Source organism: Oncorhynchus nerka, linkage group LG9a (genome assembly GCF_034236695.1).
Source record: "Oncorhynchus nerka isolate Pitt River linkage group LG9a, Oner_Uvic_2.0, whole genome shotgun sequence".
Classification (NCBI taxonomy): domain Eukaryota; kingdom Metazoa; phylum Chordata; class Actinopteri; order Salmoniformes; family Salmonidae; genus Oncorhynchus; species Oncorhynchus nerka.
In genome coordinates, this window is record NC_088404.1 from 19,382,207 (window position 1) to 19,526,385 (window position 144,179).

The following is a 144,179-nucleotide window of genomic DNA, read 5'->3' on the forward strand; positions in this document are numbered from 1 at the left end:
TCAGTATTAAGTGGCCAGCCCAAGCCATCACTCCTCATTCATTTGGCAAATAGGAATATCTAATCAACTTGTTAGCAGGTCTTCTTCATTTTGTATTTGTGTTTTAAATGTGCAGCTCACACTCCACACATCCCCTCAGTTGAGGAAATAACAGCCAATAACAGCTCTTACCAAACAATCGCCAAACATTCCCTACTTACATACCACTTCTCCCAGTTTACTCAATACTTGAATGTGCTCCTTTTCTAAGAGGATGAGAGGCCAGTTGTGTGGTTTGGTAGTCACGCTCAAGGCTGACACCCACACCCACTCATGCACGGAATTAGACTACACTTCACTAGTCAAAAATGTCCTTAAAGCTGAAGTGACAGTGCAAGGTGTGACCCGAAACAAGTGGCTGCACAGAGGCTGAGTTGTTAAGGGGCACAGCTCTGGCATGGCCTGCCTCACACAACACCATGCAGTCTGCTCTGATCACATCAGCACTACAGCCTTCTACCACAGAGCTCACAGAGACCCCAGAGCTCACAGAGATCCCAGAGCTCACAGAGATCCCAGAGCTTACAGAGATCACAGAGCTCACAGAGATCACAGAGCTCACAGAGATCCCAGAGCTCACAGAGATCACAGAGCCCACAGAGATCCCAGAGCTCACAGAGATCCCAGAGCTCACAGAGATCCCAGAGCTCACAGAGCCCACAGAGATCACAGAGCACAGAGCACACAGAGATCCCAGTCCCGGCAGGAACACAGAGGAAAGGAAAGGGAGTAAAAGATAGAGAAAGCAATGAGGTGGAGAACAGAACAACCCTCTGCGCTGTTGCACTAGACATGTCCTTACCTTGAGGGACAGAGTGAGAGAGAGCGACAGACTGACAGAGAGATACAGAGACAGAGAGAGTGAAAGAGAGAGAGAGACAAACAGACTGACTGACAGAGAGAACAAGAGAGAGAGAGGGAGTGAATGAAGTTGAACCATGTGTCCAATGAGGGAATGAAAACGATGTACAACCATTATTGCGATCATGACCCTGTCCATCAAAACGTAACACCTGTTCGGTAATAAAAACATGTCGCTTCACTCAGCAAACATCTACCTCAGGGCACAAGAAAGGTCATGCTACACCGAAGACCAGACTTCAACATCCCCTCCATCTGCCATTAGAACACAGACCTAATCCAGTGTACCAGAGGCTGGATTCTCCTAGCCTGGACCCAGATCTGTTCGTGCTGTCTCGCCAACTCCTATGGTCATTACATCACGCATGGCAGGACAAATAGGTCAGAGATCAGGTCAGGATTCTCCTAGGTTAGGTTTTGTGGACGGTAACCCAACAGCAGAAGCTGTCCTCCCCTGACTGCAGTTGGTTGGGTTGCCTGGGTGCTAAGCTCCCTGACAGGCAGTTATCTCAATGCCAGGTCAGAGGCAACATGGCAGATTACAGGCAATACATGAGCCAATCTAGCAGATTACAGCTGTAATCCACTGTCTCCTGACACTCAGGGTCTGAGATGCTAATGTGGGTGTCTGTCTGGCTCCTTCCTTTCCTCTCATATGAGCACCATAGGTCAGGAACGTATGGTGTGCAGCGTTAAAACCATAAAGGAATTTAGCCACTGCAGTTTATATTTTACCAATGAGTGGAAGATAATTCATTGAGTGTAAGTATTTCAAATATGATACATGTATTTCCATCGATCTCCTGAGGGGAACCAGTAGCCTAGTACAAGGCTGTAACATTAGTGAAATCCACTCTGCTTTAGGCAGTGAGCACGAGGGGTTAACTTAACTCTCCACCTGCTCAGAGTTAGCAAGCATGGTTTTCATGTGTTGGACGCCATTCCATTCGCTCCGTTCCAGCCATTATTATGAGCCGTCCTCCCCTCAGCAGCCTCCACTGGTGGAAATAGTTCAGCCTTAGGCTGCGCCTTCAATAGAACTGTAGAGCATTTCAGCCATTAGCATTGATTTTATGGTGTTACATTATGGAAATTCTGCATACACAGAATCAGGCGTACGATTACAATTCTACACCATAATTAATGTTAATGAGCAAACTAGGTGCAAGCCTTTCTTAATGCATTATCCACATGTTCAGAATAGCATACAATGTATGGCAACAAGGAAGGACCTACATTGTAGTCATCAACAGAGTCATGAAATGTATACAATAGAATAATTATTGAACAAGTAACAAAAAAACAAATGGGGGGAGGGCTAAATTTAAACACACACACACACACACACACACACACACACACACACACACACACACAGCTGGGTAGTGGATCACAACCCTCCGTGCTAATCTCTTGCAGTGAAGAAAGGAAATGAGACATTTGCATTACAATAGGGGGGAGAGAGAGAATCGAGGGAGAGAGATAGAGAGAGAGACACACATATTTCCCTCAGATTACACAGACCCACAAAGAATTTCAGGGCAACTCAGTCACCGGAGTACTGAAGGGTAAACAGGCAACACATAGGACCTCCTACACTGTAGCAAGTGTGAACAATGTGAATCACCTGAAGAGGTTCCTCTCACTAGTCTCCACCCAGCTAAACCACTGCCGTTCCACTGGGACTTCCAGACCTCCACAGTGGAGCAGTAGTAGCCAGCCAGAATGAATTACAGCAACCTGATGTGAAGACAGGGTTTGCTATTCTTATTGCAATATTCATAAGGAGATGATGTCAACTAGACATCCCTGCTGCTCTGGGGTGAGGCTTCCCTCTCTTGAAAGCAGTAATCCAGGTCACCTCAAAATTACAGGGGGAAGAAATGTGTAGTTACTAGCTAGCTGCTACTGCTGTGCTGAGCAACACATGGTGGTCTGGAGTAACTACAATAATGCTGTTACAGAGTCCCAAGGCACAGGTAACAGGAATGCGTGGATGAAGGATGTACAGGGCTAATGATAATTTAAGTATCACGTTGGGGTCACCAAAATAGGGTAGTTGGAACAAAGGTCTCTGCCTTACAGACGTTCCTCAATTCGTTCCACAGTATCTGGGGCTCTTCCACGTTCACTGGGAAATGAATACTCTGTTTTACATGTTAATTACTTCCTCCAATTGCAGCTTGACTGCTGGTCATCAATAACCCAACCTAGGTGACATCTCCCATTATCACACAGTAGGAGGACAGGCAGGGGGAAGAGCTGCATAAATGTGACTGTCAGCTTATCTTTATTTCTTCACCCTGTTGTTGCAAGACAAGGTTTAAAAAGGCTTCTAAAGTTTGTAGTTTCCACTTTTACATTTCTGATTTGATTTGCCCTAGCTAAAAATGTCCATTCATTATAGGGGCGGCAGGGTAGCCTAGTGGTTAGAGCGTTGGACTAGTAACCGGAAGGTTGCAAGTTCAAACCCTCGAGCTGACAAGGTACAAATCTGTCGTTCTGCCCCTGAACAGGCAGTTAACCCGCTGTTCCTAGGCCGTCATTGAAAATAAGAATTTGTTCTTAACTGACTTGCCTGGTTAAATAAAGATAAAAAAATAATCCACAGGATAATTCACATTTCCTTTTGCTGCAGGAGTATTTTGCTGTGAGAAACTGGTGAAATTAAGATCCTACATCTTTAGGCGCAGAGGTCTAAGGCACTGCATCTCAGACCTTGGTTCGATTCCAGGCTGTATCACAACTGGCCGTGATTCCATAGGGTAGGTCACAATTGGCCCAGCGTCGTAGGGTTTGGCCAGGGGAGGCCGTCATTGTAAAATAACAATATGTTCTTAACTGACTTGTCTAGTTAAATAAAGGTTAAAGAAATAAAATAATGAAATAACAATGTTCCAGCAGTCTGGAAGTCGGTCATAACTCTGTGGAGCAGCTAGTGGTTGATCAAATAGAAAGAGAGGTTTAGACACCAGGGTTGATCTGCCTAGGTGAGGGCCCTCGGAGTGTGGTGTCAGGAAAATAACCTCACACTCAACGTCAACAAAACTAAGGAGATGATTGTGGACTTCAGGAAACAGCAGAGGGAGCACCCCCCTATCCACATCAATGGAACAGTAGTGGAGAGGGTAGCAAGTTTTAAGTTCCTCGGCATACACATCACAGACAAACTGAATTGGTCCACTCACACAGACGGCATCGTGAAGAAGGTGCAGCAGCGCCTCTTCAACCTCAGGAGGCTGAAGAAATTCGGCTTGTCACCAAAAGCACTCACAAACTTCTACAGATGCACAATCGAGAGCATCCTGGCGGGCTGTATCACCGCCTGGTACGGCAACTGCTCCGCCCTCAACCGTAAGGCTCTCCAGAGGGTAGTGAGGTCTGCACAACGCATCACCGGGGGCAAACTACCTGCCCTCCAGGACACCTACACCACCCGATGTTACAGGAAGGCCATAAAGATCATCAAGGACATCAACCACCCGAGCCACTGCCTGTTCACCCCGCTATCATCCAGAAGGTGAGGTCAGTACAGGTGCATCAAAGCTGGGACCGAGAGACTGAAAAACAGCTTCTATCTCAAGGCCATCAGACTGTTAAACAGCCACCACTAACATTGAGTGGCTGCTGCCAACACACTGACACCGACTCAACTCCAGCCACTTTAATAATGGGAATTGATGGGAAATGATGTAAATATATCACTAGCCACTTTAAACAATGCTACCTTATATAATGTTACTTACCCTACATTATTCATCTCATATGCATACGTATATACTGTACTCTATATCATCGACTGCATCCTTATGTAATACATGTATCACTAGCCACTTTAACTATGCCACTTTGTTTACATACTCATCTCATATGTATATACTGTACTCGATACCATCTACTGTATCTTGCCTATGCTGCTCTGTACCATCACTCATTCATATATCCTTATGTACATATTCTTTATCCCCTTACATTGTGTATAAGACAGTAGTTTTGGAATTGTTAGTTAGATTACTTGTTGGTGATTACTGCATTGTCGGAACTAGAAGCACAAGCATTTCGCTACACTCGCATTAACATCTGCTAACCATGTGTATGTGACAAATACAATTTGATTTGATGATTTGATTTGATATTGTACAGTATATCAAACATGTTCCAGCAGTCTGGAAGTCGGTCATAACTCTGTGGAGCAGCTAGTGGTTGATCAAATAGAAAGTGAGGTTTAGACACCAGGGTTGATCTATCTATTGTACAGTATATCAAACAAGGGAAGGGCATATTCAGCTACACAGCCTCAGGAATGTGCTATTCAATATTTCATATAGTTATGCTTCCATAAAAAATGGATGCAGGATTTTTTCCACAGAACATTGAACTATAGTTTAGTAAGGGAGAGTGAGGGAAGCATTCCTACAGGCAGTGAGGCAAGTGTACAGGTCTGTACAGATGGAGGGTCAAGGAGTCTGTCTGGGACCCAAAATCAGTCAGACTCCATCAGCCAGCTTCTGCTTTGCTACAGTCTGATCCAAAACATCTGGCAACGAGAGCTTAGTTTCACAGTTTAATCCATTACTTAGTTGGTCCATCAGAGAAATGATCTGATCCAGGTATAGTTTATAGTACAGAGTGTATAAAAACTGGTTCAGATGGTGCCCCGCTACGTTTAAATCATCCAGACTGGCTTGTCTGCTTCAAACACTGGGTCAAACAGTCCACACAACGTTCCCCAAATCTCTCCAAATATCAGTGTGTTTGAACATCTATCCTACAATAACAGGTACCACTCATTCAGTAAGGGCTTTCAATGAGACACTATCAATGGGTTTGAGACTAATGAGGCTGCGATAAACTGTCTTGTACTTATACATAGTGGTACGATTGACCATATTTGATAAACATTTATCATTGACACCTACTGTAAGCCAGTGACAGTCTAGCTCACATAAGAAAATCAATTAGGCATGAGATGAGAATGGTACTTTTCACAAGTTAATTAATTTATATGATGCTGTTTACCCCTTGGAGTGAGAGGTCAGCCATTAATATTTATGTTCCACAGACTGCTTGTGGATTAGCTTTGGCTTTGGGCCAAACGGCTCTTTAATGACTGAATTAAACAACCATCTGGGGAGCAGCCATCTCCACAACAAGGGTTGCAGCATGGCTTTTTCAGTTTCTTGTCACTTTCACACAAATGATGTGACAGATTTCCATATGAGGTATTCTGTGTCATATGGTTTGTTGGAGGTGCTAAGTGAATGCCAATATACCATACTGAAATTCAGTTCAAGCTACACAGTATTTTACATATTTTTTACATTGATTACAATTTGCAAATATCTAAGCTGTAACATCATCATTCCTTGATCATTGATGGTAAATTCTAATTCTTGAGACAGAAACCCTCCTCACAATTGTAATTACCTACACAAATTCTCCTTGGTTTAGAGCTCAAGTTTCAGACCAATGAGGACATAGTATAACATTCACTAACTAGAATAGAAAATACATTCTTAATTAAATCAATAGTGATCCTTAAATGGTAGCCTAAATTCTGTGCCACCACTGGTTCTCAGATGAAAATAGGTTTTACAGTCATTATAACTGGAAAGTGGCTGCAATACATCCTGAGCCAGAAGAGAAGCACTTAGATACTGTATTTTTCCTCCCAAGTGAATTCATCTTGCAGTCTGACACCACACTTCCTTAACCATGTCAATATAAGCGCCTTACAGAGGACTAAATATTTCTCTATGATGTGACTAAGGTGGTTGAACAGGTTATGATAAAGGCATTCAGTAAAAATGAATAGATACTTCATAACCCTTGGTCATGCAACCTAATGTATTAGAATGACCACTAAGATAGCTAGTGGAAGCACCAAATGACACACCGTCCACAGTGTTACTGCAGGAGGCGTTTAAGATGATGATGATGTAGTGTGGTTTTGTTGTGTACAGCAGGGTCCTTCCAATAATCAGGGGCCCAGTGAGAGGCAGGCTCAGGGAGTTCTCCGTTTGCAGGTTTACCTGGGTAGGCAGCCAGTCACCTCTCCCTCGTCTCAACCCTGTCTCACCCCGATCTCTCTGTTCACTTAATCAAAACAACCAACTGCTGAACAATCCCAGGATGCAATGCACCTCCATTTTCTCCAAATGACAGTCCCTGTATACATCACTAAGTATGCAAAATATTCACCAGTACATTAATATCATGAACATACAAAACACTAATCAAACCTCATTAACTGGTTCATCTACAGTGAAGATAACAAATTCAGCTAAAATACTGAGATGCTTTTTTAGTAAACAGAATTATTATTGAGGTTTATCTGAAAGAACACGCCTACAGAATTTGAGCAGAAATCATATCTATAATGGTGTAATAATAGTCTGTGTTGGCAGTGACAGCCTGTCCAAGAGGAGGCCAGTGGGGGATGCTTCTGAAGGACTAAGACACATAGCCAAAGAGAAAGAATCCATCACACTGTCTCACTGATCTGCCCATAGCAGTGTTATTCCGCACAGCCCACCACAACCCATACCCTCACCTTTGTCACACAACCTTGTTCATATTCAACTTTGGCCAATAGAACTCCATCAGGTCAATGTAAGGTGAGCATAAGGCCACTGGAGCCACATACAGATCCTTCGGAAAGAATTACAGCCTTATTCAAAAATGTATTTCTGTTTTTTATTTTTTTTTAATAAATTGCCAAAAATGTCTTAAAACCTGTTTTCACTTTGCCATTATGGGACATTGTGTGTAAAAAAATATCTAATCCATTTTAGAATCAGGCTGTATCGTAACAAAATGTGGAAACAGTCAAGGGGTCTGAATACTTTCCGAAGGCACTGTATTAAAGGTAGACGCATCGGTTTGTTGTTTTTGACTAAAAGTAGCCGATCTAAATTAGATTATAAATACGGCATCATAATCAGTGGTGGAAAAAGTACTCCATTGTCATACTTCAGTAAGAGTAAAGAAACCTTAATAGAAAATTACTCAATTAAAAGTGAAAGTCACCCAGTAAAATACTACTTGAGTAAAACTAAAAGTATTTTGCTAAAATGTACTTATGTATCAAAAGTCAAAGTATAAAGTATAAACTTCTTCATATTATGCAAGCCAGACGGCACAATTTTCTTGTTTTTATTTTATTTACGGATGGGGCACATTCCAACACTCAGACATAATTTACAAATGAAGCATTTGTGTTTAGTGAGTCCGCCAGATCTGAGGCAGTAGGGATGACCAGGGATGTTGTCTTGATAAGTGTGTCAATTGGACCATTTTCCTGTCAAAATGTAACGAGTACTTTAGGGTGTCAGGGGAAATGTATGGAGTAGAAAGTACATTATTTACATTAGGAATGTATTGAAGTAAAAGTAAAAGTTGGCAAAAATATAAAGAACAGATACCCCCCCCCCCCAAATATATTTTTTTCACCTTAATTTAACCAGGTAGGCCAGATGAGAACAAGTTCTCATTTACAACTGCGACCTGGCAAAGATAAAGCAAAGCAGTGCGACAAAAACAACAACACAGAGTTACATATGGAATAAACAAACGTACTGTCAATAACACAATGTAAAAATCTATGCACAGTGTGTGCAAATGTAGTACGATTAGGGAGATAAGGAAATACATTGGCTACAAGTCCATGCTAGGTAAAGCTCCGCCTTATCTCAGTTCACTGGTCACGATGGCAACACCCATCCGTAGCACGCGCTCCAGCAGGTGTATCTCACTGATCATCCCTAAAGCCAACACCTCATTTGGCCGCCTTTCGTTCCAGTTCTCTGCTGCCTGCGACTGGAACGAATTGCAAAAATCGCTGAAGTTGGAGACTTTTATCTCCCTCACCAACTTCAAACATCTGCTATCTGAGCAGCTAACCGATCGCTGCAGCTGTACATAGTCTATCGGCAAATAGCCCACCCATTTTTACCTACCTCATCCCCATACTGTTTTTATTTATTTACTTTTCTGCTCTTTTGCACACCAATATCTCTACCTGTACATGACCATCTGATCATTTATCACTCCAGTGTTAATCTGCAAAATTGTAATTATTCGCCTACCTCATGCCTTTTGCACACAATGTATATAGACTCCCCCTTTTTTTCCTACTGTGTTATTGACTTGTTAATTGTTTACTCCATGTGTAACTCTGTGTTGTCTGCTCACACTGCTATGCTTTATCTTGGCCAGGTCGCAGTTGCAAATGAGAACTTGTTCTCAACTAGCCTACCTGGTTAAATAAAGGTGAAATAAAAAAAATAAAAAATAGAGGTGAAATAATTAGAATTTAGTATTAACACTGGAGTGATAGATGTGCAGATGATGACTTGCAAGTAGAGATACTGGGGTGCAAAAGAGTAACAACAACAAAAATAACAATATGGGGATGAGGTAGTTGGGTGTGCTATTTCCAGATCGGCTGTGTTCCGTTACAGTGATCAGTGAGCTGCTCTGACAGCTGATGCTTAAAGTTAGAGAGGGAGATATAAGTCTCCAGCTTCAGTGATTTTTGCAGTTCGTTCCAGTCATTGGCAGCAGAGAACTGGAAGGAAAGGCGGCCAAAGTAGGCGTTGGCTTTGGGGATGACCAGTGAAATATACCTGCTGGAGCGCGTGCTACGGGTGGGTGCTGCTATGGCGGCCAGTGAGCTAAGATAAGGCGGGGCTTCACCTAGCAAAGACTTATAGATGACCTGGAGCCAGTGGGTTTGGTGACGAATATGAAGCAAGGGTCAGCTAACGAGAGCATACAGGTCGCAATGGTGGGTAGTATATGGGGCTTTGGTGACAAAACATATGGCACTGTGATAGACTACATCCAAATTGCTAAGTAGAGTGTTGGAGCCTAATTTCGCTAAAGTCAAGGATCGGTAGGATAGTCAGTTTTACAGGGTATGTTTGGCAGCATGAGTGAAGGAGGCTTTGTTGCAAAATAGGAAACTGATTCTAGATTCAACTTTGGATTGGAGATGATTAATGTGAGTCTGGAAGGAGAGTTTACAGTCTAACCAGATACCTAGGTATTTGTAGTTGTCCACATATTCTAAGTCAGAACCGTCCAGAGTAGTGATGCTAGTCGGGTTGGCAGAGATCGGTTGAAGAGCATGCATTTAGCTTTATTAGCATTTAAAAGCAGTTGGAGGCCACGGAAGGGGTGTTGTATGGCATTGGCCTGTGGAAAATGGACCAACGCTTCTAGAGGACCTAGCGGATCCCGCTATCAATCAATGGATACATGTCACTTTGAGAAGCCCAATCCAGACAGCTTCAACCCCCTGGCCTTGGAGGTTGCAGCGGCATCATCCTTTACCCTGTTTCCAACCCATGGGGATCCTACCGACCTTCTGAGCTCCTCTCTCATGGGATCGTGAGGGTGTTTGAGACTCCGGCCCCTTCATCAGCCACGATGGTCCATTGGGCCCCATCTCCCATTGGTCCTCAGGGGTCTCCTAAACCACCTCCTCTGTAATTTTACCAGCTGTCATCAATGACAGCTCTATGGTGAGAAACATCTCGGTTCCCAGGGAAAGAACCCTGTGATATCCTGGAGCATGAGTACAGGACATTACAAGGCTGCTTCCTACCGTTCTACGACAGGTGCCATTGGCTTACGTTGTCGTAGTCCATGTGGGGTCAAACGACATTAGGAGGGCTGGCTCGGAACGGCTGAAACTGGATTTGATTCTAGCTCTGAAAGACTACAAAAACCATTATTTCAAGCCCTGTACCATTGAAAGATTCAGCAGGCTACTGGCATTACACATCTGGCTAAAAGTTTACTGTAGTTCTGTTGACATAACTTTTATAGATAACTTTAACACATTTTGGAAACAGAAGATGATCTATTCTACAGGAATGTTGGAGTCTATACAAATCATGTTGGTGCCCGGACCCTGTGCACGCATTTCAAGGCCACGTTGAGAGAAAAACTTTTCAGTGACCAAAGTTCTGCTCAGATAATCTCTAATGTTGTGTCGCTGAGTTGTCGTAGTGCTGCTGCAAATGTATATTGTCCCAGGGTCGTTGGCAGTCATAATGTAAATAACCTAATTTATGTTCGTCTAACTCCCCTGAATGCCTCTGTCAATCCAACAGCTATTGTCAGCAGTAATCATGCAAATATGATCATGAGTTGTACTGTTAGCACTGAGATGGTTTGCTCTAGTAGGAAGTCCACTGGCACCCTGCAGCTCAAACATAAATATCCCTGTCATGTCTCTCTCTGATAAGACTCCCAGTAAAGCAGTAAAAGCAATCAAGCATCCAAGAAAAGTGCAAAAAATAATAAATAATAATATATCATATAATAATTTTAAATAATAGCCCACATTAACATATGTAGCCAAGGTTTATGAAATCGATAACTTGCTAGTAACAGATAACATTCATATACGGGCTATCTCTGAAACTCACTTAGATAATACCTTTCATGATAAAGTGGTAGCAATAGATGGTTACAATATCTACAGAAGAAACAGACATGACAATGGGGGTGGTGTTGCTGTTTATATTCAGAGTCATATTCCTGTAAAACTTAGAGAGGATACATATCAAATCATGTTGAAGTAATATGGTTACAGGTTCACTTGCCTCACCTAAAGCCCATTCTGGTGGGAAGCTGCTATACACCACCAAGTGCTAACAGTCAATGTTTGGATAATGTGTTAATTCTTGATAATGTATGTGATATCAACAGAAAGGTATATTTTCTGGGTGACCTAAATATTGACTGGCTTTCATCAAGCTGTCCACTCAATAAAAAAATTCAAACTGTAACCAGTGCCTCATTTAACAGGATATTTACAAACATCACATGAATTAAATCATCCGTGCATTGACCACATCTTTGCTAATTATGCAGAAATCTGCTCTAAAGCAGTACCCACATCTATCGGATGTAGTGATTATAATATAGTAGCCATATCTATGAAACCCAAAGTTCCAAAGGCTGGGCCTAATATAGTGTACAAGAAATCATACAAGATGTATTGTAGTGATTCCTATGTTGAAGATGTAAAGAATATTTGCTGGTCTGTGGTGTGAAATGAGGAGCAACCAGACGCTGCACTTGATGCATGAATGAAATAGATTGTTCCAGTTACTAATAACCATGAACCCATTAAGAACGTGACTGTAAAACCGGTTCAATCCCTGTGGTTTGATGAGAAATTGAAAAATTGTATGGTTGAGAGGGATTTTATTTATTTTATTTAACTAGGCAATTCAGTTAAGAACAAATTCTTGTTTACAATGACAGCCTACCGGGAACAGTGGGTTAACTGCCTTGTTCAGGGGCAGAACTACAGATTTTTAACTTGTCAGCTTGGGATTCAATCCAGCAACCTTTCGGTTACTGGCCCAACGCTCGAACCACTAGGCTACCTGCCACCCCAGAACAAATTATTATTTACAATGACGGCCTACCCCGACCAAACCCGGATGACACTGAGCCAATTGTACGCTGCCCTATGGGACTCCCAATCACGGCCGGATGTGATGCAGCCTGGATGAGGCCAAGTAAATGGCAAATAGTCTGGCTACACAGCTGATTGGCAAACATACTGCAAATTGAGAAATCATGTGACTAATCTAAACAAAAATAAACTGTACTGTGAAACAAATACAAATGATACAAAGGATAATAGTAAAACGCTTTGGAGCACTTTAAATGAAATGTTGGGCTAAAAGCTTCATCATTACTTGAATCATTCACTCATCACAAAACCCACTGATATAACTACTTCAATTCCTTTTTAATTAACAAGATTAGCATGACATGGCAACAACAAATGCTGAATCTTTCACATCCATGCATAACTGACCAAATATGAAAGATTGGCATTGTATTTTTTGTTCTGTAAAGTAAGTGTGTAAGAGGTGAAAAAATGATTACTGTCTATCAACAATGACAAGTCACCTGGGTCTGACAACTTGGATGGAAAATTACTGAGGATGAAAGCGGATTATATTGCCACTCCTATTTGCCATACCTTCATTCTAAGGCTGTCCCGACCCAAAACAATCTTGGTCGACCAAAGCCGTCTTGTGCACTTCATCTTATTTGATTTGATTTGATTTGATCTAAATATTCTGTACTTTCGACTAATCGATTGATCGACATTTGAAAAGGTGTATTTTTACATATATGGCCACACCCTATGTGTTTTAATGAAATCAACTTCATGCATTGAGCTTGTCTGATGCGTTAAGCCTCTGTTTGATGAAATAAGACACAAATTACTCAAGAGGGAGCCAGAGATCAAGATAACCAGAAGAAAAAAACTTAATCTGACCCAACCATCCTCCTCCCGCTATTGCTGGCTTTTGCAGATTCTGCTGTTACTCTCCTGAAATTGCTGGTAATAGGACCACACGTGGAGTCGCAAACCTTTCTCACATTGAATACCACTTTATCTGACTATTTCTACCAATCTGCGCGGCAGTTATGGTTTTCATATGCCCATTTTCGTGGAACAGTTTCATTTAATGTATAATAATGTTTTCGAATCTCAAAATCACATTGGCTACGCTGTCACACCCTTATCTGTTTCACCTGTCCTTGTGATTGTCTCCACCACCTCCAGGTGTCGCTTATTTTCTCCGGTGAATATATCCCTGTGTTTCCTGTATCTCTGTGCCAGTTCGTCTCGTCTTGCCAAGTCAACCATTGTTTTTTTCCCATGCTCCTGCTTTTTTCTATTCTCTGTTTTGCTAGTCCTGTCGGTTTTGACCCTTAATTGCCCTGACTCTGAACCCGCTTGCCCTGACTCTGAACCCGCTTGCCCTGACTCTGAACCCGCTTGCCCTGACTCTGAACCCGCTTGCCCTGACCTTGAACCTGCCTACCACTCTGTACCTCCTGGACTCTGACCTTGTTATGATCTTTTGCCTGTCCATGACCATTCTCCTGCCTGCCCCTTGGATACTAATAAATATCAGAGACTCGAACCATCTGCCTCCCGTGTCTGCATCTGGGTCTCACCCTGTACCCGTACATATGCATGGCCTGTCTGCAACAAACTTGAAACATTGTATCAACTATTAACTTGGGTCCAGCCCAAAGCTCACGCTAGCAAACTTGCAGTATTGTATAAAATATTCAGGGCCCTCAGAGTTTCCTGTGCCAGTTAGCTTGGGACAGACACAGCTGTAGACTATTTGCGAAAGGGATAAGAAGTAATTAGATAGGCCTATTTTATGATGTTTTCACTGGATCAGAGCATTACATTGTTGTCTTTCTCGCTGAGTGGTTATTGAAAGGGAGAGTGCTGGAAATATTTTTCAAATACATTGAGGAACTATTGTCATTCTCAATGGATGTAAAAACAGACTTTGTTAGCTTGCTGTTTGAGGTGAAGAAAACATTACTTTGAGAAGCTACACAGCTCATTAGTGGTGGTGCGTTAAGCCAATCAGAAATACTATCAGATCCCCAAATAGGCACATTTATAGGCTTATATTTATAGGCTTTTATAGGCATTTATAGGCTTATATATTGCCTATAGGCCTACTTCTATGTGTAATCAGGCCAGGTAGCCTATAGGCCTACTTCTATGCATAATCAGGCCAGGTAGCCTATAGGCCTACTTCTATGTGTAATCAGGCCAGGTAGCCTATAGGCCTACTTCTATGTGTAATCAGGCCAGGTAGCCTATAGGCCTACTTCTATGTGTAATCAGGCCAGGTAGCCTATAGGCCTACTTCTATGTGTAATCAGGCCAGGTAGCCTATAGGCCTACTTCTATGTGTAATCAGGCCAGGTAGCCTATAGGCCTACTTCTATGTGTAATCAGGCCAGGTAGCCTATAGGCCTACTTCTATGCATAATCAGGTCAAGTAGCCTATAGGCCTACTTCTATGTGTAATCAGGCCAGGTAGCCTATAGGCCTACTTCTATGTGTGCACAGGCCAGGTAGCCTATAGGCCTACTTCTATGTGTGCACAGGCCAGGTAGCCTATAGGCCTACTTCTATGTGTAATCAGGCCAGGTAGCCTATAGGCCTACTTCTATGTGTGCACAGGCCAGGTAGCCTATAGGCCTACTTCTATGTGTGCACAGGCCAGGTAGCCTATAGGCCTACTTCTATGTGTGCACAGGCCAGGTAGCCTATAGGCCTACTTCTATGGCCTAGCCTATTCTATGTGTGCACAGGCCAGGTAGCCTATAGGCCTACTTCTATGTGTAATCAGGCCAGGTAGCCTATAGGCCTACTTCTATGTGTAATCAGGCAGGCCCTATAGGCCTAGCCTATAGGCCAGGTAGCTTCTATGTGTGCACAGGCCAGGTAGCCTATAGGCCTACTTCTATGTGTGCACAGGCCAGGTAGCCTATAGGCCTACTTCTATGTGTAATCAGGCCAGGTAGCCTATAGGCCTACTTCTATGTGTAATCAGGCCAGGTAGCCTATAGGCCTACTTCTATGTGTAATCAGGCCAGGTAGCCTATAGGCCTACTTCTATGTGTGCACAGGCCAGGTAGCCTATAGGCCTACTTCTATGTGTGCACAGGCCAGGTAGCCTATAGGCCTACTTCTATGGCCAGGTGTGGCCTACAGGCCAGGTAGCCTATAGGCCTACTTCTATGTGTGCACAGGCCAGGTAGCCTATAGGCCTACTTCTATGTGTGCACAGGCCAGGTAGTCTATAGGCCTACTTCTATGTGTGCACAGGCCAGGTAGCCTATAGGCCTACTTCTATGTGTGCACAGGCCAGGTAGCCTATAGGCCTACTTCTATGTGTAATCAGGCCAGGTAGCCTATAGGCCTACTTCTATGCATAATCAGGTGTGTGTCCTTACTCAACATTGACAGGAGCCTTCCAAACAAAATAAAATGACTAAATTGACAAATAAACCAAAACATATTTCTCACAGGTGTAGCATACAGTAGGTTGTGCACTCTGCAAAACACATGTCCACTCTGACAATGAGAACGGTAAAATAATGCAATAATAATATATTGAATTATAGAAATGATAATTATAGGAATTAACAACAAATGTACTACTGGTGATACATGTCATGGGGAATTGATAGACTAACAATCAAATAGAATCAATTTGCACAATAAATGTATGAAACAATGAATGTGCAAAAATTGCTTGACAAAAAAAATCTTGGTCAACCAACAGCCTATTGACCAAACAATGGACCAGTCGACTAATTGGGGTGAGCCTTAATTCCTTCTAAACCTACAGGAAAGTGTGTGCCCTCAGGCCTGGCGGGAAGCAAAAGTAATTTTGCTACCCAAGAAAAGCAACTGGCTCAAACAGCCGACCAATCAGCCTGTTACTAACCCTTAGTAAACTTTAGGAAAAAATTGTGTTTGACCAGATACAATACTATTTCACAGTAAACAAATTAACAACAGACTTTCAGCACGCTTACAGGGAAGGGTACTCAACATATACAGAACACAAATGACTGATTATTGGCCAAAATAAATTGATAAGAATATTGTGGGAGCTGTTTTGTTAGACTTCAGTCATAATCATAATCTGCTGATTTTTTCAATCTTTACTAATGACCTGCCACTGGCACTGAGTAAAACCTGCCTGTCTTTGATCACTCAATAGGATACACATCAGCTATCACAGCAAGTGAAATCACTGCAACACTTAACAAAGAGCTGCAGTCAGTTTTAGAAATGGTGGCAAGAAATAAACATACAAAAATGAAGAGCATTGTATTTGGGACAAATCATTCACTAAACCCTAAACCTCAACTGAATCTTGGAATGAATGATGTCGAAATTGAGCAAGTTGAGGAGACTAAACTGCTTGGTGTAACCCTGGATTGTAAACAGTCATGGTCAAAACACATTGGTGCAATGGTAACTAAGATGGGGAGAAGTCTGTCTGTAATAAAGCGCTGCTATGCTTTCCTGACAAGTCCTACAGGCCCGAGTTTTGTCGCACCTGGACTACTGCCCATTCACATGATCAAGTCCCACAAAGAGTAACATATCACAGTTGGCACAGAACAGATCCCTTAAATGTATACAGAGAGCTAAAATCAATAACAGGCATGTCAATCTCTCCTGGCTCAAAGTAGAGGAGTGATTGACTGCATCACTACTTGTCTTTGTGAGAGGTATTGACATGTTGAAAGCACCAAGCTGTCCTTTTAAACAACTAGCACACAGCTCGGACACCATGCATACCCCACAAGACATGCCACCAGAGGTCTCTTCACAGTCCCCAATCCAGAACAGACTATGGGTGGAGCACAGTACTACATAGAGCCATGACTACATGGAACTCTATTCCACATAAAGTAATTCATGCAAGCAGTAGAATCAGAAAAAAAGATAAAACTACACCTTATGGAACAGTGTGGACTGTGAAGTGGGTTGAGTCACTGACGTGATCTTCCTGTCCAGGTTGACACCCCCCCCTTAGATTCGTGCCATGGGGGAGATCTTCGTGGGCTATACTCGGCCTTGGATAGGAAATTGGTGGTTGAAGATATCCCTCTAGTGGTGTGGGGGCTGTGCTTTGGCAAAGTGGGTGGGGTTATATCCTGCCTGTTTGGCCCTGTCCGGGGGTATCATCGATCGGGGCCACAGTGTCTCCTGACCCCTCCTGTCTCAGACTCCAGTATTTATGCTGAAATAGTTTATGTGTCCGGGGGCTAGGGTCAGTCTTTTATATTTGGAGTATTTCTCTTGTCTTATCTGGTGTCCTGTCTGAATTTAAGTATTGAGGACCTGAGCCCTAGGACCATGCCTCAGGACTACCTGGCCTGATGACTTCTTGCTGTCCCCAGTTCTCCTGGTCGTGCTGCTGCTCCAGTTTCAACTGTTCTGCCTGCGGCTATGGAACCCTGACCTGTTCACCGGACGTGCTACCTGTCCCAGACATACTGTTTTCAACACTCTAGAGACAGCAGGAGCGGTAGAGATACTCTTAATGATCGGGTATGAAAAGCCAACTGACATTTACTCCTGGGGTGCTGACCTGTTGCACCCTCGACAACCACTCTGATTATTATTATTTAATCCTGCTGGTCATCTATGAACATTTGAACATCTTGGCCATGTTCTGTTATAATCTCCACCCGGCACAGCCAGATGGGGACCCCGCCCCCTCATAGTCTGGTTCCTCTCTAGGTTTCTTCCTAGGTTTAGGCCTTTCTAGTGAGTTTTTCCTAGCCACTGTGCTTCTACACCTGCATTGCTTGCTGTTTGAGGTTTTAGGCTAGGTTTCTGTACAGCACTTTGTGACATCAGCTGATGTAAGAAGTGCTTTATAAATACATTTGATTGATTCATTGATTGAAGAGACACACACACACAGGCACACACACCCATATAGGTCCCTTATCATTGTTTTTACTTTTTGGACATAGGAGGCCCGCAAAACACTTCGGCGGACCGTATAATACATTTCGATGCAGAAAAAACCCTGGCAAGACCTCAGTTTCACACACACATTACCTGCGCATGTGCAGGGGACCAAAACAGTGGAGAAGTTGAGCCTCACGCTTCAACGCTCTTAGTTGTTGAGGAAATGTATTCACTATGCCGTTTACTTTCTACATCAGATTTCTGAGTCTACCTTTATGGTTGAAACATCATACACACGCACACACACACTTTCGCATTCTGCCCTTTAGCATTCACCACTACATGTCGCTTTTTTGTTCTTCAGAATCCAAAGTAAGCCATAGCAGAACTAGGACATGTACTGTAGTAGTGGGGTGTAAGGATTACTCCTGCCTCCCCCAGGTTTCACAGCTCTTCACCACCACTTGTTCTTCAGCCCACGTCCACAGAGAGATGGAGTGAATGAGAGAGGAGAGCAGGAGAGGGACAGATGGTGCTGGGGCCTAGAGGAGGACCGAATTGAAACAAGTGGCCTCCATTTTCCCACCTATCCTCCTCTCCAACCCACAGACAGTACCAGTGGGTCCCTCCCTTCAGTGGCTTGTTAATGGGGTGGCCCTGCTAAGGCATTACTGGGGGTTCCTATTATGAGAAGAGCATGACTTAAGCTCTGTCCAAAATGTTTGAGTGTGTGTGTGTTTGTGTGTGTGTGTTACCCCTGCAGCATGGTAGGTAAAGATGAAATTGACAGCATCAAGGAGAACACGTCTAATCACATTTACAACCACAGAATCTGAGTGATCCACAGTTCATAGGCAATCATCAGGATGGCTTACAGTCTTCATACACACAATTTCATAGTCATACCATTGATCAACTTACAGGCTTTCGTATCTGTATTCTATTTTTTATTTTTTATCTTTGGGCAGAATATCTCCCGAGTGGTGCAGCGGTCTAAGGCTCTGCATTTCAGTACTAGAGGTGTCGCTACAGACACCCTGGTTTGAATCCAGGCTGTATCACAACCGGTTGTGATTGGGTGGCGCACAATTGGCCTAGCGTCGTCAGTGTTCGGCTGGGGTAGGCCGTTATTGTAAATAATCATTTGTTCTTAACTGACTTGCCTGGTTAAATAAAATGTTTATGCAGCAGACAGAGGATGTATGCACACTCTCTCATTTCTGCAGGAGAGCAATTTTCTCCCTTAAATAGTAGATCAAATTGTTATCCATTAAAGAGTGGAGAATGATATTCCCACTCAAAATGCAACGGCATAACTCTCCCCAAATATTATTTTTTTGTCACGTGCCGAATACAACAGGTTCACCTTACAGTGAAATGCTTACTTACGATCCCCTAACCAAACAATGCAGTTTCAAAAAATACATGGATAAGAATAAGAGATAAAAGTAACAAGTAATTAAAGAGCAGCAGTAAAATAACAATAGTGAAACTATATAGGGGTGGGGGTACCAATACAGAGTCAATATGCGGGGGTAGAATGTACATGTCGGTAGAGTTATTAAAGTGCATAGATGACAACAGAGTGTAGCAGTGGTGTAAAGAAGGGGAGAGGGGAGAGGTGGGAGGGGGCAATGCAAATGGTCTGGGTAGCAATTTGACTAGATGTTCAGGAGACTTATGGCTTGGGGGTAGAATGTGTTTAGAAGTCTATTGGACCTAGACTTGGCACTCCGGTACCTATTGCCGTGCAGTAGCAGAGAGAACAGTCTATGACTAGGGTGGCTGGAGTCTTTGAATTTCTAGGGCCTTCCTCTGACACCGGCTGGTATAGAGGTCCTGGATGGCAGGAAGCTTGGCCCCAGTGATGTACTGGTTCGATGGGAGACTGAAACTGTGGTGACAGGGTAACCCAAAACCACTAGATAAGAGGCTAACCACTGAAAAATATGACTAGGGACTGAAATATGATGCACAGATAGATTACGGATTAATATGAATGAAAAGGTTAAATTAATTGGAGTAACCTTCTTGAATAGTACTCCTCATCCTCAATCACATCATCTAACAGCACTCTTAACCTCCTACTTTAGGCTGAACTTTTTCAAACGATCATGAAGTCAAAGTCAAAGCTAAACCCTGGCTGTGTGTAGAATCTAACATCTTATGACATGATCCCTTGATGGCCCTCCATAACTATGGACAATACACCATTTTTTCCTGGCCCTACAAACTCATTAGGGTCAATGTCAGTGGCTACGGCTAATGCGCTTGACAGGAACCTAGTTCCGACAGAAGTCCTCTCCTCCCACTCCATTCAGCCATAGTGAGGAGTAGGCAGAGGAGGGAGAGCTCTCTCCAACACTACGTAGGATCAGCACGAGACTTCACATCAACTCCATCACACCATCTTAAAAACTTTTACTGCAGTGGGCTAAATCAGGGTCACATAGAGTGCTTCCTTGTAGTCTTAAACAAATCTACTTTGAAACAAAAGTATACAGCTCACACTCATGGTTATGGGCTTTAAAAAAGAAGACACGTGTACCATGTCAGTTATTGAGTAGAAATGTATTTCATTTTGAATTTGCACCCAAATACTACACTTTATATACATCACAGAAGACTGAAATATAACAAAATCTTTGATATAGAAATAATGGATTTTCAGCGTAAAAAAACAAAACATTTATTAATTATGAGATTATTAACTATTTTAGTAGCATTCCACCCATAAGGCCACTAGGTCATTTGACTGCATGAGAGGACTACCCTTCCTTTCCAGAGCTTGCCGAATGAAACAAAATAATCATGAATAGACATGTACCAAAGTTAGAACACACAAAGACAAACAAATGCTAAATGGGAGACAACTTTCAAACACATTGCTATGAAATGTTTGCTTTGTTGGAAAAGTGCCTGTGCGTTTACACAGGCAGTGTCACGGCCGTCGTAAGAAGTGGACCAAGGTGCAGGGTGGTGAGCGTACATTTTCCTTTTTATTTTGGAATGACACCAACAAAACAAGAAACAAAATGAACAACCATGGCGCTTACAGGGCTTTAGTGCCACAAACAACATTAACTACCCACACTGAAGGAGGGAAAAAGGGCTACCTAAGTATGATTCCCAATCAGAGACAACGATAGACAGCTGTCCCTGATTGAGAACCATACCCAGCCAAAACATAGAAATAAAGAAACATAGATCACAAAACATAGAATGCCCACCCCACTGTCACACAGGGCGTGACAGGCAGACACATTCTGATCTTTTGCCCAGTTATTGGTAAAAGAGCCGATCTGATTTGTCAAAAGGACAATTAGTGGAAAAATATCTCAGACTAGGATGCCTGTGGAAACACAGTTGGAGCATAGGTGGGCTGTGAAAACAATTGCCTAATTTGACTAACTTTGGAACAAAATTACAAATAATCTAGTTAGAACAATAATCAAGCTTCAGTAGGGGCAGCAGATAGCCTGGTGGGTAGGAGCGTTGGGCCAGTAAGCTGTCGTTCTGCCCCTAAGCAAGGCAGTTAACCCACTGTTCCCTTGATGCAGATGATGTGGATGTGGATTAAGGCAGCCCCCCGTACCTCTCTGATTCAGAGGGGTTGGGTTAAATGCGGAAGACACATTTCAGTTGAAGACATTCGGTTGTACAACTGACTAGGTATCCCCCTATCCAGTAGTACTCACTGTAGCTTTGTAGGTAGCCAATGTCATACCAGATGGATTACTAATATGGAAATCAACATGGTGCATTGTAGGAATTATTGGTCTAAAAGATGTTAGAGCAGGTTAGGAGGCCATTAATGAATGATACTACCATCACAATCAGAGATGATTAAAATCACTGCTCCCGAACCTATCAATAATTCAATAAGGGGATAAACCAAAGCATCAAGTCTCAGAAAACGACTCTTTTGACTATTGAAGGACAATGATGAGTTCACAAGCAGCCTTCTTTTACCTGTCCCTCTCAAGAACCCAGGAACACTGAATCATAGAAATCACAGGTCTGAACAAATAGAACATTTAATCGTCCTAAGATGAAATACACATCTGATGACAAACGAGGGTGGGCTAAATGAGGGCCAACAATGAGGCAAGAGTACAAGGCAATCAGGCTGCCATAAGGCGTGAGAGAGGGGGCTGACATGATAAGACCCAACACTGAGCTTTACATTGTTCAAAAGGAGACTTTCACTTGGGGAGTCATTGAAAGCGATCGCACGTACTTATCAAGGCAAATTACCTAATCTCTACGACAGCCCCACAGTTCAGTGTAGAAGCTTCACCAAAGCCAAAGCATGACCAATATATGCCGCCCCAGCTGCCAGCCATGGGGGGTGGGGGGACAACCTAGCTACCGTAAAGAACCCTCTTATAACATCCTGGTATGAAGCCTGAACAGATGGGGGATGGGATCCCCAATAACTCTCTCTTAATAGATACATAAACTACCTAACTCTGCATGCATATTGAATCTAGCCAAGAATAAACATACTTTTGTTACTGTCATTTTCACCACCGGCATCATGCATCATTTATATTCGTACATACCATTTTTAAAGTTGTCCAACAGATTACAATAAAACGTACTTTTACCACTATGCAGTACATTTTGTTCTGTTCAGTTTCAAAGTTCAAAGCATTCCGAAACTGCCCTGACTTGTAGACAGAATTCAACTGTAGCCACTGATTTGATCAACCACACCAGCAGGATAACAATCATATAACAGTCATGTAAAAACATTTTGGGGTGAATCAAAAAGATGTTTCCCTCGAGCTCCTGTTTGTGACATTATTACCACTGTGAAGCAGTGGTCATAATTGTAAAGAGGTCATCAGCGGACAAACAGAGAGACAGAAGGCGATGGGCTCCATTTACCTTTTTCTGCTCCTCCAGTGCATGTCTCACAGGTTTCCTCCTCTGGTGCTGGTGCTGATGCTTGCTCCCCTCAGCTCCCAGTTCCATAGCAGGCTGAATGCCAGATACCCTCTCTCTTCCCTGCTCAGTCCCAACTCCACAATATCCACAACCCAATAATCCCTGAGGGGAAGGGAAATCCCAGATATTTCACATGTGATATCCTACTTCCTTCCCAGGTTGTCAATACAGATAAACCACTTCTCCAAAAGAATGATCACATCCGATACCTCCCAAAGGATTCTGGGGCTCTGGCGGAAAAAGGTCAACAATAGTTCTGCTTCTTCAGTCTCAACCCAGAGGGAATGGGCCACGGGACTGACTGGAGAGACTGGGTCCCAGGGGCCGCTGGTCTCTGAATCACGGTGGTTAGTTAGGGATGCAGCCTGCAGCAACGATGCACTGCCTTCATTGGAAGTGATAGGATTTAACACAGTGATAATGAAATCTGATAAGCATGGTTCAGTCCAAGGGGGTCCAAGTGTCCCATCATGCTTGATCTGAGCGAAGAGCTTGAGTTACCCACCATGTACCCAGTTACCCACTATATCAAGTTTGGATATACAAACTCAAGGGTTTTTCTTAATTTTCACTATTTTCAACATTGTAGAATAATAGCGAAGACATCAAACTATGAAATAACACATATAGAACCATGTAGTAACCAAAAAAGTGACCTGGAAAGCTTTTCCAACAGTCTTGAAGGAGTTCCCAAATATGCTGAGCACTTGTTGGCTGCTTTTCCTTCACTCTGCGGTCCAACTCATCCCAAACCATCTCAATTGTGTTGAGGTTGGGTGATTGTGGAGGCCAGGTCATCTGATGCAGCAATCCATCACTCTCCTTCTTGGTAAAATAGCCCTTACACAGCCTGGAGGTGTGTTGGGTCATTGTCCTGTTGTAAAACAAATGATAGTCCCACTGAGAGCAAACCAGATGGGATGGCGTATTGCTGCATAATGCTGTGGTAGCCACGCTGGTTATGTGTGCCTTGAATTTGAAATAAATCACCAACAGTGTCACCAGCAAAGCACCCCCAAACCATCACACCTCCTCCTCCATGCTTCAACGGTGGGAATTACACATGCGGAGATCATCCGTTCACCTACTCTGCGTGTAATGGAGTGCGTAACTCGCTGCAGGGAAGTCAGGCAAACGGGGCGAACAAAAACACGGCACTCAGTAAACGAAACACACCCGGGTTACAATAACCCGGCGCAAACCAGCCTGGAGTACACATAAATTTACATATAACAATTCCACACACAGACATGGGGGGAAACAGAGGGTTATATGCAAGACAAGTAATGAGGGAATGCAAACCAGGTGTGCGGGAAAACAAGACAAAACAAATGGAAATGAAAGTTGGATCGGCGATGGCTAGAAGACCGGTGACGTCGACCGCCGAACGCCGCCCAAACAAGGAGAGGGACCGACCTCGGCGGCAGTCGTGACACTGCGTCTCTCAAAGAAACGGCGGTTGGAACCAGAAATCAAAAATGTTGATTGATTAGACCAAAGCTCAGATTTGCTCATGTTTCTTGGTCAAAGCAAGTCTCTTCTTTTCATTGATGTCCTTTATTAGTGGTTTCTTTGCAGCAATTCGAAGGACTGATTCTTGCAGTCTCTGAACAGTTGATGTTGAGATGTGTCTGTACTTGAACTCTGTGAAGCAATTATTTGGGCAATTTCTCAGGCTGGTAACTCGAATGAACTTGTCCTCTGCAGCAGAGGTAACTCTGGGTCTTCCTTTCCCGTGGCAGTCGTCATGAGAGCCAGTTTCATCATAACGCTTGATATTTTTGGCGACTACACTTGAAGAAACTTTAAAAGTTATTGACATTTTCCTGATTGACTGACTTTCATGTCGTTTAGTAATGATGGACTGTCGTTTCTCCTTGCTTATTTGAGCTGTTCTTGCCATAACATGGACTGGGTCTTTTACCAAATAGGGCTATCTTCTGTATACCACCCATACCTTGTCACAACACAACTGATTGGCTCAAACACATTAAAAAGGAAAGAAATTCCACAAATGATCTTTTAACAAGGCACACCTGTTAATTGAAATGCATTCCAGGTGACTACCTCATGAAGCTGGTTGAGAGAATGCCAAGAGTGTGCAAAGCTTCATCAAGGCAAAGTGTGGCTACTTTGAAGAATCTCAAATATAAAATATATTTTGATTTGTTTAACACTTTTTTGGTTACTACATGTTTCCATATGTGTTATTTAATAGTTTAGACATACATTTCTAGTAAAATAGTCAAATGAAGAAAAGCCCTTTAATGAGTATATATATATATATGCAAGGCTGCATTAAATTGATACATCATTGTCATCATCATTCTCATTATGATCGTTTGGGAACACCGATGAGTTTTACACTGTAAAACTATCACTCAACTAAAGAAACCCAAATAGGCTACATACTACAGTAGTTATAAACGTATTTCAAGTTTAACCATTAGACTTAGCCTACAATATGAATATAGAATGTGACTGACTGAAACCGCAATGTAAAAAATACAAAATAAAACATTCTACGAATGCATCAAAATTAGCTTAGTCCATCTAACATGATATCATATAACTGTATGGGGGAAAAAATGGTCAAATATAAAATACTCACCCAAACAAAATGTTTTTTTTGTGTGCAGAATATCCATGCACAGAGGCTACAAATTGGTTACTCCGTGTGCACACCGTACACCAGCACAGACCACACTTTCAATTCCCATCCCCACAGATAGCGCTTCTTTTCAATAGTTTTTTTTTGGACACTGCTTTCTTGTCCCAGTGTTAAAGCTCATTCCCATTGAAACTTTTAGGAATGAATTTTCTGCCATCTAGTGTGAAAAAATGGAACATCTCTTATTAGTCATTCCACCCATGATCGCAAGAGCATCGAACTTCACGAGGCTACAATTACATGAAAAGGCTCCACTTTTCAGAATTACACATCATTGAACTTTTCATATATTATAATTAGAGGTAGGTTATAATATCATGCAATAAACAGGTGACAGTCAGTCCATTTAGTGATATACAGTAGTTACATTGTATTCACCTGGTTATTGCATGATGTTGCCACTATGCCAAAAGCTGTATAGAAAAAGCATTACATGTTGTGTTGTCCCTATTCTATCCACTATATCAAAAGCAGATGCCATGTTTACTGTCAGAGAGAAACCACATCAGTCCTAGACCAGGAGGTGGATACACCAAAGTGACCATCTTGGGTGTGGGTAATGTCAGTATGGCATGTTCCCTCAGTATCTTACAGTGAGTTCCACTGTGCATATTCCACTGTGCAGAGCGAGCACCAAAGACTTTAGATTTTTATTCTGAGCTTGTATACAGTGCCAAGCCATTCCAACAAACAAACAACAATTCCTATGAATACTGATGATAAACAGTCTAGTATAGTTTATCACTTACCCCGTCTCTTGCTGTGAAGGGTGTGGCTGATGAAGTCACCGTGGTGGATGCTATAGAGGACTGCATGGAGAGGAGCTGGACATGCAGCAAGCCAGCCTCTTCCTGAAGACCTCAGCCGCCAGAGGTCAGCTATAGCCTGTCTCAGTCCCCGTGTGTGTGTGTGTGTGTGTGTGTGTGTGTGTGTGTGTGTGTGCGTGTGTGCGTGCGAGTGTGTGTGCGTGCGTGTGTGTGTGTGCGTGTGCGTGTGTGCTGACTCCTTTAAAATAATACAGTGATACAGCAGAACGATGAATGCTTTTTGTATTTCAAATTCTTGTGGGAAAATGTGTCCAGAGTGACAAACTATGAAATCCCTAGATGTAAAAATGTGGAGTTTGGGATATTTTCCCACTTCGTTGTAACATATTGTAATATATCACGCTCTGTTCCTCTTATTCTACTCAGACACAGCCAACTCCAAGCTGTGCGTCATCACTGCAGGCGTGCGTCAGAGGAAGGGGGAGAGTCGTCTGGATCTGGTCCAGAGGAACATTTAGGTGTTGAAGCAGATCATCCCTCCACTGGCCCAGCACAGTCCTGACGCCATCCCCCTGGTCATATAAACCCCTAGTAACTCACTACACCATGTCCACTTCTTATATTCATATAGGGAGAAGTGAGTAGGATATTATCAGACTGATGAGAAGAGTCAATTCAAACTTAGTTACATTACTTATTTTCGCTAAGTAAATGTTTCTTCCTAGCGTGGATAAACCCTGTCCAATAGTAATTGAGCATATATATATTTGTTTCTAACCCTGGCTGGTGGCTAACCCGATGGTACTGAACTCGGTGGCACTCTGGTGGATGTGCTGACCTATGTGGCATGGAGGCTGAGTGGGTTCCCTCAGAACAGGGTCAGCAGAACCAATCTGGACTCAGCACGGTTCCTCTACTTGACGGGGGAGAGACTGCAGATCCACTCTAGCAGTGTCCAGGGACACATCATAGGAGAGCACGGGGACTCCAGTGGTGAGACACTCCCCTGTATTAGGTCAAAAACAGCATCACAATCAATCCATACAAAAAATATACATCACCCGAGAGCTAGAGGCTGGGCAGGATTCAGAGGGCTGGGCAGATGTTTGGCCACTCCATTACCCGCAGTATTAGACTTAAAACTAATCATCCAGCGATCATACACTGTTTACCAGGGGGCAGAGCTACCGACGTTAAGGATAATCTGAAGATGATGCTGGCTAAAGCTAAAACTGGTGAGTGTAGAGAGTATAGAGATATTGTTATCCACGTCGGCACCAACAATGTTAGGATGAAACAGTCACCAAGCGCAACATAGCTTCAGCGTGTAAATCAGCTAGAAAGATGTGTCGGCATCGAGTAATTGTCTCTGGCCCCCTCCCAGTTAGGGGGAGTGATGAGCTCTACAGCAGTCACACACCTCAATCGCTGGTTGAAAACTGTTTTCTGACCCTCCCAAAATATAGAATTTGTAGATAATTGGCTCTCTTTCTGGGACTCGCCCACAAACAGGACCAAGCCTGGCCTGTTGAGGAGTGACGGACTCCATCCTAGCTGGAGGGGGGCTCTCATCTTATCTACCAACATAGACAGGGCTCTAACTCCCTGTCTATGTCAGCCTGCCAGCTTAGTGGAGTCTGCCACTAGCACAGTCAGCGTAGTCAGCTCAGCTATCCCCATTGAGACCGTGTCTGTGCCACGACCTAGGTTGGGCAAAACTAAACATGAAGGTGTTCGCCTTAGCAATCTCACTGGAATAAAGACCTCATCCATTCCTGCCATTATTGAAAGAGATTGTGATACCTCACATCTCAAAATAGGGCTACTTAATGTTAGATCCCTCACTTTCAAGGCAGTTATACTCAATTAACTAATCACTGACCATAATCTTGATGTGATTGGCTTGACTGAAACATGGCTTAAACCTGATGAATGTACTGTGTTAAATGAGGCCTCACCCGCTGGTTATACTAGTGACCATATCCCCTGCGCATCCCGCAAAGGTGTTGCTAACATTTTCGTCTTTTGAGCTTCCAGTCATGAAATCTATGCAGCCTACTCAATCACTTTATATAACTACTGTTTACAGGCCTCCTGGGCCATATACAGCGTTCCTCACCGAGTTCCCAGAATTCCTATCGGACCTTGTAGTCACGGCAGATAATATTCAAATTTTTGTGACTTTAATATTCACATGGAAAAGTCCACAGACCCACTCCTAAAGGCGTTCGGCGCCATCATCGACACAGTGGGTTTTGTCCAACACAATCATACCCTGGACCTAGTTTTGTCCCGTGGAATAAATGTTGTGGATCTTAATGTTTTTCCTCATAATCGTGGACTATCAGACCACCATTACGTTTGCAATCGCAACAAATAATCTGCTCAGACCCCAACCAAGGATAATCAAAAGTCGTGCTATAAATTCTCAGACAACCCAAAGATTCCTAGATGCCCTTCCAGACTCCCTCCGCCTACCGAAGGACGTCAGAGTACAAAAATCAGTTAACCGCCTAACTGAGGAACTCAATTTAACCTTGCGCAATACCCTAGATGCAGTCGTAGCCCTAAAAACAAAAAACATTTGTCAACAGAAACTAGCTCCCTGGTATACAGAAAATACCTGAGCTCTGAAGCAAGCTTCCAGAAAATTGGAACGGAATTGGCGCTACACCAAACTGGAAGTCTTCCGACTAGCTTGGAAAGACAGTACCGTGCAGTATCGAAGAGCCCTCACTGCTGCTCGATCATCCTATTTTTCCAACTTATTTGAGGAAAATAAGAACAATCCTAAATTTATTTTTGATACTGTCGCAAAGCTAACTAAAAAGAAGCATTCCCCAAGAGAGGATGGCTTTCACTTCAGCAGTGATAAATTCATGAACTTCTTTGAGGAAAAGATCATGATCATTAGAAAGTAAATTATGGACTCCTCTTTAAATATGTGTATTCCTCCAAAGCTCAGTTGTCGTGAGTCTGTAGGACAACTGAGCTTTTTTTCTGAGTCTGCCAGGACCTAGGATCAAGGGAGACACTCAAGTTTTTTAGTACCATATCTCTTGGCATATTGATGAAAATAATCATGGCCTCTAAACCTTCAAGCTGCATACTGGACCCTATTCCAACTAAACTACCGAAAGAGCTGCTTCCTGTGCTTGTCCTTGTCCTATGTTGATCATAACAAATGGCTCTCTATCTAGCGGATGTGTACCAAACTCACTAAAAGTGGCAGTAATAAAGCCTATCTTGAAAAAGCCAAACCTTGACCCAGAAAATAAAAACTATTGGCCTATATAGAATCTCCCATTCCTCTCAAAAAAAATTAAAAGCTGTTGCGCAGCAACTCACTGCCTTCCTGAAGACAAACAATGTATGCGAAATGCTTCAGTCTGGTTTTAGACCACATCACAGCACTGAGACTGCACTTGTGAAGGTGGTAAATGACCTTTTAATGGCGTCAGACCGAGGCTCTGCATCTGTCCTCGTGCGCCTAGACCTTAGTGCTGCTTTTGATACCATCGATCACCACATTCTTTTGGAGAGATTGGAAACCCAAATTGGTCTACACGGTCAAGTTCTGGCCTGGTTTAGATCGTAACTGTCGGAAAGATATCAGTTTGTCTCTGTGGATGGTTTGTCCTCTGACAAATCAACTGTAAATTTCGGTGTTCCTCAAGGCTCCGTTTTAGGACCACTATTGTTTTCACTATATATTTTACCACTTTCATTGCTATGCGGATGACACACAGCTGTACATTTCAATGAAACATGGTGGAGCCCCAAAATTGCCCTCCCTGGAAGCCTGTGTTTCAGACACAAGGAAGTGGATGGCTGCAAATTTTCTATTTTTAAACTCGGACAAAACAGAGATGCTTGTTCTAGGTCCCAAGAAACAAAGAGATCTTTTGTTGAATCTGACAATTAATGTTGATGGTTGTACGGTCGTCTCAAATAAAACAGTGAAGGACCTCGGCGTTACTCTGGACCCTGATCTCTCACTAACATATCAAGACTGTTTCAAGGACAGATTTTTTCCCATCTACGTAACGTTGCAAAAATCAGAAACTTTCTGTCCAAAAATGATGCAGAAATATTAATCCATGCTTTTGTCACTTCTAGGTTAGACTACTGCAATGCTCTACTTTTCGGTTACCCGGATAAAGCACTAAATAAACTTCAGTTAGTGCTAAACATGGCTGCCAGAATCTTGACTAGAACTAAAAAATGTAATCATATTACTCCAGTGCTAGCCTCTCTACACTGGCTTCCGGTTAAGGCAAGGGTTTATTTCAAGGTTTTACTGCTAACCTACAAATCATTACATGGTCTTGCTCCTACCTATCTTTACGATTTGGTCCTGCCATACATACCTACACGTACGCTACGGTCACCAGACGCAGGCCTCCTTACTGTCCCTAGAATTTCTAAGCAAACAGCTGGAGGCCTGGCTTTCTCCTATAGAGCCACATGTTAATGGAATGGTCTGTCTACCCATGTGAGAGACGCAAACTCGGTCTCAACCTTTAAGTCTTTATTGAAGACTCATCTCTTCAGTAGGTCCTATGATTGAGTGTAGGCTGGCCCAGGAGTGTGAAGGTGAACAGAAAGGCACTGGAGCAACGAATCGCCCTTGCTGTCTCTGCCTTGCCGGTTCCCCTCTCTCCACTGGGATTCTCTGCCTGTAACCCTATTACAGGGGCTGAGTCACTGGCTTACTGGTGCTCTTCCATGCCGTCCCTAGGAGGGGTGCATCACTTGAGTGGGTTGAGTCACTGACGTGATCTTCCTGTCAGGGATGGCGCCCCCCCTTGGGTTGTGCCGTGGTGGAGATCTTTGAGGGCTATACTCCGGCCTTGTCTCAGGATGGTAAGTTGGTGGTTGAAGATATAGTGGTGTGGGTGCTGTGCTTGGCAAAGTGGGTGGGGTTATATCCTGCCTGTTTGGCCCTGTCTGTCCGGGGGTATCGTCAGACGGGGCCACAGTGTCTCCCGACCCCTCCCGTCACAGCCTCCAGTATTTATGCTGCAGTAGTTTATGTGTCGGGGGGCTAGGGTCAGTCTGTTATATCTGGAGTATTTATCCTGTCTTATCCGGTGTCGTGTGTGAATTTAAGTATGCTCTTTCTAATTCTTTCTTTCTCGGAGGACCTGAGCCCTAGGACCATGCCTCGGGACTACCTGGCCTGATGACTCCTTGTGGCCCCAGTCCACCTAGCCGTGCTGCTGCTCCAGTTTCAACTGTTCTGCCTGCGGCTATGGAACCCTGACCTGTTCACCAGACGTGCTACCTGTCCCAGACCTGCTGTTTTCAACTCTCTAGAGACAGCAGGAGCGGTAGAGATACTCTTAATGATTGGCTATGAAAAGCCAACTGACATTTACTCCTGAGGTGCTGACCTGTTGCTCCCTCGACAACCACTGTTATTATTATTATTTGACTCTGCTGGTCATCTATGAACATTTGAAAATCTTGGCCATGTTCTGTTATAATCTCCACCCGGCACAGCCAGAAGAGGACTGGCCACCCCACATAGCCTGGTTTCTTCCTAGGTTTAGGCCTTTCTAGGGAGTTTTTCCTAGCCACCGTGCTTCTACACCTGCATTGCTTGCTGTTTGGGTGTTTAGGCTGGGTTTCTGTACAGCACTTTGAGATATCAGCTGATGTACGAAGGGCTATATAAATAAATTTGATTTGATTAATAGGTGCTCTTGATACGGGTGACTGTGGCCCTATGCTGTCCTGGCAGCCTATTGATTGGAGAGATTTGTCAGGCTGGCCTTGGTCCTGACGGACACCCCTCATAGCCTGGTTCCTCTCTAGTTTTTTTCCTAGGTTCTGGCCTTTCTAGGGAGAGGATCAGCATTGTCCCTGTCAAAAGTAAATGTGTATCACCAATTAATCTCTAGAAACATGGGCATAGATTACAGTTAGAGCAAGTCAGTATTATCTTGAGTCTGTATACACACTCAAGTGTAAAATGTCTCTTCAGTGCTTACGAGGTTTTTCAGCTGAAGGGGCACACCCCCTGGGTCATTGGTCTGAGTGTGTCCAGCCTAGCACAGGTCAAACTGAAGAACCTCAGCACCATTCACCCTGTGTTCACCCTCGTCAAGGTGGGTAGATCTGCAAAGAGCATACAGAAAAATATTACAGCGTTAATCTTTTTTTATTTTTTACATTGTGTGTATTGTGATGATGTATTTTCTGTACAGTATGTGTGTTCGTGTGAGTGTGTTTCCCAGGGCATGTGTGGGATAGAGGAGGAGGTGTTCTCACCCAGCCCCTGAGGGAGACAGAGGTTCAGGGGAGGCCGGAGAAGGCGTGGCTCCTAGGACAAACCAACAGCGAGCTGAGCCTCTGAGCCACGGAGCTCCAGGACAAAGAATGAATCAAGCTCATACATTAGTTTACAATGAGGGTAACTGATGTTGTCATGTGTACAGTACCAATGTCTAAACACTCAACATGACCCATCAAGCTCATACATGTGATTTGTATATATTTGTGTTGTATCATCAATAGTGATGTCTGTATCGCAAATCAAATATACAGACTGCGTGTGATGAATAAAGAGAGTTATTGGAAACTGTTTTGCCCCATCTTCAATACATAAAGGAGGGTCATCAAATCATTGTTGTCCTTCTTACACATGAAGTAGCATGTTAGATGTATGTCCAGAAGGGGGCAGGATCCCACTTCCTGAGCAGGATTGGGTAGGTGGCAGCAAAGTGGCTTGAAGACAGACAGGGTGAGTAGGGAAGGTTCAGTAACCCTCTCCCCCTGGTCTCTTCTACTCTTCCTGACTCAGTATTAAATCAGCAAGCTCAGAATTTCTGATGGCTGTCTCTCTCCTCATCTGTTTGTGGAGCAATGTTTTCCATGCATCCTTAAAATCCCCTATTGTTTTCATTAGTTCATTGTTGATACAGTCCCAAAATGTTTTGCATGTCAGGAGACAAGTTTTCAAGAAGCAAAATGTCACCAGCCACATCGTCATGATGACGTAAAATGATTCATAGTTGGTGAAACTGCCACGTGTTTGTGATATTACAAAAACAAAGAAGTTACTTCAAACAACAAACAGTTTTGTCCCCAGCGGACATCATTGCACGTGCCATAAATAGCAGTATATGTACTGAGACTTTTACAAACCACGATGGTAGATGCTCCTCTCCTCCACTTCATCAACATAACAAAAACAATCACGAAGGTGCTTGGGCAAACAGTGGCGCCTATTCCCCCTTTACAGATTTCAACTTTAATCAGGGTGACATGGGGACAAGTAGTGAATGGATGAATACCAGACGTGTTGTGTAGTCTAGGGGTTCTTAAAGTGGGGTCCTGCAGAGGTACTGCGGGGGGGGTCCACCGCCAGATATAAAATAATTTAAAATAATCATCTTTATTTTTTTAATGAATATTACTAACAGATTAAATGACTTTGGGCAAGGGATCTGTGGAGTAAGTTTACAGTGTGCAATACAATACATTATTATTAATCTACAATTTATGTTCTTAACCCTGGGCAACATGGGCCTGGGATGCTCAAAGGGATATTGGTATTAAAGAACACCAATTATACATTTTTCAACTAAATACTATTCCCCCCCAAATGTTACTTTATTTTTACATAAATACACTGTAATTTACTCTTTAAAACGGCAAGGTTTTCTCTCTGCCTAATGTCATAATGTTTAGAATTACAGGATATTAGCTTTAAAGCCACAACAACAACAAAATATGAAAAAATTATTCAGGGACCCTCTCATAATCAGAACACAACTGGAGTTCGATAAAAATTGGCTACAGGGATTTTGACATCTGCAGCACATGGCTGGATGAACCAAGTCTCAGGTCCGGGAAAGAACATTTAGAAGGCCTGTCTCTTGGGAATTGGATAGAAAATGTTGCTGTTTTCAAGCAAATTGGGGCAGGACAAAATATGTAGAATTGCAGGAAATTAGCTTGAAAACGGCAACATTTTCTCATAGTAAAACATCATAACAATAAAAATCCCTGTAGGCTATTTTTATCACGCTAGAGTTGTGTTCTGATTATGAGGGGAGTCCCTGATGAATTTGTTAACACAAAAAAGGGTCCCGGCCCAAAAACGTTTGAGAACCCCTTGTGTAGTCAAAGTACTCTATATTACTCCTATAGTAACTGTGATATAATCTCTTTCACAATGCCAAGAACACTTAGGTCTAGGCTTACTAGAGATGGGTCGCCTGGAGTCACCACTAATGAAAATAAATGGACTTGAGATGTCCAGCTGGTTTCAACAACAATAAAACATATCCACAGTGATGAGTGGTAAGTTACAGTATATCTGTAATAGTGAGAGAGGAAACACCAGAAAGACTAACTTCTGAAAGTAGCCGTTGGCCGGTGTGTTAGCGACCAACTACTGGGTGTCTACGAACGGGGGAGAATCGATATGACATCCATCAGGGCCAGGACCAAGGCCAGCCTGACAAATCTCTCCTATCAATAGGCTGCCAGGACAGCACAGGGCCACAGTCACCCGTATCAAGAGCACCTATTAATCCATGGTGTTGTCAGTCAGGGGATAATTAATGAGTTAATCAGTCTGGCCCAGGGAAGACCGTGGGGGTGACATATACCTTCACCTCTATCCAAGGGATTATATTATTATGATGTACTGTACTTTCCTTAGTGTGCTTGACCACTTCTACAGTATACAACGTGAGGACAATGTACAGGACATGTGTCAAACTCATTCCACGGAGAGCAGAGTGTCTGCAGCTTTTTTGCTCCTCCCTTGTACTTGATCGCTGAATTATGATCACTAATTAGTAAGAAACTCCCAACACCTCGTTGTCTAGGGCTCAACTGAAAACCAGCCTGCAGACACTAGACCCTCTGTGGAATGAGTTTGACACCCCTGGTGTACAGTATTAGGGACTATTTGCCATAATGATAATCAGACATTTTCCAGACACGTGGTAAAGAGCAATAGGTTTTAGAAATAATTTGGCAAATAAGAATTATTGATGATATGAAGAATTCACTAAGGTAAAATACAAAACAATTTATATCTATTCAACAGGTAAAAATCTTGCAATTTTATTTGCATATAAAGGCAACTAAATTCATCAAGTTAAAAAAGGTTCATAAACCAGGAAACTAAACAGGCATTTACAATGACAGAAGACTACCGTTGGCAACTTGTTTTGTGCTAGCAAGATAGCATTTTCACACAGTGCAAAAATCAGAGAAAAAAACAAAACAATTGTACTTGGCATCCCAAATATTTTACAGCTGTTGAATATCGATACAAATCTTAAAGTGAGATGAAAATGCCTGATTTGCGCATGTTGAAAACTCACACAAGCACCGGCTCACATGTACTCCATGGAAGATGGGGTCATTTGAGAATATGCAGCATCTGTTTCCAAATAACATCAAGTGAAAGTGTTCTTTACAGCTGATTATTCATAAGATGGGAATGAACGGTTTGATGTCAAACGGTACCACAAGACTGGCCAGTCAATCAATGACCTTGACTAGAGAAAAACACGGCCAAGTTCAGTAGCCAAATGTGATCGAACGTTGCAGATAGGTCCACATAGCATATTTCTCTCTGAACGTTCCAAAACGTTGCGCCACAGATCAAGGGAGATGATGCACCAGTACACATAAAGCTCGTACACAAGTGTGAGAGCACAAGAGATTCATCTATACTGGGTATAGAATAATTGGACCAATTTCATACAAATGTCAACATACAATTTCATTTCAAAGGCTTAATTTTTAACAATACACAGGCCTTTAACAGAGACCAAATAACTTAAGTTACAATGCCAAATGCATGTTCAATCATCATCATGAGGTCAAGTATTGCTTATGTAAAGAGTCCTGTTACGGTCAGGCAGTGTACTTGCCTGTGAGGCAAGGCGCTTATCCATCTTCATAGAGGAAACAAAGAGAACCACAATACAGAAAACCAGCCACTTCAGCAAATGCAAACAAATGGAAAATATGGAATATTTTACAAAGATCATTTCATTACCAGAATCCGATTTTCATGCATTTTTACAAGCAGTTTACAAAAGACAAATATCTTGAAGATTAGCATTTCGTACAACTGAATTTAAAAAAATGCTGGTTTATTTTACGATGCTCTATGCGTTGGGCAGGTCAAATACGATGGGGGGGTTTGTGGGCTGGAAACTGGCTGTACAGGTGGAGGAGTTGATGAAAGTTGTGCATCCATCCGTCATAATGCCGTACCCTGCAGACAGAGGACAAAGACATTAGACACCAGAGTCAAAACAGAGACAATAACAGGCACAGGATATCCCCAACTGATTCAGGATTAACTGCCATTCTTTAGAACAGTATCCATGTTAAGAAGCGTTTTGCCTGAAATCTGACGACTTCCTAACATGTATGTTCAGTCCTTTATAGAACCAGGACCATGGAGGTCAGAGCACAGAACACTCACCCTCATGGATGCCCCCAAAGGCGTGGAGCTTGGGTCGGACCCTCTGCTGTACTGTGTTCAGCAGCTCCACACAGCCCACTCTCTGCAGCTCCTTGGGAACCCAGTCCCGGAAACCTATCCCAAACCACAACAATAGACTGATTAACACACTTGATTAACCTTTGCAAAAGACAAATGAACATAACGGAAATAAATTGAACATTAGCGTCTTCATTCATAACATAGTGAGACAGGTCAGACAAACTAAGGGTGACAGTTTCCATATCTTAACGTTTTTGTATAAATGCACAGATAAACGCAAAGTTTTAGACACAATCTGTGAAGTTTGCCATTATCCTCAAGCACTTTATCAGGAAGTGAAACTCTCTGCGAGAGTAAATGGATGGAATATTTGAATAACTAATCTCAATGATTTAATGTAATGAAGGCGAGCTGGAGAACCCGAATTACACTACAAAACAATGATGCGGTATTACCGTTATCTGTGCTGTGAATGTTTGAATGGATCATATAGGCGATCTCAGTAAATGAATTAGAAGTTGTTGATGGTCACAAAGAAAACCTGTTCAGTTGGACCTGATGTTACACTCCCATTCTTCAGCTACACCTACACACCATTTTAAACAGACGAAAAATACCAAACTCGTCATTGCACAGTCTTTGTAGCTTGTTGCTCATTTTAACATAAGAAAAATGTCACCCTATATCTGCTTCCATTTCTTCCAGTAGTTCAATTAATGAGTGACAGTAACTATACTGGCAAATTCATAAGTGCAAGCTGTTTTAGCAGTCTTTGGGAAAGGCTGTAGAATGGGGTGTTCTGGGGTTCTATGAAGTAAACTCACCGAGGGGAGGTCCGTGGGTCATGAGAACATCTATGCCCTCTGGAACCTGATTCCACTTATCCAATAGAGACTGGCCGCGGGGAAGGTTAAAACCCCAGCCATTAAACCACGGTGTCCTGTAGGAACACACAGTAGAAACAGTTATATAAAGAAATATACATCACACACACCTGCACACAAGAGAGAGATCTAGGGGGAGGGCAGAGCGATAGGGGAAGCGAGGGAGAGTGCGCGAGCAGGAGGCAGAGTGCCCAGGGGGAGACAAGGAGCGCGAGGGGGAGAGAGGGGGAGCGCGAGCGGGAGTCAGAGCGCCCGGGGAGTGGGGGGGCAGGAGACAGCCAGCCATTGAGGGAGATAGAGGGTTATCATACGACTAGGACATTCATTCTGGCCCGTGCCACAGCATAACAGAGGTCATCCAAACACTGGAAATGGATTAAGCTGTCAGCACCAATGAGAAGAAGCATGTTAATAAGAGTTTCATGTCTCCCCTGGGACCCTGGCCTCCTGACACACAGCAGTATGGGCAGCACTGTCCTGTCTGACTACTGCCTTTATTTACCGACAGCCGGGACACATGGAGGTAAAGAGATTGCCCCGGCCATAATGGGCAGACAGAAAGGCACACGTCAGGCCAAGGTCACGGCTAATTCTGGCCAGAGCCAACTGGAAGAGGTTGGGGAGATGGGGGGAGGAGGGAGGGGTTGAAGTGGAAGCTATTTGGTCTGGACTAAATGAACGCTGATAGTTGCGGTTATATGACTGATATGGCCCGCAGTGCATTCATCAACCTGTCTGAACAGTCTAGGCTACACCGTGATGCATGGGGGAGATCTCTCTGGAGGGTTCAACACAGGGCTGCTGCTGCCTAGGGGGACATTATTAACCACATACAAACACTGCCGATTGATACTTCCCTTCAGATCAACTATGTATTTCACTCCAAGAGCCGTTCCATTGCAGGTGAGGCTCTGGGCCAAGTTTGAGACTCACACGCTGTCTGATTTAGCATCTTGCACATTTCTTATTGTATAGCTTTAATCGAGATGAAAACAGAACTCGTACCATGCCACTATTGCCACGTTCATTTCAAATGTACATAAAGATTTTGATGGTCTTGTGTTACATACAGTATCAGCATTTCTGATACAGCCCCCACTGTGCAGTAGCAAGGGTCTGACACAGCCATGCACGGAGTAGCTCACAAACAGCCCATTCATATTGACTGCACCTTTAAACACTATATATACACAAAAGCATGTGGATACCCTTTCAAATATGTGGATTCGGCTATTACAGCCACACCCGTTGCTGACAGGTGTATAAAATCGAGCACACAGCCATGCAATCTCCATAGACAAACATTGGCAGTAGAATGGCTTTACAGAAGAGCTCAGTGACTTTCAAAGTGGCACCGCCATAGGATGCCACCTTTCACCAAGCCAGCTCATCAAATGTCTGCCCTGTTGGAGCTGCCCCGAACAACTATAAATGCTGTTATTGTGAAGTGGAAACGTCTAGGAGCAACAACGGCTGAGCCGCGAAGTGGTAGGCCACACAAACTCATAGAATGAGATTCCCAAGTGCTGAAGTGCGCAGAAATAAACCGTCTGTCCTTGGTTGCAACACTCACTATGGAGTTCCAAACTGCCCCTGGAAGCACCGTCATCACAATAACTGTTCATCGTGAGCTTCATGAAATGGGTTTCCATGGCCGAGCAGCCGCACAGAATCCTAAGAACACCATGTGCAATGCCCAGTATCGGCTGGAGTACAGCGTAAAGCTCACCGCCATTGGACTCTGGAGCAGTGGAAACACGTTCTCTGGAGTGATGAATCATGACGAATAATGAATAATGGTCTGTGGCTGTTTTTCATGGTTTGGGCAAGACCCCTTAGTTCCAGTGAAGGGAAATCTTAACACTACAGTGAGCCAGGCCTAATCGTCCAACATCAGTGCCCGACCTCACTAATGGTCTTGTGGCTGAATGGAAGCAAGTCCCCGCAACAATGTTCCAACATCTAGTGGAAAGCCTTCCCGGAAGAGTGGAGGGTGTTATAGCAGCAAAGGGGGGAAACCAATTCCATATCAATGCCCATGATTTTGGAATGAGATGTTCGACTCGCAGGTGGTGTCCACATGCTTTTGGTGATGTAGTGTATTTTCCTCCAGGCTGGGATACACTGCCTTCTCCAACCCTGTGATTCAAAGCAGATCTGTTCTGTGTTAGACCTGATCCCACTGCTGACACCAGCGGGTAGATAAATCCTACGTTTCCCCGGCGTCTCTCTTGTCGCACTCCAACCCAGCAGAGCAGACATAGACGAGATATGAACAATGAGCTGTGCTTCTCAATATGGAAGCCAGTAATAGCCAGGATGTGGTGGGGGGAGGAAAGGGGGAGGGGCATGCTCCCCAGGACCCGAGGGCGGTATTATCTTCCCATGCTGCGAGGGAGGGGGAGTAGGAGAAGACGGAGCAGGAGAGGGGGGAGTAGGAGAAGACGGAGCAGGAGAGGGGGAGTAGGAGAAGACGGAGCAGGAGAGGGGGAGTAGGACAAGACGGAGCAGGAGAGGGGGAGTAGGACAAGACGGAGCAGGAGGGGGGAGTAGGAGAAGACTGAGCAGGAGAGGGGGAGTAGGAGAAGACGGAGCAGGAGAGGGGGAGTAGGAGAAGACGGAGCAGGAGAGGGGGGGGAGTAGGACAAGACGGAGCAGGTGAGGGGGGGAGTACTTCCGGGTTGGAGCGAGCGGTCGCATTCGCACTTCGGTCCGCAGGTAGTATTACATTTCATTACATTTCACTATAGCACAACAGTTTGATTTGTCTAATCTTAGCAATTTCTTCTTAGCTAGCTACATAGCCGTCTTTGTATCAAAGATAATTGCGTAATTATCGTATTTCGTCGTCCTAACGTAGTCTACACTGCTATCTGCCCAGCAGCTAGCCAGCTAGCTAACGTCCACCGTCTACCGAATAGCAGCACTGTAAAAACTATTACACTCAACTGAACGACTTGATTAGTGTAGTGTTAGCTAGATACATAGTTGTCTTTGCTGTCTTCGTATCCAAGATAATTGTGTAGTTTAGAGTGTGTAGTCTTAGAGTGATTATCTTAATTTACCGAGGTTAGCTAGCCAGCTATTTGTCGTCCTTAACGTAGGAGACACTGCTAGCTAGCCAACAGCTAGCCAACGTCTACCGAATAGAACTTCCTCACTCAACAACCCGGTCGCATTCCGCTTCGCTCCACAGGTAGTATCACATTTTCATTTCATTTCATTACAGTACAAAGGTTTGATTTGTTTGATCGTAGCTAGCTACATAGCCGTCTTTGTATCAAAGACAATTGTGTAGTCTAGAGCGATTTTCTAGGTTAGCTAGCCAGCTATTGTCGTTCTTTTAACGCAACGTAACGTAATCAACACTGCTAGCTAGCCAGCTAGCCCCCGAATAGCAGCACTGTAGAAACTATCACACTCAACGGAACGACTTGATTAGTGTAGTGTCAACAACGCAGCCACTGCCAGCTAGCCTACAAAGTCAACAACGCAGCCACTGCCAGCTAGCCTACTTCAGCAGTACTGTATCATTTTAATCATTTTAGTCAATAAGATTCTTTCTGAACATTCGAGACGTGTAGTCCACTTGTCATTCCAATCTCCTTTGCATTAGCGTAGCCTCTTCTGTAGCCTGTCAACTATGTGTCTGTCTATCCCTGTTCTCTCCTCTCTGCACAGACCATACAAACGCTCCACACCGCGTGGCCGCGGCCACCCTAATCTGGTGGTCCCAGCGCGCACGACCCACGTGGAGTTCCAGGTCTCCGGTAGCCTCTGGAACTGCCGATCTGCGGCCAACAAGGCAGAGTTCATCTCAGCCTATGCCTCCCTCCAGTCCCTCGACTTCTTGGCACTGACGGAAACATGGATCACCACAGATAACACTGCTACTCCTACTGCTCTCTCTTCGTCCGCCCACGTGTTCTCGCACACCCTGAGAGCTTCTGGTCAGCGGGGTGGTGGCACCGGGATCCTCATCTCTCCCAAGTGGTCATTCTCTCTTTCTCCCCTTAACCATCTGTCTATCGCCTCCTTTGAATTCCATGCTGTCACAGTTACCAGCCCTTTCAAGCTTAACATCCTTATCATTTATCGCCCTCCAGGTTCCCTCAGAGAGTTCATCAATGAGCTTGATGCCTTGATAAGCTCCTTTCCTGAGGACGGCTCACCTCTCACAGTTCTGGGCGACTTTAACCTCCCCACGTCTACCTTCGACTCATTCCTCTCTGCCTCCTTCCTCTCTGCCTCCTTCTTTCCACTCCTCTCCTCTTTTGACCTCACCCTCTCACCTTCCCCCCCTACTCACAAGGCAGGCAATACGCTCGACCTCATCTTTACTAGATGCTGTTCCTCCACTAACCTCATTGCAACTCCCCTCCAAGTCTCCGACCACTACCTTGTATCCTTTTCCCTCTCGCTCTCATCCAACACTTCCCACACTGCCCCTACTCGGATGGTATCGCGCCGTCCCAACCTTCGCTCTCTCTCCCCCGCTACTCTCTCCTCTTCCATCCTATCATCTCTTCCCTCTGCTCAAACCTTCTCCAACCTATCTCCTGATTCTGCCTCCTCATCCCTCCTCTCCTCCCTTTCTGCATCCTTTGACTCTCTATGTCCCCTATCCTCCAGGCCGGCTCGGTCCTCCCCTCCCGCTCCGTGGCTCGACGACTCATTGCGAGCTCACAGAACAGGGCTCCGGGCAGCCGAGCGGAAATGGAGGAAAACTCGCCTCCCTGCGGACCTGGCATCCTTTCACTCCCTCCTCTCTACATTTTCCTCTTCTGTCTCTGCTGCTAAAGCCACTTTCTACCACTCTAAATTCCAAGCATCTGCCTCTAACCCTAGGAAGCTCTTTGCCACCTTCTCCTCCCTCCTGAATCCTCCTCCCCCTCCTCCCCTCTCTGCAGATGACTTCGTCAACCATTTTGAAAAGAAGGTCGACGACATCCGATCCTCGTTTGCTAAGTCAAACGACACCGCTGGTTCTGCTCACACTGCCCTACCCTGTGCTCTGACCTCTTTCTCCCCTCTCTCTCCAGATGAAATCTCGCGTCTTGTGACGGCCGGCCGCCCAACAACCTGCCCGCTTGACCCTATCCCCTCCTCTCTTCTCGAGACCATTTCCGGAGACCTCCTCCCTTACCTCACCTCGCTCATCAACTCATCCCTGACCGCTGGCTACGTCCCTTCCGTCTTACATTTACATTTAAGTCATTTAGCAGACGCTCTTATCCAGAGCGACTTACAAATTGGTGCGTTCACCTTAAGACATCCAGTGGAACAGCCACTTTACAATAGTGCATCTAAATCTTTTAAGGGGGGGTGAGAAGGATTACTTTATCCTATCCTAGGTATTCCTGAAAGAGGTGGGGTTTCAGGTGTCTCCGGAAGGTGGTGATTGACTCCGCTGTCCTGGCGTCGTGAGGGAGTTTGTTCCACCATTGGGGGGCCAGAGCAGCGAACAGTTTTGACTGGGCTGCGCGGGAACTGTACTTCCTCAGTGGTAGGGAGGCGAGCAGGCCAGAGGTGGATGAACGCAGTGCCCTTGTTTGGGTGTAGGGCCTGATCAGAGCCTGGAGGTACTGAGGTGCCGTTCCCCTCACAGCTCCGTGAGGCAAGCACCATGGTCTTGTAGCGGATGCGAGCTTCAACTGGAAGCCAGTGGAGAGAGCGGAGGAGCGGGGTGACGTGAGAGAACTTGGGAAGGTTGAACACCAGACGGGCTGCGGCGTTCTGGATGAGTTGTAGGGGTTTAATGGCACAGGCAGGGAGCCCAGCCAACAGCGAGTTGCAGTAATCCAGACGGGAGATGACAAGTGCCTGGATTAGGACCTGCGCCGCTTCCTGTGTGAGGCAGGGTCGTACTCTGCGGATGTTGTAGAGCATGAACCTACAAGAACGGGCCACCGCCTTGATGTTAGTTGAGAACGACAGGGTGTTGTCCAGGATCACGCCAAGGTTCTTAGCGCTCTGGGAGGAGGACACAATGGAGTTGTCAACCGTGATGGCGAGATCATGGAACGGGCAGTCCTTCCCCGGGAGGAAGAGCAGCTCCGTCTTGCCGAGGTTCAGCTTGAGGTGGTGATCCGTCATCCACACTGATATGTCTGCCAGACATGCAGAGATGCGATCGCCACCTGGTCATCAGAAGGGGGAAAGGAGAAGATTAATTGTGTGTCGTCTGCATAGCAATGATAGGAGAGACCATGTGAGGTTATGACAGAGCCAAGTGACTTGGTGTATAGCGAGAATAGGAGAGGGGCCTAGAACAGAGCCCTGGGGGACGCCAGTGGTGAGAGCGCGTGGTGAGGAGACAGATTCTCGCCACGCCACCTGGTAGGAGCGACCTGTCAGGTAGGACGCAATCCAAGCGTGGGCCGCGCCGGAGATGCCCAACTCGGAGAGGGTGGAGAGGAGGATCTGATGGTTCACAGTATCGAAGGCAGCCGATAGGTCTAGAAGGATGAGAGCAGAGGAGAGAGAGTTAGCTTTAGCGGTGCGGAGCGCCTCCGTGATACAGAGAAGAGCAGTCTCAGTTGAATGACTAGTCTTGAAACCTGACTGATTTGGATCAAGAAGGTCATTCTGAGAGAGATAGCGGGAGAGCTGGCCAAGGACGGCACGTTCAAGAGTTTTGGAGAGAAAAGAAAGAAGGGATACTGGTCTGTAGTTGTTGACATCGGAGGGATCGAGTGTAGGTTTTTTCAGAAGGGGTGCAACTCTCGCTCTCTTGAAGACGGAAGGGACGTAGCCAGCGGTCAGGGATGAGTTGATGAGCGAGGTGAGGTAAGGGAGAAGGTCTCCGGAAATGGTCTGGAGAAGAGAGGAGGGAATAGGGTCAAGCGGGCAGGTTGTTGTCTTCAAGAGAGCGAGAGTTGCACCCCTTCTGAAAAAACCTACACTCGATCCCTCCGATGTCAACAACTACAGACCAGTATCCTTTCTTTCTTTTCTCTCCAAAACTCTTGAACGTGCCGTCCTTGGCCAGCTCTCCCGCTATCTCTCTCAGAATGACCTTCTTGATCCAAATCAGTCAGGTTTCAAGACTAGTCATTCAACTGAGACTGCTCTTCTCTGTATCACGGAGGCGCTCCGCTCCGCACTGCTAAAGCTAACTCTCTCTCCTCTGCTCTCATCCTTCTAGACCTATCGGCTGCCTTCGATACTGTGAACCATCAGATCCTCCTCTCCACCCTCTGCGAGTTGGGCATCTCCGGCGCGGCCCACGCTTGGATTGCGTCCTACCTGACAGGTCGCTCCTACCAGGTGGCGTGGCGAGAATCTGTCTCCTCACCACGCGCTCTCACCACTGGCGGCCCCCAGGGCTCTGTTCTAGGCCCTCTCCTATTCTCGCTATACACCAAGTCACTTGGCTCTGTCATAACCTCACATGGTCTCTCCTATCATTGCTATGCAGACGACACACAATTAATCTTCTCCTTTCCCCTTCTGATGACCAGGTGGCGAATCGCATCTCTGCATGTCTGGCAGACATATCAGTGTGGATGACGGATCACCACCTCAAGCTGAACCTCGGCAAGACGGAGCTGCTCTTCCTCCCGGGAAGGACTGCCCGTTCCATGATCTCGCCATCACGGTTGACAACTCCATTGTGTCCTCCTCCCAGAGCGCTAAGAACCTTGGCGTGATCCTGGACAACACCCTGTCGTTCTCAACTAACATCAAGGCGGTGGCCCGTTCCTGTAGGTTCATGCTCTACAACATCCGCAGAGTACGACCCTGCCTCACACAGGAAGCGGCGCAGGTCCTAATCCAGGCACTTGTCATCTCCCGTCTGGATTACTGCAACTCGCTGTTGGCTGGGCTCCCTGCCTGTGCCATTAAACCCCTACAACTCATCCAGAATGCCGCAGCCCGTCTGGTGTTTAACCTTCCCAAGTTCTCTCACGTCACCCCGCTCCTCCGCTCCCTCCACTGGCTTCCAGTTGAAGCTCGCATCCGCTACAAGACCATGGTGCTTGCCTACGGAGCTGTGAGGGGAACGGCACCTCAGTACCTCCAGGCTCTGATCAGGCCCTACACCCAAACAAGGGCACTGCGTTCATCCACCTCTGGCCTGCTCGCCTCCCTACCACTGAGGAAGTACAGTTCCCGCTCAGCCCAGTCAAAACTGTTCGCTGCTCTGGCCCCCCAATGGTGGAACAAACTCCCTCACGACGCCAGGACAGCGGAGTCAATCACCACCTTCCGGAGACACCTGAAACCCCACCCCTTTAAGGAATACCTAGAATAGGATAAAGTAAACCTTCTCACCCCCTTAAAAGATTTAGATGCACTATTGTAAAGTGGCTGTCCACTGGATGTCATAAGGTGAACGCTCCAATTTGTAAGTCGCTCTGGATAAGAGCGTCTGCTAAATGACTTAAATGTAATGTAAATGTGAGAAGACGGAGCAGGAGAGGGGGAGTAGGAGAAGACGGAGCAGGAGAGGGGGAGTAGGAGCAGAAGGAGCAGGAGAGGGGGGGAGTAGGAGAAGACTGAGCAGGAGAGGGGGGGAGTAGGAGAAGACTGAGCAGGAGAGGGGGAGTAGGAGAAGACGGAGCAGGAGAGGGGGAGTAGGAGAAGACGGAGCAGGAGAGGGGGAGTAGGAGAAGACTGAGCAGGAGAGGGGGAGTAGGAGAAGACTGAGCAGGAGAGGGGGAGTAGGAGAAGACGGAGAAGGAGGGGGGGGTAGGAGAAGACGGAGCAGGAGAGGGGGATTAGGAGCAGAAGGAGCCGGAGGGGGAGTAGGAGAAGACGGAGCAGGAGAGGGGGGCAGTAGGAGCAGAAGGAGCAGGAGAGGGGGAGTAGGAGAAGACTGAGCAGGAGAGGGGGAGTAGGAGAAGACGGAGCAGGAGAGGGGGGGGAGTAGGAGAAGACGGAGCAGGAGAGGGGGAGTAAGGACAAGACCGAGCAGGAGAGGGGGAGTAGGAGAAGACAGAGCAGGAGAGGGGGAGTAGGAGAAGACGGAGCAGGAGAGGGGGAGTAGGAGAAGACGGAGCAGGAGAGGGGGAGTAGGAGAAGACGGAGCAGGAGAGGGGGAGTAGGAAGACAGAGCAGGAGAGGGGGAGTAGGAGAAGACAGAGCAGAGGGGGAGTAGGAGAAGACGGAGCAGGAGAGGGGGAGTAGGAGAAGACGGAGCAGGAGAGGGGGAGTAGGAGAAGACTGAGCAGGAGAGGGGGAGTAGGAGAAGACTGAGCAGGAGAGGGGGGAGTAGGAGCAGAAGGAGCAGGAGAGGGTGGGAGTAGGAGAAGACGGAGCAGGAGAGGGGGGAGTAGGAGAAGACGGAGCAGGAGAGGGGGAGTAGGAGAAGACTGAGCAGGAGAGGGGGAGTAGGAGAAGACTGAGCAGGAGAGGGGGAGTAGGAGAAGACTGAGCAGGAGAGGGGGAGTAGGAGAAGACTGAGCAGGAGGGGGAGTAGGAGAAGACGGAGCAGGGGGAGTAGGAGCAGAAGGAGAAGGAGAGGGGGAGAAGGAGAAGACGGAGCAGGAGAGGGGGAGTAGGAGCAGAAGGAGCAGGAGAGGGGGAGTAGGAGAAGACGGAGCAGGAGAGGGGGAGTAGGAGAAGACGGAGCAGGAGAGGGGGAGTAGAGGGGAGAGGCGGGAGTAGGAGCAGAAGGAGCAGGAGAGGGGGGAGTAGGAGAAGACGGAGCAGGAGAGGGGGAGTAGGAGAAGGGGAGCAGGAGAGGCGGGAGTAGGAGCAGAAGGAGCAGGAGAGGGGGAGTAGGAGAAGACGGAGCAGGAGAGGGGGAGTAGGAGAAGACGGAGCAGGAGAGGGGGAGTAGGAGAAGACGGAGCAGGAGAGGGGGGAGTAGGAGAAGATGGAGCAGGAGAAGACGGAGCAGGAGAGGGGGAGTAGGAGAAGACGGAGCAGGAGAGGGGGAGTAGGAGAAGACTGAGCAGGAGAGGGGGAGTAGGAGAAGACTGAGCAGGAGAGGGGGAGTAGGAGCAGAAGGAGCAGGAGAGGGGGAGTAGGAGAAGACGGAGCAGGAGAGGGGGAGTAGGAGAAGACGGAGCAGGAGAGGGGGAGTAGGAGAAGACGGAGCAGGAGAGGGGGAGTAGGAGAAGACGGAGCAGGAGAGGGGGGAGTAGGAGAAGACTGAGCAGGAGAGGGGGGAGTAGGAGAAGACTGGAGCAGGAGAGGGGGAGTAGGAGAAGACTGGAGCAGGAGCAGGGGGGGGGAGTAGGAGAAGACGGAGCAGGAGGGGGGGAGTAGGAGCAGAAGGAGCAGGAGGGGGGGAGTAGGAGAAGACGGAGCAGGAGAGGGGGGAGTAGGAGCAGAAGGAGCAGGAGAGGGGGAGTAGGAGAAGACTGAGCAGGAGAGGGGGAGTAGGAGAAGACGGAGCAGGAGAGGGGGGGAGTAGGAGAAGACGGAGCAGGAGAGGGGGAGTAAGGACAAGACGGAGCAGGAGAGGGGGAGTAGGAGAAGACGGAGCAGGAGAGGGGGAGTAGGAGCAGAAGGAGAAGGGGGAGAAGGAGCAGAAGGAGAAGGAGAGGGGGAGAAGGAGAAGACGGAGCAGGAGAGGGGGGAGTAGGAGCAGAAGGAGCAGGAGAGGGGGGAGTAGGAGAAGACGGAGCAGGAGAGGGGGAGTAGGAGAAGACGGAGCAGGAGAGGGGGAGTAGGAGAAGACTGAGCAGGAGAGGGGGGAGTAGGAGAAGACGGAGCAGGAGAGGGGGAGTAGGAGAAGACGGAGCAGGAGAGGGGGAGTAAGGACAAGACGGAGCAGGAGAGGGGGGGAGTAGGAGAAGACGGAGCAGGAGAGGGGGAGTAGGAGAAGAAGGAGAAGGGGGAGAAGGAGCAGAAGGAGAAGGAGAGGGGGGGAGAAGGAGAAGACGGAGCAGGAGAGGGGGAGTAGGAGCAGAAGGAGCAGGAGAGGGGGAGTAGGAGAAGACTGAGCAGGAGAGGGGGAGTAGGAGAAGACGGAGCAGGAGAGGGGGGAGTAGGAGAAGACGGAGAAGGAGAGGAGGGAGTAGGAGAAGACGGAGCAGGAGAGGGGGAGAAGACGGAGCAGGAGAGGGGGAGTAGGAGCAGAAGGAGCAGGAGGGGGGAGTAGGAGAAGAGAAGAGGAGAAGACTGAGCAGGAGAGGGGGAGTAGGACAAGACGGAGCAGGAGAGGGGGAGTAGGAGAAGACGGAGCAGGAGAGGGGGAGTAGGAGAAGACGGAGCAGGAGAGGGGGGGTAGGAGAAGACGGAGCAGGAGAGGGGGAGTAGGAGAAGACGGAGCAGGAGAGGGGGGAGTAGGAGAAGACTGAGCAGGAGAGGGTGGGAGTAGGAGAAGACGGAGCAGGAGAGGGGGAGTAGGAGAAGACGGAGCAGGGACGGAGGGGAGGGGGTAGGAGAAGACTGAGCAGGAGAGGGGGGAGTAGGAGAAGACTGAGCAGGAGAGGGGGAGTAGGAGAAGACTGAGCAGGAGAGGGGGGAGTAGGAGAAGACGGAGCAGGAGAGGGGGAGTAGGAGAAGACGGAGCAGGAGAGGGGGGGAGTAGGAGAAGACGGAGCAGGAGAGGGGGGAGTAGGAGAAGACGGAGCAGGAGAGGGGGATTAGGAGAAGACTGAGCAGGAGGGGGGAGTAGGAGAAGACGGAGCAGGCAGAGAGGGGGAGTAGGAGCAGAAGGAGCAGGAGAGGGGGAGTAGGAGAAGACTGAGCAGGAGAGGGGGGGAGTAGGAGAAGACGGAGCAGGAGAGGGGGAGTAGGAGAAGACGGAGCAGGAGAGGGGGAGTAGGACAAGACGGAGCAGGAGAGGGGGGGGAGTAGGAGAAGACGGAGAGGGGAGAGGGGGGAGTAGGAGAAGAGGAGCAGGAGCAGGAGAGGGGGAGTAGGAGCAGAAGGAGAAGGGGGCAGGAAGGGGGAGTAGGAGCAGAAGGAGAAGGAGGGGGGAGAAGGAGAAGACGGAGCAGGAGAGGGGGAGAAGACGGAGCAGGAGAGGAGTAGGACAAGACGGGGGGAGTAGGAGGAAGACGGAGCAGGAGAGGGGGGAGTAGGAGAAGACGGAGCAGGAGAGGGGGGAGAGTAGGAGAAGACGGAGAAGGAGAAGCGGGAGAGGGTGGGAGGGAGCAGAAGGAGCAGGAGAGGGGGAGTAGGAGAAGACGGAGCAGGAGAGGGGGAGTAGGAGCAGAAGGAGCAGGAGAGGGGGAGTAGGAGCAGAAGGAGCAGGGAGAGGGGGGGAGTAGGAGCAGAAGGAGCAGGATGGGGGAGAAGAGGGAGCAGGATGGGGGGAGTAGGAGAAGACGGAGCAGGAGGGGAGAAGAGGGAGCAGGATGGGGGGAGTAGGAGAAGACGGAGCAGGAGGGGGAGAAGAGGGAGCAGGATGGGGGGGAGTAGGAGAAGAAGGAGCAGGAGGGGGAGAAGAGGGAGCAGGAGGGGGAGAAGAGGGAGCAGGATGGGGGGAGTAGGAGCAGAAGGGGTGAGAAGAGCGAGCAGGATGGGGGAGTAGGAAAAGTGGGAGCAGGAGGGGGAGAAGAGGGAGCATAAATAAGTGGGATTAGGAGGGGGAGGGAGTAGAGGGAGCAGGAGAAGAGGGAGCAGGGGAAGAGGGAGTGGGAGGGGGAGGAGAAGATGGAGTAGGGGGGGGAGCAGGGAAAGTGGGAGCAGGGTGGAGGATAAGAGGAAGCAGGAGGGAGAATATTGTGGGTAGGAGATTGTGGTTAGCTTGACCACGTAGACACAAGATGTGTCTTCTCCCACCCTGGCTGTCATCACTAGGCTAACTGATTGACTACCTCTGGTCACTGCTGTGATCTCCTGCAGGGGAATGATCCATCAGGATGTGGAAGTCTGGACTCCACTGTCTGCCCTGACTGGGGCAGATAAAAAAATCTAACCCAGGGTTCTACACTAACTTTTATGACAACAATTACAGGGTAGCCTACTCTTCTGTGCTGACACTGACAAACAGATCCATAAAAACGACGTTGTCTGATCCATATACAGAGCCATCAGAAAGTATTCAGACCCCTTAACTTTATCCACATTTTGGTAGGTTACAGCCTTATTCTAAAATTGATGAAATCATTTTTTCCCTCATCTCCTCGTCTTCTCTTAACAGATATAGCCATTTGCTTTCAAAACTATGATGAACTATTGTGATATGCCCGGAAGGACCTCTACTTTTCACTGACAGTCACAACTCAACAATCCTGTGGTATTTGCCGCATGCGCCGCCCAAATTGTGGGCCCTTCTGACTGTAGGCATTGTGATTTAAAACATTGTTATTTTTTAAACCTAATGATCCTCTGTGACCAAATCATGCTCTCTGGTGTAGTAGCCTATTATGAATTATTTTATTTACTTCTGTATAGACAGGAGTAGGTTAATTAGGGTATACCATTTTGGCAATTTAATTCAATTTAGGCTACTTTAGGGAAAGCTTAGTTTATGGAGTGCTACCTATGTTTGTAGAGCAATTGTGGTGGTGTTTTCAAAACAAATGGCAAGAGCCCGACCGATAAATCGGTTGACCGATATTAAAAATGAGCCTTCACAGCAATATTTGTATAGGTCTTTATTCCAACGATAAAGTGCTGATATTATATACACAGAATGAACAAATATGTGAATTTTTCAATGGTTGCCTGAAGAGGGAGCTCTAAGAGCTGCTCATTGAACATCATTCACCATTCAGTAAGTCACGACGTGAGAGTAAGAGTGGTCATGGTGGTTTAACGTGAGTAGCTTTCCACAGCCAGCGACAGCATATTTGAATAAGTAAATAATCAAAAGTACACATCACCAAGCAAGCAACCCTGTCGTCATCACATGCTCACTTGGTTAACGTTACCTGGCTAGCAATGAAGTAAGGCTCTATCTGGCCAGCAAGGTAGTTAGCAAGCAAGCAAGCAAGCAATCTGTGCTAGCAACTTACACTACCGTTCAAACATTTGAGGTCACTTAGATATGTCCTTGTTTTTGAAAGAAAAGCACATTTTTTGTCCATTGAAATAACATCAAATTGATCAGAAATACAGTGTAGACATTGTTAATGTTGTAAATGACTATTGTAGCTGGAAACGGCAGATTTTTAATGGAATATCTACATAGGCATACAGAGGCCCATTATCAGCAACCATCACTCCTGTGTTCCAATGGCACGTTGTGTTAGCTAACCCAAGTTTATCTTTTTAAAAGGCTAATTGATCATTAGAAAACCCTTTTGCAATTATGTTATGCTGAAATCTGCTGTACTGATTAAACAAGCAATACAACTAGCTTTCTTTAGACTAGTTGAGTAACTGAAGCATCAGCATTTGTGGGTTCGATTACAGGCTCAAAATGTCCAGAAACAAAGAACCTTCTTCTGAAACACGTACAGTGAAACACTATTCTTGTTCTGAGAAATGAAGGCTATTCCATGCGAGAAATTGCCAAGAAACTGAATATCTCATCTGTGTGCTACTTCCTTCAAACTGGCTCTCACCAGAATAGAAAGAGTGGGAGGCCCCGGTGCACAACTGAGCAAGAGGACAAGTACACTAGTGTCTAGTTTGAGAAACAGACGTCTCACAAGTCCTCAACTGGCAGCTTCATTAAATAGTACCCGCAAAACACCAGTCTCAACATCAACAGTGAAGAGGCGACACCGGGATGCTGGCCTTCTAGGCAGAGTTCCTCTGTCCAGTGTGTGTTATTTTGCCCATCTTAACCTTTTCTTTTTATTGGCCAGTCTGAGATATGGCTTTTTCTTTGCAACTCTGCCTAGAAGACCAGCATCCCGGAGTCGCCTCTTCACTGTATATGTTGAGACTGATGTTTTGCGGGTACTATTTAATGAAGCTGCCAGTTGAGGACTTGAGGTGTCTGTTTCTCAAAATTTGCTACATAAGTCAGAATCAAGGAGGTCGGTCACATATCGTCAGATATATTGGTGATCAGTGGAGTTTGCATCCCTAAAATCAGTATCGGACCTAAAAATCCTATATTAGTTGGGCTCTACAAATGGCCACTGGATTGATGCAAATAATTATGGTTTTCCCAGGTAGGCACAGGCTACTTGCATTTCCATATACCCGAATAGGATTAGGCTATCAGTAACATCGCTAACGGCTACGCAAATTGCACGGGCACTGCACACGCACAGGGGTATTCCTCTGCCGTTTTTCCTCTTCAGAAAGTTGGTTCATTTTTGGTCAATTAAACATTACTGTTTGAATAAACAATGATAAACAAAAAATGTGTCGCACTGCCAAGTCAAACAGTCTTGGTCACAGTATCGAACCCTGAAATATTTCTGGGTCCTAATCTGCGTGCCTGGACCTCTTATTTAAGAGGCCTGTGGCAGCTTGATTGTGATTGATAGCAGAGTAAATAAAGCCCAGTGCCTGCTTTAGCACGCAGCGTGTTGGGTTATACACAGGGGTGCAATCTTTCACCATTGCTAGGCTAACGTTTCTGCTGGCTGACTCCCACCCTGACCCCCGTAGCAGGCAGGCAGCAGACATTAAAGCCCTGAAATAACAGCCACTGTCTGGACCTGCTGCTATATGATCATCACCTCTCTCTCTGTCACTACACAAACACACACACCTGTACGTGTGCACACAACACACACAAGCTAAGCTCTGACAAGGTCCTCTTATTCAATATGACAACCCTGTCCAATGTACACAACAAGCCAGCAAGTCATCTGTTTGATTTGAGCTGTATCAGCACTTGAGCTTGGTGACCTGTCAGCTGAACCTGATACAGAATGCAGACATGGCCCAGACAGTGCCCAGACCTTTTTAACTCTAAAACAGTGCACCGACCGCACCCCTAGCTTCAGGTTATTTATGAAAGCGGCCAGGTCAGCTCCTCTAATGCACTGCCCTGCGTGTACCTCAACTTTCTCCAATCTAAAAGGGCTACTGGAATCTTCAAATATGAATCACCTCAGTCAGGACTATGTGGGGGTTGTACTAGCACTAGACTACAAGAGAAGGGCATATGGCTATGTCTGGCTGTAATGTTGAACAACTCAGCTGCAGCAGAGAGGGAAAAGAAGGGCCTGGGAAATGACCGTCTGTCTAGTCTATCTGTAATGCCATGGGCTGCTACACTACCTAGGAAACATGTGTACTCAGTCACAAATGTTGCAAATGCTGCATTCTGCTGTGCTCTGGCCTGGACAGATGTCCTAGCTTCTGGCAGACACGAGTCACCTTACACGTCACCGTGCCATCTACTCAGCCAGGCTTGTTGTGACACTGCACTGGTCCAATCACCCATTCAAAACTACTGAGAAGCTGCTATTCAAAAGCACCCTCCTCAGTGTCATGATCAGTTTTCCTTCCTTCACTCCAGCCTGGCAGTGATCATCAGTAGGCTATACACCAGGGTTCCTTCCTTCATTCCAGCCTGGCAGTGATCATCAGTAGGCTATACACCAGGGTTCCTTCCTTCATTCCAGCCTGGCAGTGATCATCAGTAGGCTATACACCATGGTTCCTTCCTTCATTCCAGCCTGGCAGTGATCATCAGTAGGCTATACACCAGGGTTCCTTCCTTCATTCCAGCCTGGCAGTGATCATCAGTAGGCTATACACCAGGGTTCCTTCCTTCATTCCAGCCTGGCAGTGATCATTAGGCTATACACCAGGGTTCCTTCCTTCATTCCAGCCTGCAGTGATCATCAGTAGGCTATACACCAGGGTTCCTTCCTTCATTCCAGCCTGGCAGTGATCATCAGTAGGCTATACACCAGGGTTCCTTCCTTCATTCCAGCCTGGCAGTGATCATCAGTAGGCTATACACCAGGGTTCCTTCCTTCATTCCAGCCTGGCAGTGATCATCAGTAGGCTATACACCAGGGTTCCTTCCTTCATTCCAGCCTGGCAGTGATCATCAGTAGGCTATACACCAGGGTTCCTTCCTTCATTCCAGCCTGGCAGTGATCATCAGTAGGCTATACACCAGGGTTCCTTCCTTCATTCCAGCCTGGCAGTGATCATCAGTAGGCTATACACCAGGGTTCCTTCCTTCATTCCAGCCTGGCAGTGATCATCAGTAGGCTATACACCAGGGTTCCTTCCTTCATTCCAGCCTGGCAGTGATCATCAGTAGGCTATACACCAGGGTTCCTTCCTTCATTCCAGCCTGGCAGTGATCATCAGTAGGCTATTCCTTCCTTCATTCCACCAGGATCATCAGTTCCTTCCTTCATTCCAGCCTGGCAGTGATCATCAGTAGGCTATACACCAGGGTTCCTTCCTTCATTCCAGCCTGGCAGTGATCATCAGTAGGCTATACACCAGGTTCCTTCCTTCATTCCAGCCTGGCAGTGATCATCAGTAGGCTATACACCAGGGTTCCTTCCTTCATTCCAGCCTGGCAGTGATCATCAGTAGGCTATACACCAGGGTTCCTTCCTTCATTCCAGCCTGGCAGTGATCATCAGTAGGCTATACACCAGGGTTCCTTCCTTCATTCCAGCCTGGCAGTGATCATCAGTAGGCTATACACCAGGGTTCCTTCCTTCATTCCAGCCTGGCAGTGATCATCAGTAGGCTATACACCAGGGTTCCTTCCTTCATTCCAGCCTGGCAGTGATCATCAGTAGGCTATACACCAGGGTTCCTTCCTTCATTCCAGCCTGGCATTCCAGCCTGGCATTCCAGTGATCATCAGTAGGCTATACACCAGGGTTCCTTCCTTCATTCCAGCCTGGCAGTGATCATCAGTAGGCTATACACCAGGGTTCCTTCCTTCATTCCAGCCTGGGCAGTGATCATCAGTAGGCTATACACCAGGGTTCCTTCCTTCATTCCAGCCTGGCAGTTCATCAGTTATACACCAGGGTTCCTTCCTTCATTCCAGCCTGGCAGTGATCATCAGTAGGCTATACACCAGGGTTCCTTCCTTCATTCCAGCCTGGCAGTGATCATCAGTAGGCTATACACCAGGGTTCCTTCCTTCATTCCAGCCTGGCAGTGATCATCAGTAGGCTATACACCAGGGTTCCTTCCTTCATTCCAGCCTGGCAGTGATCATCAGTAGGCTATACACCAGGGTTCCTTCCTTCATTCCAGCCTGGCAGTGATCATCAGTAGGCTATACACCAGGGTTCCTTCCTTCATTCCAGCCTGGCAGTGATCATCAGTAGGCTATACACCAGGGTTCCTTCCTTCATTCCAGCCTGGCAGTGATCATCAGTAGGCTATACACCAGGGTTCCTTCCTTCATTCCAGCCTGGCAGTGATCATCAGTAGGCTATACACCAGGGTTCCTTCCTTCATTCCAGCCTGGCAGTGATCATCAGTAGGCTATACACCAGGGTTCCTTCCTTCATTCCAGCCTGGCAGTGATCATCAGTAGGCTATACACCAGGGTTCCTTCCTTCATTCCAGCCTGGCAGTGATCATCAGTAGGCTATACACCAGGGTTCCTTCCTTCATTCCAGCCTGGCAGTGATCATCAGTAGGCTATACACCAGGGTTCCTTCCTTCATTCCAGCCTGGCAGTGATCATCAGTAGGCTATACACCAGGGTTCCTTCCTTCATTCCAGCCTGGCAGTGATCATCAGTAGGCTATACACCAGGGTTCCTTCCTTCATTCCAGCCTGGCAGTGATCATCAGTAGGCTATACACCAGGGTTCCTTCCTTCATTCCAGCCTGGCAGTGATCATCAGTAGGCTATACACCAGGGTTCCTTCCTTCATTCCAGCCTGGCAGTGATCATCAGTAGGCTATACACCAGGGTTCCTTCCTTCATTCCAGTAGGCTAGCCTGCCTGGCAGTGATCATCAGTAGGCTATACACCAGGGTTCCTTCCTTCATTCCAGCCTGGCAGTGATCATCAGTAGGCTATACACCAGGGTTCCTTCCTTCATTCCAGCCTGGCAGTGATCATCAGTAGGCTATACACCAGGGTTCCTTCCTTCATTCCAGCCTGGCAGTGATCATCAGTAGGCTATACACCAGGGTTCCTTCCTTCATTCCAGCCTGGCAGTGATCATCAGTAGGCTTCCTTCCTTCATTCCAGCACCAGGATCATCAGTTCCTTCCTTCCTTCATTCCAGCCTGGCAGTGATCATCAGTAGGCTATACACCAGGGTTCCTTCCTTCATTCCAGCCTGGCAGTGATCATCAGTAGGCTATACACCAGGGTTCCTTCCTTCATTCCAGCCTGGCAGTGATCATCAGTAGGCTATACACCAGGGTTCCTTCCTTCATTCCAGCCTGGCAGTGATCATCAGTAGGCTATACACCAGGGTTCCTTCCTTCATTCCAGCCTGGCAGTGATCATCAGTGGCTATACACCAGTAGGTTCCTTCCTTCATTCCAGCCTGGCAGTGATCATCAGTAGGCTATACACCAGGGTTCCTTCCTTCATTCCAGCCTGGCAGTGATCATCAGTAGGCTATACACCAGGGTTCCTTCCTTCATTCCAGCCTGGCAGTGATCATCAGTAGGCTATACACCAGGGTTCCTTCCTTCATTCCAGCCTGGCAGTGATCATCAGTAGGCTATACACCAGGGTTCATTCCAGCCTGGCAGTGATCATCAGTAGGCTATACACCAGGGTTCCTTCCTTCATTCCAGCCTGGCAGTGATCATCAGTAGGCTATACACCAGGGTTCCTTCCTTCATTCCAGCCTGGCAGTGATCATCAGTAGGCTATACACCAGGGTTCCTTCCTTCATTCCAGCCTGGCAGTGATCATCAGTAGGCTATACACCAGGGTTCCTTCCTTCATTCCAGCCTGGCAGTGATCATCAGTAGGCTATACACCAGGGTTCCTTCCTTCATTCCAGCCTGGCAGTGATCATCAGTAGGCTATACACCAGGGTTCCTTCCTTCATTCCAGCCTGGCAGTGATCATCAGTAGGCTATACACCAGGGTTCCTTCCTTCATTCCAGCCTGGCAGTGATCATCAGTAGGCTATACACCAGGGTTCCTTCCTTCATTCCAGCCTGGCAGTGATCATCAGTAGGCTATACACCAGGGTTCCTTCCTTCATTCCAGCCTGGCAGTGATCATCAGTAGGCTATACACCAGGGTTCCTTCCTTCATTCCAGCCTGGCAGTGATCATCAGTAGGCTATACACAGGGTTCCTTCCTTCATTCCAGCCTGGCAGTGATCATCAGTAGGCTATACACCAGGTTCCTTCCTTCATTCCAGCCTGGCAGTGATCATCAGTAGGCTATACACCAGGGTTCCTTCCTTCATTCCAGCCTGGCAGTGATCATCAGTAGGCTATACACCAGGTTCCTTCCTTCATTCCAGCCTGGCAGTGATCATCAGTATACACCAGGCCTTCCTTCATTCCAGCCTGGCAGTGATCATCAGTAGGCTATACACCAGGGTTCCTTCCTTCATTCCAGCCTGGCAGTGATCATCAGTAGGCTATACACCAGGGTTCCTTCCTTCATTCCAGCCTGGCAGTGATCATCAGTAGGCTATACACCAGGGTTCCTTCCTTCCTTCATTCCAGCCTGGCAGTGATCATCAGTAGGCTATACACCAGGGTTCCTTCCTTCATTCCAGCCTGGCAGTGATCATCAGTAGGCTATACACCAGGGTTCCTTCCTTCATTCCAGCCTGGCAGTGATCATCAGTAGGCTATACACCAGGGTTCCTTCCTTCATTCCAGCCTGGCAGTGATCATCAGTAGGCTATACACCAGGGTTCCTTCCTTCATTCCAGCCTGGCAGTGATCATCAGTAGGCTATACACCAGGGTTCCTTCCTTCATTCCAGCCTGGCAGTGATCATCAGTAGGCTATACACCAGGGTTCCTTCCTTCATTCCAGCCTGGCAGTGATCATCAGTAGGCTATACACCAGGGTTCCCCAACTGGGGGCAGTGGCAGCGGGGCAGTGGTTTCATTTGGCCCCAGAGTTTTTTCTATTTCATTGTTGGAGACCTGTAAATTAGCTCCAAGTGATTTTAATTGAAAAGAAATATGTTCCCAAGTATTCCCACAAATGTAGGCAAGATTTGCAATGATTTTGCTTTAGTCAAACATCATATATATTTGGCTTCTTGCCGTCAATTTGCAGTCTACAAATTGTTTGTAATTATGTTCTGTCCTCTTGACCATGCACTCAACAAAAGAACTTGGCCCGCGTCTGAATCTAGTTGATGATCTCTGCTATACACAGTCATCTCATCCAGGGTCTTTTCTCCAGAGATAGCTCTGGATGAGTCTGGTTAGTCAAATTAGTCACTTAATATTGGTAAAGGGCATCACTCTGGTTGGTTATTTCACAGGTCATTACATTGTGGTGCTAGACGGAGGCTCATTAAAGCACTTGTGATGTCCTGTAATAAGCTGTATGGATGATGATGATGTTGGGGTAACAAGCTCTGGCTGGCTCCTGGGTGTTGGATGTGGTTGGGTAATAGCAAGGCCTCTTACCCCAACTGACACATACATGGACTGAGGAGGGCAGGCTCACGGAAACTGGTGTAAGCAGTGGGCTTTTTACCTGACAAAAGTGATATAGACAAAAATCCAAAAAGGAACGGAGTAATGTTAAGAAATGCTATAGATGGAAGGACTGTAGTGTGGAAACCTACCAAAAAACAATTAAGCAACAACAAATTCAATCCATTTTAGACAACTTCCTGGACAAAACGTTCCACTGTGATAGTGAAGGTGTAAACGTGGCAGTAGAAAATCTTAACAGTATATTTGACCTCTCAGCTTCCCTATCAAATCTAAAAATGTCAAATAAAAACCGATAAATAATCACTTCTCCAATATTTTTGGCTCATAAAGAACAAACGGCAAAAACATATACACGATCAAATACACATTTTAGAATCAACTATTAAAGACTATCAGAACCCACTGGATTCTACAATTACCTTGAATGAACTACAGGACAAAATAAAAACCCTCCAACCCAAAAAGGCCTGTGGTGTTGATGGTATCCTCAATGAAATTATAAAATATACACAAAATATAACATCATCCTTAGCTCTGGCATCTTCCCCAATATTTGGAACCAAGGACTGACTGATCACCCCAATCCACAAAAGTGGAGACCAATTTGACCCCAATAACTACCGTGGAATATGTGTCAACAGTAACCTTGGGAAAATCCTCTGCATTATCATTAACAGCAGACTTGTACATTTCCTCAGTGAAAACAATGTACTGAGCAAATGTCAAATTGGCTTTTTACCAAATTATTGTACGACAGACCACGTATTCACCCTACACACCCTAATTTACAAACAAACAAACCAAAACAAAGGCAAAGTCTTCTCATGATTTGTTGATTTCAAAAAAGCCTTCGACTCAATTTGGCATGAGGGTCTGCTATACAAATTGATGGAAAGTGGTGTTGGGGGTAAAACATATGACATTATAAAATCCATGTACACAGGCAACAAGTGTGCGGTTAAAATAGGCAAAAAACACATTCCTTCCCACAGGGCCGTGGGGTAAGACAGAGATGCGCCCTCTTCAACATATATATTGGTGAGGGCACTAGAACAGTCTGCAGCACCCGGCCTCACCCTACTAGAATCTGAAGTCAAATGTCTACTGTTTGCTGATGTTTCTGTCATCTGGTGTTTCTGTCACCAACCAAGGAGGGCCTACAGCAGCACCTAGATCTTCTGCACAGATTCTGCCAGACCTGGGCCCTGACAGTAAATCTCAGTAAGACCAAAATAATGGTGTTCCAAAAAAGGTCCAGTCGCCAGGACCACAAATACAAATTCCATCTAGACACCGTTGCCCTAGAGCACACAAAAAACTATACAGGCTATGACAGGCTATGTGCACACTGCCCACAAAATGAGGTGGGAACTGAGCTGCACTTTCTAACCTCCTGCCAAATGTATGACGATATTAGAGACACATATTTCCCTCAGATTACACAGATCCACAAAGAATTCGAAAACAAATCCGATTTTGATAAACTCCCATATCTACTGGGTGAAATACCACAGTAGCAAGATTTGTGACCTGTTGCCACAAGAAAAGGGCAACCAGTGAAGAACAAACACCAGTGTAAATACAATCCATATTTATGTTTATTTATTTTCCCTTTTGTACTTTAACCATTTGCACATCGTTACAACACTGTATATATACATAATGACACTTGTAATGTCTTAATTCTTTTGGAACTTCTGTGAGTGTCATGTTAACTGTTCATTTTTAATGTTTAGTTCACTTTTGTATATTATTTACTTCACTTGCTTTGCCAATGTTAACATATGCTTCCCATACCAATAAAGCCCCTTGAATTGATACAGACAGAACCACTGGTGTAGTGGTTGTTATAGCTAGTTACTACTTTGTCATAAGCAATTTCATAGGCTTGGCCATTACATTTGACAATTTAATCATCTCGATTGTTAATTATTATTTTTTAATATGAAAGAGGTTTTGCAGATTTTTTTGGGGGGGGGCATTGAAACCAGATAAAACCCTGACCATTATTCAACCTGCCAAAGATAGGTCAAAAGGCCTAGCCTTCTGAATCCACTGTGGCCTTGTGGTAGGCTGGAGCTCATACAAAATGGTAATCCTCTGAATAGAGGGCAGGCATCTCCTCCTCTGAGGGTGTTCATCCCACTCCTAATCTCAACCTCTCCCCTCCTCTACCTCTCCCTGGGCTATGCTTATTGTCTGTCTGACCCGCTCTTCTGTCTGCCCCCCCCCCCCCCCCTTGCCTGCCCCCCTCAGGCAGCCTGGCCGCTCTCCCTGTGCCCCAGTTTGGCCTGCCTGACTGCCTAATGCTGGGTGAGCGTGAAAGCCTCCAGCGCTGCACTGCAGTCAGTCAGAGCTGGGGCCAGAGCAGGGCAGTGCAGAGAGATCTGAGAAGTGTAGCGCTGTCGACATCAGCAGCTAATTAACACTGACGTGCAGGTTGCATCTCCGGGCCAAAGGTCACTTTACAATCAGGGATGTCAGCACTCAGCAGGTAAGGCCTCGCAGGGGCCTGTAGGGCAAGGTAGAGTAGAGCAGGGTAGAGCATGGTAGAGTAGAGCAGGGTAGAGCACAGTAGAGTAGAGGGTAGAGCAGAGCAGAGTAGAGCAGAGTAGAGTAGAAAACCGCCGCTAACCAAAAAACAAAGGTAATACACACAGACTAGACAGAAAGGAACATGCACATATATTGTGCTGACTGTTGCAAGACACTGGTTGCCACAGTATCGGTGAATCCCAAACCATCCACTCTCGCTCGGAGGGCCCTCCGAGTGAGTGATTTGTGATTCAGCCTATGACTTGAGATCAGTCCCAAGTTGTTGTGACTAGAAAGAGGGTTTTCACACATGAAGCAATAGTAGGAATTTCCACCAAGTAATGCTGAAACTGGAGCCCTTACCTTGGGAGTTACAACCTCATTTCAGAGTCAGATATGGCCTTATTTATTTCCATAAACAGATGGTTTATTTGAGGCTAAGCGCTCACACTGTTGGCAATTAGTCAGGCAGCTTTCCATTCCCGTCTATCTGCTACACAAACAGACAGGAAATCAAAGCTACACATGACAGTGAGACCAGTCTCCCAGTCAATAAAGTACATTACCAGCCCAGCATGGGTGTCCATGTGAGAGATTGGGGGAAATGCAGGCTCAGAGCTATGCTGTCCTCACTGACCCACACACACACAGTGAAAGGGCTTTAATGGCAAACACACACTGAAGTGACACACACAACTCTGCTACGGTTTCCATGGCAACATATATCCACACTTTCTTTGTGGCTCTGCCTGACGGGCTCTCATCCAATGTAAACCCAAAAGGTCACATGACCAGTGTGTGTCTGCGCCATAAGAGGATTAGAGGAAGTCTTTGATTTTCTAAAGCCAGACTCAGACTGCCACCCTGCTCTGAGCTAACCATGCTGTCTATAGTATAACACCCCCCCCTGCTCTGAGCTAACCATGCTGTCTATAGTATAACACCCCCCCTGCTCTGAGCTAACCATGCTGTCTATAGTATAGCACCTCCCCCTGCTCTGAGCTAACCATGCTGTCTATAGTATAGCACCTCCCCCTGCTCTGAGCTAACCATGCTGTCTATAGTATAACACCCCCCCTGCTCTGAGATAACCATGCTGTCTATAGTATAACACCCCCCCTGCTCTGAGCTAACCATGCTGTCTGTAGTATAACACCCCCTGCTCTGAGCTAACCATGCTGTCTATAGTATAGCACCCCCTGCTCTGAGCTAACCATGCTGTCTGTAGTATAACACCTCCCCATGCTCTGAGCTAACCATGCTGTCTATAGTATAGCACCCCCTGCTCTGAGCTAACCATGCTGTCTGTAGTATAACACCCCCTGCTCTGAGCTAACCATGCTGTCTATAGTATAACACCTCCCCCTGCTCTGAGCTAACCATGCTGTCTATAGTATAGCACCTCCCCTGCTCTTAACTAGCCATGCTGTCTATAGTATAACACCCCCCCTGCTCTGAGCTATTCATGCTGTCTATAGTATAACACCTCCCCCTGCTCTGAGCTAACCATGCTGTCTATAGTATAAACACCCCCTCCCTGCTCTGAGCTTACCATGCCGTACATCCAGATCCTTGCCATCCAGGACCTCTATACCAGGTGTTGTCAGAGGAAGGCCCAAAAATTGTAAAAGACTCCAGCCACCCAAGTCAAAGACTGTTCTCTCTCCTACCACACAGCATGCGGTACCGATGCACCAAGTCTGGAACCAACAGGACCCAGAACAGCTTCCACCCCGAAGCCATAAAACTGCTAAATAGTTAACCAAATAGCTACCCGGACTATCTGCATTGACCCCTTTTTCAATAACTATTTTGAATCATCACATATGCTGCTGCTACTGTTAATTATCTACTGAATCTTGTTGCCTAGTTACTTTACCACTATCTATATACAAATATTTACCTAAATTACCTCGTACCCCTGCATATCAACTCGGAACTGGTACCCTATGTATATAGCCAACTTATCATTACTCCTTGTGTATTTATTCCTTATGTTTTTTTTTGTGTTTTTTTTATGTCTCCCTGCATCGTTGGGAAGGGCCTGTAAGTAAGCATTTCACTGTTAGTCTACACCCTGGGTCTCGACCCCGCCCTGTGCAACTGGGTACTGGACTTCCTGACGGGCCGCCCCCAGGTGGTGAGGGAAGGCAACAATATCTCCACCCCGCTGATCCTCAACACTGGGGCCCCACAAGGGTGCATTCTGAGCCCTCTCCTGTACTCCCTGTTCACCCACGACTGCGTGGCCACGCACGCCTCCAACTCAATCATCAAGTTTGGGGACGACACAACAGTGGTAGGCTTGATTACCAACAACGACGAGACGGCCTACAGGGAGGAGGTGAGGGCCCTCGGAGTGTGGTGTCAGGAAAATAAACTCACACTCAACGTCAACAAAACTAAGGAGATGATTGTGGACTTCAGGAAACAGCAGAGGGAACACCCCCCTATCCACATCGATGGAACAGTAGTGGAGAGGGTAGTAAGTTTTAATTTCCACGGCGTACACATCACAGACAAACTGAATTGGTCCACCCACACAGACAGTCGGGCTGTATCACCGGCTGGTACGGCAACTGCTCCGCCCACAACCGTAAGGCTCTCCAGAGGGTAGTGAGGTCTGCACAACGCATCACCAGGGGCAAACTACCTGCCCTCCAGGACACCTACACCACCCGATGTCACAGGAAGGCCATAAAGATCATCAAGGACAACAACCACCCGAGCCACTGCCTGTTCACCCCGCTATCATCCAGAAGGCGGGGTCAGTACAGGTGCATCAAAGCTGGGACCGAGAGACTGAAAAACAGCTTCTATCTCAAGGCCATCAGACTGTTAAACAGCCACCACTAACATTGAGTGGCTGCTGCCAACACACTGACTCAACTCCAGCCACTTTAATAATGGGAATTGATGGGAAATGTAAAATATATCACTAGCCACTTTAAACAATGCTACCTAATATAATGTTTACATACCCTACATTATTCATCTCATATGTATACGTATATACTGTACTCTATATCATCTACTGCATCTTTATGTAATACATGTATCACTAGCCACTTTAACTATGCCACTTTGTTTACATACTCATCTCATATGTATATACTGTACTCAATACCATCTACTGTATCTTGCCTATGCCGCTCTGTACCATCACTCATTCATATATCTTTATGTACATATTCTTTATCCCCTTACACTTGTGTCTATAAGGTAGTAGTTTTGGAATTGTTAGCTAGATTACTTGTTGGTTATTACTGCATTGTCGGAACTAGAAGCACAAGCATTTCGCTACACTCGCATTAACATCTGCTAACCATGTGTATGTGACAAATACATTTTGATTTGATTTGATGTGACAACATTTGATTTGAGATGGCTACTGTGGTACTGTATTAGAGGTCGACCGATTATGATTTTTCAACGCCGATACCGATACAGACAATTACAACAATACTGAATTAACACGTATTTTAACTTAATATAATACATCAATAAATTCAATTTAACCTCAAATAAATAATGAAACATGTTCAATTTGGTTTAAATAATGCAAAAACAAAGTGTTGGAGAAGAAAGTAAAAGTGCAATATGTGCCATGTAAGAAAGCTAACGTTTAAGTTCCTTGCTCAGAACATGAGAACATATGAAAGCTGGTGGTTCCTTTTAACATCTTCAATATTCCCAGGTAAGAAGATTTAGGTTGTAGTTATTTTGGGAATTATAGGACTATTTCCCTCTATACCATTTGTATTTATTAACCTTTGACTATTGGAAGTTCTTATAGGAACTTTAGTATTGCCAGTGTAATGGTATAGCTTCCATTGAACCAGGAACAAAATGACAACAGCCACCCTCGGAGCAGCGTTACCCATGCAGAACAAGAGAAAAAACCACTGCAAGTCTCAGAGCAAGTGACGTTTGAAACGCTATTAGCGCGCTAACTAGCCAGCCATTTCACTTCGGTTACACCAGCCTCATCTCGGGAGTTGATAGGCTTGAAGTCATAAACAGCGCAATGCTTGATGCACAACGAAGAGCTGCTGGCAAAACGCACGAAAGTGCTGTTTGAATTAATGTTTACGTGCCTGCTTCTGCCTACCACCGCTCAGTCAGATACTTAGATACTTGTATGCTCAGTCAGATTATATGCAACGCAGGACACGCTAGATAATATCTAGTAATATCATCAACCATGTGTAGTTAACTAGTGAGTATGATTGATTGATTGTTTTTTATAAGATACGTTTAATGCTAGCTAGCAACTTACCTCGGCTTACTGCATTCGCGTAACAGGCAGTCTCCTTGTGGAGTGCAACAAGAGGTAGGTCGTTATTGCGTTGGACTAGTTAACTGTAAGTTTGCAAGATTGGATCCCCCGAGCTGACATGGTGAAAATCTGTCTTCTGCCCCTGAAGGAGGCAGTTAACCCACCGTTCCTAGGCCGTCATTGAAAATAAGAATGTGTTCTTAACTGACTTGCCTAGTTAAATAAAGATAAAATAAAGGTGTAAAAAAAAAAATATATATATATATATATATATATATATACCGATTTCCGATTGTTATGAAAACTTGAAATCGGCCCTAATTAATCGTCCATTCCGATTAATCGGTCGACCTCTATACTGTATATCTTCCATGATAGGATGAGATATTAGCTATTCAATTCTACTAGGAGATAAGGAACATTTCATGTAAATGTGAGGCTTAAGTCTGCAGACAGACATGCTATCTGGATAAAGTCTGTTGCATTGCTATCAGAAGTATCTAGAAGTCAAGGTCTTGAATTTCTGGCTTTGACAATCACACCCGCCCCCACCCCCCTACAACATTCATCCAGACTGTGTCAGTCAGTCTTGACTCAGACCTAGAGCAGGCCTGCAGTGTCTGTCAAGCCTAGCTGATCTCTTTGCAGGTGGTGGAAATGACCTCTGATCACTAGGCTCTGAGGTGACAAGGGTTACTGTGGCCTGCTGGGAGTGCATTCCCTAATGGGGGTAAGGGGGTCAGGCCCAGGGTTTGATCCGTACGCTCCAACAAAAGAACCAGGATGTGTCGGAACAAAAGCCACTTCCTGCTGGAGAGGCTCGGAGATCTGGAAAATAGCCCCTGTAATGACGACCCCAGAGCTCTACCACAGACCTCCCATCATGCATCTGGGTGGCTGGTTTGCTCCCCTTCAAAGATAATCATTTGATTCAGCACTACTCTGTGACTGAAACGCTATGTTTCTGCCCTCATTGTTGCCCTTTCCTCTCTGCCTGCAATGTCAGAAACATTTATTTATCACCAGGATATCCAGCATCTTTGAAGTGGCAAATATATGATTAAATCATGCTTGAAGAGCTCCCACCTCAAGACGGGAGGGTTAACCCCTGAGGATGAGAGTTGGGCTCAGGACGCTTATATAATATAATAGTGACTTAGCCAGGTTAAGGTATGAAGACCTAAAAGACCAATTCTCTCACTGTCACCATCTTTACGCTATACCTGGTCAGACTGTCATTGTCAGGGTAGTCATACCTATTCAGCTGGGACTTGAGGAGACGAAAGCCCCCTAAACCCCTCTCTCTTTCTCCCAGAAAACACGTCCAGCGACTGATGAAGAACAACACGGGCAGAGGGGGGCGTGTGGTTCACAGAACATTATTAGATCTGGGATTGGGGGAGAGAGAGCCAGTAAAAGGAGGTTGGTGTGTATGTGTCAGCCAGCAGGGAGTTGTGGAGGCCAGACTGGGGTCAGTCAGACTGACACACAATCGCCTGATTCCACTGCTCTGGCCTCGACCCTCTCCAGCCACCCAGGGCCTCGATACAGCTAGCCAGCCTGCCTGTCCCTGTCCACCCTACTAGGGAGAATACAAAAGAAATACCAGGAATGGAGATAAATCTTGGTTAGCTCTATACATTACGTCACGTTTTGTAACTATAGCCTCAATATCCCCTTTTGAAAAAGTGTCTCACAGGAATAAATATAGAAAATATGTAGCAGACACAGCATTCTAAAACTTATCAAAGCATCATGCCTACATCAAAACTCTTCACTGACAAACTCTTAGAAACCCCTCCGTGTGGCTTCCTAATCCAAACAGAGATCAATCATTCAGCAGTGACACCGTAGTACGGAGGGAAACTAGAAAAGCAGTGGGTGAAGGGTTAATTGGGCCTCAGACTCAGCGGTGTGGCTGGCTGAGGATATGGGTGTGTGATGACATAACAGTCTGGAGCCGAGTACACTGTAAGTACATGTCTGTCTCCACGGCAGCCTGTAGCGTGTCAGGACAGGAGGAGAGGACACGGCTGGCACTGACCCACACACAACTAACCACAGACGTCTCTCTCTCACGCACTCTGTGTCTAATAAAAGACATGGAGTCCCTGTCAGGACTCAGGACAACACAAGGCAATCCCCTCAATGGGGTATGGAAATGGAAGAAATCAAAAAGGAACGTAGAACTTAGAAGCAGTATATATCATGGGCTAGGTCTGCAGTGTTTCATATCCACCATGGACACACACTACTAAGAAAAACTCAACTAGACTCATTCAGGGACTTAATAAGCAAGCAACGAGAGTGGCCACACAAAGTGTCATGACCTCCACTGTATGTGAAGAATATTTGAGCAACACGGCAAACTCAGGTACAGTGATCAGTGTCAATGAGGTCATATTATGCAGTAGTCTGTCACTCAGTGACTAGCCTCTATAGTCACTGTATCGTAACACTATTGACTACAAGTAAATAAGTCATGATACTTATCTAAAGACAAGAGAGCAACTTACCATGGTGCCCCGTATATGCGGAATCCCTTGACTGTGACCTCAGAGTCCTGCAGGTAAGTACAGTTAGAGAGAAGGGCCTGAACATCGTCAAAGTCCTCTGGTCTCAGCTTAGAGACGGAGGGAAAGCGATAGTAATCCTGCTTGACCAGCTCAGCCATGAAGTCCTTGTCAAACGTCAGTTCATGGTTCCCTGCAATCACCACCTTGAATTCATAAGGTAGACTCCCTGCAGGAGAGACAGCAGGGAAGACATGTTGAATATGGATGGGATAGATAGCTTTCTGTTACTGTTCAACATAAGGCAAGTGACATGTACAGAATATAAACACTACATAGCTTTGGCCAGTAGCATGGTTTCTGGGAATACCCCAGTTGGTGAATCAATATTCATTCACTAGAATAGAAAGTTGTCTTTGAGAGGTTAAGGGAATGGTCCATGGAAGTAAAACGCCACAAATTAAAAGGTTCAGGCTTCTTGACCTCCTCAGACCAGGGTGAACTTTTCTCCCCTCTTACAAAAGAGCAATAACTGCAGATAAAGACCATAGTTACCCAGCCAACGCACATCTCAGTCAACAAAGGGGAATTTCAACATTTTTCATTTGACCTTTTTACTTTCTTGGAGAGGTCCTTTGTCCCAGTTACCTCTTATATTACCGCAGCAGCTCTGTATAGGGCTCAAATTCAAAGCTCAACTCAATTTTCTCTCGGCTGTATGCTAAAATGTATTTGAAGCTGAGGAGGATGGCAATGTTTTAATGTGTGGCCGGCCTTCAAAGAAAGTTACTTCTTCCTTTCTGCCGGTTCTTCATTTCAAATGTTTCATTTACAGTAGTAAATATTAAATAACGTCAAAGCAGATATTTTTTATGAGGAGAATAGTTTTTGCTTAAATAAGGAAGTCCAAATGATACCAAATACCGTTGGTATAGTAACTTACAGCTAATAACCTTTTTAGTCAAGATAGAGGTTACTGTACAGTATGCTGAGCACGGCCGGCACGCTCATAAGGCAGGATTAGGCCACCGGCTATGACGGAAGATTGACGAGGGAGACATTTTCTGAGCTAAACTGACCAAGACCTCCAACAACAACACATAAAACCTCACATAATTCTGCCCAAAACCAATATATCTCAACCAGTGGCAAAATGGGCTTTTAAGGTGAGCACTGATGCCGCCCTGTGATAAACAGTGCCCACTTTGTCAAAGGCAGGGTGCTGTTGTAGAGACGCATCGTTGCGGTGCTCCTCCACGTTACGTAAAAAAAAATGATCAAACATGTAACAAATACAGGATATAGTAGAAAGAGTATGGGGCCTTTTCTGTAGTCTACAGGATGGAGATAAAATCTATGACAATATAATGAGACGGACACTTTTTACATCATGCAGGTTTCTCTGATCAAATAGCCTAACCTCAATAAAAAACATGCTGTCACGTTAACAAACATATCCTTAAAACAGGCCAGGTCAAAGTAAAATGGATAATATGGAATAGACGATCAAGTGTTGTCCAGGAGTTTCACCCCATTGTCATGATCAGTTGCATTTTACCTTTACGCTCTAACCACTAGGCTACCTGCCCCCGCATCAAGCTTGTATCCGTACATTTTTGGACAAGCTGATCATAGCGGATAAAAAAAAAATACTTCTGCATTTCCCGCTGTGGAAACACATTGCGGCAGGATAACCTAGTGGTTAGAGCGTTGGACTAGTAACCGAAAGGTTGCAAGTTCATATCCCTGAGCTGACAAGGTACAAATCTGTCGTTCTGCCCCTGAACAGGCAGTTAACCCACTGTTCCTAGGCCGTCATTGAAAATAAGAATTTGTTCTTAACTGACTTGCCTAGTTAAATAAAGAAAAAATAAAATCGCAAATAGGCTCACGATAACTCCTGATAAAGTTGGGCAGCTGATATTCAGAGCTTAAGTAGCCAAATTGATTAGTCACATGAATCAGGACTAAAGCCAATGCAAAAGCTGGCTATAATGGTGGGCCTACCATTGCAGCTGACAAAATTAAATTTCAGGCAAAACTGTAGGCTACACCTCATTAAGCAACGCCGATGCCTTTTGGACTACTTTTTTTGGTCCTGTTCGGACATCTTAAAAAAATGTTTTACAAATGGTAGGCTGACCACGTAGATGGGCATTCATAAAATGTCATTTCAGGCAAAACTGTAGGCTACACCTCAGTAAGCACGGGCCGATGCCTTTTGGACGTCTCTTTTTGGTTCAGATTTGGTGCAGTCTAGACCGGTCTTAATTTGAACGTCCAGGGACATTCATTGATTTTTGGTCCATAAAATACATATTTTCACCTTTCATTCAGAACCCAAATTTAACCTAATTTCAACATCTGGAAAATACATATTTTACAACATCAACATCATTTTTGGTCTGGCCTAGGGCGGCAGAACGGCAAGGAACGTCCCTGATGCTGAGGGTTGAGAGCAAAAAAAGAGCAAGTGTGTGTGACTCTCTTTACCTAGCCAGTCATTGAATTTCTTGACCTCAGATGGTAGGCCCAGTTCAGTGAAGTCCCCAGTATGAAGCAGGACATCCCCGTATGGCATCTGGATCCCATCCGTCCTGGAGTGTGTGTCCGACACGCAGACGAAACGTGTATGACCGGAGGGTTTAGGGGTGTCATAGGGAATGGGCTCCACCCTGTCATCGAAGAGGGACAGCAGAATCAGTGTACGAGTTTGTGTCAAATTATTAAAGCAGCCCTCCATTTGAAAATGTAACCTAGGTTGTCAATGTGACACATGCAGCAACCTCCAATATAAAATAATATTACAAATAAAACAGCCTTCTCTAAAGATGTCTAAGGAATCCCAAACTGGAATTGGCCATCCAACCTTTAAGCTAGTGCAGGTCCCCCATAAAGTCTCACAGTTGCCTCGTCATTGGGAGCCAGACTGTGTGACCCAGGCTGTGATTGTGAACTCATGTGAAATTTTGGGCTGTCGGGGCTGGCCAACTGCGATGCATGGAATCATGCTGGCAAATTATAGATTAAGCTGCTAGTTTGAATGAGTCGACCAAGGTGTTTTAATGCAAATCATCACAAAGTCCAGGAGGTTTTTCATTACTCCCTACTCTTGCCATGTGTCCATCAGATATGAATGAATTACCGTACCTATATCTCTATCACTGTTGACTTTGGCTTCTTCTGTTAATTACACTCTACACTGTCCTGTTCTAAAATGCTCCATCCGATTTGATTACTATAGCTTCAATAAACAATTTAACTGATACAAGGTCCATCTCGCTGTTGTACTGAGACATCTGTCCATGGTCTAAGACAAATAGACAAAGAGAGCGCAGATGTGATTTAAAAACTGCAATTTAAAAAAAGGTTAATCGTGGACTAAATGAAAAACACTGGTTAACAGAAGTCCTGACTTCAATAAAGACGACATCTGTCTTACACCTTTGTTTTGTCTCTGCTAGAAAAGCTAGTTTTGTGTGTCAGTCAGCCAGTCAGCCAGCCAGTCAGCCAGCCAGCCAACCAGCCAGCCAGCCAGCCAGCCAACCAGCACCTGCCTCCAGCTCTGACCAACCCGGGCCCACCCATCCCATCCACAGCAACACTCATTACATCCTAATGATTAGAAGTCAATAGGGAAGTTACTTAGAATTGAGCTGTGACCCAGAGGTCAAAGGAGCATTGTTAAATAGCTTATAAACCCACCTCACCTCTGACCTCAGTTACATTAATAACATGAAAGGTGGCTTCCGCCTCACACACTGTAGGTTATTTGACAGGGCACTGAGGATAACCAAACATGTTTAAGTCATACTCCATCTATTCAAGACAAGCTCATGTGTGCTGAGAATAGAGCACACAGAAGGTATGGTGGTGGATGTTATGAGGCCAGATGTCCATATATTTAGTCTTTTGTTTGAACACATTCATCAATCAATCAATCAATCCTCTGTGCACTGTAATGGCCCATCAGATGAAAAAGAGATAGATATAGTGCAGGTCTGCGGCTAGATAGATACTCACATGTGGACATGGGGTGGTTGGAAGCGGCTCTGGTTAATGTTGTAGTGGGTGAAGGCCTGTGTGGGGTTGGAGCTGTACTCGTCCACAGTGATGGTCACCTTGCCCTGAGAGGGGGGGTTTCTGTGAGCCATGGCTCTGCTGCTTGGGACATGGGCAGTTAGTTTACCAGGATCCAGAACCATTTTAGGGAGTGGGCATCATTCAGAACAGCCCCGTTCACTAACTCAGACCCACCGGCCCTCTGGACAACTGGCCACAATCTGTACCACCGCAAACAAAAAGAGAGGAGCACACCTCAAAATACAGTAATTGTGCAGCAGACATGATTAAAAATAATGTGTTGCTGTAAATGACAGCTTTAAGTAAACCACTTGTGTTGTACAAAAGCAACATCAAGAAGACACCCAGAATTATAAGAATTATTCAACCACTAATATCAGAAGAGGTGATACACTTTCATATTTCTCGCTAATGTCTTCTGAAGTGCTGATAGATTTTACCTACAGTAGAAAGGATACAAAACAAGCTTGGACATTAAACCTAACAATACTGTAACGTCAGTAGGAAATATATAATATCAAACTACTTACTGTTCGCATTGTGTTCCAATCAAAAGGCTTGAAATAACCCAGGCCTACATTTTTTTTTACAAATGTAAAAGTGTGAATTGATACAATGTAACCAAACGAATTGTAGTTGCTGTATTGGCCAGATGACAAAACAGTGAACTTAAACTACACCACTTTCGTTCAAGACATTGGAAACTGAAAATTAAAACATAAAAACTACCCAGACGAATTTAACATTAGCAGGTTAGCAGCGGTGCAGAGTGCAGACAGACATGTACTATCAGTCAACTGTAACAAGCTGATTATCTACAAGCTGAACTGTAAAGAGGATATTTTACCTAAAAACATATGTTCCCTCTAATTTTGGTTTCACGCTGCAACATTTGGAAAAGGGGATTTTTAAATATATGCACCATTTCTACCAATCAGCCTAAAGACACAGAAGAGACTAAATTGAACCTCTCACCCGATATTACAAGATCGTGTTCTTCCTCATTTATTGTAGGCCTATTCTGCATTACAGAACAAAATACAAACATAAACCAAGCTCTCTCATCTACAATATTACGAATAGCAACATTTAGAGCCTCGACGGAAACCTCTGTTTCCGAATGGCTCGTAATGACAAATCACCCCTAACCCACCGCTTTGTGCCTCGTTATTTTTTCCCAGCGATGTTCTTGCCAAACGGGTGGCGAGTTCCGTTCATCCGGTAGATATGTTCTCAGGGTTAGCTCTCTGTCTATGTTGTCAAAAACGCCGTCCCATAGATAACGCAGACAACTTGGAGGTCTTGAGAGGTGGAGGTCGTGGCTAGCAGGGCAGAACCTTCGACCCTGGGAGACCCTCGGCTGGCTCTTGAGGAAATGCGACAGAAAGGCAACGGGCGAGATAGGAGCCTCGATGTGAGAAGAGAAGGGGGGAGCCCGAGAGAGCGGAGCAGCGCGAGTCTGCGAGAGGACTGCCACCGGGGTCAGAGAGCACACAGTAGGCTACAGAAGCTCAGAGCCAAGGAGGCGACTGCACTGGGACAACTGTTAGTAGAATTGTAAATATGATTAAAAGCAAGCTATTTTTGAACCATTTATATTTTTGGATAGCCTACAAATGGGCTCATTTAGCCATAGACGACTTTGTTGCCTAAGAAGTTTGAGGGTATTCTTCCACGTCTGTTTAAAGAAATAGTCGGTGTTGTATTGTACTATATTTTAATTGTTAAAACGTATTATACAAAATACGACAATAATTAACATTATACAGAATAAAATACACATTTGAACTGTTAAATGTAAGGTCGTACATATCAGGGTAAATTAAAACAATGATGTGCACTTGGAAATGATAAGAAAACAGGCTATACATTTGTGAATAAACTGTTATGACCCGTTGTACTGCATGTTGCCTTCTTAATGCATGCAGTATCCTCAATCTCAAGAGCAACAAAGGAGAAAAGAAAAAGTAACACTATTCTTCAACTAGTTTATATGTATACATGAACAACAGTGCATAACATACAGTATGTTGGTGTGCTGTATGCAGAGTCTTGCGATCCTATGCAGTAACAGTTGAGGTGGTCTAATCTCCCAGAGGAAGTGATTAGGTCTAAGTGCTGTTATGTGGCCCTGTTCCTTAATGTAAGGCCCCTTCAGCAAACAAAAGATGCATTCTTTTGCTTTTCTACTGACACGGGTGCATAACCTGACTCCATTCAATTACCTCATACTTAGGATATTTTCATTTAGTTGTAACGTATTATAGAGGAAAAAATTACCTTTCCTTAGTGTTGATTCACACTTCAGCACTTACTAGATAACAATATCTGGTGCTTTTCGATGTAGGTGTGTGTATGTGACGGTTTGTGTGTGACAGTGTGTGTTTGTGGGAGTCATGCAGTATGTACAAGGATGGGTATTTCTCTAAGCCTTCATATCCTCTCCTTATTTTCTCCCTCTTTAACTGTTGTCTTAGTGTGTGAGGATAGGCTGAAGGGCTTCAGTTCTATGGCAACCAGACTGGTGAGTATTTCATGACGTCTGTCCATGTCAAGTGATGGTATGCCACCGTCAATGCTCTTTTGAGTAATTTGTGGTTTCGCCGAGGGGTTGCATGGTTCAGTTGAATCTGTTGATGGCAAAAAATGCTCCTGAAAATGGACAGTACAGTAATTTGGGCGACTGGTAGCCTAGTGGTATTTATTAGCCTAGTGGTATTTATTTTATTTTACCAGGCAAGTCAGTTAAGCCTGTTCCTAGGCTGCCATTGAAAATAAGAATTTGTTCTTATTAAATCTAGAAAATAAGGAACAAAACCTGCGATAAAACAGTTTAGCAGAAAAGCCAATCTTAGCCTTGAGACCATGCTGTTTACCATTCTACTCCATATTATATTTATTCAAAGCTATCTACATCAGTGACAGTACAGTCTCCTGTATAGGAAAAGATGACCCTCAGTTGACCTCAAAAATAATAATTAAGTGGACTTATCCATAATGCTAGGTAGAGAAATCAATAGGGTTGCTGGCTGCTCACACAATGCAGTGTGGCTCTTTTAAGCAGCAGTGGTCTATGGGTTAAGGAAAGCCCTGGTGGATCCCAGTGAATGCAGCAGCTTGGGTTGAGCCCACCCTCTGGAGCCATATTGACTGATTCAGCAACTGAGGTAATCAGTGGAAGGAGATACAAATATCTCCCCACCCACCCCTACCACACATACAAGCACACACCAACCAACTCCCCATTTCTCTGCCAGCCCCATATGCTCTCCTCCATTGTCTACCCCACCTCAGTTGTGAAAATCCCAAGGTTCAAATAGATGGCAGTACATGTACTCTGGTTTCTTGGCTAAAAACAGCCTGTGGATATTGGTTTACTATTGACAAATGGTCAGGCATTCTACTTTCTTTGCGGAAATTACTTCTACTTTGGGAATTATGTCACATCTTAGGAGTGAGGCAGCAGTGCTTTTTCCTTGGCCTTTGTGACCTCATCATCACCTTTTGACCCCTAAGTAGAAAACATTTTTGTCAATTTTGACTTGTTCAATAATTAAAGAGGACAGTCCAATACAGTGGCATCATATACTGTACAACCCCACCTTCAGAGGAGGATGCAGGGTAAGACTAGCTAGCATCACTTTGAAAAGTCAAAACAATACACCAAATTAAATAATTGAGTCAAATGTCATGGGTCTCTAGAGACTTTGCCTGAGTAGAGTTTGTCATTTCAAACCCAGACTATATATTTTCTTACCTGATCAAGGAACCTCACCAATATAAACAGTATATACATTATATATGCTGTTACCAATTTAGCGCAGGTGGAATTAGTAATCACCCTGTGGCACACTCTGTCATTTTATATTTGTTCAAAGACATAGCCTTTCTAAGGGGGTGTCACTTGATATTTAGTGGCACCAGCCTTGTTTCCCATGTCAGCTTTGTTTCTATCCAGTCTGGGTAAATAGGGCTTTTGGTTCAAAATAGACATCAAGGGATGCTGACACATTCCCCACACCAAGTCATAGTCCATAAAACAGTATTCCTTGTCCTATTACTTTTCACTGCAATGCTACACATTTACTCTTGCTAGGAACTCTCACAATTGTTGCATGTTTGTACTAGTGGTAATTGTTACGAACAGGGACGTCATGAACCCCAAAAATCGGAGGGGTCACAAAATACATTAGGATTGCTGGGCGGGTGTTCTGGAGGGGGTATATGCTCCCCCCCATCGAAAAGTTGAAGAATTTTTCAAACACCTGAAACAGCTTTTTCCTTCAATCAAGAGACATACTCATTATGCTTAATTAAAGGTTAACTTTTTAAAAATGCGTATCTAAGCATACCTCTTGAGCTATCTGTATCCGGAGGCCAGGTAAGGAGGCCAGGTAATATATCTCTGTGAAGATAAAAGGAGGCCAGGTAATATATCTCTGTGAAAATAAAAGGAGGCCAGGTAATATATCTCTGTGAAAATTAAAGGAGGCCAGGTAATATATCTTCGTGAAAATAAAAGGAGGCCAGGTAATATATATTTGTGAAGATAAAAGGAGGCCAGGTATTATATATCTGTGAAAATAAAAGGAGGCCAGGTAATATATCTCTGTGAAGATAAAAGGAGGCCAGGTATTATATATCTGTGAAGATAAAAGGATGCCAGGTAATATATCTTCGTGAAAATAAAAGGAGGCCAGGTAATATATATTTGTGAAGATAAAAGGAGGCCAGGTAATATATCTTCTTGAAGATGTCATGTAGGATTCAACGTCCAACGCCTGTCTTCATTTTCCCCATGTCTCTCTCAATCCTGGTTCAATTATTTCTCCTTCCATTTACCATTAGTGTTGTCAGGGGATGTTTATCAAAGGTAGAAGGTTAGAAGGGCTACGCATGGTCTCAATTTACCCATGGAAGGAAAGGAGAAAAAGGTCTGTCATGAGAGATTTGGTAATGATTTGTCTTTATGATGTATATGGCTGTCAGTTTAGGTAGGTTAAGGCGGAAGGTTCTGTCATAGACAGTGGAATTGGCAGTTTGTTGTACAGTGTGAGCCTACATGTACCAATTGTGGTGAAGATCACAAAGGATGGTCGATGGTTGAACAAGTTTTGTGGATGCAGTATGTGTCACTGTGAGTGAATGCACATTATTTCCAGATAGCCCACTCACTGGCCTAGTGTAAATACACATGCTCCTCTCTGGGAAGAGCATTAATTAAATATTTACTTTGGGAATAATAAACAATTAACTTGGTCCCAGCATGATTTACGTTGTACATACCTGTATCAAAGAACAGATGCTGACTGGACGTTAATCATTTTAATCTGATGTAATTATATTCTAATTAGAGTGTGCTACACATCCAAAGCAAGCTAAAATAAGTCAAATGTATTTTTTAAGGAAATGATTAAATCCATGGAATATGTATACGACTAAATGGCCAGATGATGGGAACTGAGAAAGGGATGTTTTTAATGGATTAAGCTGAAATGATTTACATACAGTACTGGTTAAAAGTTTGGACACCTACTCATTCAAGTTTTTAAAGAAATAATGTTTTCTACATTGTAGAATAATAGTGAAGACATCAAACTATTAAATAACACATATGGAATCATGTAGTAAGCCAAAAAGTGTGAAACAATATATATATTTTAGATTTTTCAAAGTATCCACCCTTTGCCTTGATGACAGCTTTGTACACTCTTGGCATTCTCTCAACCAGCTTCATGAGGTAACCTGGAATGCTTTTCCAACAGCCTTGAAGGAGTTCCCCCATATGCTGAGCACTTGTTGGCTGCTTTTCCTTCACTCTGCAGTTCAACTCATCCCAAACCATCTTAATTGGGTTGAGGTCTGGTGACTGTGGAGGCCAGGTCATCTGATGCAGCATTCCTTCACCCTCCTTCTTAGTCAAATAGCCCTTACATAGCCTGGAGGTGTGTTGGGTGATTGTCCTGTTGAAAAACAAATCATAGTCCCACTAAGCACAAACCAGATGGAATGGCGTTGCGCTGCAGAATGCTGTGGTAGCCATGCTGGTTGTGTGCCTTGAGTTCTAAATAAATCACCGACAGTAGAAAAGCACCCCCACACCATCACACCTCCTCCTCCATGCTTTGCGGTGGGAACCACACATGCGGAGATCATTTAAGAACAAATTCTTATTTTCAATGATGGCCTAGGAACAGTGGGATTTTGACCTTGTCAGCTCGGGATCCCCGAGTTGCAACCTTCTGGTTACTAGTCCAATGCTCTAAACACTAGGCTACCTGGTGCCCCAGGTGTCCTTTAGTAGTGGTTTCTTTGCAGTATTTCGACCATGAAGGTCTGATTCACGCAGTCTCCTCTGAACAGTTGATGTTGAGATGTGTCTGTTACTTGAACTCTGTGAAGCATTTATTTGGGCTACAATCTGAGGTGCAGGTAATTGCCAATTTCTAAGGCTGGTAACTCTAATGAACTTATCCTCTGCAGCAGAGGTAACTCTGGGTCTTCCTTGCCTGTGGCAGTCCTCATGAGAGCCAGTTTCATCATAGTGCTTGATGGTTTTTGCGACTGCACTTGAAGAAACTTTCAAAGTTATGTAAATCTTGACTGACCTTCATGTCGTAAAGTAATGATGGACTGTCATTTATCTTTGCTTATTTGAGCTGTTCTTGCCATAATATGGACTTGGGCTTTTACCAAATAGGGCTATCTTCTGTATACCACCCCTACCCTACCTTGTCACAATATAACTGATTGTCTCAAATGTATGATTCCATATGTGCTATGTCATAGTTTTGATGTTTTCACTACTATTCTACAATGTAGAAAATAGTAAAGACTGATACAGTATACACAAAAGCTCTCTAGAGAGCACACAGTGTAGCTTGCAGTGGGATCTGAGTGCTTCTGAGGCTATAGTCTAGTGAAAGTAGCACAGCACACACTGGTCACACACTAGTTTCCTACTAATGTAAATGACATTGCATTGAACCAACATGGAATAGATGTTGAATTGACATCTGTGCCCAGTGGGCAGGTTCATAAATTGTAGAAGACATCCAATCAAATATCCCCTGCACTCTATGAAATCAATTTCTCTGAGTCTCCTAGTTAAATCCTCATTATGTGTTAACTCTCTGTGGCCCAACTCACACCCGGATGCTTTATAAACACTGAAGCATGTAAATATACCGCTCCAGGACACAATGCATGAATTAATCCCAGCTCTCACTCAAGGATTTTTGTTTTCTAATGTACTTCCAAGATGCATCCCATATAGCTGGGGGCACGTACTGCAGGGATATCCATCTTTTGTAACAAAGACGGAGGCCTGAGACTGTAAATTGTCATGCAGGGCTGACAACTGTTACAACTATTACAATATTGCATTGGCAGAGCGTAGAATGAGTCCTGTAGTGAAGTTGTTGTTTGTTGTACATTAGGTCTGGTGGGCCAAAATAAATAAATAAACTACATTAACTGAGAGGAATGCTGATTGACACACAACTCCCCAAAAGGAGTTTATAAACTTTATCTCCACTATAAAAAGTATCTAGACATGATCTCACATTTCTTTTAGCCTAACATTTTGTTTTCAACAGCAGAGATTTGTATAAACCTTACTGTTTGTCTCTGATATTTGCAACATTGTTTCAATATTACAATTCAAACTCCAGCTGTCCTACAGTAACGAACGTGTCAGGAGGGAGTCGGGACGAGAGACAGGTCAGGCAGGCATCTTTTCTCAACCAGTCGAAATCATGAATCAGCAAGCATATTTTTTTATGGATATTTTCAAAGAAATATCAATTGAAAAAAGGTCAAACGAAATTAAGTGCAGCTAGTTTGCAGTGTTGGCTAGCAGCTCTGAACAACAGTGTCCTGATTAGTGAGCACATTTTCTATGCCAGGCGAAATCGCGCCTCATTAGCTCATTGTTATGGATGTGTCCAAATAAATGTCTCTAGAAAACAGCTTAAACAAATGCAAATGTAGTTATTCTGCATGCACTTCTTGACGTGACTGTAAATTGGCTGTAGTTGGCTAGCTAGAAAGCATAGATACAGAGCAAAAAGACTGAACGACTGGGTTGCATCTCTAGCAACCAAACCGATAGAATGAACAACCAGCCGGGTTGGTTAGCAACCCTAGATTTTGATCGGGACTATATATTGCGGAAGGATGAAATGGTATGAATAAATTCATCAAAATAAGGTTTTTAATGAAAATACGTTAATCACTATTTGAATATATTGGTAAGCCGTTGTATAAAAGGGATAATGTCCTCGAAACGGATGTTTGGAGGATATATTGGCACGGTTTTCCGTCCTTCCGCAAGATATAGTCCTAAAAACACCTGTGCCAATATATCCTCCAAACACCTGCTTCTCTGGCATTATCAGTTAATTAAGATAAGATACCAATTATTGGTGGACCAAAAAAAGCCAATACCGATTAATCGGTTGATTAAAAAATATATATATTTGTAATAATGACAATTACAACAATACTGAATGAACAATGAACTCTTTTATTTTAACTTAATATAGTACCTAAATAAAATCTATTTAGTCTCAAATAAGTAATGAAACATGTTCAATTTGGTTTAAATAATGCAAAAACACAGTGTTTGAGAAGAAGGTAAAAGTGCAATATGTGTCATGTAAAAAAGCTAACATTTAAGTTCCTTGCTCAGAACATGAGAACATATGAAAGCTGGTGGTTTAATATTCCCAGTTAAGATGTTTTAGGTTGTAGTTAATGCGTGGACTATTTCTCTCTATACCATTTGTATTTCATAGACCTTTGACTATTGAATGCTCTTATAAGCACTTTAGTATTGCCAGCCTAATCTCGGAAGTTGATAGGTTTGAAGTCATAAACAGCGCTGTGCTTAAAGCATTGTTAAGAGCTGCTCGCAAACACAGTAAAGTGCTGTTTGAATGAATGTTTACGAGCCTGCTGCTGCCTACCACCTCTATCAGACTGCTTTATCAAACATCAAATCATAGACTTAATTATAATAAACACACAGAAATACGATCCTTTGGTCATTAATATGGTGAAATCCGGAAACTATCATTTCAAAAACAAAACGTTTATTCTTTCAGTGAAATACGGAACCATTCCGTATTTTGTAGAACGGGTTGCAACCCTAAGTCTAATAATTGCACAACCTTCAATGTTATGTCATAATTATATAAAATTCTAGCAAATTATTTACGGTCTTTCTTAGGAAGAAACACAGGTGGCAACGAGCCAGGCGGCCCAAACTGTTGCATATACCCTGACTCTGCTTGCACTGAACGCAAGAGAAGTGACACCATTTCCCTAGTTAATATTGCCTGCTAACATGCATTTATTTTAACTAAATAGGCAAAATATACTTCTGTGTATTGATTTTAAGAAAGGCATTGATGTTTACGGTTAGGTACATTTGTGCATCGAATGTGCTTTTTTTTTGTGAATGCCTTTTGTTAAATCATCACCCGTTTAGAAAAGTTGAAGTAGGCTGTGATTGGATGATAAATTAACAGGCACCGCATTGATTTTATGCAACGCAGAACAAGCTAGTTAACCTAGTAATATCATCAACCATGTGTAGTTAACTAGTGATTATGTGAAGATTGATTGTTTTTTGTAAGATAAGTTTAATGCTAGCTAGCAACTTACTTGGCTCATTGCAGCCACAAGGTCCTTCTGACGCTGCACTCGCATAACAGGTGTGAAAAGGGTGATTACCGATTGTTATGAAAACTTGAAATCGGCCCTAATTCATCGGCCATGCCGATTGATCGGTCGACCTCTAATTTTTACTCGTCAAGGCAATTGTAAGAAAGTGCAGACACACGAAGCTCTTTTGCTGGTATGCATTTGAAATACTGCATTAACACCATGGTCATTTCTCTCCAACCAAGCAATTAAAATAAAATGAAATCACATTTTGTCACATGCTTCATAGACAACAGGTGTATACTAACAGTGAAATGCTTACTTACGGGTTATTTTCCAACAATAGAGTTTAAGATGAAATATAGAAATAGTGACACAAGGAAAAAGAGAGAAACTAGATTCTAGAGACATCCTACATTTTATTGATCTCCAATTGATTCCAACATTTCTATTGATCATGAAGTTTCCAGTGGTGTAAATTACTTAAGTAAAAAGTACTACTTAAGAAGTTTTTGGGGGTATATGTACCTTACTATTTATATTTTTGACAACTTTTACTTCACTACATTCTTAAAGAAAATAATGTACTTTTTACTCCGTACATTTTCCCTGACACCCAAAAGTACTCGTTACATTTAGAATGCTTAAAAGGACAGGAAAATGGTCCAATTCACACACTTATCAAGAGAACTGTCACGTCCTGACCTTAGTTCCTTGTTTATGTCTCTGTTTTAGTTTGGTCAGGGCATGAGTTGGGGTGGGCATTCTATGTTTTGTATTCCTATGTTTTTTATTTCTGTGTTTGGCCTGATATGGTTCCCAGTCAGAGGCAGCTGTCGATCGTTGTCTCTGATTGAGAACCATACTTAGGCAGCCTGTTTTCACCCTTGAGTTGTGGGTAGTTGTTTTCTGTCTCTGTCTTAGACAGGACTGTTCCGTTTTTGTTCCGTTTTTGTTCCGTTTTTGTTCCGTTTTTGTTCCGTTTTTGTTCCGTTTTGTTCTAGTGGTCAGTGTAATTAAAAGATCATGAACACGTACCACGCTGCACCCTGGTCCTCTCCTTATTCAACCAACGACAACCATTACAAGAACATCTCTGGTCATCCCTTTTGCCTCTGACGTGGCAGACTCACTAAACACATATGCTTAGTTTGTAAATGATGTCTGAGTGTTGGATTGTGCCCCTGGCTGACCTAAAAAAAAAAAAAAGCACAAACATTCACTCTCTGTTTTGCTTAATAAGGAGTTTTAAATTATTTATACTACTGATACTTAAGTATATTCTAGCAATTACATTTACTTTTGATACTTAAGTATATTTGAAACCAAATACTTTAAGACTTTTACTCATATTTTACTGGGTGACTTTCACTTTTACTTGAATCATTTTCTATTAAGGTATCTTTACTTTTACTCAAGTATGACAATTGGGTACTTTTCCCACCACAGGCAGTTTCTGTCCCAACACTGTGATAAGTTGTCACATGGACACGTGGTAAGCCAGTCAATGTCCATGGCCAGGACCTCAAAGCCGATAGCCCACAACAGAGCCCAGAGGCAATAGAAAGGAAAGTGGTGAAAACAAGCCAATAGAATCCTTAAAAGTCATGGAAGGCAGGCCACCAGAGTGGTAAAGGCCTAATGTCCTGTCTATATTAATTAGGCTGTGTAGAGTCAGTCTAAGGTGCAGGAAGGCAGGTAGTTGTGCAGCATAGCCAGGCTATCTCACTATGGAGCAGCTAGCTGCTCTCCTTAGGCCTCTCCTGGCTGGACTTCTCCATCTACATTCAGCTTCATTAGAATTGATCACATTAACATAGGGGGCTAATTAGGTGGGGATCCTTTCCTTAAAGTCACACAGGTGTATTTTAGATGTAAAGCATTTCCCCAGGGAAGAACCAGGACAAGGATGAAAGTCTTCTCTGTGTTTTCACCTAGCCAGGTCCCAGATATTGTTGTACTGTTTTGGTAAGCCTTATGGCTCCCAGAGTGGCAGCCCCCCAAAATCTATATATATGCCTTTTGGAGTGGTTGGGTTAAAAGCAGAAGTCAAATTTCAGTTGGACCTTGTGTGCAATTGACCAATAAAGTGATCTTATTCTTGATTGTAGTGAGTTGGCAAGACAGCACCGACAGATCTGAGACCAGGCTACCATTCACCTGCTTGCAAGTCTAAAGTATGCCAGTTTGGAGGGGATCAACTGACTTGACAGGGTATGTACAGTACCCTCTCTGCTTTCATTGGTTGGTGGGATTAAAGGTTTGGACAGCAGCACACCACCCCTGTATCCCACTACTGTCTTGCTTTTGAAGCTAACTAAGTGGTGTTAGATGGCCAGTAGGAGGCACCGTTTCCTCTGGTCTAAAAAAATATCTCAATGATTGCCCTGTAGTAGGACGTTAAACAAGTGTCTGACTCTCTGTGGTCACTCTCAAGATCCCATTACACTTTTTACATTTATTTTTTAATTTCACCTTTATTTAACCTGGTAGGCCAGTTGAGAACAAGTTCTCATTTACAACTGCCACCTGGCCAAGATAAAGCAAAGCAGTGCGACACAAACAACACAGAGCTACACATGGGATAAACAAATGTACAGTCAATAACACAATAGAAAAATCTATATACAGTGTGTGCAAATGTAGTAAGATTAGGGAGGTAAGGCAATAAGTAGGCAATAGTGGCGAAATAATGACAATTTAGCAATTTAACACTGGAGTAATAGATGTGCAGGAGATGAATGTGCAAGTAGAGATACCTGGGTGCAAAGGAGCAAAAAATAAATAACAATATGGGGATGAGGTAATTGGGTGGGCTATTTACAGATGCAATGATCGGTAAGCTGCTCTGACAGCTGATGCTTAAAGTTAGTGAAGGAGATATAAGACTCCAGCTTCAGTAATTTTTGCAATTCGTTCCAGTCATTGGCAGCAGAGAACTGGAAGGAAAGGAGGCCAAAGGAAGTGTTGGCTTTGGGGATGACCAGTGAAATATACCTGCTGGAGCATGTGCTGCGGGTGGGTGCTGCTATGGTGACCAGTGAGCTGAGATTAGTCAGGGCTTTACCTAGCAAAGACTTATAGATGACCTGGAGCCAGTGGGTTTGGCGATGAATATGAAGCGAGGGCCAGCCAACAAGAGCATACAGGTCGCAGTGGTGGGTAGTATATGGGGCTTTGGTTACAAAACGTATGGCACTGTGACTACATCAAATTGACTGAGTAGAGTGTTGCAGGCTATTTTGTAAATGACATCGCCGAAGTCAATGATCGGTAGGATAGTCAGTTTTACAAGGGTATGTTTGGCAGCATGAGTGAAGGATGCTTGTTGCGGAATAGGAAGCCAATTCTAGATTTAATTTTGGATTGGAGACGCTTAATGTGAGTCTGGAAGGAGAGTTTACAGTCTAACCAGACACCTAGGTATTTGTAGTTGTCCACATATTCTAAGTCAGAACCGTCCAGAGTAGTGATGCTAAATGGGCTGGCGGGTGCGGGCAGCGATCGGTTGAAGAGCATGCATTTACTTTTACTTGCATTTAAGAGCAGTTGGGGGCCACGGAAGGAGTGTTGTATGGCATTGAATCTCGCCTGGAGGTTTGTTAACACAGTTAACACTTATTGTAAGAGTAGAGGTGTTAACCCCAAATCTGTCTCTCATATCATCATAGTCACCTAATCATCCCGTTTACAATTGGCTTTTTCCTCTTCCCTGTAGCTATTCTCCAGGTCGTTGCTGTAAATGAGAACGTGTTCTCTGTCAATTTACCTGGTAAAATAAGGGTTAAATAAATAATTACAAATTCTTCCAGATTATGCAACTGTTGTCCTGACTGTGATTAAGTAGAGCTAGCATTAATCCAAACCTGGCCAATGGCACCAAGGTCATCGTGCCTGCACCTGCTCTACTAAATCAAATGTATTTTATAAAGCCCTTTTTACCCAGCCTAAAACCCCAAAGAACAAGCATTCCAGATGCAGGAGCATTTTGACTAGAAAAAACTCCATAGAAGGCAGAAACTTACTAAGAAACCTAGAGAGGAAGCAGGCTCCGAGGGGTGGCCAGGCCTACCTAATCTAATGCTTTAACTGATGGTCTCCAAGTGAATACAGCAGAAATCCAAGTGAAATGTTTACCTCGGGAAATCAGGAGTAACAATATCAACTGTGGGGTTGGAACAGTCAGTACTGGTGGTAGGTGACATAGAGGTGCAAAGTGTACACAACTGGACTCAATGGTCATCGTAACGTCCAACTAAAACGCCTTCTATTACATCATACTGTACAACAGCTGAAAATAAATTGCATGTGTCTGCAATATCAGCACGTTATAATCTCAATCTAAACTCTCATTTAACCAGTATTTAATGAATCCAAACCATGAAAAGAACATTTAATCTTTGAGATTTACAAGTAATTAAATAGAGAGACAGCACCTGAATCAGAATGTGAGGAATTACTTTGAAGAACACTCCCAATTATCGGAGATTGTTTGATAAATATCATCTAATATCATCTAAGCCCAGAGTAAAGCTGGGGTAAACAGTCCACTTCTGTTCTCTCTCAACACTCTAATCCTCCAATTACCAGCCCTAAACCTCCAAACGGGCCTTTTCTTAATTGGAACTGTTCAACTCCTGCGTCCTCTCTCCTCCGTCCTCTCCTTTCCTTTTGAAAATCGAGGAGAGGCGAGGAGAGGGAAAGTGGACAAAAATGCACTTGTATGAAATGAGACTCTCCTTCTCCACTCATGCATCATCAGGCAATTGATTTTTACAGCAACACAATCTCACACTCAATTCGTGCAAATATCAACAAAATGTATTTCAGCCGATTTCGGGCATTTTTGTGTGGCTTTAATGTTTACACATTTTTGTGCGACTTAATTCGTAGGACAAGACTGTGTTTTGGGGGCAAACTTTGTAAAAAAAAATGTGTAAGTTATTAGAGCAATGCATGGTGGGCAATGGTGTTCTACACTGCCTTTTTTTTGTGTCCCACATTTATTTATACAAAAAAACAAACGTGTTAACAACCCAATATTGTTAATGAAATTATTTTTGTATTAATGCCAATACTGTTTCTATGCTTGTTTTCACATAATACATTGGGATACTGGTGCAGTTTTTTCATGTAGGCAAACACTAGGCCTAAACAATTTTCTTCATAATGCATTTCATATTTTGTGGAGCATACATGACACAATTTTCTTCATAATGCATTTAATACAAGGCTCCACTTTTTCATTACATTACACCATTTCTTTCATCGTGCATTTTATACAAGGCTATGTCAAATTCTATGAGGGTTGCCAGATTGAAGAAAAAACACTGATTCCTCTTTTCTTTTTTTGGTATTGATGGAATTTGATTGGGAATGGGGATACATTTTTACGATGGGAAATTATAATACACACTGTCTGAAATGAATGAAATACCCAAACCCTAAGCTATGTTCAATGTCAGCAGCAATTTCCAGTGAGAAATGTTCAGTCTGAAGCAATTTGGCTATGGGTTTCACAGCCCTATAATAATGATACAAGTTATATCACCTTAAAAAGGGTTTATTTACAACCTCTGGGATATAACATGTTGGGCAAAATGGTATAGGAGAGTCTGACATGTAACCCCTAACTTGAGTTCAGTCGTCGCCAATGAGAACCAAGAGGGGACTAGCTTTGTCCTTCATGACTGGGAAAGGCCTTGATTCAAGGCTGTAAAAAATCCTCCATCCATCTCATTAGATCAGAACAGGATGAATCAACACTGATTCATATTACTGGTTTGCATCCTAAAAAACATTATAGTTGTGTTTTGCTGCATTGCACACATTATTTGTCTACCCATATGATGTGGATCATTGTCAGGTTATTAGATATATAAGTTTCAGTAACAACAGAATACCATGGTTGTCATAACAATTTAAACAGGTAGTTTGTAAATGGGTAGAATGTGTTTGTTATCAGTCCACATTGGTAAATGTACTGATGTAAATTAGACAGACACACAGTATTTTCTTCTGAATAACTGGTCAGGGCATAGCACTTTCCATTCAGCTTCAGGCAACTTTGATGTAAGGCTTGATCGCAACCGTAGTGACTACTTCTATCAGTCATGCCCATTGCTGCTTATCCATTGTTCAGTAGATATATCAATGTAGAAACACACAGCACAGTGTGGAAAAACCACTAGATCACATAACTAGACTGGATGTGATCCCACCGCTGCCACCAATGTAGCAGAAGAAAGTGAAAGCTGCAACAGGGACTCTAACCAGGGTTCACATGTTACAAAGTGAACTCTAACGGCTGTTGTCATGAAAGCCTAGTAGGCCTCTGGGCAGAGGCAGTAGGTCTACACTGCTGGCATATGCCTTGTGCCTAAATACTGCAAATAACATGATTGACAGGACTGTAATAATCATCATGAAACGGCCTTGGAAGTGCAATAAGTGTAAGCCAAAACAATTCATTATTTTACATTAACCTGTTTAACTGCATTGATATGGCTTAATTGATCATAGCCCAGACTCGTTATAGTTGCAAATACCATGCAGTTGCACCTAGAGAATTTAAACCAAACAGACTTCCGTTTCTCCAAATTTGACAATTTAATATCCCAAAGTATTAAGTGAAAACAAGCATAGAAAACAGCATTGGCATTAATAACAATAAAAAATAAAAGGCTACTATCATACCTATTTCAGTAACAACCTGGTTGATAACAATATTGTGTTTTTTTTCTATATAAATAAATGTGGGACATGCAAAAAAGGCCCAAAATGCATTGCTCCAATGACTTTCAAAATATTGTTCTGAAGTTTGCCCTCCAAAAATGTATTTTCCTAGGAATGAAGTTGCACAAAAACGTGTGTATTTTCACACAAATTAAGCCACACAAAACCTGCTGAAATACTTTCTGTACACATTTGCACAAATTGAGATTGTGTTGTTTACAGATGTGGATCGCTAAATAAATGTGTAAAGTGATTCAAACTGATTCAGTTAGTTGTGGAAGACATTTATAGACAAAACAATAAGTAGCATATTGTTTTTAAAAGCTGATTTAAAGGGGAGTGGCAGATTTCAAAACGCTTCTGCGAAGGACTCAGGTAAAAGGATACAGATGACTATCCTCAATGAAAGGTGGTTCTCGAGTAGGGGAGGACACTCTTCCGTTCGCCTACTAATGGACATCTCCCTGACTACTCAACCACTTATCGGTTTCAAGGGTCACAGAGGAGAGCTCAAATGAGAAAAGGCAAGGGACACCATTACCCACAATGCCACCAGCAGCAGTCACAGCTTTTTAACTGCTGTTGGTTGTTCTGCTTAAAATCACAAGTTTACAGAGATGGGCAGCAATAAAGGCTACTGGGGTGGTAAGGTAGCCTACTGTGTGTTTTGCTTTGGTGGTACACATATGGAAATCTGTTGCATTAGTGCCATCTGCTGGTCGTTTGAAGCACTGGCTGACATGCATTGTAACATAAGAGATGCATTCCATCCAAAGGCCACACCCACTTTTGTATAGTATGGAGGTGTATCCATTTAGAATGAAAGAGGCCTCTAGTGGCCAAAAGGCCGTATTAGCATGGGCAGCGCCATTGAGGGCTTCCACCATTTTAATGTAGTTTACTTTATTAATTCGACCATTTTAAAAAACAAGCACACATAAAACTTAAAAGCCATACATGCACATGAATAGACAAGATGGCTAGACAAGATCGAACACAGTATGGCAGTGAAATAATAAAACAAAAACATAAAAGAACATCTATCTCATCATTCCAGTTACATCATAGGGGTTATTCATATGGGCACAGAGGACATTAAACATATTTTTAAAGCTGTCCAGAGAGGATGTTGTTTTTATAGACAGAGGCAACTCATTCCATTCTGAGGCTCCAGTATACAAGAAAGTACCTTTCCCAGCATTACTCCTGAACCTGAATAAGCACACATCAGAAACACCTGATCTGGTGCTGTGATTGTTTGCATACCTAACATGAGGAAAGTAATCACTTAGATATCTGGGCGCAGGACCATAAATACTCCTGTAAACCAAACCTAGTCTAATCTGGGACACCCTAGCCTCAACAGGCAGCCAGTTTAGTTCCTGAAAGCAGCTCCTGCCTATGTGAGTACATGGACTCACCTTCAATACTACCCTGATCAACTTATTCTGGGCTATCTGGAGCTTCCCTTCATAAATGTAGATAAGCCCCCAAACCAGGAAGTACTAGCAGTCAAAATGGCATTGAATGAGGGCAGTAGCTAGCACTTTCATGGAGTCCTTATCAAGCAGCTTGGACTATCTAGCCAAAAACTTAGTCCTGTCATTAACCTTCCCTAGCACCTTATTGGCCACACCTTCCATGCTTCCATCAAGGTTAAATCCCAAGTAGCTAACAGAGGTTTTAGTAGTCAGCACCTCACCCCCTAACTCCACTCTGATTTCAGACAACCTCCACAATTTAGGTCTGGATCCAAAAATAATTGCTTCAGTTTTCCCTAAGTGCAGAGATAGCTTATTATCTCCAACCCATTTGCTAATGTTAGTAAGCTCTGTGCTAAGTATGCTCTCTAACATAGTTTTACTTTTGTGAGACACCAGAAGTGTAGAGTCATCCAAAATAAAGAAAAATATGGCAAGAACAAGCATCTTTTATATCATTAGTATACAATAAAAACAGCAGAGGCCCAAGCACGCTCCCCTGTGGAACACCACATCTCATTGGTTTTGCCTGAGACAGTGAACCATTAACCTCTACTACTTGCTCCCTTCCTGATAAATAGGACTTTACCCAGCCTAGAGGGATACTGCTTAACCACAGTGCCTCCAGTTCGGAAATTAGGAGACAGTGGTTAACTGTTTCAAAGGCCTTCTGTAGGTCAAGCTGTACCATTCCACACAGATTTCCCTCAGCAATCTCTTTCCTGATGAAGTCAGTCAAGTAAAGTAGACATGAATCAGTGGAGTATGTTTTTCTAAAACCCGACTGAAAATCATACATTAGACCCTGTTTGTTAACATATTCATACATTTGCTCATGTACAACTGGATGGGACTTCCACCTTCATTGGCTGATCATTCCTGGTGACCCTGTTGGAGTCATGTCCAACCTGGTCATCAGGAGGGATCAGCCAATCGTGAAGAAGAAAATATAGTACTTCAAAATGGAGATAGCCTTAATGTCTCTGCCCATGTTGTCAGATGCTATATTTGCACAGATACAAAGAGGAGTCCGCTATCTATCTCTATGGGTGTATGAAATAGCCTCTAGGGGCGCTGTTGAGGCACTATCCAATCATACAGCAATCAGCAGTTCACGTCAGGTGCGATTTGAAATCAGCTCAAGCTTACAGAAGAATATATGGATCATATACAGTTAATTAATTCAGTCAAATCTGAACAGAAGACAAATCATACATTATTCCTCTTTGTTTCCGAATAGTGTTCCGAATATTATTGTTCATATTCAATTGTAATACATTTTTTTATATTTTAGTCATTTAGACGTTCTTATCCAGAGCTATTTACAGGAGCAATTAAGTGTTAAGGTTAAGTGCCTTACTCAAGGGCACATCAACAGATTTTTCACCTAGTCGTCTCGGGAATTCAAACCAGCGACCTTTCAGTTACTGGCCCAACGCTCTTAACCGCTAGGCTACCTACCGATGCTAGGATACCTATCATCATCATAAATATAATCATAACAAACAGACTTCAAGATTTCTTAGCCAAGGTCAATGATTCACAGACACACAGCAGACTTTGAATGCATCCTATATGACTGGCTCACACCACTGCTTCCCTCTAGTGGTAAATATATAACATCACACACTGTGTCCCATCCTGGGGATTTGCTTGACCATAGGGACAGAACCACAGTATATGATAGCTATCTTGATCAGGCAGAGCACAGTTTTTTTATATCAGGTATTTTATTCTGCAGTCCAAGTAGAGACAGTCAGCCACCTGGAATTTTAAAAAGGCAGTACACAAATATGAATAATCTCGACAACCATTAGCGGCATTATCCCCTAGGACAGTTATCCCCTCTCCTCTTACTGTGGAAGTCATGAGCTCCTTTAGTCCCGTCTGTTGTTGTACAATCATGGTCTAGGGATCTCGTCACTCAAGCATAGCTGGCTCTCATCTCAATCTTTTCCTTACAATCTGGAAAGGGGAAATGCTTATAGAAATATATCTGTTAGCAAATGTACCGCAGAATCCACAGTTCACTTTCTTTCTGTAAATAAAAACATCAGAATAACCCCTGCTCTATTTTTTACATTGAGTGGGAGGGGGTCAGAGGTTAGAGGTGAACCTTTACGGCTGACGTAGGGATCTCCTGATGACAGTAGTATGTCCTCCCTGGAGATCAGAGGCCTGCCATCTGCAGCGTACAGCCTGGAGGTGGACCGGGGTAGGCCCAACCTCACTGTACAGAGGCCTGCCGTCTGCAGCGTACAGCCTGGAAGCGGACCGGGATAGGCCCAACCTCACGGTACAGAGGCCTGCCGTCTGCAGCGTACAGCCTGGAGGTGGACCGGGATAGGCCCAACCTCACGGTACAGAGGCCTGCCGTCTGCAGCGTACAGCCTGGAGGTGGACCGGGATAGGCCCAACCTCACGGTACAGAGGCCTGCAGTCTGCAGCGTACAGCCTGGAGGCCTGTGCAGACCCTGGAGGTGGACCGGGATAGGCCCAACCTCACTGTACAGAGGCCTGCCGTCTGCAGCGTACAGCCTGGAGGTGGACCGGGATAGGCCCAACCTCACTGTACAGAGGCCTGCCGTCTGCAGCGTACAGCCTGGAGGTGGACCGGGATAGGCCCAACCTCACGGTACAGAGGCCTGCCGTCTGCAGCGTACAGCCTGGAGGTGGACCGGGATAGGCCCAACCTCACGGTACAGAGGCCTGCCGTCTGCAGCGTACAGCCTGGAGGTGGACCGGGATAGGCCCAACCTCACGGAGGCCTACAGAGGCCTGCCAGAGGCCATCTGCAGCGTACAGCCTGGAGGTGGACCGGGATAGGCCCAACCTCACTGTACAGAGGCCTGCCGTCTGCAGCGTACAGCCTGGAGGTGGACCGGGATAGGCCCAACCTCACGGTACAGAGGCCTGCCGTCTGCAGCGTACAGCCTGGAGGTGGACCGGGATAGGCCCAACCTCACGGTACAGAGGCCATGCCGTCTGCAGCGTACAGCCTGGAGGTGGACCGGGGTAGGCCCAACCTCACGGTACAGAGGCCTGCCATCTGCAGCGTACAGCCTGGAGGTGGACCGGGATAGGCCCAACCTCACGGTACAGAGGCCTCACTTTAATTAACTCTACCTACATGTATATACTACCTTAACTAACCGGTGCCAGTATGTATTGTTATTTTTTACTGCTGAACTTTAATTACTTGTTATTTTTATCTCTTATTCTTATCCGTATTTTTTGAAACGGCACTGTCGGTGAGGGGCTCGTAAGTAAGCATTTCACTGTAAGGTCTACACCTGTTGTATTCGGAGCATGTGACTAATACAATTTGATTTGATGTGTAGGAAGAAGAACACTGACAATACCAACTGAGATGCAATGTCATTGAATGAGCAAATCTAGTTCATTCAATGCACTATTCAGAATAGTTTATTCCCCATAGTACATTTGGCGGCCACACAATAGCCTCGTACGACCATCCTGAAGTCGCGAGATTACATTCTGTGACGCTACATGGATACAGAACGGTTAGGTCAGGTTAGCCACATAATACAATATTTTCAAATGTTACAGAATTGAAACATGTTTACTAAAATGCCATCAAAAATGCATTATTGTCCTGTATTCCATGAAGCCCCAGTAGCCATGGTGGATAGAGAGCAGAAAGAGATCTTTCAGGTACGTACCTCATCTTGTCTCTCTTTATCTCCAGATCAGTCAGTCAGTACCACAGGAGGTTGGTGGCAGCTTAATTGGGGAGGACGGGCTCATGGTAATGTCTGGAGCAGAATAAGTGGAATGGTATCAAACTCATCAAACACATGGAACCAATGTGCCATTCCATTAGCTCCATTCCGGACGTTATTATGAGCCGTCCTCCCCTCAGAAGCCCCCACTGGACTCTCTCTTTCTGTAGCCACATCTCTCTTCTGCTAACTGATGCAACATAACGCACACACCATGTTTATGTGTATAGGAATATGCAGTGATTTACAAACACCTAATTGCTGCTTGAGTCCATACAAGGGAACATTATCTGCAAAGTCATCACCCAGGCAGCAAAACACACGTCTCATTAGCATCTGGCCGTTACAGGCCATGCATGAAATGTGTTATTAAATGAAGCAGCATCTCATCTGGGTCGGGCCTCCCCAGGGCAATGCTGCTAGGATTCACCCACAGGCAAGAAAATAACTGAACAAGAATAACCAGGATGGAACATGTGCTGTAGTAGCAAAAGGGACATTACTGTATGTGTATTTATGTTTACAATTTCCTAATATGAATTCCCCATTAGCACATGCATGCACCACTGTGTTTGTCTCACCATCTAAGGGGAGGTAGGGCTCTCCACAGGACAACCAGACCTGGATGGGGACCTCAGTATCAGCGCCAGTAGACACTTATCTACAAAGCACTCACCTGGAACACACATCTCTGAACCTGGGGATAGAGGAGAGGTCAGTGGTCAAGGTCAAAGATTAGCAAATACTGCCCAAATGTCATCATTAAGGTCATCTGAGTGGTGTGTGTGTAATCAGATATATAATCAGACACCAGAGCTTATGAATGCAAGTCTCATTCAAAGGAAGTGGGGGAAGCTGTCAAGTCTGGACATGACCCTCCACTCCATCCCAGTCCGTGTGTGTGTGTGTGTGTGTGTGTGAGATCGGTAGCAGGATATTTAAGTCCAGGGGTATGTGTATCTGGGTATGGGTTCTGCAGACAGTCATTGAGGCCCAGGGGGAAGATCTGGGTGCCGTATGTAGTGTAGAGGTGTTGAGCAGCCCTGGGGAGCTGAAGTGGGGGCATTCTGACAGCAACTACAGACACACAGAAACTGATACTGTATACCTGTGTAACAACAAAGTAATACACATATCTGGACTGTTTATGCTGCTATAGTATACTGCTAAAGTATAGATGTAGTTACTGTAGCTACACATGATAATACAGTATTAGGAGAGGACAGTGTGTCTGTCTGTTTCAGTGGCCCTGTGGTGTCTCACCAGGGGCTTTGTTGCCACGGTGATCAGCTGGCCCTCTTCTAGGTCCCCCTGGCCATTGCTGTGATCCAGGATCTTAACACTCGGCTGCGTCCGGGCTGCGCTGCACACCTCTGGGGACTGCGTCTGCTCCTGCAGCACTGCAGCCTCCGTCCTCAGTGACTCTAGACGATGCAGAATGGCCTCTGCCGCAGACTCACTGAGCTCCATCTGCAGGAGGACACAGCTGTAGTCTTAATCCCTCACACACAGAAATGAAGACACACACATACCACACTCTCCTGGGGGTTCATGAGGAGAACATGTTCACTCCAATGCAGCCATCTGCACCACCTTGGACTTCATAATAAACTTCCCACCCACTTGATTTCAGGGAATGCTGTATGGGATACTGGATGTACCACTACCTTGTGGACCTTGAGGGGGTCCAGTTGGGTCCAGTTGGGCTGAGCTGGTGGTTGTAGAGCAGGAGGATTCTGGGGGAAACTTATGGAAAAAAACGCTCTCTCTCAGTCCAATGGAACAGCTGGGACACGCATCCATCCTGTCCCCACAGATCACCAGGCCTTGTGAAGGACAAAACTCTGTCCCCACAGAACACCTGGCCCGGTGAAGGAGAAACTCTGTCCCCACAGATCACCTGGCTCGGTGAAGGAGAAACCCTGTCCCCACAGAACACCTGGCCTGGTGAAGGAGCAACCCTGTCCCCACAGATCACCTGGCTTGGTGAAGGAGAAACCTGGTGAAGGAGAAACCCTGTCCCCCCACAGATCACCTGGCTTGGTGAAGGAGAAACCCTGTCCCAGATCACAGAAGGACCTGGCCTGGTGAAGGAGCAACCCTGTCCCCACAGATCACCTGGCTTGGTGAAGGAGAAACCCTGTCCCCACAGATCACCTGGCTTGGTGAAGGAGAAACCCTGTCCCCACAGAACACCTGGCCTGGTGAAGGAGAAACCCTGTCCCCACAGATCACCTGGCTTGGTGAAGGAGAAACCCTGCCCCCACAGATCACCTGGCTTGGTGAAGGAGAAACCCTGTCCCCACAGATCACCTGGCTTGGTGAAGGAGAAACCCTGCCCCCACAGATCACCTGGCTTGGTGAAGGAGAAACCCTGTCCCCACAGATCACCTGGCCCCTGCCCCCACAGATCACCTGGCTCGGATCACCTGGCTTGGTGAAGGAGAAACCCTGTCCCCACAGATCACCTGGCTTGGTGAAGGAGAAACCCTGTCCCCACAGATCACCTGGCTTGGTGAAGGAGAAACCCTGCCCCCACAGATCACCTGGCTCGGTGAAGGAGAAACCCTGCCCCCACAGATCACCTGGCTCGGTGAAGGAGAAACCCTGTCCCCACAGATCACCTGGCTTGGTGAAGGAGAAACCCTGCCTCCACAGATCACCTGGCTTGGTGAAGGAGAAACCCTGTCCCCACAGATCACCTGGCTTGGTGAAGGAGAAACCCTGCCCCCACAGATCACCTGGCTTGGTGAAGGAGAAACCCTGTCCCCACAGATCACCTGGCTTGGTGAAGGAGAAACCCTGCCTCCACAGAGTACAGCATCAGACACAGCATTATTCAGAAATAGACAGGGTGTAGAACACACTCAGAACCCTGAGCTCTGGTAACCAGCCCCACTTCTGGTTGGCTGCTTCATAACTGTTTGGCTTGTACATCTGAAGACCTTTGACCCTGTCATTGTGTCCGTTGCTGGATCTCATAGGCACAGTACAGTGTACTAGGAGGGTCACAAGGGGGTCATCTCCAACATCAGTGTGACATGGGAGGACAGACAGACAGGGTTACGCTCTGACATCAGTACAAATTCTCATGGGGTCCATTCTCCTACTCTCTCCCTCATTCAGTGTCCAGCATTGGGTTAAATTGTAGGGGTTCCGCCACACTAACTGAAAGGGTGATCCTGCTTGTACCTCACGTTGCCCAACGGCCCCAGTGACTCCCACAGCCAGTCAGTGGTATCTGCAGCTCACTACCTGGTTCTTACTGAACTGCTGTCTGTGAGCCTGTGTGATGCTCCTACCGCGCTGCTGCATCCTAGAGAGAAACAAGACAGAGAGAGACCGTCAAGTATCAAGTCAAGTCTCAAGTCCTAAACTTTGAGTTTCGAGTCCAAAACAAGTCATAATGTGCTCTTCACCAAATGTAATACCATTTCATATTTTTAACAAGAGTAATAGTTAGGATATTGCATTCAAATAAACTTTATATTTCCATGGAAATATAAAGTTTATTTGTAAAGTAATAAATATATAGATACTTTTTAAAGCATTCATGATTTGCGTAAATGCAATATAGTAGTGGTGGATTTGGGACACATCCTTCTCCAGGTGGACTTTACCCCGGCTGAGATGAGGGTTAACCCACGACTTCCTATGACACACTTCAATGACAGAGAGGAAAGAATACAGGAGTTCAAACTTAAAAGACCAATGCAGCTGTTTCTATCTCAATATTAAATCATTTCTGAGTAACAATTAAGTACCTTACTGTGCTAGTTTTCAATTAAAATTGGTCAAAAATAAATTAAAATAGCATTATAGCAATTTCTCAAGCAAGAATTTTACTAGAACTGTCTGGGAGAGGTCTGAGTGGGGAGGGGGAAACTGAAAACTATTGTCAGAGAGGTTTGGAACTCTTTTTCTTATTGGTCTATTAACTAATTTACCACCTGGTGATGTCACCAGGCAGGCCAAAACTCCATCCAACCAGAACATTCAGAAATTTCAGGCAGTCTTTACAACAGCTCTAAAATGGCATTATCATCATTTTCACACTATTATTCCAACCTCAGTGTGAAGAAAATATATAAAAGACAGGAAATCAATTTTGGACTGCACTGTGTCTTTAAGGGGAAAAAATGGTTGACTTGTGTAAAATTTGAATTCATAAGTTAAAAGTTGTAAAAGTTTATTCAAAAGTATAATTGCAATACCAGCTGGTCTGGAGTCAGGTCTTGGAGTAGAGTTATCTCCCTGCCGTCTGTGAGGTAGAGCCTGCAAGCATCTTGGGAAAGATGCCGAGACTGTGCTCCTGAGGAGAAAACATTACATGAGAGATTTACTGTACTGTTCCACCCTTCCCAATGAAGAGGGATCTTTTTCTTCATGAATATATTTCAATTCAACTTGAGCTTTTACCTCTCAGGGAACTCCTGAAACTCAAGGCTGTGAATTTCTTTTTTCATTCTCCCTGCTGGCACCACTCTCAGCTTTGAGTCTCTATGCTGTGCTGCCGAGAGGCTTCCTACTGCACAGATGAATGGAGGGAAACATAATCATAATCAGTTCTATTCCCTGGCCTTGCACGGCTGCGAGGGGGATCGTAACGAGAAATTAACTTATGCAAATGACGCCCCAGATTCTAGGCCTGAGCCCGTAATGAAGGAGAGCGGCTGACGCAGACAGAAAGGTCAAAGATCAGGCAGGCTGCATGTGCTCATCTGTAAACAGGAACCGAGGGCAGCTTTATTTACTTTGCTCCAAAGATGGGGAACTGATGGAGTTAATTAGGAGGTACAAATGATATTCCTGGATCAGAAACTCCAATTTCAGGCTTGACTTTACCTTGAGCAAATGAATGTTCATTGGTGGGTTGTGTGGGGGGCAGAACACTATGCATTCTTTCCAAATGATTGGTGAATAGTAGAGTCCTCTTATTGCTGAAACAGGCCTAATGCACTAATACATCTGTGATCTGGAGCTAAATGAATACATAGACATAAATCATCTCAAGGTCTGTACACTATCTACTGAGAGCATCAGTAGGCCTCCACCAGAACCATATTATGCACCCTACTAAATGTGCATCTGTCTGTATCATCGTATATCACTATCTGGGGTTGGAAGATTCTTTAGGCTTTTGACTGAAGCTACTGTACTATACAATAATGGAAGCCTTACGTGACAATATTGTGTTGCCTGCAGTGGATGTAAAATGACAGGTATTGATGTGGCTGTCAGAGAGCAGGGATGTAGAAGAGCTGATTGGATACTGTCCTCACCGAGTGTTCAGTATGTTGGTGAGGTTAGGTGCTGCAACAGTTATGGCTTTTGCCTTTTCTTTACCCTGTCCATTTCTCAGTACCCACAGTCTCAGTGGTGCAGAGCTAAAACAGTGCCCTCTGCTGTTGGATTCAGTCAGTGGTGGAGCACAGGGGACTTGTGAGTTCAGGTCCTGCAGGGGCATTTAAACAGCAGCATGATAAATTAGCCTGGTTATCTCTTGTGTCCCAACACTGTCAGTGCAAATGAAATAGCAAACTATGCAAACCAATGCAATTTAAGGTTGCTGCGAGAAAGCTAACTCTGTGCTTCCTCACCAGTCCCATTTCATAGTATACATGGTGATATAATTGCTTCATCACCTCACCAAAAATGAATGTTTGGTTTAGTGGGTTACCTGTGTTTGACAGAAGACATGAGCAGTCGGTAATGGTGTTAGTTATGTTGCTCGTCTAAAGCAGTACTTACACATGTTTGTGTGAGATCTGTCTTGTAGCATGTGGAGGGGCGTGGCCACCAAGCATTCAGGTGACCATGCTCTGCTCATTACTTAAGGGACACTCTGTTACTAATTGGGAGGAAAGAGTTTATATTCTAGTCCAGCTCTTTAAAAGCATTCCATATATTTTTGTATCGTACTGGTTATAGTATATAAACTGTTATTGTAGAGTTGTTTACTTTGCTAAGTGTTTATTGGCTTAGTTTGACAAAGTGCTTTCTATTCATACAAGTGTGTCCTGTCACCTGGTCTCTGCCAGTGCAGAGCTTTATGGGAGTTGAGGATGGCTGCCTGGGTTTGCAGGGGTTAGTTAGGGTTGGTCTGAGCCCGAGGGGCTAGTCAGACTGATCTTCACTCTTTTTTTTTCATTTGACTATTATTTTTTTTTAAATCAGTTTATTTTTTTACTTTGAGCCTGATCCAGCATCTTGTTGGTAATGATTCGGAAACGAAGATTCCTGAAGCATTGAGCACTTCCAGCCAATTGTGTCAAAATAGGTTCATTATTACTCAAGGCGTTGATCAACAGTGCACACTAGTGGCACCTGCTGGTCAAAATTATTTATAACAGCCACATTATTATAGATGACGTCGCACGCACTAGCCCTTTTGTCTTCTACTGAAACCAATGACAAAACTAAGCTTCAGACATCATTGATCACATGCTTCTGGTTAAGCGATACACGCATGGGCACACTGCTTCTAAATAAACTGCTTATGCCTTGATCACATCGACAGCGACATTTTGCAAAATGGGATGCAGCATCATCTGGATATGTGTGCAACACAAATTCATCAGTCACCTTCTGCCACCATTTCTGTCAAGCCGTCTACGCATACAGTTTGACACATACGTTCGATAAATCCAACGCATGCACCACACAGAACACACTGCAACGCAACGCTGCAAGGCATACGCAGCGTTCCATTAGAAATGGACCAAAAATGCAATACCAAAATTCAATGACTGTCAAGGCGTTAACAATTTTGACGGATGCCTCGGAGGTCCGGTATCAAACATACCATCACTACTTGTTGGATGATTTGTATTTTTTGTAAATACCTGTACCTGCTCCAAGAGCCTTCAAATAAAAACGATGCACTGGATCTTCTGCTTCCTGCCTCTTCTTGCTCACCAACACCAGCCAGACAGCTCCAACCAACCAGGGCAAGTAAGAGGCCTATCATTCACCCTTAGAATTGCACAAAAGCTGAAAAGCAGAGGATATAATTATAATCGTCCCCTACAGTGGGCCCAAGACATTCCAACACATACGCAGCTGTCATATCACTTCTGATTATTCCTTTACACGATTTCATGATTAAACAACCTGCTTAACATTTGCTAGGCATCTCTATTCATTGAGTGTAGGATGTAAAAATGTCAGTCAGCGGCTGTGCTCAGTAGACTGATTAATTCCTAACAAGCCTGTTATGTTCCTGTCTGCTATGTCTCATCTGATCCTGCAGACAGACAGACAGACAGAGGAGATATGCCATGGTATAACCACAACCCAGATCCGCTCTGACAGCCAGTCAGCATGTAACTAATCATTCTAACAGCCTGGGTTCTTTGAGAGACCTTCCCGTATTGAATTTCTCAGCCAATACACCAAAATATTATCTAGTGTAGTGTACTGTGGTGTGGACCATTTACAACGGCTGTCCGGGTTGTTTTGATATAGGCCTCAGGGACGTAGCACTCACTGGACTGAATGTAATACATCTCTGGACCAGTACCAGAGGTACCAGAGGAACCAGGGCTCTCATTCTGGCCCATACACGAACAGGACTCTCATTCTGACCCATAGAGGAACAGGACTCTCATTCTGAACAATAGAAGAACAGGACTCTCATTCTGATCAATGGAGGAACAGGACTCTCATTCTGATCAATGGAGGAACAGGACTCTCATTCTGACCCATAGAGGAACAAGCCTCTCATTCTGGCACATAGAGGAACAGGACTCTCATTCTGGCCCATGGAGGAACAGGACTCTCATTCTGACCCATAGAGGAACAGAACTCTCATTCTGGCCCACAGAGGAACAGGACTCTCATTCTGGCCCATAGAGGAACAGGACTCTCATTCTGGCCATAGAGGTACCAGGGCTCTCATTCTGGCACATAGAGGAACAGGGCTCTCATTCTGGCCCATTGATGAACAGGGCTCTCATTCTGGCCCATAGAGGAAAAGGACTCTCATTCTGGCCCATAGAGGAACCAAGGCTCTCATTCTGGCCCATAGAGGAACAGGACTCTCATTCTGGCCCATAGAGGAACAGGACTCTCATTCTGGCCCATAGAAGAACAGGACTCTCATTCTGGCCCATAGAGGAACCAGGGCTCTCATTCTGGCCCATAGAGGAACATGACTCTCATTCTGGCCCACAGAGGAACTAGGGCTCTCATTCTGGCCCATAGAGGAACAGGACTCTCATTCTGGCCCATAGAGGAACCAGGGCTCTCATTCTGGCCCATAGAGGAACCAGGGCTCTCATTCTGGCCCATAGAGGAACAGGACTCTCATTCTGGCCCATAGAGGAACAGGACTCTCATTCTGACCCATAGAGGAACAGGACTCTCATTCTGAACAATAGAAGAACAGGACTCTCATTCTGACCAATGGAGGAACAGGACTCTCATTCTGACCCATAGAGGAACAGGACTCTCATTCTGAACAATAGAGGAACAGGACTCTCATTCTGATCAATGGAGGAACAGGACTCTCATTCTGACCCATAGAGGAACAGGACTCTCATTCTGATCAATGGAGGAACAGGACTCTCATTCTGACCCATAGAGGAACAAGACTCTCAGTCTGGCACATAGAGGAACAGGACTCTCATTCTGGCCCATAGAGGAACAGGACTCTCATTCTGGCCCATAGAGGAACAGGACTATCATTCTGGCCTATAGAAGAACAGGACTCTCATTCTGGCCCATAGAGGAACATGACTCTCATTCTGGCCCACAGAGGAACTAGGGCTCTCATTCTGGCCCATAGAGGAACAGGACTCTCATTCTGGCCCATAGAGGAACATGACTCTTATTATGGCCCATAGAGGGACCAGGGCTCTCATTCTGGCCCATAGAGGAACAGGACTCTCATTCTGGCCCACAGAGGAACTAGGGCTCTCATTCTGGCCCATAGAGGAACAGGACTCTCATTCTGGCCCATAGAGGAACTAGGGCTCTCATTCTGGCCCATAGAGGAACATGACTCTCATTCTGGCCCATAGAGGAACATGACTCTCATTCTAGCCCACAGAGGAACCAGGGCTCTCATTCTGGCCCATAGAGGAACAGGACTCTCATTCTGGCCCATAGAGGAACTAGGGCTCTCATTCTGGCCCATAGAGGAACATGACTCTCATTCTGGCCCACAGAGGAACCAGGGCTCTCATTCTGGCCCATAGAGGAACATGACTCTCATTCTAGCCCACAGAGGAACCAGGGCTCTCATTCTGGCCCATAGAGGAACAGGACTCTCATTCTGGCTCACGACTCATTTGGTTGAGCTCTCCACTGGGCAGAAAGGGCCACATGTAGGTCAGCTTGTTCCACTCTCGGTTCTGTTCCCTGGACTGTTTCCATTGGTCTGCTCTCCTCAGCCCCTCCTGCTTGAAGGCATATATTTCAGAGAGGAACAGACTTAGGGACATTCACAGAACCTTATCTAACACATTGTGTAAATCCTGGAGACCGGACATTTACCACATTCAAGACTAAATTAATTACAATTTTTTGACATTGGAATCTGAATTCATGATGCTCTATTCTTTTCCATAAATGAATCCCCAAATATAACATGCAATCATCCATTCTTCCCTCAATCTACTGTACTGCTGAGGCATGAACTATTTTGGCTGTGGGACACATTACCTATTGTGTTCTTGCAAGACATTATTCTGTCCCCAAGGCATTCACAACCCCGGCAACAATGCAAATGCATAATTTCAGATCAGTCCTTACGATGAAGATTGTCATTACAGTTAAATGCATCTGAAAAACATTTTTAGAGTGGCAAAAACCCAAGTTTGGAGGCCACTGGTCATGTGACAGGTGCACAGATGGTATCTGGGCTGGACCCTGGGGGTGGAGTGGTGGGTGGTCGAAATGGACCCTGGGGCTGGGGTGCTGGGTACATGGGGCTGGAGTGCTGGGAGACATGGTAGATGGGACTGGATGGCTGGGGCAGCGGGCCTCCATAGCAGCCTTACGGAGAGGACCTTAAACCACAGAGCCATCATATGCTGCTCATTTCACTGTTATTGACAGGTAGGACAAAACACAACAACCCCCGGCATTCACCCCCGGTGAGCAGGCAGACACCAGTGGAACGCGAGAGGTGGGCCTCAGACAGACAGACAGACATACCCCACACACCCTAGCCACGAGCTGTTCACTCCCTTACCTTTGGGAAAATGGTATCGGAGCATGAGGTCTGATACCAACAGGCTCAGAGACACTTTCTATCTACAAGCCATAAGACTGCTGAACACTTGGACTGGACTGACCACCTGCACTGACTCGTTATACCTTAACATACATGCATTCATTCACTCACTCACTCACACACCCACACACACACACACACACACACACACACACACACACACACACACACACACACACACACACACACACACACACACACACACACACACACACACACACACACACACACAGGGACTGGGATGGAGTGGAGGGTCATGTCCAGACTTGACAGCTTCCCCCACTTCCTTTGAATGAGACTTGCATTCATAAGCTCTGGTGTCTGATTATATACAGTAGCCCTCAGAGAATGTGATGTGAGTTTGCTACGACTCAAAACAAAGCTGTGCTATTTCTCTCATTGTCCACTAGGTGGAGAGCACACTCTATGGTACATACGACAATTGCCATCCCCCAACAAAAGTTCTCTCTACCTAGCTAAAATACATATGTCTATCACTTCCTCATCCTCCGTGTGTCTCTCCTTTGCACTTTACATCCTGTCTATACTGTGTAGGGACGGACACTAGGTACCCAAACCGGCTCTGCTATCCTGTAAATTAGAACAACATTTGGAAATGGCTAACATCTGACAGTGCTAACTGCCATGAGGAAAGCGATGGGAAAGCTTTAGGAAAACTATGGGAAAGCTTTAGGCAAGCTTTAGGAAAACTACAGGAAAGCTATAGGAAAGCTTTAGGAAAACTATAGGAAAGCTGTAGGCAAGCTTTAGGAAAGCGATGGGAAAGCTGTAGGAAAACTATAGGAAAGCTTTAGGCAAGCTTTAGGAAAACTATGGGAAAGCTTTAGGCAAGCTTTAGGAAAGCAATGGGAAAGCTGTAGGAAAACTATGGGAAAGCTTTAGGCAAGCTTTAGGAAAACTATGGGAAAGTTGTAGGAAAACTATGGGAAAGCTTTAGGCAAGCTTTAGGAAAACTATGGGAAAGCTTTAGGCAAGCTTTAGGAAAGCGATGGGAAAGCTGTAGGACAACTATGGGAAAGCTTTAGGCAAGCTTTAGGAAACCTATGGGAAAGCTTTAGGCAAGCTTTAGGAAAACTATGGGAAAGCTGTAGGAAAACTATGGGAAAGCTTTAGGCAAGCTTTAGGAAAGCGATGGGAAAGCTGTAGGAAAACTATGGGAAAGCTTTAGGCAAGCTTTAGGAAAGCGATGGGAAAGCTTTAGGAAAACTATGGGAAAGCAATAGGCAAGCTTTAGGAAAACTAAGGGAAAGCTTTAGGAAAGCGTTAGGAAAACTATGGGAAAGCTATAGGAAAGCTTTAGGGAAACTATGGAAAAATTTTAGGAAAGCGTTAGGAAAACTATGGGAAAGCTGTAGGAAAGCTTTAGGGAAACTATGGAAAAGTTTTAGGAAAGCGTTAGGAAAACTATGGGAAAGCTATAGGCAAGCTTTAGGAAAACTATGGGAAAGCAATAGGCAAGCTTTAGGAAAACTAAGGGAAAGCTTTAGGAAAGCGTTAGGAAAACTATGGGAAAGCTTTAGGGAAACTATGGAAAAGCTTTAGGAAAGCGTTAGGAAAACTATGGGAAAGCTATAGGCAAGCTTTAGGAAAACTATGGGAAAGCTATAGCAAAGCTTTAGGAAAACTATGGGAAAGCTGTAGGAAAGCTTTGGGAAAGCTTTAGGAAAACTATGGGAAAGCTGTAGGAAAACTATGGGAAAGCTGTAGGAAAGCTTTGGGAACGCTTTAGGAAAACTATGGGAAAGCTGTAGGAAAGCTTTGGGAAAGCTTTAGGAAAACTATGGGAAAGCTATAGGAAAGCTATAGGAAAGCTTTAGGAAAACTATGGGAAAGCTATAGGAAAGCTTTAGGAAAACTATGGGAAAGCTTATAGGAAAGCTTTAGGAAAACTATGGGAAAGCTTTAGGAAAGCTGTAGGAAAGCTTTAGGAAAACTATGGGAAAGCTATAGGAAAGCTTTAGGAAAACTATGGGAAAGCTTTAAGAAAGCTTTAGGAAAACTATGGGAAAGCTGTAGGAAAGCTTTAGGATAGCTTTAGGAAAGCTATGGGAAAGCTTTAGGAAAACTATGGGAAAGCTTTAGGATAGCTTTAGGAAAACTATGGAAAAGCTGTAGGAAAGCTTTAGGATAGCTTTAGGAAAGCTGTAGGAAAGCTTTAGGAAAACTATGGAAAAGCTGTAGGAAAGCTTTAGGATAGCTTTAGGAAAGCTGTAGGAAAGCTTTAGGAAAACTATGGAAAAGCTGTAGGAAAGCTATGGGAAAGCTATGGTGATGTAACTATATAGTATGATGTGTTGTTGATATGGGACAGAACATGATTTTGTCGTTCTCTGGTGAATATTAGGGTGTTGTCACAAAAATGTCATTGTACTCCTCAGGCCCTCATGTCTCTTTGTTTGTCTGTCTGTCTGTCTGTCTGTCTGTCTGTCTGTCTGTCTGTCTGTCTGTCTGTCTGTCTGTCTGTCTGTCTGTCTGTCTGTCTGTCTGTCTGTCTGTCTGTCTGTCTGTCTGTCTGTCTCTGTCTGTCTGTCTGTAATACAAGTACGTGAGTAGAAGGAAGGGGGGTTCTGCACCCCATGACTCCCAGCTGTAAATTATTATTTAAATTTGAAAGTTGTGTTGCCTGTTCTCTGTCTGTCTGTCACATGGTCTCCTGACTGTCACATTTAGGGAGAATATGCCTGCCTTAGTGGACACATGGACACATGCTGGACAACCTCAGCAGCACTGTGGAATAATGTTGAGCTCCACATGGCTGCAGTCCATTTTCTTATCTAATGGGACCATCCAAATAGGCATGTTCTGATACATTTGAAGAGATGCCTATATACATGTCTATCCCAGTCTTTGATACTACACAGAGACAATGTTTTCCCCCTCTGTTAGACCGTTTTAGCTGCCTGCACTTTAACCACATATTGTAATCTCTCCTCAACCTTCTAATAAGCTATTTGGATTTTCTATAATGAAATCCACTGGCATAGTATCCCTCCACCACCCAATCTACGCACACTTCCTTGCCGAGACTTTTCTCATCCCGAAAATAGCTTTCAAATTATAGGCCTCCCATTTGTTGTGTGTGACCAAAACAATTATGAAAGTCTAAAGAATTGGGTAATTGAAAGGTAATTTCTACTCATCAGATCACCTTTTTCGGTGGCGGGGAGCTGTTTCACTATCTCTGCCGGGTCTTTACATCCTCATCGGTTTTCTGCAGGCATAGCAACCCATCAAGGCTGACATTTAAATGGGCTGGTGTTCAACACAAACATAATGACAGGACTGCATCCGATGGAGGCCCCTGCTGGGATGATTACTGCTGAACACCGGCCTCTGCTTTCCCTCCATCAGACACAGAGAGGGGGACACACACAGAGAGAACGCTGCTTTCCCTCCATCAGACACGACACACACACACACACACACACACACACACACACACACACACACACACACACAGAGAGAGAGAGAGAGAGAGAGAACACTTGCCATTTACATTCCCAGCACCATGATTAACTTTTATGCAAAGGAGGGTTCTGATCTCAGCTCCTATCTCACCTGCATCATCAAAGGCAAACACACACACATACACACACAATTACAGAAAGAGGTGGCAAGACCTCACATTTATTGAAACCACTAACTCCCCTCAATGTACTCTGAATATTTCATGACTTTAGGACCAAGACAATGTATTCAAAATAGCTTCTGAAGTTTCATCATTGTACATTATATTAGTTAATGGGAAAATATGGTCACCTTTTCAATTTCCTGAAAAATGTATTTTGTGGAGATTAAATGTTTTCAACAGTGACGATATTAAAATGACAAAATAGTATACAATATAATATACTACTACATGCATAATAAAATATAAATAGAGTATGTGTGCAGTAAAAGAGAGAGAGAGAGAGAGAGAGAGAGAGAGAGAGAGAGAGAACGAGAGAGTGAGATAGAGAGGGGGGATGGCAGTAGAATGTAGCGGACAGGTTTCCCCCCTCCTCTCCTCTACTGGTCCTCGGGGGTCTTGGTCACCTCGTCAGTGAACAGATGACTTTGCCATCCGCGCTCCCCCTCCCTCTCTGCAGAAACACACCGGGACAGAGAATGGGCCCTGGGACAGACCCCCAACCTGAGGGGCGCAGCTGGCACAACTGGCCCCGCGTGACCTCCACAAGGTCAGGCCACACTGTCTTTCCTTGTAGGCCCCAGTGACATCATCACAGTGGCTGAGTGACACTGTGTGACTTTAGTAGACTGTAGGGTAAACAGAAGACCTAACTGTAAACCCATCCGAGAGACAATAAGATAGCAATGAAACGTGTGACAGTGGAATAGTGACTAAGCCTAAAGTAGTAGGATCCATCCTACAGTACACCTGCTGCTCTTAGAGAAGGCATGCGTAGAGCCCTCTAGTTGTGGGATCAGAAGCATGTTTAGCTAAACACACACCCACATTGTGTGAACTAACACACTCTCCCCCTGACTCCCTCGGCCATGTTGGCAGGGTGCGTTCAGTCACCTAGCTTCCCTGCTCTTCTCTCTAGTATAAAACCTGCCACGACCTCTATGCTATGGATCATTATGGCCATGGGGCCTACAGGGGACTCAATTTCTCTACCCCATCATTACTTTTGCTATTGTTTTATTGCCTGTATGTTTGTTTATTCAACGTGTAACTCTGTGTTGTTGTTTGTGTTGCACTGCTTTGCTTTATCTTGGCCAGGTCGCAGTTGTAAATGAGAACTTGTTCTCAACTGGCCTACCTGGCTGCGATCCCCGTACAGGGACCAACATCAGGGGAAATTTCAGAGTGACAACTAAAAATACAACTTCGTAACATTAAACATTCTTGAAAATGCAAGTGTCTTACACCCTTCAAAAGATTAGAATCTTGGTAATCAAACTACATTTTCCAATTTAAAATAGCTATTACAGAGAACAAATACCATGCTTTTGTTTGAGAAGAGCAATCAAGAACAGAAACATTTTCCGCCATGACAGTTTTTACACATTCACATCTGAAGGTAAAATTATGACTTACATTCTGATATCTTGCTCTTATTTCTCTTCTTGAGTGTCCCATTGATCAAATGAAGTGCCGTTTTCTTTGATAAAATCCATTTTTATAGCCTAAATCAAAACAATTTGTAAACTGTTTGTGCCGTGAATTCCATCTCTATCAATTTTTTACGGAGCATTCGGCGTGATTCGCCCCTGTAAACAATTGTTTATCTAGTCATGGTGGGTGTCGGTGCATTCCTCTGGATGTTTGCAACACAGTCAAACATCATTGTTTTTTTTGTGGGTAGTATTGACTGAAGTGAGCTGATTTGAAGATAATGATAAATGACTACCAGACGCACCAATCATTTTAGTGAAGCTTCATTGATTGACTATATATTGCCTCAGGGCCAAAAGGGCACAGCATGGAGGCGTCGTTGTGTTCTGTGTCACATGAAATGCACCACTTGTTCAGTTTGCCTCTGCTTTACATCAGAAAGAGACTGCTATGGGACATGGCACAGGCAGCAAAATATTATGACGAGGACATCCAAGGGGTATGTACTGTTTTTTAAAAATATTTATTTTCTAATATTTTTTAAAACATTTTGTGTGTGTGTGTTAGAATTGCTTTTTGATATGTTGTATATAGTTATTTGCACTGCTGTATATAGTTATAGGTCATTTCACCAATTCGGCCACTTGGGTACATTTGGGCAACTTGTGTGGGACACCTGGGTGACTTCATGCTAAATGTCATGTAGCTCACCCATTCCTGAAGTTATCAGTCTCAGACTTTGCACACCTACAGTTGCCCTCTTGTGTTATCCATCAAAATTATCTCCAGAATCCTATCTGACTGTGTGGCTATTCTAGTACATGTGAAAGATGATGTGTGTGTGCCAAGCTGTTCAACTGTTCTGCCTTACTATTATTCGACCATGCTGGTCATTTATGAACATTTGAACATCTTGGCCATGTTCTGTTATAATCTCCACCCGGCACAGCCAGAAGAGGACTGGCCACCCCACATATGCTCTCTCTAATTCTCTCTTTCTTTCTCTCTCTCGGAGGACCTGAGCCCTAGGACCGTGCCCCAGGACTACCTGACATGATGACTCCTTGCTGTCCCCAGTCCACCTGACTGTGCTGCTGCTCCAGTTTCAACTGTTCTGCCTTATTATTATTCGACCATGCTGGTCATTTATGAACATTTGAACATCTTGGCCATGTTCTGTTATAATCTCCACCCGGCACAGCCAGAAGAGGACTGGCCACCCCACATAGCCTGGTTCCTCTCTAGGTTTCTTCCTAGGTTTTGGCCTTTCTAGGGAGTTTTTCCTAGCCACCGTGCTTCTACACCTGCATTGCTTGCTGTTTGGGGTTTTAGGCTGGGTTTCTGTACAGCACTTTGAGATATCAGCTGATGTACGAAGGGCTATATAAATAAATTTGATTTGATTTGATTTTGATACTACAACAATAAAAAAACAGAAAACTTATGCTCTTTCTTTCTCTTTTCTTCCACCAGATCTACTGTGTTATATTCCCCTACATTCAATTAACATTTACACAAACTTCAGAATGTTTCCACTCAAATGATACCAAGAATATGCATATCCTTGCCTCTGGGGCTGAGCTACAGGCAGTTAGATTTGGGTATGTCTTCAGGCGGAAATTGAGAACAAAGGGATGCAGCCATAACAGGTTAAATAAAGGTGAAAAAAAACAACAGCTGGACACAAATGCTATGCAGCAGACAAGCTCCGACAGATTGTTCCTGACACTAGATATACGTCTGTGTCCCTCCTAACAGGGTAATCAAAGGCAGGGGCTGTTTTGTTTATGTACGTGTGTGTGTTTGTACAATGTCGAGCACACTTCCTGGATGACAAGTCCCTCTGTGGGTTGAAGTATTGCAGGGTGACTAAACGCTGTCTACTTCACTTGCTTTGGCAATGATAACATATGTTTCCCATGCCAATAAATCCCTTAAATTGAAATTGAATTGAATTGAGAGAATACGATTAAGAGAAAGAAAAAAAATAAGACAGAAAGAGATAGTCAGCATTGGGTCTGTCCTGGGGGAGAACATCTGTCTGGAACTCTCAGATGTCTGGACCAAAACAGCAATCACAGGAAAAACACATTTATGTAGAGCCAGAAAAGCTCAGGTCAGCTTAACAATTGTTGTTATTATCTTGCGGCTTACGTCTACTGCATACTGTGATAGTAGTTTTCACCATAGACTGTTTGGAATTACCACAAACAAATGTTAAACTGCTCTCCGTCCTTGAGAGTTGTGTTGATTAACATGGCCCGGTCGCTGATTGTTATCGAGTGTTGTGACCTGGACAAGGGAGAAATGCGAAAGTCATGTCTGTGGTGTCTACCATATTGATGCAGGTGCCTTAATGGACTCCACTGTGTTGCCAAAGTGACAGAGGTCATAGTGAACATGGAATCCCGTTGCTTACCTAATGCTAAAATCCAACAGTGGAGGGCTTAATGCAACACTAATGTGGTACTACTGCTGGCAACTTAATTACAGGGAACACTCAATAAGGAAATAAAATGTCACCGCCAAATTGTGACAAGGTCAAACTAGAGAGAGCGAGGGGACAGAGAGAGAGAGAAAGAAAGAAATAGAGAGTAGTGGCCATATGAGCTGATTACGAACCCATTAGCACTGGGGCAACTGGGGGTAGGAGAAGGCATTAACACAGTTTAACACTTCAGATGAGGTAGGAGGAGACATTAACACAGTTTAACACTTCAAATGAGGTAGGAGAAGACATTAGCACTGTTTAACACTTCAGATGAGGTAGGAGAAGACATTAGCACTGTTGAATCCTTCAGATGAGGTAGGAGAAGACATTAGCACTGTTGAATCCTTCAGATGAGGTAGAAGAAGACATTAGCACTGTTGAATCCTTCAGATGAGGTAGGAGTAGACATTAACACAGTTTAACACTTCAGATGAGGTAGGAGAAGACATTAGCACTGTTTAACACTTCAGACAACTGGAGGTAGGAGAAGACATTAACACAGTTTAACCCCTCAGACAACTGGAGGTAGGAGAAGACATTAGCACTGTTTAACCCCTCAGACAACTAGAGGTAGGAGAAGACATTAACACAGTTTAACCCCTCAGACAACTGGAGGTAGGAGAAGACATTAGCACAGTTTAACCCCTCAGACAACTGGAGGTAGGAGAAGACATTAGCACAGTTTAACCCCTCAGACAACTGGAGGTAGGAGAAGACATTAGCACAGTTTAACACTTCAGATGAGGTAGGAGAAGACATTAGCACTGCTTAACACTTCAGATGAGGTAGGAGAAGACATTAACACAGTTTAACCCCTCAGACAACTGGAGGTAGGAGAAGACATTAGCACAGTTTAACACTTCAGATGAGGTAGGAGAAGACATTAGCACTGCTTAACACTTCAGATGAGGTAGGAGAAGACATTAGCAGTGTTTAACCCTTCAGATGAGGTAGGAGAAGACATTAGCACTATTGAATCCTTCAGATGAGGTAGGAGAAGACATTAGCAGTGTTTAACCCCTGAAATTAGGTAAGAGACGACATTAGCACTGTTTAACCCCTGAAATTAGGTAAGAGACGACATTAGCACTGTTTAACCCCTGCGATGGGGTAGGAGCAGACATTAGCACTATTGAACCCCTGAGATGAGGTAGGAGAAGACATTAGCAGTGTTTAACCCCTGAAATTAGGTAAGAGACGACATTAGCACTGTTTAACCCCTGCGATGGGGTAGGAGCAGACATTAGCACTGTTGAATCCTTCAGATGAGGTAGGAGAAGACATTAGCACTGTTGAATCCTTCAGATGAGGTAGAAGAAGACATTAGCACTGTTGAATCCTTCAGATGAGGTAGGAGAAGACATTAGCACTGTTTAACCCCTGCGATGAGGTAGGAGAAGACATTAGCACTGTTGAATCCTTCAGATGAGGTAGGAAAGGAAAGACATTAGCACTGTTGAATCCTTCAGATGAGGTAGGAAAGACATTAGCACTGTTTAACCCCTCAGATGAGGTAGGAAAGACATTAGCACTGTTGAATCCTTCAGATGAGGTAGGAGAAGACATTAGCACTGTTTAACCCCTCAGATGAGGTAGGAGAAGACATTAGCACTGTTTAACCCTTCAGATGAGGTAGGAAAGACATTAGCACTGTTGAATCCTTCAGATGAGGTAGGAGAAGACATTAGCACTGTTGAATCCTTCAGATGAGGTAGGAGAAGACATTAGCACTGTTGAATCCTTCAGATGAGGTAGGAGAAGACATTAGCACTGTTGAATCCTTCAGATGAGGTAGGAGAAGACATTAGCACTGTTAATCGCTTCAGATGAAGTAGGAGAAGACATTAGCACTGTTTAACCCTTCAGATGAGGTAGGAGAAGACATTAGTCCAGGCTCTGATCAGGCCCTACACCCAAACAAGGGCACTGCGTTCATCCACCTCTGGCCTGCTCGCCTCCCTACCACTGAGGAAGTACAGTTCCCGCTCAGCCCAGTCAAAACTGTTCGCTGCTCTGGCCCCCCAATGGTGGAACAAACTCCCTCACGACGCCAGGACAGCGGAGTCAATCACCACCTTCCGGAGACACCTGAAACCCCACCTCTTTAAGGAATACCTAGGATAGGATAAAGTAATCCTTCTCCCCCTCCCCCCCCCCCCCCTTAAAAGACCTAGATGCACTATTGTAAAGTGGCTGTTCCACTGGATGTCATAAGGTGAAAGCACCAATTTGTAAGTCGCTCTGGATAAGAGCGTCTGCTAAATGACTTAAATGTAAATGTAAATGTAAATTAGCACTGTTAATCGCTTCAGATGAAGTAGGAGAAGACGTGTTAGGAAGTTTGGGTAGTAGAGACACATTAATGTTGCTTAGAATATTGGACTTCGTTTTACTTAAACCTAGACATTTTCTGAATGAACAATGATTTATGAAGTAATGTTTCTTTTACATATCCTACCTTGATTACATTGTTAGATTGATTACTATTGCTTTTTGACATTTTAATAAACCAGACAGGTCAGACAGAACCTAGTTTGTAACACTTGGACTACTGCCCAGTTGTGTGGTCAAGGACATTGGCAAATTGCAGTTTGTCCAGAATAGAGCGGCACGTATTTCACTTAGATGTACACAACGGTTCAAAAGTTTGAGTTCACTTAAAAATGTCCTTGTTTTTGATAGAAAAGCACATTTTTTGTCCATTAAAATAACATAAAATCTATTAGAAATACAGTGTAGACATTGTATCGTAAAGTACTATTGTAGCTGGAAAAGGCAGATTTGTTATGTAATATCTACTTAGGCGTACAGAGGCCCATTGTCTCATCTGTTCCTGCAACGCCCTCTACTGGTCATCCTGTGTCTCTTTGACCTGCCGCCTCCCCCAGTGCTCTTTCCCTCTCTCTCTGTGTGTGTGAGAGATTATGTGGGCGGAGACAGGTGTGCTGGAGTCTAAGCAGATCTCCACCAGCTGCAACCCGTTCCATAATCAAGACCTCTACAAATACTCAGTCCTGCCACTTCCACACTGCCAATTTGTAATCTCTGCTCAGTCAGTTACGCTTCTAGCTATTTATTGCTACTCAGATCCTGTTACCCTGCTCTGCCTGTTTCCCTGCCTGACACGGTTTTCCTCTCCGCTACAGTTCTACCCGCTCTGACTCCGGTTCCTGTCTCCTGTCCCACGTCTCGTCATCCTGCTGCTCTGTCCTGGATTCCCAACTCCACTACTCCCTTGGATTCCTCCCCGGACCTGCTTACCCTGTCTCAACCCCCCTAGATTCAGCCTCAGCCTCCGTACCTGGTCTCCAGCAACCCGCCCAAGCTTCCCCTGACCTGCACTCCATCTTCCCCCTGTGTTCCAATAAATACCATGGTTACTTCATATCCTCGTCTGAGTCTGCTCTTGGGTTCAACCGTTCCATTCTGCTCCGCCTAACACCCATTATCAGCATCCATCACTCCTGTGTTCCAACGGCACGTTGTGTTAGCTAATCCAAGTTTATAATTTTAAAAGTTGAATTGATCATTAGAACACCCTTTTGCAATTATGTTAGCACAGCTGAAAACTGTTCTGATTTAAATAAGCAATAAAACTGGCATTATTTAGACTAGTTGAGTATCTGGAGCATCAGCATTTGTGGGTTCAATTACAGTCTCAATATGGCTAGAAACAAAACTTTCTTCTGAAACTCGTTAGTTTATTCTTGTTCTGAGAAATGAAGGCTATTCCATGTGAGAAATTGCCAAGAAACTTAAGATCTTGTACAGCGCTGTGTACTACTCCCTTCACAGAACAGCACAAACAGGCTCTAACCAGGATAGAAAGGAGTGGGAGGTCCCGGTGCACAACTGAGCAAAAGGAAAAGCACATTAGAGTGTCTAGTTTGAGAAACAGATGCCTCACAAGTCCTCAACTGGCAGCGTCATTAAATAGTACCCGCAAAACACCAGTCTCAACTTCAACAGTAAAGAGGTGACAACGGGATGCTGGCCTTCTAGGCAGAGTTGCAAAAAGCCATATCTCAGACTGGCCAATAAAAGGAAAAGATTAAGATGAGCATAAGAACACAGACAATGGACAAAGGAAGACAGAAAAAAAGCATTATGGTCAGCCAAATCTAAGTTTGAGGTGTTTGCATCACAAAGAAGAACATTCGTGAGACTCAGAAAAAATGAAGTAGTGCTTGACACCATCTGTCAAGCATGGTGGATGCAATGTGATGGTCTGGGGGTGCTTTGGTGGTGGTAAAGTGGGAGATTTGTACAGGGTAAAGGGGATCTTGAAGAAGGAAGGCTATCACTCCATTTTGCAACGCCATGCCATACCCTGTGGACGGAGCCAATTTCCTCCCACAACAGGACAATGACCCAAAGCACAGCTCCAAACTATGCAAGAACTATTTAGGGAAGAAGCAGTCAGCTGGTATTCTGTCTATAATGTAGTGGCCAGCACAGTCAACGGATCTCAACCCTATTGAGCTGTTGTGGGAGCAGCTTGACCATATGGTACGTAAGAAGTGCCCATCAGGCCACTCCAACATGTGGGAGGTGCTTCAGGAAGCATGGGGTGAAATCTCTTCAGATTACTTCAACAAATTGACCACTAGATGCCAAAGGTCTGCAAGGCTGTAATTGCTGTAAATGGAGGATTCTTTGATGAAAGCAAAGTTTGAAGGACACTATTATTATTTCAATTACAAATCATTATTTATAACCTTGTCAACGGCTTGACTATATTTCCTATTCATTTTGCAAGTCATTTCATGTATGTTTTCATGGAAAACAAGGACATTTCTAAGTGAACCCAAAATGTTGAACGGTAGTGTACACGGAGGGTGACTGTCAATAACATGAATGTCAATCTCTCCTGGTTCAAAGTTGAAGAGAGATTGACTACATAACTATTGGTCTGTTCAAGCAGTTGGCACACAGTTCAGATACTCATCGGTACAACACAAGACATGCAACCAGAGATCTCTTCAGTCCCCAGGTCCAGAACAGAGGTTGAGAAACACACAGTTCAGATACTCATCGGTACAACACAAGACATGCAACCAGAGATCTCTTCAGTCCCCAGGTCCAGAACAGAGGTTGAGAAACACACAGTTCAGATACTCATTGGTACAACACAAGATATGCAACCAGAGGTCTCTTCACAGTCCCCAGATCCAGAACAGAGGTTGAGAAACACACAGTTCAGATACTCATCGGTACAACACAAGACATGCAACCAGAGGTCTCTTCACAGTCCCCAGGTCCAGAACAGAGGCCAGGAACGCACAGTACTAAATAGAGCCATGACTAGATGGAACTCTCTGCTACCTCAGGTAACTCAAGTAGCAACTAAACCAGATAAAAAAGCAGACAAAATAACAAGGACTGTGAAGAGACACAGGCATTTGTATATATTTTGTATTCTATTTCGCATTGTATTATGTAATATAGTGATATGTGATGGGAGCGTCTGCTAAATTACTAAAGTGTAAAGTAATATATAATGTAGTGATATGTGATGGGAGCGTCTGCTAAATTACTAAAGTGTAAAGTAATATATAATGTAGTGATATGTGATGGGAGCGTCTGCTAAATTACTAAAGTGTAAAGTAATATATAATGTAGTGATATGTGATGGGAGCGTCTGCTAAATTACTAAAGTGTAAAGTAATATATAATGTAGTGATATGTGATGGGAGCGTTTGCTAAATTACTAAAGTGTAAAGTAATATATAATGTAGTGATATGTGATGGGAGTGTCTGCTAAAGTGTAATATATTATGTATTTGATGCATTTCACTTGTTGTGTTTTGTTTCCTGTTTGGAGCCCAGGAAGAGTATTGGGGATCCTAATAAAATACTAATACTAAAAGCAATATTTATATTAAATCATGTTTTTTCAAAATGCGGTACAAAGATCTGTAATTGATCCAGTTCTTATCTACTGTATGTCCAACAATTTAATACATGACATATTCTTCCATATTTACCGGGCTTTCAGAAACGTAATAAAAATAATGAAAACAATATTTATCATTCTTCTCGCTGTGATTTTGAGAGACAGTATAATGAAGACTAATAGTTACCTACACAGCTCTATTATTTCTGTGCGTTGTATGAGGAGGATGTTTAAATGAGGCTGCTTCTATATGGGATGTATGCCTGACTGAGTGAAGGTAATATTAGTGACAGAAATATTTCCCAGTTCTATCTGGCCATTGAAGATGAGCTGTTTAGCTCTGAGGCTGGAAGGATGTCAACTCTAATGAGACAATCTAATGACCCTGTCAAAGGTGGACAATAGGTACTGTACTGTAGATACTGTATATGCAACACAATACTAGAATAAAGCAGGACTCCGTCTATCAAAACTCACTAGAGAACACTTCTCACTGTTGAGCAGAACCAAAATGGCCGTGCGGCATGAATGAATATACTCATGGCACGGGTAAAGGGCGTTGTTCAGCCTGAGTGCTAGTGGACACCAATAGAGCTCACTCCCAGAGTTTGGTCACTATGTATCCTTTTCTGCTATTTTCCTTCCTTTCCTAAACTTCAGGGCCTAATCTGAGTGCAATACAAAATGTTACATACCCATCATTATTTTCCACAGATTACTATTTGATCCACATGAACAATCAAAGTTAAGCACGTGGCAGATACAATGTTCTGTATGGTTGATTTGCTGCTCATTAGTTACAGTGGCTGTGCCTACTATTTGCATAATCAGAGAGAGAGAGAGAGAGAGAGAGAGAGAGAGAGAGTGTGTGTGACAGAGAAAGAGAAGAGTGAGAGAGAAAGAAAGAGTGAGAGAGAGAGTGAGGGAGTGCGTATGTGTGAGATGTCTATCTGCATGATTGAAGTCAGAGGATAGTTTAGGATGCTTTCTACCAAGTTAATTAATCTCCCTCCTCTCTGTCTGCCCACACACACCCCATCAGCTTCATGTATTACCTTTAGAGACTAGTGACATAAATACCATTAAAGGGCATCACACAGTTGGTTGATGGAAATTAAGCACCTCTCTCTCATATGCATTGAAAGTGGAGCAATATCACTGTGACGGAAATCCGCATTATTTCCAAAATCTCCCAGGCTAATGGCTGGGGCAGAGAGCTCCTCACCCCTCTAATGGCTGGGGCAGAGAGCTCCTCACCCCCCTAATGGCTGGCCTTGAGAGCCCCTCGCCCCCATTCCTGGCCCTGTGAGCCCCTCGGCCCCATTCCTGGCCCTAAAAGCCCCTCGCCCCCCTTCCTCCATGAGAGCCCCTCGCCCCATCCCTGGCCCTGAGAGCATCTTGCCCCTATTCCTGGCCCTGAGAGCCCCTTGCTCCCCTCCCAGAGAGCCCCTTGCCCCCTCCCTGAGATCCCCTCACCCCCTTCCTCCCGAGACAATGTGTGCCACTCAGACAGCCAGGCAGAGGCCCCCAGCTGGGCCACATTTGGAAAATGCCACTGAGCATGGGTAGCTTGCTTCACTAGGCTCGGCTGCTCGCGCATCAACACGGAGCCATGCACCGTCGGGAATATTGTTCCAAAGGGTGCCGGCAACACAGCTCCTATCTTTAACACACACACACACACACACACACACACACACACACACACACACACACACACACACACACACACACACACACACACACACACACACACACACACACACACACACACACACACACACACACACACTGCATCTACCCTGGCTCAACAACCTCTCACTCTCCGGATGTACGCCTTGACACTTGCATCTCTCAAGTGGAAAACAACCCCGCTGATCAATTGTGTGGATTTAGGAGAGGTTACGTGTGTGTGTTGTGTGTGTTGTGTGTGATACAGAGAAAAGAAAGACAACTGTTTGTCATCCATGGTTGACATTTTGATCCCGACTTAAAGGGGTGTGGACAAGGTTTCTAGAACAGAAGGACGCAGTTTGTGGAGCACTTGACCTTTCTGTCAAGCACACACAGTGTGGCATGCATGCTGTCCCACAGTCGCGTGGTGTGGTCAGGGGAACATGGCCAGTCAACACAAGCCCTAACTAGCCGGCCAGCGAATGAACACTACACTCTGCTGGTAGGTAGTCAGCCTATGCTGCCCGCTATACCCACAGCTAAAGCAGAGGACACGACAAAACTAATACTACTCCTCCCACAATGCAACTGGCCCACCTGGCCAGCACACAAAAGCTCTTCTCCTGTCAGCATAGTCTGATGCTCCTAAACCTCTACTCTCCTCTCTTTACATTAGTTTTAGAGGTATCAACGTGAGATGGTCATTACTATTTATTACTGATGTCTTTAGGTTTGCATAAGGATTTGCATAATGATTTGCATAATAAAGTGTTTGATTGTGTGAAGAATTTTGTTAGAATTCAGAGACCTAATGTTTCATGAAGCCCTAGGTTGTTGAGGCGGTGGATGGTGGGTAAATTGGATGTAACGGAAGGATACATCTGTAGTGAGGACAGATCCCTAGCCCCAGAACCCAGAAAAGCGTCTGTGCCCAGAGTGACTGTCTGCAGACAATCGAACACCAGTTCATTTCCAGTCTTTAATGGATGATTGCCAGTCAACATGGAGGCAGGGGACTCTGACAGTCCCAGCCAAACCTGTGGAGCAACAGTATCTCCATTTAGGTAAAGGCTAAGCTGTTTGTTTAGGGACAGAGAGAAACCCATCAATTACTTGTCTTTCAGTGACTGGATATTGGCACACAGTACCTTGCTGCAAAATGGACTGACAATAACAATGAGGATTGGAACGGGCTTTGGTGTTGTATACAAGAGCTCAAATCCAGATTTATTACAGCCAATGGAATACTGAACACTGCAGCTTAAAGTAGGATCTCACACACACATACAGTGGTGCATGCAAATCTGTGTGCTGAGGGGCTCTCACGCCGTACGCGGTGCAAGGTCCCATACAGTCAACGGAGTGACTGGTGCTGCTGGTGTGTTCTGGGTGATCCCAGCTCCACAGGCTAATGGAGCATATAGCAACAGTCTCACACAGACTGCCCAGCTAAACAATGCCCAAGTCACCCACTACTCTAGGGAAAAACACCAATCTGTCACACCCTGTTTCACCTGTCTTTGTGATTGTTTCCACCCCTGTTACATTCCCCACTTTCTGTGTTGTTGTGGGTTTGTATGTGTGTCTATTTCAGGAAATGGCTTCCTGGATTCCTAAAGCAGCTGATTGGTCGGCCCCTTCGCTGATTGGAGCTCTGACCCCTCCCTCTTGTCAGGGGAAATAGCTTTCTTCAATTACCAACTCCTTCTCCAGCTTGATAAAAGCCAGTGTTCCTTCGTCAGAGAGAAGAGATTGTTTTTATGTCCTGTGTTGGTTGTTGTGGAGATCAGTGAAAGTTTTTGTTGATATTATTTTGTAGCCGCTCCTTCAGAGGTACAGTGGGGAGAACAAGTATTTGATACACTGCCGATTTTGCAGGTTTTCCTACTTACAAAGCATGTAGAGGTCTGTCCTTTTTATCATAGGTACACTTCAACTGTGAGAGACGGAATCAAAAATCCAGAAAATCACATTGTATGATTTTTAAGTAATTAATTAGCATTTTATTGCATGATTGTATTTGATCACCTACCAACCAGTAAGAATTCCGGCTCTCACAGACCTGCTAGTTTTTCTTTAAGAAGTCCTCCTGTTCTCCACTCATTACCTGTATTAACTGCACCTGTTTGAACTCGTTACCTGTATAAAAGACACCTGTCCACACACTCAATCAAACAGACTCTCCACAATGGCCAAGACCAGAGCGCTGTGTAAGGACATCAGGGATACAATTGTAGACCTGCAAAAGGCTGGGATGGGCTACAGGACAATAGGCAAGCAGCTTGGTGAGAAGGCAACAACTGTTGGCGCAATTATTAGAAAATGGAAGAAGTTCAAGATGACGGTCAATCACCCTCGGTCTGGGGCTCCATGCAAGATCTCACCTCATGGGGCATCAATGATCATGAAGAAGGTGAGGGATCAGCCCAGAACTACACGGAAGGACCTGGTCAATGACCTGAAGAGAGCTGGGACCACAGTCTCAAAGAAAACCATTAGTAACACACTACGCCGTCATGGATTAAAATCCTGCAGCGCACGCAAGGACCCCTGCTCAAGCTAGCACATGTCCAGGCCCGTCTGAAGTTTGCCAATGACCATCTGGATGATCCAGAGGAGGAATGGGAGAAGGTCATGTGGTCTGATGAGACAAAAATAGAGCTTTTTGGTCTAAAATCCACTCGCCGTGTTTGGAGGTAGAAGAAGGATGAGTAAAACCCCAAGAACAACATCCCAACCGTGAAGCATGGAGGTGGAAACATCATTCTTTGGGGATGCTTTTCAGCAAAGGGGACAGGATGACGGCACCGTATTGAGGGGAGGACGGATGGGGCCATGTGTCGCGAGATCTTGGCCAACAACCTCCTACCCTCAGTAAGAGCATTGAAGATGGGTCGTGGCTAGGTCTTCCAGCATGACAACGACCCGAAACACACAGCCAGGGCAACTAAGGAGTGGCTCCGTAAGAAGCATCTCAAGGTCCCGGAGTGGCCTAACCAGTCTCCAGACCTGAACCCAATAGAAAATCTTTGGAGGGAGCTGAAAGTCCGTATTGCCCAGCGACAGCCCCGAAACCTGAAGGATCTGGAGAAGGTCTGTATGGAGGAGTGGGCCAAAATCCCTGCTGCAGAGTTTGCAAACCTGGTCAAGATCTACAGGAAACGTATGATCTCTGTAATTGCAAACAAAGGTTTCTGTACCAAATATTAAGTTCTGCTTTTCCGATGTATCAAATAATTATGTCATGCAATAAAATGCAAATGAATTACTTAAAAATCATACAATGTGATTTTCTGGATTTTTGTTTTAGATTCCGTCTCTCACAGTTGAAGTGTACCTATGATAAAAATGACAGACCTCTACATGCTTTGTAAGTAGGAAAACCTGCAAAATCGGCAGTGTATCAAAAACTTGTTCTCCCCACTGTATGTGTATAACAATAGCACTTAGTGTTTTGTGGTTATTGAAATTTCACACTTAGAGTGTTGGTAAATTATTCTGTTTCATTTGTTCCCAGGGGGGGAAGGGGAACGCACCTTGGGAGAGTTTAAGCAAGAGGCCTGCGGGCATGCATAACCCAAAGTATTTAATCCTTCTATGCGCACTAGGTAAGACCTGGGCAGACCACCTCCTGTATTTTGGTCAGTGTGCCAGGTGGTGCTAAAGGTTAGGTTGGAAGTGGGAAGGCAGGTAAGGTAGGAGAGGGGATTCCTTAACTTTTACTTTCTTTACTTTGGTTCCGTCCAGCCCCTTTTCCCCACATTACCGTGTGTTAGGAATAATACATTCCCTGTAAACTGTTTTTTCTCTGCCTCTGTCGTCCTTTCCCGCACCTATGATCATATACATTTTTTACTCCACGGGGAGTTGAGATGTAGTCGGGGTGTTGCGTTCCCTCCTCCTAGAGGCGTACGTAACAACCCCCCTCCAGGTGTCGCCCATCTTCCCCATTATGCCCTGTGTATTTATACCTGTGTTCTCTGTTTGTCTGTTGTCAGTTCATCATGTTTGTCTAGTCAACCAGTGTTTTGTCTCAGATCCTGCTTTTCCCAGTGTCACTTTTTCTTGCCCTCCTGGTTTTGACCCTTGCCTGTCTTGACTCCGAGCCCGCCTGCCTGACCACTCTGCCTGAGCCTGCCTGCCGACCTGTACCTTTGCCCCACCTCTGGATTATTTACCACTGCCTACCCTGAGCCTGCCTGCAGTCCGGTACCGTTGCCCACCTCTGTTTTACTGACCCCTGCCTGCCTTGACTTGTCTATTGCCTGCCCCTGTTGGATTATTAAACCATTGTTAATTCGACGTTGTCTGCATCTGGGTCTTACCTTCATACCTGATAGTGCGAACTGGCTATGACTGACCCAGCAGACCCGGGCCAGCTGCGCAACACCATCTCCTCCCAAGGAGCCTCCATTGGTAGGCAAAAGGAATTCCTTCGCAGTCTTATGGAGGGCGTCCAAATGTTGACTAAGCGTCATGACTGGGCGCTGGACATGCTGCTGGAGCAATTCCGCGGGATGTCTGGGGGGGGAAGCCTACCATGGTAGTAACCCCACAACCTCTCAGTAACTCTGTGGTAAGCAGTGCCGCCCCACCGGCCACTCCACCTTCCCGGGGGCAACGTTTACCTCCCCCAGAACACTTTAATGGAGAGCCAAGCACCTGTTGGGCGTTTTTAGTTCAGTGGGCCCTCATTTTCGAGCTTCAGCCCTCCTCCTTCCCACCCGGATCACTTCAAGATAGCCTACCTCATCACAGTGATTTCTGGGAGGGCTCTCACCTGGGCTACCGCCGTATAGGAACAACAGCTGGCCATGTGAGTCTGAAGGGGTTCGTGGGAGAGGTGAGGAATGTTTTTGATGATCTGTTCTCCGAGAGAGAAGCTGCCCGGAAGCGAGGCGGAGGTTAAGGATGAGCTTGCTGCTCGGGAGATGCCCACGGAATTTGACTCCCTCATCGCTTTGACCATCCGCATTGATGGTCGATTGCGGGAACGACGGCTGGAGAGGGATTTAGATTTTGCTTGCATGCCCAGCGATTCCACCTCGCCTCCGAGTCATCTCGAAGTTGCTGAGAGCACCCAAGGTTTCCCGACGTTCCTCAAGAGTCACCGACGATGGCAGAGGCACTGTTTCTCGAACCTATGCAACTGGGCTGTCGCCAGCGGAACGGCAACACAGGATCAACAGAAGGAGCTGTCTGTATTGTGGGACTTTTGGTCATTTTGTGTTCTCTTGCCTGGTAAAAGACCAGGCTCACCGGTAGGAGCAAGTACTCTGGTGGGCCATATGGAGAACTGTTTTGCTTCCCTTACTCGCACTCCTTGTCATGTCATTCTGACACCACACTGGCTTCTGAACCGAACATCCCCACTCAGCCCCTCTCCATTCCCATGGATGTTAGAGCGCTGGACGGGCGCTCTATAGGTAGGGTCACCCATAACACCACTCCCATCAACCTATGTGTGTCAGGGAATCACAGTGAGACCATTCAATTCCTGCTCATCAAGTTCCCATCAGATTCCTGTGGTTTTGGGATTCGCCAGGCTCCAGCGACACAATCCCTTCATCAACTGTTCTATGGGTGCTATCATGGGCTGGAGTCCGTTCTGCCACACCCATTGTCTGAAGTCAGCGCAACCTGCCCCGGGAAGTCTTCCTGGGGGCTCGGAAGCTGCTCCGGACCTCTCCGCCATTCCCACGGAGTACCAAGACCTTCGGGAGGTGTTCAGCAAGTCCTGCACTTCCCTTCCACCGCACCGCCCCTATGATGGCGGGATTGACCTTCTCCTTAGCACCAAGCAGCCCCGGGGACATCTGTACTCCCTATTGGGACCAGAGACCAAGGCTACAGAGACCTACATTGGTGGACTCCCTGGCTCCCTCTTCCTCTCCCGCTGGCACAGGTTTCTTCTTTGTGGAGAAAAAGAACAAGACCCTGCACCCATGCATTGACTACCGGGGACTCAATGACATTACGGTGAAGAACCGTTATCCGCTACCACTCATTTCCTCGGCCTTAGAGCCACTCCAGGAGGCCACTGTTTTCTCCAAGCTGGATCTACGAAACACCTACCACCTGGTGTAGATACGAGGGGGGACGAGTGGAAGACCGCCTTCAACAGGGCCATCGGCCACTACGAATATCTGGTCATGGCCTTTGGCCTCACTAATGCCCCTGCCGTGTTCCAAGCAGGTGGCCACCCCTGTGGAGGAAAGGGAATTGGGTTTGAGTCTGAGGCCATGCAACGTTCCTCTAAGGAAATTAAATACAGGGCGTCTTCATTCAGAGACCTCTTCAATAAGTGATGAGGCTGTGTGATAATCTAGGCTGCATTATTATTATGTAGAATAGAGGGAAATTTAGAGGGATCAGGAGGGGGAGAGTCACTCTGTCAGGTTAATAAATACTGCTTGGGACTGAGTGGGCTTTCAAGAGACTGCTGCGAGAGGGCAGAGTAGTGTGTGTACATTCATGACAGAGGTGAATGGGGTTTATGTCCATAATCCTGATACAAATAATAGACATGGTGATGTACTGTAACCCCATATTGGATATATACAGGAAGCAATAGACAGTCAGTCTATATTTTCCAATGGACAATCCAAAACAGAAAATGACCAGGTATAAACTAAGGTATATACTGTATGTACTGTAAGGCCAGAGAGGGAGAGGTCAAGCTAGGTTAAACCCAGCGAGACAGAGTAATGAGCCTGTGTCAGGGTTTAATGAGCCTGTGAGTTTGACAAGACCCTGGACAGGGCCAGTGATACAGCCGTGAGAAGGCCCTGGCCATGGCCATGGCCACTGATACAGCGCTGACAAGACCCTGGACATGGCCACTGATACAGCCCTGACAAGACCCTGGATGGGGATTAGCTGAACCCTCTGGGTCAGAGGTGACTGTGGCAACGTCAACCGCCACTTTCCCATGCTGCCCTGCATGTATCAGTCCATGATAGCCAAATGAGCTGGCTTCACTACTAATGATGTCTTACTCTAACTGGCCTCTAAAGCACAGTGCTGTTGTATAGTATGTAACTTTGTTCTGTACAAAACATAGAGAAGTGGATCTCTTCTGGTTTAAATATATCTAGATGGGAGGTGAGGAGAGAGGACAGGGTTATGGTTGGTTTAAATATATATCTAGATGGCAGGTGAGGAGAGAGGACAGGGTTATGGTTGGTTTAAATATATATTGATGGGAGGTGAGGAGAGAGGACAGGGTTCTGGTTGGTTTAAATATATATCTAGATGGCAGGTGAGGAGAGAGGACAGGGTTCTGGTTGGTTTAAATATATATCTAGATGGCAGGTGAGGAGTGAGGACAGGGTTCTGGTTGGTTTAAATATATATCTAGATGGCAGGTGAGGAGAGAGGACAGGGTTCTGGTTGGTTTAAATATATATCTAGATGGCAGGTGAGGAGAGAGGACAGGGTTCTGGTTGGTTTAAATATATATCTAGATGGCAGGTGAGGAGAGAGGACAGGGTTCTGGTTGGTTTAAATATATATCTAGATGGCAGGTGAGGAGAGAGGACAGGATTCTGGTTGGTTTAAATATATATCTAGATGGCAGGTGAGGAGAGAGGACAGGGTTCTGGTTGGTTTAAATATATCTCAATGGGAGTTTGAGGAGTGAGGACAGGGTTCTGGTTGGTTTAAATATATATCTAGATGGCAGGTGAAGAGAGAGGACAGGGTTCTGGTTGGTTTAAATATATATCTAGATTGCAGGTGAGGAGAGAGGACAGGGTTCTGGTTGGTTTAAATATATATCTAGATGGCAGGTGAGGAGAGAGGACAGGGTTCTGGTTGGTTTAAATATATAACTAGATGGCAGGTGAGGAGAGAGGACAGGGTTCTGGTTGGTTTAAATATATCTCAATGGGAATTTGAGGAGTGAGGACAGGGTTCTGGTTGGTTTAAATATATCTAGATGGGAGGTCAGGAGAGTGGACAGGGTTTTGCTTGGTTTAAATATATCTAGATGGGAGGTGAGGAGAGAGGACAGGGTTCTGGTTTGTTTAGATGGGAGGGGACAGCAGATAGAAAAATCAAATAATGAAAATACCAGGAACATCATCATTAAAACAAATGTCAGCTGGGTGAGTGACAGCTGCTCCTCCAGAGAGCAGGGCATGTCACCGGGCACTGCAGCCAGCTAGCCTCTCAGCGCTGCCTGCCTCCCTGCTTGCCTCCCTGCCCCAGCCACAGAGAGTCACCGGTGGGAAAACAATGTGTGACCCCTCCACAGATGTGCCTGGAGGGCGCCTGTCACAAGTGCTTAGCGTGATAGCCACTCGCCCCTGTCTGTGGTTCTCTGTGGCTCCGTCACAGGTCAGTGGGTGACAGGCGGGGGCAGCCCGCCTCGCTGGCCACAAACCCATCCCTGATTAGGGCACACTGGGAAAAGGTGTGCCACGCCATTTAATCAGCTTGTAGCAACAACATCCATTCTCAACACTTCACCTCTCTTCTACTCTGTCAGGTGTCATTAACATCTGAATAATGGTGCCCATGTATTATTTGGTATCATTATGTGAAAGAGGTTGTATTCATTAAGAGGCATTTACTGGTATTTATGAGCGTCACATTCGTTTAAAGAAGGATTGGACCAAGGTGCAGCGTGGTAGGCGTACATCTTTCTTTATTAGATAACACCGAAGAAAACTCCGGACAGTAGATCGTCGCCGGGGACTCGGGACAGTAGATCGTTGCCGGGGACTCCGGACTGGGAACCGTCGCTGGAGGCTCCTGACCGCAGACTGTCGCTGGAGGCTCCGGACCGGGGACCGTATCTGGAGGCTCCGGACCGCAGACTGTCGCTGGAGGCGCCGGGCCATGGATCGTCACTGGAGGCTCCTGGCCATGGATCGTCATTGGAGGCTCCGGGCCATGGATCGTCACTGGAGGCTCCGGGCCATAGATCGTCACTGGAAGCTTCAGGCCATGGATCATCACTGGAGGCTTCGGGCCATGGATCATCACTGGATGCTCCGGGCCATGGATCATCACTGGAGGCTCCGGGGCATGGATCATCACTGGAGGCTCTGGGCCATGGATCATCACTGGAGGCTTCATGCGTGAAGCAGGCACAGGACGTACCAGGCTGGAGACAGGCAATGGAGGCCGGGTGCATGGAGCTGGCACAGGATATACTGGACCGTGGGGGCGCACTGGAGGTCTGGAGCGTAGAGCTGGCACAACCTGTCCTGGCTGGATGCTCATTTTAGCCCGGCAAGTGTGGGGCGCTGGCACAGAACGCACTGGGCTGTGAAGGCGCACTGGAGACACGGTGCGTAGAACCGGAACACATTGTACCGGAAAGGTGACACACACCTCAGGGCGAGTGCGTGGAGGACACACAGGACGTACCGGACTGGGGAGGCGCACTGGAGGCCAGATGCATGAAACTGGTGCATATGACACCGGACTGTTGTCACGCGCCTCAGCATGACCGCTCTGCAGCACTCTCAACACCTCTCTCCAGAATCTTTCGTCTAGTTCCTCATTCGACTCCCTGACTGGCTCTGGTTCACCCCTCGGCTCCGCCGACTACTCCGTGTGCCCCCATTTTTTTGGAAGCCCCTTGGGCTTCCGTCGTGGTTGCGAACCCCGGTGTCGTTGTTGTTCCTCCCTCGCTGCCTCCGTCTGCTCTCATGGAAGGTGATCCTTTCCGTCCAGGATCCTTTACCGTCTAATATATCCTCCCATGTCCAGGATGTCTGCTCCTCCTGGCAGCACTGCTTGGACCTTTGGTGGTGGGATCTTCTGTCACATTCGATTAAAGAAGGATTGGACCAAGGTGCAGCGTGGTAGGCATACATCTTTCTTTATTAGATGACACCAAAGAAAACAACAAATACATAACGAAACGCACAGTTCTGTAGGGCTGGAAAGCAACAGTACAAAAACAAGATCCCACAAACTAAGGTGGGAAAAAGGCTGCCTAAGTATGATCCCCAATCAGAGACAACGATAGACAGCTGCCTCTGATTGGGAACCAGACCAGGCCAACATAGAAAATACAACATAGATTGTCCACTTAGTCACACCCTGACCTAACCAAATAGAGAATAAAAAGGCTCTCTAGGGTCAGGGCGTGACAATGAGATTCAATTTACGTTATTAATGTAATAACTTAATCTGCATAATTCTTGTTCAGCTTCATAGCCAAAATAACACCAATTTAAAGGACGGAACCAGAAATATAACGATTTATGCTGAACTCTCACAATACATGTAGACCAGAAAAAAAGCTGCTTCTTAAAAATAATGAATTCTACTACTGTATATTAATTCTTGCTCTCTTTTCCACATATTTTCACTTTATAACAGATAGTTTTAATTACTTTTTAAAATCTCACTATGGACACCCCCAATTAAAAGGCAGTTATTGTATTATGCGTTTTAAAATAAATCTGTTAGAATTGATTTACTGTAATTGTTATATATAAAGAAATATAGGATCATTCGGATAGCAATTGTATTCATTACAATTCTGCAAGAGGAAAATTGTCGATTTAATTGCATATTGATAAGCATTACATATTTAATTTAAAGTTATATTTAATATCTAATATGAGAGGAATGATTTATTCATATATTCATAGTCAGTTGGAGCATACAGCAGAACTGCATTTCCCTGGTCTTTTATCAACAAATTCATTGGTATTAATCAATAGGTGATATTTCAAGTTTTTTTATTCGAAAAATATAATTATTTCTCTTATGAGAGGTTCAATTAAAGCTGCGTGTGTGGGGTCAATTGGAAGGCTGCGTGTGTGGGGTCAATTGGAAGGCTGCATGTGTGGGGTAATTTGGAAGGCTGCGTGTGTGGAGTCAATTGGAATGCTGTGTGTTTGGGGTAATTTGGAAGGCTGCGTGTGTGGAGTCAATTGGAAGGCTGCGTGTGTGGAGTCAATTGGAAGGCTGCGTGTGTGGGGTCTATTGGAAGGCTGCGTGTGTGGAGTCAATTGGAAGGCTGCGTGTGTGGGGTCAATTGGAAGGCTACGTGTGTGGGGTCTATTGGAAGGCTGCGTGTGTGGAGTCAATTGGAAGGCTGCGTGTGTGGGGTCAATTGGAAGGCTGCGTGTGTGGGGTTATTTGGAAGGCTGCGTGTGTGGGGTCAATTGAAATACTGCGTGTGTGGGGTCATTTGGAAGGCTGCGTGTGTGGGGTCAATTGAAATACTGCGTGTGTGGGGTCAATTGAAAGGCTGCGTGTGTGGGGTCAATTGGAATACCGCGTGTGTGTTGCCTTTTAGAATGGATATGTTTTCCTTCACACAACAATGACAATAATGACAACTGGAGCATGAGGACATGGGATGGGCTCGGGTGAGTGGATCAAACACAATGCAATTGGTTTCAGTTGCAAACAAGACACATCATCATACCTAATGTGTAGCCTACTCCAACCCCTACCCTCCACTCAGTGCGCAGTGGGCTGAGGTATACACACCCATTTAACACAGTAAAACCATCCATCCTACTCTGGAGCACATCTGGGGCTGCGTGAGGTAATCTAGCGGTGCAGTAGCACTGCTGTTGCATTACTTGTTGAGCGTCTGAGCTACTATGATTTAGCATGGACTCGTAATGAATCGTGAAGCGACTAATCTGATATTGTTAAATTGCATTAAAGAGGCTGAGCTGTGTGGTTGGAAGCACAGTGTTGAAACTGTGTGTGACTATGTGTGACTGTGTGTGTGAGTGTGTGTGTGTTGGGGTGAGGATGCATCATGTACTAGGAACCACAGTGTGTCTCTCTCCACTCAGACAGAGAGAATCTGGGCATTAGAGTAGTGTGCTGCTAACGCTCACACATCACATCATATACAGTATATCACATAATCTACAGTATATCACATCACCTACAGTATATCACATCACCTACAGTATATCACATCACCTACAGTATGTCACATCACATCACCTACAGTATATCACATCACATCACCTACGGTATATCACATCACCTACAGTATATCACATCACCTACAGTATATCACATCACATCACCTACAGTATATCACATCACCTACAGTATATCACATCACCTACAGTATGTCACATCATCTACAGTATATCACATCACAACACCTACAGTATATCACATCATCTACAGTATATCACATCACCTACAGTATATCGCATCACCTACAGTATATCACATCACATCACTTACAGTATATCACATCACCTACAGTATATCACATCACATCACCCACAGTATATAACATCCCCTAAAGTATACCACATCACATCACCTACAGTATATCACATCACCTACAGTATATCACATCACATCACCTACAGTATATAACATCCCCTAAAGTATACCACATCACATCACCTACAGTATATCACATCACCTACAGTATATCACATCACATACAGTATATCACATCACATCAACTACAGTATATCACACCATCTACAGTATATCACATGACATCACCTACAGTATATCACATGACATCACCTACAGTATATCACATTGTCTACAGTATATCACATCACATAACCTACCGTATATCACATCACCTACAGTATATCACATCATCTACAGTATATCACATAATCTACAGTATATCACATCACCTACAGTATATCACATCACCTACAGTATATCACATCACATCACCTACAGTATATCACATCATCTACAGTATATCACATCACCTACAGTATATCACATCACCTACAGTATATCACATCACATCACCTACAGTATATCACATCATCTACATTATATCACATCACCTACAGTATATCACATCACCTACAGTATATAACATCACCTACAGTATATCACATCATCTACATTATATCACATCACAACACCTACAGTATTTCACATCATATACCGTATATCACATCACCTACAGTATATCACATCATCTACAGTATATAACATCACATCACCTACAGTATATCACATCCCCTAAAGTATACCACATCACATCACCTACATTATATCACATCACCTACAGTATATCACATAATCTACAGTATATCACATCCCCTAAAGTATACCACATCACCTACAGTATATCACATCACCTACAGTATATCACATCACATCACCTACAGTATATCACATCATCTACAGTATATCACATCACCTACAGTATATCAAATCACCTACAGAATATCACATCACCTACAGTATATCACATAATCTACAGTATATCACATCACATCACCTACAGTATATCACACCACATCACCTACAGTATATCACATCACCTACAGTATATCACATCACATCACCTACAGTATATCACATCATCTACAGTATATCACATCACCTACAGTATATCACATCTCCTACAGTATATCACATCACCTACAGTATATCACATCACCTACAGTATATCACATCATCTACAGTATATCACATCAAATCACCTACAGTATATCACATCACCTACAGTATATCATATCACATCACCTACAGTATATCACATCACCTACAGTATATCATATCACATCACCTACAGTATATCACATCATCTACAGTATATCACATCACCTACAGTATATCACATCACCTACAGTATATCTGTGGGTTGAATAATATAACGTACCGTATCATGATAGAGATAGGAACTGTCTCAGTCAACACCTCTATATAATCTAAAAATAAGAGTCTCAATTAAACCTCTAAGTATAAAAGTAGAACACATAAAATCTCTCCCAATTAATTATTATTTTGATTCAGTTTATTAGAGATTAACAATAGTTGACTGACTCTGACATTCACAGGAGGTGACCTCGTTTACTGTGTAATTTATTTCACCTGTGGTAAGTTGTGAGTGGGTGCCTGAAGTGCAAACATAAACATTCAACCAGTTTGGAAAATATAAACAAATGTCTGCTCCCTCACACTCCATTATAAAGTGCAAGTGTGCCAATATATTTGACCGCAACTGTATATACCATATTATAATGCAAAGGAGTTGACATTTTCATCAGGACTTATTTTCCAATGCCAGTTCTCCTATTCTTTGCTATTTATATTTTTCTCTCCTTCTGTTGCCCTGTCTCTCTCTCCTCCTCTCCATCTTCATTTGCTCATCACTCTCTCTAAATTGGTGCCAGTCAGCTAGCTCTAGGGCCTTATAGATATGAGGAATCAATCTTACTCAAAACTGAAGGAAAACATCAAATGTTATTGAACAATAACAGTGAGCCACGTCAGCAGTGGGCAGCCAGGCAGCGGCCTACCTTAGAGCCAAAGCCTGGGGGTGTTTGTCTTTGTGTTTCCTCAGCAGGGCCACCGCCAGCTGGCCTCTCTGCCAGCTGGCCAGGGCCCCTGCCTGGTTGGCCCCTGCCTGGTTGGCCCCTGCCTGGTTGGCCCCTGCCTTGTTGGCTCCTGCCTGTTTTTGGTCCTGGAGGGGGGCTGAGGGTTCTGCTGGGACTGCTTCATTGTTGATGTCTCTGACATCACATCCACAGACCTGGAGAGAGAGATTTCAACAAACATTTAAGACTTCACTGGGGATATACAGTGCATTCGGAAAGTATTCAGACCCCTTGACTTTTTCCACATTTTGTTACGTTACGTTTTTTTCTTCTCATCAATCTACACACAATACCCCATAACAACAAGGCAAAAAATGTATTACACCCCCCCTGGAAATATCACATTTACATATGTATTCAGACCCTTTACTCAGTACTTTGTTGAAGCACCTTTGGCAGTGATTACAGCCTTGGGTCTTCTTGGGTATGACGCTACAAGCTTGGCACACCTGTATTTGGGAAGTTTCTCCCATTATTCTCTGCAGATCCTCTCAAGCTCTGTCAGGTTGGATGGGGAGCATCATTGCACAGCAATATTCAGGTCTCTCCAGAGATGTTTGATCAGGTTCAAGTACGGGCTATGGCTGGGCCACTCAAGGACATTCAGAGACTTGTCCCAAAGCCACTCCTGAGTTGTCTTGGCTGTGTGCTTAGGATCGTTGTCCTGTAGGTGAACCTTCACCCCAGTGTGAGGTCCTGAGAGCTCTGCAACAGGTTGTCATCAAGGATCTCTCTGCACTTTGCTCCGTTCATCTTTCACTCAATCCTGACTAGTCTCCAAGTCCCTGCCGCTAAAAAACATCCCCACAGCATGATGCTGCCTTCACCATGCTTCACCGTAGGGATGGTGCCAGGTTTCCTTCAGATGTGACGCTTCGCATTCAGGCCAAAGAGTTCAATCTTGGTTTCATCAGGCCAGAAAATCTTGTTTGTCATGATCCGAGTGTCCTTTAGTTGCCTTTTGGAAACTCCAAGTGGGCTGTCATGTGCCTTTTACTGAGGAGTGGCTTCCGTCTGGCCACTTTACCATAAAATCCTGATTGGTGGATGGTTGTCCTTCTAGAAGGTTCTGCCATCTCCACAGAGGAACTCTGGAGCTCTACCAGAGTGACCATCTGGTTCTTGGTCACTTACCTGACAGAAGCCCTTCTCCCCCCCGATTGCTCAGTTTGTCTCCAATCAAGTTGTAGAAACATCTCAAGGATGATTAATGGAAACAGGATGCACCTGAGCTCAATTTCAAGTCTCATAGGAAAGGGTCTTAAGGTATTTCATTTTTTGTATTTTTTTTTTGCAAAAAATTCTAAAAAACTATTTTCACATTGTCATTATGGGGCATTGTGTGTAGATTGGTTAGCATCTTTTTTATTCAATCCATTTTAGAACAAGGCTGTAACGTAACAAAATCTGGAAAAAGGGAAGGGGTCTGAATGCTTCTCTACATGATGACCAGAGAATGACTTACAAAGTGTAAAATAAACTTTATTAAATTGTTCATATTGTGCTATGATCTTGTCAGATCAGACTACATCAGAAATGCAGCTGGTGTTCTCTCATAACCTCTGTCTCTGACATTCCTCTATTTCTCACAGGAGGTTGACCTAATAAACCAAAATAATGACAGATTCATAGAGCTTTATAAAAAAAAGTACAAATATTTCCAAACTCTACCCTTGAACAATAGTAGAACACTGAAATGTGTGTAACATAACTGGGTTAAGTCAGAACCCCCTTATCATGTGTTTTTGTGAGCACTGTGACCTGCCCACGGTCTGTCTGCCTATCAATTTCAAGTGTTATGAGTCGTATGTACGGGATATACAGTGGGGCAAAAAAGTATTTAGTCAGCCACCAATTGTGCAAGTTCTCCCACTTAAAAAGATGAGAGAGGCCTGTAATTTTTTATCATAGGTACATTTCAACTATGACAGACAAAACTAGGGAAAAAAATCCAGAAAATCACATTGTAGGATTTTTAATGAATTTATTTGCAAATTATGGTGGAAAATAAGTATTTGGTCAATAACAAAAGTTTATCTCAATACTTTGTTATATACCCTTTGTTGGCAATGACAGAGGTCAAACGTTTTCTGTATGTCTTCACAAGGTTTTCACACACTGTTGTGTATACATGGTATACACTGTCCAACCAAATACTTACTTGCAGGTTTCTTCTTGACAATGCAACAACTATAAGAAATAATAAAATATTATAATGTGAACATAAAGTAAATGGCTCAGTAGAATATAATAAACATTTTAGCATAAGTATAATACATGAAGGCACAGTTTATTGCCCAATATTAACACATGTTTTGGGGAAGGGTGATTGGGGGGCAAGTGTTTAAATTGTGCAGTATTATCAATCATAATAAGAGTCTGGTAGCAGCAGTTGTGATGTGTTTGTAGCATGAATGTATCTGTGAGTGTGTGTGTGGATGATTGTGTGGATGAATGTATGTGTGTGTGTGTGTGTGTGTGTGTGTGTGTGTGTGTGTGTGTGTGTGTGTGTGTGTGTGTGTGTGTGTGTGTGTGTGTGTGTGTGTGTGTGTGTGTGTGTGTGTGTGTGTGTGTGTGTGTGTGGGTGTGTGAGTGAGTGAATGAATGCATGTATGTTAAGGTATAACGAGTCAGTGCAGGTGGTCAGTCCAGTCCAAGTGTTCAGCAGTCTTATGGCTTGTAGATAGAAAGTGTCTCTGAGCCTGTTGGTATCAGACCTCATGCTCCGATACCATTTTCCCAAAGGTAAGGGAGTGAACAGCTCGTGGCTAGGGTGTGTGGGGTATGTCTGTCTGTCTGTCTGAGGCCCACCTCTCGCGTTCCACTGGTGTCTGCCTGCTCACCCGACATCGGTCACCCCCACGGCCACGGGCTCTGGGGGCCACCTCTGCACAGCCGTTCCCATCCTGCAGGTAGGTCAGAACCAACCCTGGGGCCGCCTGTAGCAAAGGTCAAAGGGTAAAATGATGTCATCAGAATATGTCCACACAGCCACAACACAACAGAGGCCAGATAGAGAGACATGATAGTGATCTCACAGCACTGCATAAAACATTGGACAATGTGGAATACAGGAATTTCTGCTTGCTATTTCTTAGGAGCCTTTCCTCCGCTGTCTTTTGACTTGGATAATAAAGAACAAACTTTTGGAAAAATGCTGCCATCTTTTCCAAAGCTCCACTGTTGAAATGGACTTCCTTTGATCTTGTGCATTTGCAGGGCATGAAGACAGACAAAGTGAATAGCAAGGATATTAATAGTATTACTTTATCTACGTATGCAGGGAACACTAGATGGAAGCATAATGGGAAGCTTCTCTGAATGTTTGAGTATGTGGGCCTCTGTCTATGAAAAAGCCTCCTGGTTCTCCAGAGGGACTGTCACAGAGGACACAGCGAGTGAGAGAGAGAGAGAGAGAGAGAGAGAGAGAGAGAGAGAGAGAGAGAGAGAGAGAGAGAGAGAGAGAGACCCTTGTATGTGAGTTAAAAGAGGCAGGAGATGAAACAAGATTGGGCTTTATTATGCAGGGATGACAGCATAACCATAACTGAGCTCCTAAGCCACAGAATGGGATTTCTTCAGAGCCAAACATCTTCTTCATCTGGTCTTACTATTCCCTGATACTTTTCAGGGTCTCTCGTTTAAGTAGAAAGCAAGGAGAGGCAAGAAGCGGACGCCATTGAAGCGCATTGTGTAATGAACCAACAGCCACATTTAACACAAGGACTCTGAAGTTGACTCATTAAAACAGTGCATATACATGTATATTAGCTTATAATGGCCTAGGGTGTGGATATTAAATCAGAATGAATAGGCCTGTGATTCAGTGCAACATCCATCCATCCGATCTGAATCACTCCCACTCTACCATTACTCCCATTGAGAGAGCAGGCTCTGGAGTATGTCAAGTCTGTGATGTCACTGCTAATTTGAACATATTAAATGACTCCACTATCATCACGTTATGTAAAATGGTGTCATATACGCTGATGAAGAAGACACAGTAGTGGATCCCATTAACAGATCTCTTCTCAAGCCCCCCAGGCGAGGCAATGAAAGGGAATGGTTAGGGACGTTTTCATACGGTCTTCTGCACGCAGCAACAAGACAAGGCTAATCAGTGAACTGAGGGATATGCCGTCTCTGGTGCCTGTTCTATATCATTCACACACTTTCCTCAGACAGTTCACATGCAAACGGTTCTTCTCACCGTGGAGTAGTATTTTATTAACATCCCCATTAGCTATGACCAATCAGCAGCCACTCTACCTGGGGTACAAAGAGAGACAAAACATGAAATCAAACAAAACATTGTGCATTATACAAATGTATATTGCTCCATTATTACACTACAATATTACAATACTAAATTACATTACTAAGAATAGTGTGTGGGTATGTGTTTTAGAGCGTGTGTGTGTGTGTGTGTGTGAGTGAGTGAGTGAGTGTCTCTTCACAGTCTGTGTTGGGCCGTGAGGTGTTGTTTATCTGTTTTTTAAATCAGATTTTACTGTCAGTATGAGTTACCTGAGGTGGCAGAGAGTTCCATCTAGCCATGGCTCTATTTAGAACTGTGCATTTCTTAGCCTCTGTTCTGGACCTGGGGACTGTGAAGAGACCTCTGATGGCATGTCTTGTAGGTATGTATGAGTGTCTGAGCAGCTGTGTGTTAGCCGATAGATGACCCTGTTATTTGTTTTGTTGCCAGGTGTCTACTGGTTAGGAAGGTTCTTCTGGACAACGCATTACAAAGCACAGTAGAATATCTCTCTATGACAATGTAACATGCATGATTGGCATGTGACAGTCACATGGTCACATAAAAAGGAAGTGGAAGGGAGGTTAATGACAAAACTGACATGTGCAGTCTGAGTGATACTGATGTGACTGATATGATGCTATTTTTCAATCTTGCCTTGCCAAGTCGATACTTACTGTACAGTATCAACCAATTAGGGCCCTGCTAACCTAACACAATTTCACATACCATGCAAGAGGGGAGGAACTGTTCATCTGGGGCTCACTGAACAGTGAAATGTAGATGAATTAGGGCGGGAAAGTGTGAAATCCAGATGAGCATGGGCCCAGAACGCTGCTGCCTGGGCCTCTGTGTCTGTTACACATGGATTTGAGCACAGCCTGGTGTGCAGGACAATAAGCACTACATCCAGTCCACTGAGTGGATCCAGGCCTGGTGAACTGGAACTCACCTAGACCGTACAGTACACAATAACAACAATCACAACAACAACAACAACAGAAACAGAAGAGGAACTCTGACTGGCCAGATGGGCTCCACTGAGTTCCACACGTGGAGGGTTAGTGATCCCTGGTCGACCCTTCTCTAACTCCATCAACCACCAAACTTTGCGTTGACAGAAGTAACTTCTAAACCTAAGAGCTAGTGTATGTGGGACAATGCTGTTGGTTGACATCACCAAAGAGCTTAGAAAAAGGTATACTGTTGTGTAGAAATGTTTAACTTCCTACAGGATATTGAGGGATACCTTGGTTATGATCCATATAAACTGAGTACACCAAACAGGAGGAACACCTTCCTATTATTGAGTCCTCCCCTTCATCTACACTGATTGAAGTGGATTTGACAAGTGTCATCAATAAGGGATCATAGCTTTTACCTGGATTCACCTGGTCAGTCTGTCATGGAAAGAGCAGGTGTCCTTAATGTTTTGTACATTCAGTGTATGTGCTGTTGGCCATCCCTTAGAGCGCTCTGGGCCCTTGTCCTGATCCTGGTCCGCTTTACAACTGTAGCAAAAGGAACCAGCACCACTTACTGAAGCACATATTAAGACATAGTTAGAGAGCACATTAAAGCCTGTGGAATACCAGTGTGCAAAGAACACTAAACAAAAATAAACACAACATGTAAAGTGTTGGACCCATGTTTCACGATCTGAGATAAAAGATCCTAGAAATGTTCCATACATACAAAAAGCTTATTTCTCAAAAATGTTGTGCACAAACGTGTTTACATCATTTATCCCATGCCAAGATAATCCATCCACCTGACAGGTGTGGCATATCAAGAAGATGATCGGTGTCCCTAAACCAGGACAGTTGTTGTTCAATATGCGATAATGTGACTAGAATGACGTTGTAAACAACAGGCAACTTTCCGGGACATAAACATGTCTTATTTGGACGAAAAGCTTAAATTCTTGTTAATCTAACTGCAGTGTCCAATTTACAGCAGCTATTACAGCAAGAAAATACCTTGCTATTGTTTGAGGATAGTGCATAACAACAAAACACTTTTATCACAGCAACTGGTTTGATACCACTGAAGGAAAATAATGCACTTACATTCAGTAACCTTGCTCTGATTCGTCATCCTGAGGGTCCCAAAATGTATGCTACTTATATGCTAGTTTTGTTTGATAAAATACATTTTTATATTCAAATGTAGGAAGTGGGTTCTACAGTTTGACCCCAAGCTGTCTCTGGCTCATTATACAAGTGCACCTTGTGTTGTGGCCACCATAAAATGTGCAGTTTTCACACACAACACAATGCCACAGATATCTCAAGTTTTTAGGGAGCGTGCAATTGGCATGCTGACTGCCACCAGAGCTGTTGCCAGAGGATTTCATGTTCCTTTCTCTATCATAACCCGCCTCTAACATCGTTTTAGAGAATTTGGCAGTATGTTCAACTGGCCTCAAAACCGCAGGCCACGTGTAACCACGCCATCCCCTCCACATCCAGCTTCTTCACCTGCAGGATCGTCTGAGACCAGCCACTCGGACAGCTGATGAAACTGTGGGTTTGCACAGTTTGCACAGTCCCCACAGTGACCGTACGCACATATCCCAACCAGAAGCCATGGATTACAGGCAACATCTGCATCAAGCTAAATGCTAGAGCTGCCGCTTCCAAGGAGCAGGATCCTAATCCGGATGCTTATAAGAAATCCCGCCATGGCCTCAGCTAAATGCCTGTTACGCTCGCTTCGAGGCAAGCAACACTGAAGCATGCACGAAAGCATCAACTGTTCTGGATGACTGCGTGATAACGCTCTCGGTAGCCGATGTGAGCAAGACCTTTAAACAGCTCAACATCCACAAAGGCGCAGGGCCAGACGGATTACCAGGATGTGTACTCAAAGCATTCACGGGCAAACTGGCAAGTTTCTTCACTGACATTTTCAACCTTTCCCTCTGTTTCAAGCAGACCACTGTGCCCCTGTGCCCAAGAAAGCAAAGGTAACCTGCCTAAATGATTACCGCCACGTAGCACTCACGTCGGTAGCCATGAAGTGCTTTGAAAGGCTGGTCATGGCTCACATCAACAGTATCCTCCCGGATACCCTAGACCCACTCCAATTCGCATACCTCCCCAACAGATCCACAGATGACGCAATCTCAATTGCACTCCACACTGCCCTTTCCCACCTGGACAAAAGGAACACCTATCTGAAAATGCTGTTCATTGTCTACAGCTCAGTGTTCAACACCATAGTGCACACAAAGCTCATCACTAAGCTAAGGATCCTGGTACTAAACACCTCCCTCTGCAACTGGATCCTGGACTTCCTGACGGGCTGCCCCCAGGTGGTAAGGGTAGGAAACAATACGTCTGCCACGCTGATCCTCAACACTGGGGCCCCTCAAGGGTGTTTACTTAGTCCCCTCCTGTACTCCCTGTTCACCATTGACTGTGTGGCCAAGCACGACTCTAACATCATCATTAAATTTGATGACGACAAAACAGTGGTAGGCCTGATCACCGACAACGATAAGACAGCCTATAGGGAGGAGATCAGAGAACTAACAGTGTGGTGCCAGGACAACAACCTCTCCCTCAATGTGAGCAAGACGAAGGAGCTGACCGTGGACTACAGGAAAAGGTGGGCCGAACAGGCCCTAATTAACATCAACTGGGGCTGTAGTGGAGCGGGTTGAGCGTTTCAAATTCCTTGATGTCCACATCACCAATGAACTATCATGGTCCAAACACACCAAGACAGTCGTGAAGAGGGCACGACAAAACCTTTTACCCCTCAGGAGACTGAAAAGATTTGACATGGGTCACCAGATCCTGAAAAAGTTCTACAGCTGCACCATTGAGAGCATCCTGACCGGTTGCATCACCGCCTGGTATGGCAACTGCTCAGCATCTGACCGTAAGGCGTACGGCCCAGTACTTCACTGGGGCCAAGCTTCCTGCCATCCAGGACCTATATAATAGGGGGTGTCAGAGGAAAGCCCGTAAAATTGTCAGAGACTCCAGTCACCCAAGACAGTTTTCTCTGCTGCTGCACGACAAGCGGTACCGGAGCGCCAAGTCAAGGACCAAAAAGCTCCTTAACAGCTTCTACCCCAAAGCCATAAGACTGCTGAACAATTAATCAAATGGGCACCTTAATATTTACATTGACACCCCCCCCACCCCCCCTTTTGATTTGTACACCGCTGATACTCGCTGTTTCTTATCTACACATAGTCACTTCACCCCAACCAACATGTACAAATGACCTCAACTAACCTGTACCCCCGCACACTGACTTGATACCGGTACCCCTGTATATAGCCTCATTATGGTTGTGTTATTGTGTAACTTTTATTTATTTTAATATGTATTTATTTTGATTTGGTAAATATTTTCTTAACTTTTCTTGAACTGCACTGTTGCTTAAGGGCTTGTAAGTAAGCATTTCACGGTAAGGTCTACACTTGTTGTATTCGGCGCATGTAACAAATAAGGTTTGATTTGATTTGATTTGATGTGATTGACATGTACAACAACGTGTTCCAATTCCTGCCATTATCCAGCAGTTTCGCACAACCATTGAACAGGAGTGGGACAACATTCCACAGGCCACAATCAACAGCCTGATCAACTCTATACGAAGGAGATGTGTCGCGCTGCATCAGGCAAATGGTGGTCACACCAGATGATGACTGTTTGTTTCTGATCCACGCCCCTAGTTTATTTTAATTTTTTATCCATGACCCAACAGATGCATACAGTGCATTTGGGAAGTATTCAGACCCCTTAACTTTTTTCACATTTTCTTACGTTACAGCCTTATTCCAAATAGAATAAATATTTTTTTCCCTCCGATCAATTTACACACAATAACCTAAAATGACAAAGCAAAAACAGATTTTTTGATTTTTTGATTTTTTGACCCCCTCTCAATCAAAAAGATTTCTGGCTCCCAGGTGTCTTTTATACAGGTATCGAGCTAATATTAAGAGCACACTCTTAAAGGGAGTGCTCCTAATCTCAGTTTGTTACTTGTATAAAAGACACCTGTCCACAGAAGCATTCAATCAATCAGATTCCAAACTCTCCACCATGGCGAAGACCAAAGAGCTCTCCAAGGATGTCAGGGACAGGATTGTAGACCTACACAAGGCTGGAATGGGCTACAAGACCATCGCCAAGCAGTGAGAAGGTGACAACAGAAGAAACACAAAATAACTGTCAATCTCCCTCGGCCTGGGGCTCCATGCAAGATCTCACCTCGTGGAGTTGCAATGATCATGAGAATGGTGAGGAATCAGCCCAGAACTACACGGGAGGATATTGTCAATGATCTCAAGGCAGCTGGGACCATAGTTACCTAGAAAACAATTGGTAACACACTACGCCGTGAAAGACTGAAATCCTGCAGCGCCGGCAAGGTCCCCCTGCTCAAGAAAGCACATATACATGCCCGTCTGAAGTTTGCCAATGAACATTTGAATGATTCAGATGACAACTGGGTGAAAGTGTTGTGGTCAGATGAGACCAAAATGGAGCTCTTTGGCATCAACTCAACTCGCCGTGTTTGGAGGAGGAGGAATGCTGCCTATGACCCCAAGAACACCATCCCCACCGTCAAACATGGAGGTGGAAACATTAAGCTTTGGGGGTGTTTTTCTGCTAAGGGACGATGGACGGTGCCATGTACCGTCAACTCTTGGGTGAGAACCTCCTTCCCTCAGCCAGGGCATTGAAAATGGCTCATGGATGGGTATTCCAGCATGACAGTGACCCAAAACGCACATTAAGGTCCTGGAGTGGCTTAGCTAGTCTCCAGACCTTAATCCCATAGGAAATCTGTGGAGGGAGCTGAAGGTTTGAGA

At 44.7% G+C, this 144,179-nt stretch overlaps 1 protein-coding gene and 1 pseudogene across 1 annotated transcript; one reads left to right on the plus strand and one right to left on the minus strand.

Annotated features, from left to right (window-relative positions):
• Positions 1 to 458: 458 nt before the first annotated feature.
• Positions 459 to 32,889, plus strand: LOC115134842 (L-lactate dehydrogenase A chain-like; annotated as a pseudogene).
• A 2,775-nt stretch (positions 32,890 to 35,664) lies between these two features.
• Positions 35,665 to 74,216, minus strand: LOC115134014 (metallophosphoesterase MPPED2). The gene is made up of 7 exons (XM_029667518.1): positions 73,909 to 74,216; positions 72,696 to 72,955; positions 71,166 to 71,347; positions 68,676 to 68,901; positions 37,916 to 38,031; positions 37,071 to 37,184; positions 35,665 to 36,857 (listed from the first exon to the last, which is right to left on the minus strand). Exons 2-7 carry the CDS (start codon positions 72,875 to 72,877, stop codon positions 36,748 to 36,750), a joined length of 930 nt encoding a protein of 309 aa, XP_029523378.1. The 5' UTR covers positions 72,878 to 72,955; positions 73,909 to 74,216; the 3' UTR covers positions 35,665 to 36,747.
• Positions 74,217 to 144,179: the final 69,963 nt, after the last annotated feature.

Bases quoted from the DNA above. Each gene is read 5' to 3' on its own strand.
- LOC115134014 (XM_029667518.1), bottom strand. From the start codon at position 72,877: ATGGTTCTGGATCCTGGTAAACTAACTGCCCATGTCCCAAGCAGCAGA. The intron at 38,032-68,675 runs GTAAGTTGCTCT...GTGTTCCTACAG, and splicing joins CGCATATACGGGGCACCATG to GACACCGTGGTTTAATGGCT. The intron at 37,185-37,915 runs GTGAGTTTACTT...GGTTTGGGATAG, and splicing joins GACCCACGGACCTCCCCTCG to GTTTCCGGGACTGGGTTCCC.